At 47.2% G+C, this 144179-nt stretch overlaps 1 protein-coding gene across 7 annotated transcripts; it reads right to left on the bottom strand.

Annotated features, from left to right (window-relative positions):
• Positions 1-26107: 26107 nt before the first annotated feature.
• Positions 26108-116418, bottom strand: ZFP64 (ZFP64 zinc finger protein). Of its 7 annotated transcripts, none has more exons than XM_043553653.1 (9): positions 115803-116404; positions 112104-112337; positions 97903-98064; positions 96778-96840; positions 92886-93137; positions 40518-40664; positions 40009-40071; positions 30993-31244; positions 26108-27983 (listed from the first exon to the last, which is right to left on the bottom strand). In XM_043553653.1, exons 1-9 carry the CDS (start codon positions 115846-115848, stop codon positions 27274-27276), a joined length of 1929 nt encoding a protein of 642 aa, XP_043409588.1. In that variant the 5' UTR covers positions 115849-116404; the 3' UTR covers positions 26108-27273. The 7 variants fall into 7 exon arrangements, with proteins under 7 accessions (XP_043409588.1, XP_043409587.1, XP_043409591.1 ...); XM_043553652.1 differs by having other exon boundaries at positions 112104-112343; positions 115803-116402; XM_043553656.1 differs by lacking the exon at positions 92886-93137 and having other exon boundaries at positions 112104-112343; positions 115803-116411.
• Positions 116419-144179: the final 27761 nt, after the last annotated feature.

Below are 144179 nucleotides of genomic sequence, written 5' to 3'. Positions count from 1 at the left end.
TTTTATAGATTCACACATAAAGGGAGACCCCGGGTCTTTCTCTGAAGCCACAAACTCTGCGTTTCTGCTGGGTCCGTAGGACTCGCTCTGGGTCAGGCAGTTTGTTTGTGGCCACACCAATGGCAGCATCCAGTTCAAAGGAGGGGGAAACAATCTTAACAATGCAAGAATTTCCAAAAGTCCAAACATCCCTGGCCACGGGGCTCCCACAAATGGAAATGGTGTCAGATCTGCATCATAATTGATCCTCCAGATTTCCATCCGCAAAAGAAGGATGTGGTCGATAAGAACAAACAACACCAGGGGCAACAGAGACGCCTTTTTTGCAGACTTGCCCCTGCCTCTGCCCACAAGGGTTTAGCAACTGACATCAATTTCGGCGTAATCACTCAAGATACCATCACGTTGAGGTTTACGAAATGTTACCAAGAGCAGTGGACAAGCACATCTGTGTGCTTCTTGCCTCTCGGAGATGTGAACTGCTGATAAATATCCACGGTCGCGTTTTCTCCATAATTTTTTTGGTTTTTCAAAAGCGTAATACCATGCGAGCAGTCGAAGCTTTTCGCCCCTGCCTTCCACAAACACCGGGGGAGGGGGTGGGAAGGGAGAACAAGAGAGTGAAAAATGAAAGGGAAGAAAGAAAAAAAAAATTGATACAGATAAAAGAAATTAAGGGAGCCATAAAGTCTGTGCTTTATTTTAACTGGGTTGTTGGGTCCTGCTGTGCTGCCTATAATCCAGCTAGAAGAGGGGCTCCTGCTGGGTGGCTAATTAAAACAATTATAAATACAAAGAAGGTATCAATGGCATTCCAAGACTCGCACAAAGAGATAAAGCATTGAAGATTTAAACTGTCAGTGGCCAGTCTCTCTTTAGGGGGTTCTGAAGGAGCGTCTGTGTCCCCACTTCTCTCTGTTATGTTTGGTTACCTGGGACAGTTCCTTCTGGTAGGCTGACAGACATCAAAATATTATCAATGATGGAAATAGGGGAAATAAATACATGTAAATAAATAAATGTACAGGCTGGAAAAGACTTAAGATATCCTGCATCTGAATTTGAAAATAAAATCCTATGGTGGGGAAAAGGGCCCCTCGGCCCTCCTTTTGGAATCAGTATTTTCAAAAACAGAACAGAAAAGCTGCTAAGACCTTTTTGTCCCAATTCACAGCGATAAAATGAGAGTTGATGTAAAATAGGATTAGCGTTCTAAAAGAACTGCGGGCAATTTGAGGATTCTTAAACAGGTAGCGAGTGTGCTACAATGTTTCTTTTTTTTTAATTAAAAAATTTCTTTAAATGTTTATTTTTGAGAGAGAGAGAGAGAGAGAGAGAGAGAGAGAGACAGAGCACGAGCGGGGGAGGGGCTGAGAGAGAGGCAGACAAAGAATCTGAAGGAGGCTCCAGGCTCTGAGCTGTCAGCACACAGCCCAGAGCGGGCCCCGAACCCACGAACCGTGAGATCATGACCCGAGCTGAAAGTGGACGCTTAACCGACCGAGCCACTCAGGCGCCCCTGAAGAATTCTGTTTGTTTGTTTGCTTATTTATTTATTTACAGGACATGGGTGGGGAGGGGCAGTGAGAGAGAGCAGAATGGATTGCGAACGAACATCTCCAGGTGAGGCTCTGGGGAAGAATGGTCCTTTTGCTCTCAGGAGGGGGATGTGACCAGTGGTGAGTGTGGCCCCTGGCTACGGGAGCAGGAGCCCCAAGCTTACCCTTAAAAGGAGCAATTCCTGTTTTCACCTGGAAAGAAAGAAAGTGGTGTCACAGGAAAAAGCCGAGCTGGAGTAAGGCAGTTAGGGGTGGAGAAGGCTGATAAGAACTCAGTGGGGGTCAGAGCCCCAGGGGCTCCTTCCTTCTCCTTCGCTTTCCTCCGGCTCGCTCAGCAACCTGTGCCCTCCCCCTCCTCTCCTCCACCCTCCTCTCCCCTTCTTCCTGTATTTCGCTTCCCTTTGCAAGGGGATTGAGTCTTTCTTCTTTGGGAACACCAATGGTTTCCCACTCTTTGCCTTGTGCATTCTTTCCTCCATCCAGTCTTTGGAAGCTAGGTCTCCTTCTCAGTCATCAATAAATATTATCAGTAATCAATAAAAAAGTCTGAGAAGACCGAAGGGACACATTGGCCCCAAACCTCTGCAACAAGGATGGTGATTAGTAAAAACAAAGAATTTGACCAGAATGACTTTTTTTGGGGGGGGGGGGGTGGGGGTGGGTAAAAATGTTGCCTCCTAAAGCATCTTTGCTGATTATTTTTTTTAAATGTTCATTTATTTATTTTGAGAGAGAGACAGCACAAGTGGGGGAAGGACATAGAGACAGGGAGAGAGTGAATCTCAAGCAGGCTCTGCACCACCAGCACAGAGCGGGATATGGGGATCGAACTCACAAAACCATGAGATCATGACCTGGGCTGAGATCAAGAGTTGGACGCTTAACCGACACAGCTACCCAGGGGCCCCTGTTGCTTTGTTTTTAAATGATTATGTAACCAGAGTGTTAATACACAGCCCAGAAACTTCTCTAGTTATGAAGGTTCAGTTCAGACCTTTTCATGATTTCAACGAACTCCAAGCAGAAGCAAAACTATGGTAACTCTACCCGATGCCAACAGAGGGCGATAGACACAGGCTGTGTCTCTGGAGTCCGGTAAAACATTTTTAGGCTAAGGCAAGACCCAAACTCAAATGCACTCAAGGGTTAGGGACAAACAACGCAGCAGATTTCAGCCACGGCCCGCGAAGTCATAAATCAACCTAAACAAATTTTAAACAAATCATCGGATCCTCCTACGTTGACAAGTGTATTCGCAGTGACAAAGGCGAAGTGTGTGTAAAGCTCCTGAAAGTCAGAAAACTATCAAAGGTGGGAGAATTCCTTTATTATTGCACATCTGGTGTTCTGTGGTTGGTCCTCTGATATTATCTGAATGAGTAACAAAGATAACTCGTAACTATTTATCCTGTATTATTACATTATCTGATAATTTTTATATATCCCGTTTCTTTTCGCAAATGCTTGCATGTCAATAAAATTATGAAATACACAGTTATAGCCAAGAGTTTTTTGTCTGTTTTTGCTTTATGTAATCTCTCCACCCAGCGTGGGGCTCACATTCACAGCCCTAAGATCAAGAGTCACATGGTCCACCAACTGAGCCAACCAGGAGCCCCTACAGTCAAGATTTTACATAATTTATATTCTATTGACCAGAGGTTGACAAAATATGTTTGTAAAGAGCCAGAGAGTGTTTTAGGCTTTGCAGTCTATATAAGGTCTCTCTCCTATGTTTTTTGTTTTACAAATCTTTAAAGATTTTTAAAAATTTTATTTATTTATTTATTTATTTATTTATTTATTGAGAGAGAGAGAGAGAGAGAGAGAGAGAGAGAGAGAAAATGTGAGTGGGGGAGGGGCAGAGAGAAAGGGAGAGAGAGAGAATCCCAAGCAGGCTGTGAGCTGTCAGTGCAGAGCCTGACGTAGGGCTTGATCTCACAAACTGTGAGATCATGACCTGAGCCAAAATCAAGGATTGGATGGACGCTTAACTGACTGAGCCACCCAGGTGCCCCTGTTTTACAAATTTTTAAGAATACAGGGGCACCTGGGTGACTCCGTCAGTCAAGCATCCGACTTTGGCTCAGGTTATGATCTCGCGGTTTGTGAGTTCGAGCTTTGCCATCGGGCTCTGTGCTGACAGCTCAGAGCCTGGAGCCTGCTTTGGATTCTGCGTCTCCCTCTGTCTCTGCCCTTCCCTCACTTGTGCTCTGTCTCTCTCAGAAATAAATGTTAAAAAAAAAAAGCTTAAAAAAATACAAAAACCATTCTTAGCCATTATGGACTAAATATAGCTAAACAGAGCCTTTAGGCTTTTAGAAATAAAATCCTGTTACTTGTTGACTCCTGCTATCGACAATAATCATCTAAAAGATGAAAAAAAATAATCAAATACAACTATATTTAAAGAAGAAAAAAATTGAGCATATGTTCTTCAAAACATTAAATGTTAAATACTTCATAAATATTTAAAAATATTTTTCTCCTAAAATATTCAAAATTATTTAAGATGGAAAGGTAAATATGAATGATAACTGGCATCCGCTTCATGTCAAAATTATTTAAACAAAACTAAAATGTGTATATATATATATATATATATATATAAGCTTTAGCTAAATTCCCCTAAATATATTATAAAAATAAAACTACTTTTTTTTTAAGTTTATTTATCTGAGAGAGAGAGAGAAAGCATGAGCAGGGGAGGGGCAGAGAGAGAGAACCCCACGCAGGCTCTACACCGTCAGTGCAGAGCCTGATGTGGGGCTTGAACTCACGAACCATGAGATCATGACCTGAGCTGAAATCAAGAGTCTGACCCTTAACAGGCTGAGCCACCCGGGCGCCCCAACAATAAAACTTTCAGGGCCAGCATTCAGTATTCATCTAGATGTCAATGTCAAGAATCCAAGCATGTTCATCAAGCCCAATATATAAGCAAATTTAAGAGTAAAATGAATTACTTAACGTTACCGAACGTTCCTCAGCTGCCACGTGGAACTGGCGCCAGTCCCGTGCTCTGGGCAAGCGCGTCACCGTGAACTTGGACGACGAGAGGGAAGGGAATGCTCTGGTGCTGCTGGGTACATGCCGGCACATGTATGTACCTGACGGGTTTATGCGACAGCGGGAGCTTCCAGTTAGTTCCATCCCTTTGCTCTTCCCTCAGCGCTTCTGCTCGAGTGCTCCCGGCACCGCGGGGCAGGGTCTGTCTTATGTCAGGCACTGGATTCAGAAGCAAGTGCCTTGTGTTTTGCAGACATGGGACCAGAGATGGGAAGTGCTTCCCTGAGATCTGAACAGCATCAGCCACGACCGCGGATGTGTGGTGCCCCGGACAGCACGGTGTCACTGGGTGTGTGAGAGTGCGTGTGTGTGTGTGTGTGTGTGTGTGCGCGCGCGCGGATTTGCCATGGTGTTTAGTAAATATTTCATGTATTTTACAGTCAGAGCCACAGCAGTGAGGGATCCAGAGCCAAAAACGGGGCGCCTGGGTGGCTCAGTCGGTTAAACGCCCAACTCTTGATTTTGGCTCAGGTCATGATCTCACGGTTTGTGGGTTCCAGCCCCACACTGGGCTTTGCACTGAGAGCACAGAGCCTGCTTGGGATTCTCTCCCCACCCCGCCCCCCACCCCCCGTTCCCTCCCCTACTGCGCTTTCTCTCTCTCTCTCCAAATAAAAACCAAAGAACTAAAAAGCCTGTTTCTGGGGAGATCGCATCTTTAAGCTAGATTTGTTCCCAAGGTCACCGTGATCAGCCTTCTGGTCCACTGCACTTTGCTATGGTTTGTGCTGGTTTTCAAAGCGTTTATGATCATTAATTCCTCATTTTGGATAGAGTCAAGAGAGTGGAGGAAGAGGTCCAGGATGAGGTTAGGAAAGGAAGTGAAGGTTACACTTACACCAAGGGGGACATAGGGTCACGTGTATTCTGTCACTTAGACTGGGCCGTACAGGGACGCAGCACTATTCTGCTTCTGAGTACAGAAGCCTCCCAAACTGGAAGAGTTCGTCTGTTTTTGGCCCTGCCACGAAGCTCAGAGAACTTTTTAAAGAGCACGTCGTTGTACTTTCAACTTATTTTCGGTAGTAGCAGAGTGGGGACAAATGTGAGCCTGGAGAGCGGATGAATGAGGTCAGAGATCTGAGAAGAGTGTTTCCAGGAGGCGTGAACATTCAGGACACGGGGTTACCTCCTGCGGTTTTGGAAGGGCCGACAGAAGACATCCGGCATGGGAGATGGGCCGGGAGAGGTAGCAAATCACGTTCCAGGCGTTTGAGAGCACAAGGGAGACGCTGGCCACTGAGATGAAGGGGTCAGACTGTCCCAAGTTCAAAACCTGCTTTTAGTCCTTACAAGCTGGAAAAGCTGCTTTTCCCTCCGAGCTTCTGTTTTCATTGTTCGTAAGAGATGGACCATGATGACCTACCTCAGAGGGCTGCTCTGGGCCATCGATGAGTGAATCAAAGTCAAGGTCTAACGCGCATTCCTCGACAGGTACTCCATATATGCTGACTCAAGCGATGAGAATGTGGAAGTCAGCTACAAAAAGGTGGATGCTTGAAAGGCGCGGGGGCATAGGTATTTAGGGGAGTGGCGGGAGGAAGCGGAGCCCACAGAGGGGTCAGAGAAGGAACAGTCAGGAGAAAGGCCCAAACCCCTGGGAGAGGGGAGATGTTTCAAGTGCAGATTCCCAAAGAGATGCCTCGGTAGTTCTGCGCTGGGACCCGGGGCTCTATGGGGATCCCAGCTGCAGACAGACAGGCAACGAGCCATATCTGGAAAGACGCCGTGTGAAGACCGAGCACGCAGCCAGGGAGAGGAGCAGAGTGGTCACCATCGTTTCAAGGCAATTAGTCAGGGCATACGTGGGTCGCACCCTCCACCACCCACGTAGTGAACAAAGCAGTCTCCAAGGCAAACGGGTTCAATGGCGAGTCAAGGAAGGGACCGTGGCTGGTGGTGTTTATTTCTCCTGCATATGTATAGTGGCCAAGGAGACTTGAACATCTGTGGCCCTGGGTTGTCATGGGTGAGTTAAATTGGTTGATTTGCATGCATTAAGCCAGCCTTGCATTCTTGGAATGATCCAGCACGGTCATAATGGACAGTGGGAAAGAGACGCATGGATCAGACCTCAGTCTCAGGTCCCAGGCTTCCTTGCCTCTCTCCAGACTTCAGGCACACGTGACCTTCTAGCCAAACCCCCCAACAGCTCCCTGAGACTTGGAAGTAAATACCACGGAATCTGTCACTTAGTGACCTTCAACCTGTTTTTCTCTTACACCACCTAAAGTAACTTTTAAGAAGTACATTCTCCGGTAAATGTCGTAAAGTTGATATCTAAAATGTTTTCAGAGATTTAAATAGCTTAAAAGGATTCTGGGGCACAGTAATTATTACATCGTGTATTTAAATATAAAGTAGCCTGAATACCACGTATCCTGGTTCATCCATTTAAATAACATACGCATGAGCTGTTGCGATTTGACATCATTACCAAAGGAGTTTTTCTCCTAAAACTTGTATTTTAATTCCACCTCCCTACAGGCTTTTATAGTCATGTAGTAATTATTCTTTGGCTGAGAAGTCTTGTATTGATCACCCTGTCAAGCTTCTTAGCAAGAAAATTTACATGGAAATTTTAAAACCCTTTTTAACTTCCTTTGATCAGATCCGAGTTCCGAGTACAAGGGTTATTTTAATGTAATTGATGAAATGATTATTTTTATGTAATTGATGAAAACAAGGTGACGGCATTACAAAATCAGAACGACAGAAGGTTGCTGATTGTTGAAGCTGGGTCCTGGGTACAGAGAGGGGCATTATGATCCTCACTCCTCTGTATATGTTTGAAATTTTTCATGAGAAAATGTTAAAAACACGTGGGAGAAGTACGCCATACGTTCTTAAATTTTACCGGCAATGACATTTTAACAAGATGGATATAACTTGAATGGTCTCTTTGGTGCCAAATAACAACTGCTATTACCAGGTTCTTGTGTATCTTTCCAGTGATAGTGGATGGACACATGAATAAATACTCGTATATACTCTTTTGATAGGTAAATGGTAGCACAGTGTAGGCAATTCTGCATCCTTTTTGCTTACGTACCTTCCCATGTGACCATGCCATATCATCACATACCGTATACAGACACACACGTACATACTTGGTGTATATATACATATATATAAATACACAAAAAATATGTGTATATGTATGTGTAATGTTTACATATATTTTATGTTTATTATCATTAATAATTAACATTGTTTTATTATATATATTTTATAATGTTTATTCATTTTTTGAGAGACAGACAGAGCACAAGCTGGGGGGGGGGACAGAGAGAGAGGGAGACACAGACTCAGAAGCAGGCTCTAGGCTCTGAGCCGATACAGAGCCCGACATGGGGCTCGAACCCATGGACCGCGAGATCATGACCTGAGATGAAGTCGGACACTTAACCGACTGAGCCCCCCCCCCAGGCACCCCTGCTATATATTTTTAAATGTCTTCAGAGACTTCCACGGCAAGGATGCACCCTAAGTTATTGAGCCAGACTCCCTACGTGAGGGCATTTAACTGGTTTCCAATTGTTGGCCTTTCACAATCAGTGCTGTGATGAACGACCTCCATAAACTATGGTTCATCTCTTAGTTTACATTAGAAAAAGGAACACAAGTTTTTAAGACCTGTTTTCATAGAAAAAGACCTCCTTCGATAGCCTGCAAAGTACCTTTCATAGACTTAAAAACGGATCAAGAACGATTCTCTTGGCTTTCCGGCCAGATCGTTGGCCCCTTCCTGCTTTTCTCATTCGAGTGAGCTGACCTCACTGACCTAATACAAATCTCTCTTCTCATTACTTACTTGCCAATTATATAAGTACGGCCAATTGTTCCTTGTTCTGAAACGGCAGAGAACGGGAAGACAGCATTTAACGAGAATTCACGATGTGCGGGTACCATGCCAGGAAACATGTTACATAAGATACATCATGGAGCCCTCACAACAACCCCACGGTGTGGACACTATTTAGAAATAAGAAAACTGTGGGGCGCCTGGGTGGCTCAGTCAGTTAAGCATCCGACGCTTGATTTCAGCTCAGGTCATGATCTCATGGTTGGTGGGACTGGGCCCCACGTCGGGCTCTGTGCTGACAGTGTGGAGCCTCCTTGGGATTCTCTCTCTCTCTCTCTCTCTCTCTCTCTCTCTCTCTCTCCCTCCCTCCCCCTCCCACACTGTCATGAGCTCTCTCTCAAAATAATTTAAAAAAAAACCAAAAAAAACACCCTAATGCTCTGAGAGGTTAAGTCACTTGCCCAAGGTCACACAGCTGGTAAGTGGGGGGTGTGTGGGGGAAGAGATTTGTCCCAGGTCTGTTTGATTTGGGGAATTCTTCTACTGTGTCTGGAGTCCTACAGTATATACCCATGCCATCCGGGCCAACACTCTTACACACTTTTTTCAAGTGTAGCTGGCAAACAATGTTATCAGTGATCCCACGTTTATACCCACCATGAAGTGACCCCCACGATAAATGCAGCTGCCATGTGTTGCCACACAAAGTTATTACAATATTGTTCACTATATTCCCCAGGCCGTACATTGTATCCCTGTGTCTTAAGACCTGAAGATTACACGGGTTAATTGTCTTACACTCTTAAAACTACCTTTAGATTTATGGGAACTTGTAACGATAGTACAGAGAGTTGTGCGTATAGCTCACGTCGCTTCTCCTAATGAACAAACCCCAAGCTTAACATTGCTCCGCTATTTTTTAATTGTTTAAAATGTTTTACTTATTTTTGAGACACAGAGAGACAGAGCATGAGCAGGGGAGGGGCAGAGAGAGAGAGGGCGACACGGAATCGGAAGCGGGCTCCAGGCTCCGAGCTGTCAGCGCAGAGCCCGACGCGGGGCTCGAGCTCGTCAACTGCGAGGTCATGACCTGAGCCGAAGTCGGACGCTTAACTGACTGAGCCACCCAGGCGCCCCAACACTGCTACACTATTAACTAGACTACACATTGCCTTTGTATTTCACTAGTGTTCCCCCTAATATGCCCTTTTCTGTTGGGATCTAGGATACCACGTTGCCTGTAGGATTTTCTATTATTTTTACTTCTTTCCTGTATGTCTCCACGCCCCCACTACTCCTTGAGAACAGAAATATTACTTAACATTTAAGTCCATCCCAGGCCCCTAGGGACAGGGCTGGACTCACAACATGGAGTCAATCACGAAGTGACATGATTTATCGGGTCTGGACTGATTTATTAAGGTTCTGGCTGTAGAGGAAAACAGAAGATTCCAGGGCTCCGGAATATCAGGTGTGCTAATGAACGTCCCGTAAAGCCGGGGGAGCACATCAGCACTTCGTCACCTTGTCTGCCAGGCGCTGGCGGAAGTGGGAGATTTGTTCATAACACCCGGTCATTTCCTCCCTTCCCTTCCCGGCCCCCCAGCCCTTTCAGCAAGAGCCCTGCAGACGCTGTGGCCAAGTCACTTAGTGACATCTTAAGGTGAGGCAAAGAACTGACAGGGTGTGCTGGTCCTAAACGCAGACGGGACCCTCCAAGTCCAGAGACCCCCTCCTTGGATGGCTTGCCACGTGGCAATATGGGGCGGGGTCTAGACGTTACACGGATATTAGAAAATACTTAATAAACAAAAACGTCTGCGATGCAATCTTACCTGAGCCCCATGATTATCTAGTACTTTCTATCCCTATAAGGTTTTCTAAACGTGTGGGGTTCATTCATGTATTCATTCAACAATTGTCTACTGAATGCCCACTGTGTTCTAGGTACCATTTTAGGGGTTAGGTATAAGCAAGAAATGATAGTCCTAACCCCTTCCCTAAAAGCGCTTATATGGATGTAGGAAGCAGGTCAGTCATTGGTCAACAGTAAAGAGGCAAGTGAAATATTAGCCAATTGTGGTAAGTGCTAAATGCATTTAGTATTTGAGCACCTCCGTGTGATAGGTACTGTTCTAAATCTTGCAGATACGACAAGGAACCAAACAGCCCTTTAGCTTTGAAAATGCAGATCCTAATAAAAGGGAGGGGATTTAAAATAAAGGGGTTAGGGAGGCCTCTCCAAGAGAGCACCCTTTCATCTGGGATCTGATAGAAAGAGCTAGGCTTGGGCGAGGGGAAGGAAGAGCATTCCAAGCAAATGGGGCAGCAGGTACAAAGGTCCTGAGGTAGAAAAGAGGCCGGCAGACTTGAAGCACAGAAGGGAACATAGTGGAGTGTGTAATGATCAAGGGGAGGAGAAGGCAGCCATGGTGTGAGTGAAGTTTAGCTCGCAGGCAACGGGAAGCCACTGGGCTAAATTGTCTGTTGCCCTTTGGACATTTCCCAGAATCCCCTTCCCCGTGGGTACCAGGTTCGAGACTGCCAGTGGGAGGTACTTGTAAGCAAGCCGGCCCACAGAGGAAGAGGTTAGCTGGGGGCAGGTGCAGGCATGGGCTTGAGGCAAGGGTGGGGTGGAGAGGTTGAGGCAGCTTCCGGGAGAACTTCATATTAACTGTGGTGCTACCTACAGAGGACTAGGAGTTCATAGTGCCTTCGGGCAAGGTTTTGAAATTACACCTGCTAAAGCAGGCCAAATCCAGCTCATCGCACATTTTGCCAAGTTTTTCTGGAACGCAGCCACGCTTTTAGTTGTACAGTGTTTATGCCGGCTTTGGGGCTACGACAGCAGGATTGAACGGTCTGCAAAATTGAAAATCTTTACTTTCTGGTCCTTTACAAAAAAAGCGTGCCAACCTCGCACCAAGATGTGGCAGGCCGGTGTTGTTGGTGGCTGGGCTTGAGGAAGGCTGGCCACGCTCGAATGTGCAGTGTTCTGTTATCTCAACCCAACCTTGACACCCATCAAAGGTTTTATGCAAAGGAATGATACGGTCCAAATAGTGTTCCAAGATTATTCCTGTTACCACCTGGAAGGTGAGTGGGCGGAAGGCAAGACCGGAAAGAGGGGACCCGGAGAGGCGCAGGATATAGTCTGGAGATACCCAGTAGCAAGAGGCACGCTTTGTGCCCAGACTGATTTCAAATGCTATTCAAATAAAAGAAACCCGGGCTCCTTTCAGAAACGGTCAATTCCAGGGCTGGGGCAGGAAATGTGCCAGACGAGCCTGACACATCTTTTGGTGTCAGGAAGCAAGGAAGTGCTTAAAAAATGATGAGGGCAGGGGCGCCCGGGTGGCTCAGTCGGTTGAGCGGCTGACTCTGGACTCCGGCTCAGGTCAGGATCTCACGGTTTGGGAGTTCGAACCCCGCGCTGGGCTCTGTGCTGACAGCGTGGAACCTGCTTTGGATTCTCCGTCTCCCTCGCTCTCTGCCCCTCCCCCACTCGCTCGCCATCTCTCTCTCAAAATACATAAATTAAAAAAAAATGATGAGGGTGTGACGAAAAGACGCGGGAGCCAACACGAAGATGATCTCAATGGCCAAACATAAACCACTTTGAGCAACCAAATAAGTAATGAAAATAATAAATGGTTCAAGTCAATACTTGAATAAATAAATTGGGGGGTGGGGAGGGAAAGGGCACTGCTTCCTTACAGAAATTCCAGTAAATAAATGAGAAAGCAATGCCAGAGTTTGAAAAAATCATCATTTGGCAAACACCACGGGAGTAATTGTTGCAGCCACGGAGCACTGATGGGCGTTAAAGTGTGGGGCAGGGGGCAGAAAATGTCGAGAAACAGGACATTTGCATGGCATCAAAGAATCTCCCCATAAGGTATGTATTTAAGATTTTTGAAAAATGTGTTTTTTTGAGAGAGAGAGAGCACGTGCATGTAGGTGCATGAGTGCAAATTGGGCAGGGGGAGAGAGAGGTGGGGACAGAGGATCCCACACAGGCTCTATGGGGACAGCAGTGAGCCCGATGTGGGGCTCAAAACGCATGGGTCGCGAGATCGCGACCTGAGCCAAAACCGGAAGCTTAACCGACTGAGCCACCCAGGCGCCCCAAGAGAAAGAGAGAATCTTAAGCAGACTCTGAGCTCAGCGTGGATCCCAAGATCCTGGGATCATGACCTGAGCCGAAATCAAGGGTCAGGTGCTCAACTGAGCCACCCAGGCGCCCCTATATATTACTTCTTATAATGATAAAATACAATTACTTCAAAGGAAAGGAATAAAATCATATATTGAGATCTCTCTCTCGTATCTCTGTCATGCGCAATGCCAGGCGCATAGTAGGTGTTTGCTGAGTATTGCTGAACTGAGGGCATCGACTTTTGTGTTCTCCTTAACAGTGTTATAAGTGATGCAATCTTTGTGTTAACTATGGCACTCTTATGGGGGTGAGATCATACTCTTGAAGGTTTTGTTCTGTATTTTTTTTTTTTTTTTGAGGGTTTCGTTCTCTTAGCGCTAGTTTTTCAGGGAGCTTATACAGGATCCCATCCTATGGACACAAAACCAGTAATGGCGGGTGCCAGGAGTCTCTATTTTAAAAATGACATCAACAGGGGCGTCTGAGTGGCTCAGTCGGTTAAGCATCCGACTTCCGCTAAGTTCATGATCTCACAGTTCGTGATCTCATTACTTAGTTGCCAATTATAGAAGTACAGCCAATTGTTCCTTGTTCTGAAATGACAGAGAATGGGAAGACAGCGTTTAACGAGAATTCGTGATGTGCGGGTACCATGCCAGGAAACGTTACATAAGATACATCATGGAGCCCTCACAACAACCCCACCGTGTGGACGCTATTTAAAAATAAGAAAACTGTGGGGCGCCTGGGTGGCTCAGTGGGTTGAGCGTCTGACCTCGGCTCAGGTCATGATCTCGCTTGTGGTCTCTGAGTTCGAGCCCCACGTCGGGCTCTGTGCTGACAGCTCAGGGCCTGGAGCCTGCTTCGGATTCCGTGTCTCCTCCTCTCTCTGCCCCTCCCCAATCGTACTGTCTCTGTCTCTCGCTCTCTCAAAAATAAATTAAAAAAAATTCAAAATAAAAATAAAAATATCAACAAACCATATATCATCTTTATGCTGTCTTACATTCTTTTTCATTGATGGATTATCCCTGTCACACATTTTTCAGTTATTCTTTTTTTTCCCCCAGCTATTCTCAAACTAAGCTACTGTGCAAGTCTTGAGTCTTATCCCAAATGATCAAACACAGTTACAGAAATGACAGCATGAGTAGCCCCTGACACTAGATCAGTTTTTTTTTTTAAATATGTCAACTTTGAGCGCTCGCTGGGAACAGAGTCTCCCCCGCTCCCCCCACCGAGGTTTCCATCCATTTTCTGACATAAGGAGCTTAATTAGCTGCTGCACACTTCCGATTTTTAGGCTGCCCTCAGAGTTAACTGAAATCCGGCAAAGCTGTACATTTGTTTTATTGCGGCCCCCACCCCCATACCCTTTCCTCGACCCGTGCTTTGTTCAGCTATCAAGATTACATTTAAATACAGGAGTAGAAACAGACTTTGAGGCTATTAGCCATGAAAGATAATCAATGGAAAACGGGTCCGTGCCGGACAATTTTCAAGCCAAGTCATTACCAAAAAACTAACTGTGCCGGCAACTTTGCTCATCATCAACATCACTGTCCGATTAGAAGTTATGGTCCTACGACTGATACACAAGCAGTATTTCATATCGATTAAGGAAATTGACATGCAGGGGATAAATTCCCAATGTGGGGGCAAAAAGTCCCGATTCTTAATAATTTCCCTTTCTGCTGGTTACTGCAATCATCATGTGCTAAATGAAGGGGTGAAATTGCAAATGATTTTATGTCTATACAGTGTTTTTTTTTTTGTTTTGTTTTTAAGATTTTTAAGGTAATTGTCACACTCAGCGTGGGGCTTGAACTCATGACCCTGAGATCAAGGGTTGCATGCTCTACTGACTGAGCCAGCCAGGCGCCTCTATACAGTGCTTATTGTGCCCTTGGATTAAGGGATTGGTAAATTTTCTTTCTTTTTTTTTTTAAAAATTTTTTTTTCAACGTTTATTTTTTTTGGGGACAGAGAGAGGCAGAGCATGAACGGGGAGGGGCAGAGAGAGAGGGAGACACAGCATCGGAAACAGGCTCCAGGCTCAGAGCCATCAGCCCAGAGCCTGACGCGGGGCTCGAACTCATGGACCGCGAGATCGTGACCTGGCTGAAGTCGGACGCTTAACCGACTGCGCCACCCAGGCGCCCCGGGATTGGTAAATTTTCTATTTGCGTGTTGGTACTGTCAGGATACTCATCATCATTTTTCCCCATTTATTTACTGTACTACATGTCACTTAAACTGTGTAAAAATATGACCATGTATGCAGTTTTAAAAATCTGCTAACGCCATTAAAAGTTACTAATGCCATACGGATAACTGGCTTAACTAAATTAGTATGGTGCTTAGCAAAATAACACCTAATTTTGGAGCAGGGGAAAGTACACTTGGCCTCTCAGTACCATCGAGTGTAAGACTCGAGCAATCTTTGCGGACAGCAATTTGGCAACATCTGGCCAGAGTCTTAAAATGCTAATAACCTTTGACACGGTAATTCGACTTCTGGGAATCTATCTGAAGAAAATAATCCTGTCTTGAAACGAGCTTCATGCATTAAGATGATAAATACGGCATTATTTTTGATCATAAAAAAATGAGAAGAAACCCGAATGTTCACTGAAGGAACGATGGAAAGTAACGTCTAAGTAGTACACACGAGAACATGGGGGGAATGTCTTGCTACCTTTTAAAGAAGGGAAGATAAAAATGTCAAATTGTGCACGCGGTAACGCATTAGGCAATGATGTAAAAACACACCAAGCGGACCAAGCTCTACGAAAATAGAGCAGCTGTTGCCTGTGAATTGAGGCCGAGATTAGAGGTAATTTTACTTTTATTGTTTTGTATTTTCCAAATTTCCTACAAGCATGGATCTAACTTGTATAATAAAAATGATCGTAGTGCAGTTTAAAAAGTAACATCAACATTTTATTCTGGTGTGAAATATTCCTTCTGAAATATCAGTAACACATCATGTCATCTCCTAGTACAATATTACCTCTTCTTAAAAGATGTGGTAAAATTCTTGAGAAATACCGTAGCAGAGGGAGGCACAAGAGCGGGAGGTGAATCATCGACAGAATCGGTGTTGGGTGCCTGGGCGGCTCAGTCATTTGAGTGTCTGACTATATACAGATTTTGGCTCAGGTCATGATCTCACATTTTCCTAAATTCGAAAATGTGTGTTGGGCTCTTTGCTGCCAGTGCAGAGCCTGTTTGAGATTCTCCCTCTCTCTCTCTCTGCCCCTACCCTGCTTGTCTGCACACTCTCTCAAAATAAAAACTTAAAAAAAAAATCAGTGAAAAGATCCACTGTATGACTGAAAATCTTTTTTTTTTTTTTCCAGACGGAAACAGGGCCAGCTGCTGAAATGACTACTGTGCTAATGGAGTAAATTCCTATTTTATCCTGAAATTAGCATCTCAGAAAGCAACAAAGAAAGGTGATCAATTCTTCCAGGCTCACGTTTGGAAAGACGAGACTCTGTGCAATTCGCAAACTGCGTCACAAAGAACTTTTTCAGTTTGTTGTCCGAGGTTTCTCCAGACGCTGGCAGAAAGCGAAGCTAAAAATGTCCAAAGGTGGATGGCGAGGGGTGGGGAGACAGGTGCAGGGAGGGAGCAAAGCAAAATACAAGAAGGAAGACGTTCATAGGGCTTTTAAATTCTAAAGCATTTTACATGTTTAAATTAACGTATCGTATGCATTCAGAATGTGGACATCAAAGGGAATAAATGAGAACGGGGGGATAAACTTAAAGGCTCTTTTCATTATTTATGTAGGACTTGCTTGTTGTAAAGAGCCTAACAGAAGGCTAGTAAAGTCATAAAAGCTCCCCTCTCCTCACACCTGCTTCACTTACCAGAGACAGCCACCACTAAGGTTATTTTGTATCCTTCGAGACGAGAGCCACACACATAACCTCTTTTGTGAACACCAGTGGGGACAGGTGTTCTGTAACTTACTTTTTGCTCACCTTCAACCATTATCCACATCAACCACACCTTTGAAAGAAGAAAAAGGCCACTAAGGTTTCTGCGGTCATCCACTTATGGAAATTTTGGCTGTATCCCGCTAAGTGGTCCCACGGACAACGCTGCCCTGAACATCTTGACACGTAATCACTTACATACCCCATTAAACTGATTCCATGAGGGAAATCCCTACAGGGAGAATCGTTGGGTCAAGGAGAGTCGCATTTTATATTTTGGTAAATACAGCTGAATTCCTCTTCCAGGGAGTCTCCCCCTCACGGAGCACAAGAATCTCTTGCCCCCATCTTTGGCTGAGGAACTGAATTTTCTTCATAATAAAACAGATGATTTCTGTTCCTTTTTTTTTTGTCCATGTCGTTGCAAGACACAGGCATTTTGTACTTGACCAAAGACGAAAAAAGGCAAAACGTGTGGTCTGTTCCAATTCAAGTATGAGCATTGGAGATTTCTATTAACAAACTAAATCCAATGCAAACAGTATAGAATTAATTCCAAAGTCACACGTAACTGATTTGATCAAGGAAACTCTTGCACGTCCTGGTAGGCATGGGTAAAGGAGAACTGTCTGCAGTTATTAACTACTCATTTACAAACATAAATTATAATTAGGTAGCTTCAGCTCTATTACATACGTTAATTTATTTAACCTTTGTGACAATTTTGTGAGGAGACACTACGATTATCTTCATTTCATAAAGAAATAAGGCACAGAGGTCTCAAGTGATAGGACCAAGGTCATGAAGCTGATTAAACGACAGCCAGAGTTCAAACCAGGCATCCTGACTGTAGCCTTTGGGTTCGTAACCACCACGCCGTATCCGAAGTTCACGTTCAAGACCTAAGGATGCGCGGCGCCTGGGGGGCTCAGCCGGCTGGGTGTCCGACTTCGGCTCAAGTCATGATCTCATGGTTCGCGGGTTCGAGCCCCGCGTCGGGCTCTGTGGTGACAGCTCAGAGCCTGGACCTTGCTTCGGATTCAGTGTCTCCTCTCTCTGCCCCTCCCCCACGTGGACTCTGTTTCTTTCAAAAAAAAATGAATGTAAAACAAAAGCAAAAACAGAGTTCCTAAAAAAAAAAAATATCGATAGTTCTCGAGGACAGAACACTGTCGATACCAGAAAGTGGCTCATCTTTCCAAATGCCTCATCCGTGCTCCCTACCAAGGGCCACTCGACATCAGGTGGGTTTCACATCCTCCCGGACACCAGAGGCAAAGTTTCAAGATTCCTGACCATAGCGTGTCACGTCGGTGCTTCCCGCACTTCGCATGCAAATCTGGAAGGAACCATACACCCACAGAATTTAGTACCGACGTGAGCACCCTGCTGTCTATACGCCCAGTGGAGGGTATGACGTGTCCACAACGACAACAGCCACGATCCCTGCGAGCAGAATTTGACAAGAGCGACGTCTGCTTCGGGAAGGAAAAGGGAAGACAGAGTCCTTCTGGTCAGGGAGAATTAGGAGGTAGCGTTTGAAACAGGCTTCTCGGGATGGAAAGAGTTCCGATAGAGACTATAAAAGCCCTGCCAAGTGCTTCTGGTACATTCCTCTGACGTTGTTTTCATTCACCGGCTAAGCAGCACACAAGAGAACCTAACATCCACTGGACCCACGACCACTGGGGACATGGCAGAAAGACCTGGAACAGCTCAGGGGTTGATACGGGGGAAGAAGCTCGGTATTGGGGTGTCTGAGTACGAATGGTGACTCCATCACTCACAACATACCCTAGGCGTTCAGGCACTTGGGAAAACACCTGACACACAGCAATCACAAAACCAAGGCAAACTGGGGTGTGCCTTTTGGCTTGGTCAGTAGAGCATGAGACTCTTGATCTCAGGGTTGTGAGTTCAAGCCCACACTGGCTTCCCCCACAAGGGGGGGAAAATAAATGAACCCAAACCAACCAAACCAAAGGCAAGCTGTTACCAGCACACTGCACATCAAGTGTTGTGGGTTAGGGCAGGGTGGGCACATCTCCTGTGGAAGGACCATGGTCCTGGATATTTTAGGCTTTGCAGGACACAGGGTCTCTGCCTCTCCTCCGCCAGCACGGGACAAAGGCGGCCACAGACAAAGGGAGTGAAGGGGTGTGGCTGTGTTCTGGTGTAGTGTTATTTATGCACATTTGAATTTCATGTACGTTTTTTAAAGAATTCTTCAGAGAGAGAACGTGAGTGGGGAGGGCAGAGAGAGAGGGAGGCTCCCACACAGGTGCCACATTGCCAGCACAGTGGCCGATGTGGGGCTCGAACTCACAAACTACGAGATCGTGACCTAAGCTGAAACCCAGACTCAAGATGCTTAACCAACTGAGTCACCCAGGAGCCTGAATTTCACGTAGTTGCCATAGATCATAAAGTGTTCTTTTCTTTCAACCATTTAAAAATATGAAAACCGTTCTTAGCTCAAGGGTTGTACAAAAATGGGGGGGGGGGTCATCCTTGGGGGGGGAAAGAAGGTGAACCGTACAAGAGCTTACCCTGTATTACTTCTCATGATCGCATGTGAATCTGGAATGATCTCACCCACCTGCACACTGAGATGCCAATAACACTATCTGCAAAAACAGGCGGCTGGCCAGATGTAGCCCATGGATTATAGAATGCTGATCCCTAGATTAGTCAACTGGTTCCTATTCTTCTCTAATAGGATGAGGCGCCCACATCCTTGGCTGTTGACCTCTACAGTCCTCCCAGAGCACAGGACACGTATTTCCTCACCCCTCATGTTGGGCTTGCACGAGCAGAGACTTTCACCAGTGTTGTGAGTTCTGCTTTGCCTCGTGTGCTCCTGGGATCGGCCATGAGAAGATCGTGACGGTCACTGACCCCAGGAGAAGATGGAGGTTCACGGAATAGGCCGGAACCCAACCCCAAACCTGGAGTCCAGCTCATTTAACATACAACTGAGCTGCCGAGTCCACAAGTGAGAAAAGTAAATGTCTGCCGAAAGCCCCCATGTTTTGGTGGGCGGGTGGTTTGTTACGCAACATCGTCTCCAAAATAGCTGACTGCTACACCATCTAGGGTGTTGCTTTCCAGTTTGAGTGGCCCCGGTCAGGATGGAGGTTTCGTTCCCTCCACCGTAGTCTCTCTCTTTCCAGATAAAGCACTGCCAAATTCCAGTTTAGTCTGACTACACAAACGTGGGCTTATTTTAATGGTCGACCATGCCCACCAGATACAAAAAACGCAAGAAAGGTCAGGGGAGGTGTCCCGTCATCCTATGCCTCTTCAAGAACAATTTTTGAAATCCGAATCCTCCTCAAGAGCTGGTCTTCAGGCCATGTGTCTTTATTGGAACGGCCGCTGGTCACGCACAGGTCACACGCGTCTCTGAGGGGACTGCAGGGGCTACGCAGTTAGCGTCGTAGCGCACGTCCGTCACGGATGAGGCCCCCGGGCGGATAAAGGAAGCAGAAAAGGAAGAGGGGATGGAGAGAGGTCATTCGCAAGGTGGGAGGCAAGAATCACCCCTGCTCAGCACGTGAGGCTAGACGGAGGACCTCCGCGCCCTGCCAAGGCACTTCCTGTGCAGACAACGGGCGGAATCACAAGACGTCCGGAGACCACTCCCTGCTGGTGACTGATGACCGTTCTCCCGGAAGTCCGTTGGAGCCCCTGAAAAGAGTGGGGCCAGCATCACCCGTGTTGCAAAGTTGCCGTGCGGAGCAGAGGTGGTGGAGAGCAGCACGCGCCTGAAGTGCTCACGAGTGTAAACCTTGGGCAGCGAACCCAACACCAAACCAGCGACGATGACAAATTTGAAATCAAAACTTGTGCGAAAACAAAGAGCTGCCTCTTGAAAGGGACAAAGAGGGACCAAGATGGGAGGGAGACTGCTCACGGCACATCCTGATACTGGTGGTTTTTTTTTTTGTTTTTTTGTTTTTTTTTGAGTTTATTCACTTATTTTGAGAGAGTGCGAGAATACGAGTGGGGGAGGGACAGAGAGGGAAGGAGAGAATCCCAAGCAGGCTCCGCACGGGCAATGCAGAGCCCAATGTGGGGCTCAAACCCACAGAACCGTGAGATCACGACCTGAGCTGAAATCAAGAGTCAGACGTCCAACTGACTGGGCCACCCAGGTGCCCTGATACTGTTCTCTAAACTATGTGTATGTATTACACTTTTGAAATATAAATAGTCATAAATGACTTTGACGATGATGTGTTGAGCTAATCAAGTGAACATTTGACAAACTCACTTCCTATCATTTAGACGTTTGAGAAACACGAATGATTATAGGGACCACTACATGGCACAGGCTTTTATATTTGAACTGTTAATATAAAAGTATTTGGGAACAGCACACATCAAAAGAATATTCAAATGTTCTGATCACGTCAAGAACAATCTAAGAAAGGAGAGCGGTTTAAACAATATATTTTCATGGGGCGCCTGGATGGCTCAGTAGGTTAAGCGTCCGACTTCGGCTCAGGTCGTGATCTCACAGTTCGTGAGTTCGAGCCCTGAATGAGGCTCTGTGCTGACAGCTTGGAGCCTGAGCTTCGGTTTCTGCGTCTCCTTCTCTCTCTGCCCCCCTCCTGCTCACGCTCTGTCTTTCAAAAATAAATATTGAAAATTTTTTTCAATGTTTGTTTATTTTTGAGACAGAGAGAGACAGAGCATGAACGGGGGAGGTCAGAGAGAGAGGGAGACACAGAATCCGAAGCAGGATCCAGGCTCTGAGCTGTCAGCACAGAGCCCGATGCAGGGCTCAAACTCACAGACCGTGAGATCACGACCTGAGCCGAAGTCGGACGCTCAACTGACTGAGCCACCCAGGCACCCCTAAACAAACATCTAAAAAAATTAAAAAAAAAAAGTTCATAAGCTGTTCTGACCAGCAGGGGTTAGAAACTACAGCTTACGGGCCAAAGCCAGCCAACTACCTGTTACTAAAATAAACAAACTTCCTATGAGAATTGTAGGTCCAAAGAACCAGAGATCCTGCGTAAACTTTGCCCAGGCTTTTCCATGGTAAGCCATCAACTGTTTTTGTATAATCCACAAACGAAGAGGGGTTCTTAAGAGTTTTAATTGCTTAAACAAAAAATCAAAGTATTTTGTGACGTGAGAAATTACATGAAACTCCTTTCACTGCCCATGAAGATTAACTGGAACACAGCTATACATTCCCTTACGTACGGTCTACGGCTGCCTCTATGCTACAAGGTCAGAGTTCAGCTGTTGCAACAGAGACCGAAGGGCCTACAGAGCCGAAGGTATTTACTACCTGCTTTACAAAAAAGTGTGCTGACCCCTGGGCTAGAGACCAGGCTAGGGCCAGGGAAGAAAGGAGTATCTGGAATAAAGATTTTTCTTTCAAAGGGGAAACCTTTCCAAGGGACATTTGCACCTCGGATTCCCTCAGATATGGAGAGCAGAAAGGTCTTCTGGTAACCAGGGATGTATGAACCACCCGGGAGGGAGATGGACCTAGTTTTTCTCAAAATCCAGAGAGGTGTTTTTTTTTTTTTAAAGAACTATACACAGGGAATCAATTTCTCTCCCTCCTGAAGGGATCACTTATCAAAACTCAAAGAAATGGAGGTAGGTTGTTTCACAGCCATAAGTAACCACCAATACACCTGAAACCCCATTCCCCTCCCAGGATGCTTAAAACAGGTGCTCGGGACACCAGGCTGAATACTAGAATTAACCGTTCCATATTCACAGGTTACCCTCCCAGCCTTGGGCAAAAAGCCTACCTTTGGTATTAGGCTGAAGCCAGTCTTTTGCAGCCTTCCAAGAAACAGATGATAAAACGTGAGTGCGAGCAGTGTCTTGAGAACGTCAGAACGGTCGGACGAATGTACAAGGTATTTTCTAGGGGCCAAAGTCCCTTAGACTGACATGTGAGCACGGAGTCATCTTAAAGAACAGCCTATCAGAAAAAGACGGTACAAGGAGCCCATTTGGTGAAGCCTCCTAACGCAAGGTGTTTTGAGCAGGGGTACGGGGAGGGGGGGGCAGTTTTCAAATGCTGGTGCTACCAGGTCAAGTTATGACAGACGTGCAAGTTCACCGTGGACACCAGATCCCAGAAACTGCATTAGCACTAGTGGCCTTCATATAGGATCAAGGGACCACGGATGGAACCCAGGAGGTCTGGGATCCAGACAGGAAAGAGGAGCTTCCTGCACTAGGCTCCAACCGGGCCCGTCAATTCTGGATATAGGTACCAAGTCAAAGGAAATCAGGCATTTTAACATCACGGCTCTAGTGATCTTGAAACACCATCACTACTGCAAAGGGAGAGCACTTCTAGATCTGCTGCTAGAGCTTATTTAATGCAGTAATCGAAGCCTACATCATTCAAAAGGGGCGCCTGGGTGGCTCGGTCGGTTAAGCGTCCGACTTCAGCCCAGGTCATGATCCCACGGTTCATGAGTTCGAGCCCTGCATCGGGCTCTGTGCTCACAGCTCAGAGCCTGGAGCCTGCTTTGGATTCTGGGTCTCCCCCCCCCCTTCCCCCGCCCCACTCCAGCTCTCTCGCAAAAATAAACATTAAAAAAAAAAATTAAGAATTTCAACACGGCAAGAACAGTCGAGCGTTGGCCCCTCTGTGAAAGCATACGTGGCAGGCCCTCGAATTGGAGCAGCTGTCCCACTGCACCTTAGAATCACCTGCAGAACTCCCAGAGATACCAATCCCCCTGCCCCAAGATAGATTCCGAAAACCTAAAGGCTTCCCAGGTGACTGTAGCCACGGTGGAGACCCACTGGACTAGGGTGACAGAAAACCTTGGATGAAGGCCAATAAACCCTGATAAGATGGAAGTGTTTGTGTGGAGAACACCGAGGGTTCAGGATCCAGACCAGGGGTTTCCTAGAAAAGTCACCTGCAACTTCTAGGAGACCTCATGACTGCATTACTAGTCAGAGAACACTCCTGATCCGGGGTCTCTTTCCAGGTTTTAACTTGGCACGGGCTCTTCCAGAGCCACCACCTCCCAGCACCCTTCACTACCGTGTGACCAGCTACGTAACTGGAGGAGGCAAGCAGAAGTTTACCTATAACTTCTCGGTAGTGTTAAGGGGAAGGGGGATGGGCCTTTTCCACCTGGTGGGAGCTTAAGGGCCGCCATCTTGGACTACATGTTGAAGATCCAGCCTGGGTGAGAAGACAGAAGCCACGATCCCCAATGTCAGAAGCTACAGCGCTAGTTCTTGGTCATTCCCCATTCTGCCTCCCCCCCTGAACGAGAAAAGGACAAACAGGTAAGTCAACCTCGGTCCTGTTCTAAGCCGGTTGATTTTTATCATTACGCCAAACGCCTGAAGCGGCACATGCAGAGGAGCAAACTGAGAATCTGAGTCTCTGGCTGGAGGTCAGCCACATGGTGCCGCCAGAGGCTGGCCTTCCTCGCATCCTTCCTCCTCAACCCCATTCGCTTACATCAAAAGGTTTCCTGGGGATGGTGGTCATCACCCCGGCTCAGGTCAACATATTAGCTTAACAAGATTTTTCTCCGAGACCCAGCCTCGCACTCTTGCTAAAAACCTGGATTCTGGAGCTACCCTGCCAGCGGCTGAAACCCAAGTCTGTTCCAGGAAGTTCCTTCACCTTTGTGTTTCGGTTTTTGCATTTGGCCAAGAGGCAGGAACCAGGGTGAGGTGGGTGAGGCAGTCCCCTCAGGTGCCAATGCAAAGTGGTACCAACCATCTCACTGATCAAGGTCAGTATCTTAATGCAATTTTAAAGATAGGATCCAAGTCTGCTCCCGATAGCTTGCCCTAAGTCCCAGGCCAACTTCTAATGCCACTTCACAAAAACAAAGTGGCTGACCTCAGCGCCGTAGCTCGCCGATCAAAATATTTGTCGGTTATGTAGCTTTTGGGGCTCTGGGCAAGTGCCTCCCACTCCCTGACTCCAGGCCCAGCTCTGGATGGCACTGGGAGAGATCAGTGAATGCAGGTAAAGTTTCAGCACAAGGTCTGGCCACGGCAAGAGGAATGGAGGTCCATCCTTTTAAGAAAGGAGCTAAACGCAGGGACAAAAAACATCCATGGTCTATAGGGTTTAGAAGGCAGCAAGAAACCATAAGCAGACAAGAACATGAGGTCATCATCTTGATTTCTGGACTCCTCCCTGGAGATTGTATAGCCCATCTGAAGAAGAATCAGGAGGATCCAGTTTTCCCCAGTGCCTGCCACCTTGAACTCATCTGTTGAGTGAAATAGCCCCTTCCTCGAAGGGATCCCAGGACATTTAGCCACCTCAGTAGCTCTTCTCCGCGTTTTCAACCCATAATCACTTACCCCGTTGCTTGCACTCAGTAGTCCAGCCCAGGGGTCAGCAAACTCTGGCCCTCCAAATCATGGCCCTTTTTGTAAATAAAGTTTTATCGGCACATGGCCACGCCCATTTGCTCACCTATCGCCTCTGGCTCCTGCAGTGACAATGGCAGAGTGGAGTTGTTGTGCTACAACAGCATAAGTGAACACAGTGCGATAGTTTTATCAGAGACAAAGGCCGGCAGAGCCCCAAATATTTACTATCTGGCACTTGACTGAGAAAGCTCACCAACTCCTAGTCCAGGTGAAGTCAAACTGCCAACACGCTCAATTTCCCCCTTCAGACCAACAGGGACTTTGCAAACCGAGGCACAGAAACTTGGCTTTACTGGTCTGCACCATCATGGCGGTTTCCCGTAGTTTTGGCATTGACTGTCCGCTTGAAGTCTCATCCTGGAAGGGATAGCCAGTTTACTCTCCCACCTCCTGAATTATCTTATCAAGTTTCTTTTTTAAAGTTTTATTTAAGTAATCTCTACACCCCCCATGGGGCTCAAACCCCCGACCCTTGAGACTAAGAGTCACATGCTCTTCCAACTGGGCCAGCCAGGCGCCCCTACGTTATGAAGTTTTATTGGAACACAGACAAGTTCATTCTTTTTCTTAGAGTCTATGGCTGCTTTTGTGCTAAAACCAGAGTTTCGTCACAAGGGAGACCTGATGGCCCCACCATGCCTCCAACCTTTACCGTCTGGTCCGGAAGTCTTGGCTGACCTCTGCCCTATAGGGAATCCAAATTGCTGGATGATACCCAGGGTGGATCTTGGACCTCTGAAAGTCCATACAAAATGGGGGGAAAAATAGGCCTTCTCAAAAAGGCTGTTCCTGTTTATCTGAAGAGCTGTGATACCAAAAGTTTGAGGAACGTTTATGATTTCGATCTACGGGTTCCCACTTGAAAGGTCAACAGCCCCCTGCTACTAGAACAGAAACACAGATAAGACTCGTGACAAACAGCAGAAATGTGACAACAGCATCAGTACAATGCACTGGCATTCGGTAACCAAACACTCCCTTGAACAGTGGAAAACCACAGACGCAAAGCAAGGATTAATTCTATCACGTGTTTCCATCATTTTCATCTTTTCTTCTGGCAACAAAGAGGTCCGACAGGGTTTTATCATTCACCCGATGCCACACCTCAATCAGATACGTTCAAACAACAGAACGCATAACAAAGTAAGCTACATACCTCTTGCTATTTCATAAGTAAACCATTTATTCCCCCGTAAACAATCTATAAAAATTTTCACGTCCTTTTTTTCCCTAGTTTACCAAAAACAATGGATCGACTTAATTGGTTTTAAAAGCACAGACGTCTAACTTGATGAGGGCACAAAGACCGGATGTGAGGAAAGGTGTCAAAGGACAAAACAGCTTTGGATCAATTACATATCCACTGGCCTTCCAGAGCCCTCCGAAGTTTCGGCCAAGCAAAATGTCCATCTACAAGAGGGTGGGGTTTCCACTTGTTGGCGCAGCAAATACCAAGTGCTTACTGGGAGGAGACTCTAAGCTCCGGCCATCACGTGTCCCAGAACCAAGCTGGGGCCCCACTGGGCCCCTAGTCTTTTCTTCACGAAGCACGGAAGCGGAGTTTCGCAATTCGTATGGCAGACGCAGGGAGTGCTAGCTTGACCTTTGGTGCCACCTACAGATCCAACTGCGTTTCACTTCCCTGAAGCAGAGACCTGGAGAAAGCCCGTGTGCATTCAGAATGCGTTACCCAACGGGCTGGGGCTGGGGCACCCCATGCCATAACCACTCTACTGCAAGGGCGTAAAGACAAAAATGGACCGTCCCTCTTACCTCATCCCACAGAGGAGTCTGCCTGTTTATTAGAAGACAGCGCTAAAAGGGACCACACGAGCGCATAAGGCGAACACTCGGCACCGCCACCCAGGTTAAGATACAGAACTTTTCCAGCCGCCCCAGGCCCCCCCACATACCCCGCTGTCCTCTTAACCTTCCCCACTGTTTGCATCAGTTTGGTTTTCCATGTCGTCTAAGTAATTTAATAATCCCATCACAGATGGATTCGTTTTAGGATCAGAAACCAGCACAAAACCATCCCTACTGGATAGAGCCGTGCGTGATGGACACCCCCCCCCCCCCCAACCTCGGGACGCCTGGGTCCGCTTGCTTAGACAACGCTCGGAGGTTAGACGGCAACGTGGAGGGCAGTCTCCACACTGGTGCTTTGGCGTTGGTTCTCATGCCAGCGACTGCGGCCACTGCCTCGAGGGCCTGGAAAGTTGGGGCAGCTGTCCCCGGAGCTAGCAGCTCAAGTCTGGCTTGACGGCCTCAACTCGGAGGGCATTTGCCTGGAATCCAGACAGCTGACCACCCTCTTTGGCTGAACTAGAGGCACTGGCTGGGCTCCAGGGGCGTCTCAAGCTGCCCCGTGGAGACCAGGGGGCCGAGCTGCCCCGAGGCACTGCTTTCGGGCGGGAAGGTGACCAAGTCCGAGTTCTTGTTCTCACTCTGGTCGTTGTGTTGCTTCTTATGGCATCTCAGAGAGTCATCCCTGACGAAGGAGGCGCCGCAGGTCTCACAGCGGAAGGCCCTCTGGGTCACTATCTTGGCCACGTGCTGGGAGCTGCTCCCTCGGGGCCCCTCCTTGCCCTGCGGGGCCCGGTTCTCCGTTTTGGTCTCGTCCCTGTGCACCTTGTCAATGTGCTTGGCCAGGCTGCTGGGCCGCTTCGTGTCAAAGCTGCAGAAGTCACACTTGAACGGGCGGTCTTTGCAATGCACCCTGCTGTGCACGCGCAGGGCGGCCGCGCTGGAGCACGAGTAGCTGCACTCGGGACACTTCTCGGGGTGGTCGGCCTGGTGCAGCCGGCTGTGCTCCAGGAGGTCGGCCCGGTCCCGGCCCTGGAAGGAGCAGTGCAGGCACTTGAACGTGTGCTTGATGCGGATGTGCGACTTGAGGTTGGCTTTCATGGTGCAGCGGACGTCACAGAACTCGCACTTGAAAGGCTTCTCCCCCGAGTGCACGATCATGTGCCTTTTCAAGTCCGAGCTGATTTTGAACTTGGCGCTACAGAGCCAGCACTGGAAGGGGGTGTCCCCTAACAACGGAAGGTGTGTTTCCATTAGAGCGGGCAGGCGAAAGAGCTCCCCCCAAACATACGTCAGAATACCTGTAGCCGCAGAGACACGTGGGTCTTTGAACTCTACCTACCAGTGACTCCCTGACAGCACCACTTACCACGTCCGTGACCTTCTCTTTTCCTCACGACAATCTTAGGAGTAGGTACCATAACCCCCATTTCATAGATGGGCTAACGGAGGCTTAGGGAGGTCAAACAGCAGGGGTTTAAACTCAGGCACCATGATATCCAATCCAAGCTCGTGCTCTTCATGAGGTCACTTTGCTTTCGAATCTGACTCTCACGCCTCAAAGGTGGACGTGGAAGGGGTACAATTTAGGTCACAGTTGTTCCAAAGCCAACTAGGACCTAATCGCTTACTCTAGCGTTTGAGCTGTATTGCATCAATCGATAGGAAACTTTAGTAATACAAGCCAAAGTTTCCGATTAGACTGAATTTTACTTCTAAAATTAATGAGGGGATATGTTGCCCCACAACAAGTCCTGAAAATCCATAGCCTCCTTCTGTACTCCGGAGGCACTGCTAAGGGTTTTTAGTGCTTTGGGAGGTTCCTACTTTAAATTTTTTTTTTTTTTCAACGTTTTTATTTATTTTGGGGACAGAGAGAGACAGAGCATGAACGGGGGAGGGGCAGAGAGAGAGAGGGAGACGCAGAATCGGAAGCAGGCTCCAGGCTCTGAGCCGTCAGCCCAGAGCCGATGGGGGGCTCGAACTCACGCGAGATCACTCGAGATCTCGCGAGATTGTGAACTCACGGACCGCGAGATCGTGACCCGGCTGAAGTCGGACGCTTAACCGACTGCGCCACCCAGGCGCCCCGGGAGGTTCCTACTTTAATCATCATCAGCTGAACCTAAGCAAAGATGAGCATCTCACTTACCCTACACGCCCATCCTCCCCCCTACCCTCCATTATTGGGTAGGTGTTTTACTCTTCTGGTGTTACCTCCTACATTGGGTAATAACTTCCCGACTTCTAGTCTATCAGCTGGAGAGGTTTCTTGAGGAGTCCTTCCTCTTCATCACCACACTGTGTCTTCCTACTCATCAGGATAGCTTTATTTTCACATTTAAGTTCCAGAACATTCGCATTCTGACCAGTGAATTCCCAGGCTTTAACTAGTTGTTTTCAGTGTTAGAATCAAATTACAATTTGTGACTGGGTATAGGTCATATTCACCAGAGGCAAATACTGGACCAGAATTCCGTCCACCTCCTTAGAGGGTTACTGTCACACCTGGGCCATGGGATAGTATCAAGGTCAAACTGATTCGCTTTTCCTTCATGCTTATTTTGGTTCACAGTTTAGCTTAATTCCTGACTGGACTACGCACTGAGGAAAAAAAGAATCTTGCCATAACCTCAGAGTCATCCAATCTTTTAATTATGTAACAGTTTATGGGAAATTTCTTGTGGGTTTTTAACTTCTGATTTATTGAATCTTCTCTTAAACCTTCTACAGAGGAATTATCTGGAGATTTCTTTACTGCAAACTTAACTATATCCAAATATACACCAAGTATCTCATGCCAAATTAGGTCTTCTCCCTGGAGAACAGCCTATCTTGCAGTAACTTCCGCCAGCAGGCTGGCTGGAAGTCTTGACTTCTTGCAGATTGTGCCTACTTTCTACTTGCATACTTCAGGAAGTTTAGCTGGGTATAGAATTCTTCCTTCAAAATCATTTCCCAGCTTTGAGGACACTATTCCACTATCCCCTTAGAAGCCAACACCACTGAGAAGTTTTCCTAGGTTTGACACTCCCCATCCACCCCCTCTGTGCTTGGAATCTTGTGAACCCTGTCCATTCTCACAGCTCTCTAGAATTGGGAAATTCTTTCTCATTTGATTTTCTCACTTCTGTTTTCTTTTTTTCCTAGGCCTAGTTAGTGACTCTGAACTTCCAGCTTCTTATTCTCAGTTATACAAATCAGATTTTTTTCATCTAATCTCTGGGAAATTTCTTTACCTTTGTAGACAGCAGCTCTCGTTTTAATTCATACTTTGTTCTCACTGCCTTCTCATAGAACTCGTCTTGGATGCAACATTTCTGCTAGTGGGAAGATACCAATTAGGATGGAAACGATTACCCAAGTACTTGGTTAACTCCAGGATTGGTTCGCTTTGGTGCATTTTAGATCACTTGTTTCCACAATTGACATTTAGATTTAGGAAGAGTAGACGGATTTAGGATTAGACATAGGTGTCATGGGTTTTATCTGCCACTGGGCACTTGGGGCCATACTGCCAAATCGGCTTTAGCTTCTCCTCTGAGCTATGTGGCCTTGGCAGGTCTACATGCCAGTTTCAAGTTCAGAGGTCTCAGGGCAGTAAGACATTGGCTGGAAGGATGGGCTCCCAACTCTATGTCTGCCTCCCATTTGTCTGCTGGAATTTTATTTACTTATTTACTTAGTTTCAGATGTCAGCATTTTCAGCCTGCTCACCATCTTCTACGAATTCACTGAAAAGTCTAATTTTCTCAGCCTCTTGAGCTTCCCAACCCCCATATTTCCTGAGCCACCAGGAGCTGGCTGGTTCTATTGTTACTCAAAAGGGGTCTCACCAGGGGAAGAGCAAGCTCCTGGCAAAGTCTGATTTCCAGAAACTAGAAACTTGGGATTCACAGTTCCCGTCAACTAATTTGGTCACATTTCTGAATTAAGGCATGGAATCGATTTCTGTACAATGACGAAATGCCTACTTTATACATCGGACTCTGGAGACACAGCCTTTGCTTAACTGCTGTCTTGGGTATTCCTCCCCAGCTGTGGTCTGTGAAGTTAGAGAACCCAGCTGTCCGACTTCCATGTGTTACTGGAAGTTGTCTTCTTGGTGAAAAACCACCGAAAATTCCAATTCTTTTGCTTGGGCCATCAAATCACCTCAGATGCTTGTGTTTTGAGGAGATGAAGGTTAAGAGGCTAGGTAACAAGTAAGGCACAGGTTTCCAAGGCCAGGGACCTACCTGTGTGGGACCGCAGGTGCACGGTGAGCTGGCTGGAGTTGCGGCTGGCATAGGGGCAGAGCTGGCATTTGTACGGCCGCTCGTCCGAGTGTATCCGCAGGTGCTTCTTGAGGCTGCTGCTGTCCACGGCGGCGTAGTCACACAGGTGACACTTGTGGGGCTTCACGCTGGTGTGGCAACGCATGTGCATGGTCAGGTTGTCCTTCCGGCTGAAGCACTTGTCACAGAACTCACACTTGTGTGGTTTGTCTCCTTCAAACACATAAGGAAGATTCAAGGGGTTAAGGGTTTCTCTATGAAGAGGGTGGCAAAGAGATCTGACCAAGATGGGAGCCGGGGCATAGGGGTCTGCCTCTTTCTTCGGTCCAAATGCCCAGACAGGAAGATACCATAGCTCAGCGCACTGGGACACGAGAAGGTGGGCTCTTCGTTGATGGCTCACAAATTTTAAGGAATCCGAAGAAACAGATGAGCTAAAATCAGACTGAAGGAGAACATCATAGGGCAAACCCGGTTTGGGAGAAAGCGAGGGATTATTAGAAGTATTCAAGTTCAGGTGTAGGGATCTTAGAACGGCTTTCTGGCTCAGCAGCTGACGAACCACACAGAATGATCGGGATGACTCCCTCCCTTACTTCTACCAAACCACAGCAGCAACGGTGTCTACCCCCAGGCTATTAGAAAGTGAGGGTGCTGACAACCACAGCAACAGTGCAAAGGCCTCAAGGAGCCAGAGAGATTCTGGAGAACAGGACCCTATTGCCAGAACATTTCCTCCGAGGAGTGCTCCAGCCCTCGCCTACAACCACTCCAGACTGATCATATGCAGGTTAAAAAAAAACAAACAAAACAACTACCCAACAAACAAATGCTTAGGGGGAAAGCCAGAACCACAAAAGGCATGTCCACAAAACTGAGGTTCTAAAAGCAAACCATTTTCATTTTCGTGACACTTCCTATTCTCCTAGGACTCTCAAGACTCCAAGTTGTCTAGCAGAAAGGTGGTCTCAAGAGGACTTAGATGATGGAGCGAAAGAATCTCCCAGAAGGCTGCCCAAAAGGACAACGGGGAAAGTACAAGACATGAAAGCCAGTTCTAGACGGTCTAGGACAGAACAGAGAAAACAGTTACTTCTCTACACGAAAGACAGCCACGGGTCTTCAGATGGCTTATGTAGACGCATAGGGAGGAGATCTTCCAGCTTTTAGAAAGAAATGCTCAGATCAGCTTATCATTCCTCCAACAACCCTGGATGGCAGCAAGATGAGAGCAGTGTCTGCAAAAGTTCTACAGAAATTATTTAAATGGAGTCCTACACTTGAACTAGCATGGAGTGGGAAGAGAAAATAAAGCCAGTTGATGACTCAGGGCATCACGCTTGAACTGTGTACATCAGGAAAAAAAAAAAAAAAAGGAAGATGTGGGATATAATAAAATGCAAACTATTGCTTCCAAACCACAAGAGAACCATAAAAGAGAGGCAAAAGAACACAAGTAAAAGTCAAACTGCGTATAAGTAAAGATAAATGGGTTACGTTTCCCTGTTAAGAGTTTTAACGCATTTAAGGGGTCAGTTTAATGCTCTTAAGGTAGATAAAAATGACAAGTAGAAACCTATTCTAGGAAACAGATTCTAGGACAGAAAAACATTGTAGGAAAAGTGCTAGAAAAGTATCAACTGTTAGACAAAACAGAAATCATGGTGAAAGCCACGGAGAAATTCGTACTGAAAAGATAAAACCAAGCGGATGGGACTCAAACTTCTGAAATGAATATGGTTTCACAAACGGTTTTCCAAAAGTCAGAGCATATATTTTTTACTTTAAAGTTTGAGAGGCAGTTTGAGTGGGGGAAGAGCAGAGAGAGAGAGAGGGCAAGAGAGAATCCCAAGCAGGCTCCGAGCTGCCAGCACAGAGCCCAATGCGGGGCCCAAACCCATGCCACCGTGAGATCATGACCTGAGCCGAAATCGAGAGCCAGACGCTCAGCTGGGTTGCCCAGGGGCCCCAAGAGCATATTTTAAAACTCTTTGTTCAAGAATCAAAATCAGATCACAAGCTCCCTAGAGATGAACAGGGAGAGCTCCATGGATCAAAACCTAGAGCCTATCCCTGTTTTCAGAGGAATGTTTATAGACTTGAGTTCATGGTTAACAAAAGGCTAAAGGTGAACCGTAGGCAATTTAATAAACTAGAAGAAATTAGGATACGCAGCAGCTAACCCGTATACACATATAACGGTTAAGAAGGGAGATCTGCTCAAGGAGAAGATATCAATACCATAGGGTCTTCAATCTCCATATCGCCTTTTTGGTCAATTAGTTCTTTCCTGCAGGCTCTCCTGTGCACTGTGGGATGTTCAGCAGCATCCCTGACCACCTCCCACTAGATGCCAGGAGCACCTCCACTCCCAGTGTTAAGAGTCAAAAAGGTCTTCTGATTATTGACCAGTGTCCCCAGGGTGGGGGTGGGAGACAAGACTACCTACCTGATTGACAACAATTCCACCAGACTCTGGAAGAGAGGAAGGGGGCAGGATGTCGAGCCCATCGTGACTTATGTAGAACTTTACCCCAATCAAATTAAGATTTAATAACAAGGATAATGGTTTAGGAATAGGTCAAATTACAACGTCTGAACCAGGAAAAAACAGATCAACGACCATTCAAATCGCTAGGTCAGAGATGTACCCCGAAGTGAACGATTCACTGCTCCAGTATTCATGTGCCCCCCCGCCCAGGAGAATTTTGCCTCCCTAGCCCCGGGACTGACCATAGGCTTAGGTACGGGTCTTGTGCCGCCCAAAGAAATAGAATTCAAGCTGAGGCGTTGCTGTCAGGCAAATCCTTTTTTCAAGTTTTAAGTAATCTCTACACCCAATGAGAGGCTTGAACTCACGGCCCCGAGATCGAGAGTCACCAGCTCTTCGGAGCCAGCCAGGCACCCCCAGGCAAAGGCTTTTTAAAAGCCAGGGTGTGGTTGGTCACGTTTCTCTTGCCCGGGATGACCAGTAACATTCCAGATCAGGGGTTCTTAATTCAGGGCTTGCAGGCAAGGTTTAGGGGGCCCAAGACCTTATACGGGAAGCAATTTTTATTTCTACTACCTCTAACTGGAAGTTAGCATTCCTACCCACTGTGCAGTCAACACACTATACTAATAATATAGTCATACTAATAATTGACCTGAGACCCCGGTCAATAGACAGGAACCATGTTCATACCTGCGGGTCTCTTGAAGCCTCATTTATGCTCGTCACTACTTCCCAATTAAGACAGGATCTAGTAGCTGACCCGACATTAAACAGGGTTTCTTCTGTGTTCCTGCACATACTAATGCGGGGGTGAGGAAGGCTGCATCACTAGGCGGTTTTGTCCGGCTTGGAGATCTAACGAACAGGACCTTAAGGCATCCAGCGTGATGACTTAATACAAGAATATATCGAGAAAGGATCACCACTAGAAGTTTAGTTAGCACCTCCTTGACCTCAGAGAATTATTTTTTGTGGTGAGAACACTTAAGATCTACGCTCAGCAACTTTCAAGAACGTAACGTTAACTGAACAGTCCCCACACCGTACGTCAGATCCCCAGAACGCATACGTCTCGGAACTGGAGGTTTGCACCCTTTGACCACCATCTCCTAGTTCTTGCATCGAACTTAAAGAGTAAAAACAGGGGCGCCTGGGTGGTGCAGCCGGTTAAGCATCCGACTTCAGCCAGGTTACGATCTCGAGGTCCGGGAGTTCGAGCCCCGCGTCAGGCTCTGGGCTGATGGCTCAGAGCCTGGAGCCTGTTTCCGATTCTGTGTCTCCCTCTCTCTCTGCCCCTCCCCCGTTCATGCTCTGTCTCTGTCCCCAAAAAATAAACGTTGAAAAAAAAATTTAAAAAGAGTAAAAACGTAGTTTGCATCACGTCTGGGTTAGCCCCAAGATTCGGCCTTTTTAACAAGATCCCAGGTGATGCTTTCACTTCTGGTCTTTAGTGTGGAATAGAAAGGGTTAGTCTAGTAGAAGACCACACTGGGCACCCGGGTAGCTCAGTTGGTTAAGCTTCCGACTTAGGCTCAGGTCATGATCTCGCAGTTCGAGCCCTGCACTGGGCTCTCTGCTGACAGCTCAGAGCCTGGAGCCTGCTTCGGATTCTGTGTCTCCCCCTGAACACGGAGCAGTTGTACTAAAGTATAGCTTAACGTCATTTTATCGCACTGAAAAACATTCTGGCGAGGGTCCAAGGCAGGAAAGGAAAAAAAAAAAAAAAAAAAAAAAAAAGGTCAAGACCGACTTTATCTGGCAGGTTCCGGACAGAGGCTGCTGCTTCGGCCGGGTCCTGGACAGAAGACAAGGCGGGAAGCAATGATGGACTCTGGGGGACACCGGAAGGGGCCGAGCAGTCTTAGTTGCCACTGAGAGGACATTGTCCTCATAGCCTAATTGACACTCCCCCCTCCATCTGCTGCAAGTCCTAAGCAGAGAGCATCGCTGGCATGTTCTACCAAGGCTCCCAGGAAAAGTGTGCACACGTTCAGTTAACGGTCTACTGGCAGAGGGAAAAGAGAAAAATGCCTCCACTCTTTCCATGACTGATTAACCTGCTGCCGCCACCAAGTGAGGAAGTAAAACCTCAGAACAGAAACCTTAAGCCCAACTCCTGTTACGACGTGCTGCAGGACAGGGCCATCTTCACTTCGATGAAATATTTTCGCCCAGGAGAGGGTCGTGTGCGTGACTTAGCTGGCCAAGCGTCCGATTCTGGACTCTATATTGCGGCCACAATCTCGCAGTTTGAGGGTCTGAGCCCCACGTCGGGCTCTGTGCTGGCAGCACGGAGCCCGCTTGGGATTTTCTCTCCCCCCTCCTCCCTTGCACGCTCTAATAAAACATTAAACACTTTTTCACCCAGGAGAAACTGGCATTTGGGCTATATAGACAAAACAGGACTTCTTTTAATGTTTATTTTTGAGAGAGAGAGAGAGGACAGATGAGTGGGGAGGGGCAGACAGAGGATCCAAAGCAGGCTCTTTGCGGACAGTGAAGAGCCTGGTGTGGGGCTCAAACCCATGAACTTCGAGATCATGACCCCAGCCAAAGTCCTAATCTCAACTGACTGAGCCACCCCGGAGCCTCGAGAAGACGTAGCTTTAGGATAAAGGTAATAAGATCCATGATCAAGGTCTGGTTTTCCAAGAAGTCTCCAATGTGATCACAGCCAGCTTGCTAATTTACTCTTCCCAAATAGAAGTCTGCAGCCAGCCCACATTCTGGGTACACAGGGCCCCCGTTCTGAGCCACTCCTGTGCCTGCGGCACCCCCACCCTCCTGCCTTTGCCCCTCCAACTCCACCCTCTACGGTTCTCAAAGTGCAGTCCGTGGGTGCCCGGGGGTCCCAGAGTCTCTTCTGGTAAAGCCTGTAGTAGTATGGAAATACCTTTGACTAAGAGGGGGGGGGGGGGAAGACTTTGTTTTCATTGCTGACCTTTACACCTGCCCCAGGAGTCGCTGAGCAGAACTGCAGGTGCCCGAGTACCGACCATCAGCTCTACCAGCAGTACGGATGCCCTTCACCCCATGCCCTCCCAGGGAGCACAGAGCTCCTTTCACTTAGGAGTAGCTTTTCCCAGCAGCAAATTGCTCTGATTAAGCCACTCCCCCTGAAGCTTTTTTTTTTTTTAACACCTTGTAGCGAAATACGAAGTATGCAGAAGGTACTCCGCCGTGAACCCGAGTACCCCGGTTGTCTGGAGAACAAGCACCATCACGTGGCTGGGATGCAAGCTAAGTGTCCACACCACTTGGACTTCAAAGAGCAGACCAACTACGGGTTTTTTTTTCCTGCCCCAGGTCTGGCATCTGGCAAATCTTCAGAAGGAACTAAGTGAACCTGTCATTGCAAGGAAAATTACCAACAGGGCCAGGGTAACATCCCAGCTCTGAGCGCAAAGTTGAGACGTCAGAATGGAGTCCCTCCCCTGAGGGCACAGCTTCCTGGTTCTTAGACTTTTTTTTTTTTTCCAAGGAGGCCGAGAATATAAAGGGATTTTTTTTCCCTACAGGATTATGAAATGGGTCAATATTTGGAAGAATCACGTGAGTGGGTCAACCGGTATTTTCAAGAGACTAATGCAGGACATCTAAAAATTCAAGCAGGGGTTAAGAGCCAAAGTAATTACAACAATGGATTTTAGTTTAACGGTGTGAAAAGGTTGTGGATGTGGCTACAGATTCTACACAGCAACTAATCCTTAAGAAACCACCCTTTGTTGGGTTGGGCAGAATAAAGAACGTTATCTGAAATGGCGATCAACATTCCCATCTCAACCACATGGGAGAGGCCAGATTTTCTTCCGACACCTCAAAACACACGGTGATGGACTGACTACAGGCGTGAGAATCCAGCTGACTTCAACAAGGAGATTTGCAAAGGTACAGATGATGCCCCTGGTCACATTTTTGGGGGAGTTAGTTTTTATTCAAGTTTTGAGAGACGTTCTTAAGATTTTAGGTAATCCTTCCACCCAATGCGGGGCTTGAACTTACAGCCCCAAGATCAAGAGTGGCATGCCCTGAGTCAGGCACCCCGGCTGTTACTTTTAAGCAGATATTTTAAGGTTTTCTTTTTTTTTAAAGTTGCTCTCCAAGAGTGTGTGCATGCACGTGCATGAGCAGGGGAGGGGCAGAGAGAGGGACAGAATCCGAAGCAGGCTCTGCACCATCGGCACAGAGCGTGACGTGGGGGCTCAGATCCACGAACTAGGAGATCATGACCTGAGCCAAAGAGTTGGAGGCTTATCTGACTGAGCCTGCCAGGTGCCTGTGGTTTTAATTTCTAATGCAGTAACTAGATAAAACACAAACTTGGGGTGGGGGGGGGGAAGTCTTTGATTTTTAGATGTAAAAGCAGCTCTAAACAGTGCTTTGAGAACCACTGTTCTATCCATTTGGCAAAGGTCCAGCTGAAGCCTTAAATGATCACCTGCACACGTCACCGCCCCTGCCTCTCAGATCTGTCGGGGATGCCATCTGGCCCATGTATCAGTTCCGGGTTTTTTGTAAACAACCTTTTATAAGCTGGCCAAAGACTTTGTCAGCCTCCATTTCCACAGCTAAAAGTAGGCACGTGATGAAGTTTTGGCCCATCAGACATGAACCCAGGTGACACGTAGCTTCCAGGATGTACCTCGAAGGGGCAGGAAGCCTCCTCGGCCCATGCCTAGGTGAGCTACATCCTCGGGGTGTCAAAGGGACAACAGAAGAGCCCGACTCCCCGGAACCATGGGGGTTGTCCACCATACCTAATTTGGATGGTCACAGGATAGAAGTACCTTGGTTTTAAAGCCACCATTAGCTGGCTCTCACTATTCCATGAATCATGACGGATACTACCTTCGGGGTCATGCCCTGAGGGAGAGATGCTCTGAGCGCCCAGAGCCCTCTCCTATTTTGCCACTGGTGAAGAGATTCAGACAACTAGAACATCTGCATTGGACACAAATAGCCTAATCATCCCATAGGGCAGCCATCTGTCCACTCCCCCTTCTGGATAGATCACAGACTCTGAACCCCAAGGACAGGGCCTTGCCTCCTTCCTGTATCCCCAACACACTCTATTTTTCCAATAGATTATTAGTCTGGTCTCTGGTAGCTTTCTCGGTCCACCCTGGCACTGTTCCATGTTCCTGTTGCCCTTGTGCTTCCAGGACACCCCCTTCCCCCTTTCGTGACCTACCCGTCCCTGGTGAGAAGGACCCTTTCATGACCTACCCGTCCCTGGTGAGAAGGACCCTTCATTCTCTTGTTTGCCTGGCACAATGCCGTGCAATTTCGGCAGAGATGACTCATCGCCCAGAAAGCAGCCTGCCTATCGCAGCTCCCAAGTTCAGCTGGGCAGGAGGCTGTCCTTCTGGAAAGGACTTCCCAGCCCTCCTCGATGCTGGATGTGGCCACGACCAAGTTCTGCTTCCCTCCCAGGAGTCATCAGGGATTCTGCTTGGGGGTGGGGCAGGACATGGCCTGAGGGAGGGGTGCTTTAAGCCCCTCCCCTACTTCTGCTTCCCAGTGGTTAACCGAGTCGGGCGTGGGAGAGCAGTTGCCTTGGAGATGAAGCTCTGTATTAAGGATGACAGGGCTATTCTACCAGCTGGGGAGTATTCCCTTCTTAAGTCGTACTCGAGAGAAAGTGGATCATGTTTAAGCCACTTCAGTTTCTGTAAGAGCCAAAAGACCAGTAATTTTTTTAAGTTTATTTTTATTCTTAGTCCTTTCTACACCTAATTTGGGGTTGAACTCACAACCCCAAGATCAAGAGTCACATGCTCTTCCAACTGAGCCAGCCAGGCGCCCCACAGACCAATATCTTAACTCCCATGGACTAGGACCCGAGACCAACGGCGGGCAAAGTTTTTGTAAAGAGCCGGATAGTAAATATCTTAGACATCTGTGCCCCACAGTCTTTCTAGTGACTACTCAATGCCCACCGTGGGGCCAAAGCAGCCACAGACGACAAATGAGCTGCACAGGTTAGATCTGGCCCACAGTGTACAGACCCCAATTGTAGATCATGGAAACTCCTCTGCTCCAGCCCATTTTCTGTGTATTCTCAGCAGCTGGCTGCTCTCAAGGAGGAACCTTTAAGAAGCAACCTCATTATGCTCATCTGACATTTACTAGGGCCACAGGGCCTCCGCGGAGCCTTCCCTCCACTCATTTTGTGCCTTCTAAGCCCCCGCCCCTGCTGCTCCCCCTGCTGGAATGTTCCTGGTCTTGTCTGGTTACGGAGCCATCGTTCAGACTTTAAGAATCTTCGGAAAAGCCCTTCGTGAACAGCCTTGATCCAATCTCCTGGAACAGGTTTCCCGGCACTTTTCCCCTAGCTTCTGACCTTTGAGGTCACAGCCCACCCCACCAGACCACTTCACGAGGCATCGACTCTTCCTGGCCTGCTTACCACGTTCTACGCCAACACTTAAATTCATATCCTTTTTTTTTAAACATTCAAGCTTTGAACAAACAAACGGATACCTGTGTGGATTCTCAGGTGGCGGTCCAGATCTTTCATGCCATGAACAGTTTTGAAGTGGCAACCTAGGAGGGGAAAAAAAACAAAACAAAACAGCTTTTCTTAAAAAAGCTGGGCAGGTCTGGGTGGCTCAGTCAGTTGAGCATCGGACTTCGGCTCAGGTCATGATCTCAGTCTGTGGGTTCGAGCCTAGAGCCTGTTTCAGATTCTCTACACCTCCCCCGCTCGTGCTCTGTCTCTCAGAAATACACATTAAAAAGTTTGTGACAAAAAAAAAGTTCACTAAAATAAATAAACAAAGCTCCAAAAGGAAGCTACCAGAAGTCTGAAGTTCTGGGAAGTCCCACTGAGCTCAGATGCCATACAGGATACTTAGAACACACAGAACGCTCCTGTGTGCCAGGACCATGTGGGAACACAGCACAGGGGCTCAGCGGGTAAAGTGAGGCAGAGCTCGTCCGCCAGCACCCGGTACAGAGAAGGGGCTCCACGCGGCACGTTTGGGGTTCACCTGGATAGCAACAGTTGAAGGTCCTTTCTCCGAGCATCACGGTTTGGTCCTTCGACTCTGGGGCAAGGGCCATGGCAGGGATTTTCTGAGCATCACCGCCATCCACGGCGGGACAAGTTGGTTTGGGATCATTATCTAATTCTGAAGCTGAAATGGAGACAAAAAAAGAAAAAAAAAAAAAGCATTACTTTCTCAAATGGAACCACCATGGTGCATCTTAGGCTAGAACAGCCTTGGGGGAAAAGAAAAGACGACACATTAAAAACAAAGCCAAGGGGCGCCTGGGTGGCGCAGTCGGTTAAGCGTCCGACTTCAGCCAGGTCACGATCTCGCGGTCCGTGAGTTCGAGCCCCGCGTCAGGCTCTGGGCTGATGGCTCAGAGCCTGGAGCCTGTTTCCGATTCTGTGTCTCCCTCTCTCTGCTCCTCCCCCGTTCATGCTCTGTCTCTCTCTGTCCCAAAAATAAATAAACGTTGAAAAAAAAACAAACAAAACAAAACAAAACAAAAAACAAAGCCAAGTACGCTCTGGCCTTATAGAAGTCCTTTCTTGAACTACCAACTTCCAGGAAACACAGGGGACAAGGGAAATGGTAACATGACACGCAACTGGTAAGATCCAGGAGGCAAAACTTGCAACAGTGCTTCTCAAATGACCTAGGGAAAACTTAGTTTGCAGACGTTTTCTGATCCATCACACGTGGACATTTTTTATAAGTTGTAACACAAATTACAAGTGAAATAGGACCAAAAAGGCCAAATGTTATTTGAGAGGACAGAAAGCTGGGTGCCTTGAAAACATCAAGCTATTTTTATTTATTTATTTATTTATTAAAAAAAAAATTTTTTTTTTTCAATGTTTATTTTTGGGACAGAGAGAGACAGAGCATGAACGGGGGAGGGGCAGAGACAGAGGGAGACACAGAATCGGAAACAGGCTCCAGGCTCTGAGCCATCAGCCCAGAGCCTGACGCAGGGCTTGAACTCCCGGACCGCGAGATCGTGACCTGGCTGAAGTCGGACGCTTAACCGACTGCGCCACCCAGGCGCCCCAAGCTATTTTTAAAAGCTTTCTCAATTTCTGAATTTGCTTGGTCTCCATCCAGTAGGTCACAGACCACACTTCCAGCACCACGGAACTCCTACACAAAGACCATGGTTTCAACACCTCGCTTAAAGATGGGGGGCAGGGAGGAACCAGAGCCAAAGGCTTGAGATGATTTCTGCGATCAGGAGTTTCTCTGAATCCTGATTTGTACACACTTGAACAGCCAGTCAAGACCACGAGAAACATCAACACTCAAAGCTCGATAAGAAAAAAAAAAAAAAAATCCCTTCAGATTGCGAAGATGCAATCAGTTTTGAGAGCATTCTCATCCTTTAGGGACAGATACTTACAAGGCCTAGGTATCAGATTCATTTTCAAAGTAATCCAGGGCAGGGGAATAGTGGGACAGAGGAAACCAGACTGGCCACGCTGTCGTCTTTGAAGCCCAGCACCAGGTACGTCAAAGTTCACGGTATCCTTTTGCCAGGATGGCAGGATCATGCAAAACGGACATTTTTTTGTGGGCCAAAATGGTCCCATGGTTTCACGTGGTTTAAGCTAATGGGGAGGTTTAAGAATTTGTCACAAGGACCAAGTATTCCTAAAAGGTAAAGTGATTTCTCTCCAAATAGATTTAAACCCAAGGGAAAACAAAAGCTGTCAAGGTCTGCAGTCTTAAAGTATATATGCCTTGACTCCTGTAGGAATTAGAGGCCAAGAACTGGGACTTTTTTTGCTCCTGGTATACAAGGAGGATTCCATTCTCCGGGAGAGATTTGTCAAGGCGAACCTCTTACCAGGAGAGGCTGTTGAGCACACTGGGAAGGACATCAACTCCAGTATAGGGCTTGCTCAGCAACTTGCTAACTGAAACTTAACCTTTCTGAGCCTCAGTTTACCCCTGAAGAAGGGATCATTGACCTGTCGGCGTTGTAAGGTTAAGAAATGCACAATGTAAGTTCTCAGTATGCGACCCAGCTGGTGCCATGTAAACACTATTCAGGAATAAAGGCCTGCAGAGGTCACATCTGACTAGTGTGGTGCTCAGAGCCCCTTAACAGGATGTGAACAAGTGACCTAATCCTGTGGCTCTCGACGGAGGGTCATTTTGCCCCCAGCGGACATCTGGCAATGCTTGGGGACATCTGACTGTCAGATGTGCACACACATAGGGGATAGTGGCATCTAGGGAGTACAGGCCAGGGATGTTGAAACCATCCTACGATGTACAGGAGAGCCCCCACACCTGTATCAGGATCACCTGCATTATGGGTTTTATTTATTTTTAAAACATTTTGAAAGAACATGAGCCAGGGTTGGGGCAGAGAGATGGGGTGGGGGGTGGGGGGATCCCAAGCAGGCTCCGTGCTGTCAGCACAGACCCTGATGCAGGGGTCAATTCCACAAACTAGGAGATCATAACCTGAGCCTACATCAAGGATCTGTTGCTTAATGGACTGAGTCACTCAGTCGTCCCAGGAGTTGAAGGTTCTAATGTTTTTATTTATTTTTGAAGCAGAGAAAGAGCATGAGCAGGGGAGGAAGAGAGAGAGAGGGAGCCACAGAATTCAAAGCAGGCTCCAGGCTCTAAGCTGTCAGCACAGTGGCCGATGTGGGGCTCAAACTCATGAACCAGGAGATCATGACCTGAGCCAAAGCTGGACGCTTAACCGACTGAGCCACTCAGGTGCCCCAAGGAGTTGTAGGTTTTAAATGTACCTTCCCAGTGCTCATCGCAGATAACTAGGGGTTGGGGTTAAGGGCAGATCCCAGGAAACAAAAAAAATAAGTTTGAGAGAGGAGGAGAGAAAGATCAAGTGAGGGCGGCGGAGGGGCGGGGAGCGAGAACCCCAAGTAGGCTCCACGCTATCAGCACAGAGCCTGACACCAGGCACGGTCTCCCAAGACAAAGCATGAGATCAGGACTTGAGCCAAAATCAAGAGCTGGATAATCCACCAACCACCACCCTGGCATCCCGGAACCCATACTTTTAAAACAGGCCCCAGTGATTACGGCATATACTCTAAGCCCTTTTGCTACCTGAAGGGTGGTCCCAGAGCTTCTAGTTATCAGCGTAACTTGGAAGCTTGTTAGAGAAGCAGAACCTCAGGTCCCAGACCAACAGAATCAATCTGCCCCTTAACAAGATCCCCAGGTGATTCCTGTGCACAAATAGGAGCCCAATGCCAAGGCAACGCTTCTTAAGTGCTCCAGGATTACCTGGAGGGCTTATTAAGGCACAGGTTTGGGCTTCATCTTTAGAGTTCCTGATTCAGTGGATCTGGAGTAGAGCTGGTGATTTTTCATTATCTAACAAGTTCCCAGCTGATGTTGATCTGCCAACCAGTTTAAATTTTTTTAATGTTTATTTTTGAGACAGAGAGAGACAGAGCACGAATGGGGGAGGGTCAGAGAGAAAGGGAGACACAGAATCTGAAGCAGGCTCTAGGCTCTGAGCGGTCAGCACAGAGCCCGACGTGGGGCTCGAACTCACGGACTGTGAGATCATGACCTGAGCCGAAGTTGGACGCTTAACCGACCGAGCCACCCAGGTGCCCCTAAATGTTTACTTTTGAGAAAGGACACACACGCCCATGCATGGGAGGGGCAGAGAGACAGACCTAATCAGAAGGTGGCTCCACACTGTCAGCACAGAGCCAGGGCTCTGTAGAGCTGGGACTCACAAATGGAGATCATGGCCTGAGCTTCAGTCAAGAGTTGGATGCTTAACAGGCTGAGCCACCCAGGCACCCCTGGCAACCACACTTTTGCAAGCTCTGAGGGGCTGGCTCAGAGGAGATGCTGAAGCCCAGGGGGCTAGAAGTCTTCCAACTGATCAGAACCCACAGCTGCCGGATCTGAAACCCATCACTATGTGCCCTGGAAGCAAACCCCAAACCTTGCACTCTAGCAATGCATATTGAAGACAATAGTCAAATTCTGGAGGGTTTTTAATCCCACAGATACCAAGGAAGATTGAAAAGTGAAATCTACAGGAGAGAGCGTAAGGCGCCGTGGTTTCGGGAACTGACCGCGAAGCCAGCTGCGAAGTTTCAAATTTCGGTTCTATCATTTATTAGCCTTGGGGCCCCTGAGAAGTTGCTCCGCTTCCCTGTTCCTCAATTTCCGTATCTAAAATGGGGATCACAGCTCTGATTTCGTAGGTTTAGGTGAAGGTTAAGTCTTAGTATGTATAAAAGGACCTGTTACAGAAGTCATTAAATCATCATTACGGTTTTTATTGACGTGTAGGCACGTGAGCCACGATTCTCCACGGGAGGGAGCCACGTCGTGCCACGAAGGTGTGGAAACAGGCTGAAGAGACTGAAGGGTGAAAGTGGTAACAAAACAAAAAAAATGGTAGAAAGGGGCATCCAGGTGAAATGTGGAGTGGCATGGAAGGGCCCCCCCGAAGGGACTTCCTTCTCTTTTAAACATCCAGGAAGCCAGTGAAAGCTCGAAGCCCACATTCTCCTGAGCACCGTGCAGCTGGGACAGAGTCCCTTCTCATCTCAAAGTGGGGGTGGGCCACGTTTGACAGGACCCCGTTTAGCAGTTTGCCCTTTAACCCTAGGAAAACCTGCCGGCCCTTTTAGAAGGTTACCCTCAGGGCTTTCTTCTAGTTTTGTTTTTTTAAACTGGTCACCACTGAAGTCTACCAGGTGACCTGCTGCATTTTTGTTCTTCCAAAGCCTATCTGAGTTGCAAACCCATTTGCCAGTTAACCTTAAAGCAAAGTAAGACCTCCACGAACCTCAAAAAGGAGGCGGGCCTTTTGTTCGGCTCGACAGACCTAAGATGCAGGGGAAAAACCGCATCAGTCGGGAAGGTTTTTTTTTTGTCTCTGCAGCGGTAGCTAGTGTTTAGTTCTGATTATGCCCTGCTCCCACAGGGGCACCCCAAATACTGCACGGTACAGACCACCACAAGCCTTCTAAACAGAGGGGGTCTCTACACTATACTCGAGAAGAGAGGCCCATGGCACTGACCAACAGCCAGGGGTCACTCGGGTTATGCTCTTTGATAATGGCTTCCCCAAAAAGATTCAACACCCCCCAGTTCCTCTTTTAGAAGATCAGCAGGGGGCCTGCTCCCCCCACCAGTGGCAACCTGGGTCCATCACAGTCCTTGGGCACAAAGGTAGTTAGGAAGTTTTAGGTTAATGGGAATACCATCCAGCCAAACTTCAGTTTTAGATACTATCATTTGAGGAGTAGTTTCCTTAAGTTTCTCCCCTCCTCCACCTCCTTGGATAGTGGTTCTCAAAGCCCACACCAGAACGATCTGCACTGCTGGACGTCTGACCCGAGGTCCCTTGCTCCCTTCCTGGGCCGAGAAAATGGAGAGAGAGGGAGAGAAGAAAGTTCATTTGGGACTAAGGAGAGATTCTCAACGAACTGCGGGAGAAGGGCAGGGAGAGGCGATCGAGTGAGAATTTACATTACCTTAATCCGAGGCCGAGATGATCAGAACGGAAGCGCCTTAGAAATGCAGATTCCCCAGCCCCGCCTCACCCCAAAGATTCCAATGGGGGCGGTGCCCAAGGGCGGACGCAGGAATTTAGCGAGTTAGCAAAGCTCTCCACAAACCGAGGCTCCACGGACCATAACGCCCTGAGGGCTTAGGGTAGTCGGGGGGCCTCGTAGCTTCGCTCCGAGCCCCTCCACCCACTCTGCAGCTGGCTCGGCCCGCTAAGTCCTACCGTGGCGCTGCTTTGCTCAACACACCCCTCCCTCCAGAGCCTCGCTTAGAGTAAAAGGTGAAGTCCTTACTGGACCCGCCCCCCTCCCCCACCCCAGGCTGCAACCTCGATGACTCCCCCCGCGCCCCCCACTGGCCGTTCCTCCTACCTGGTTCCTCTTCCCCCAGCCACCTCCAAGCCTCTCCCCCGCACCCTTTGACGATGCCCACCTCGGGGAGGCCCTCCCCGGACCATGTGAAATACCTCCTCCCCGGCTTCAGGTTTGCAGCCGGCGCTCACCCCTAACGCACCTTACGCCTCACCGCTCTATCTCGAGTCCCATCTTTCCCGACCCCACTCGGCCCTAAACTCGAGCAAGAGCGGGAGTTTTGCTCGTTCGTTGCTGTGTCCCGTCCCCCACCCCGGGCCCTAGCTCCGGGGTGCTGCGGAAACTCAGTCGTCTTTCGGAAATCCCCCTGGGCTCGGGACGCCGCACTCAGAAGGCTCACCTTCCAGGCGCCCCGGCCCGGACCAGCGCCAAAGAAGCAGGTCCAGGACCCGGGCGCCGGCGCACCCCGAAGACGGCCTCGGACAGGGTCTCGGGGCGCCCACCCAGCGCCTTAGAGAGAAGATTCGCGATTCGCTAGCGCTCGGGGGGCGCGGCGTGGTTCGCCCCGGGAGAGAGAATTCACAAGGAGGTGTAATTTACAAAGGCGCACGGCAGGGGCGCCGAGGGCTGAGCCGCCGCGCTGGACGCGGGGGCCTCAGCCGCCCTTCCCCGCCCGAGGCCTCGCACCCACGCGGGTCCCGGGACCGTCCGAACAACCGCCCGCCGGGGCGCCCGCAGCGCTACTCACCCGACAGCCCCACCCCCTCGGGGGCAGCGTCGGCCACCCCCGGGCGCGCGGGCTGCGGCTCCTCCGAGTTCAGGTGCTGGGGCTTGGCCTGTTTGCGCCGCGACATGGCGAGCGGATCGCGGCCCCCGGCGCCGCGCACGCCAGTGGCCCGCCTCTCCCACGACCGCTTCCCGGAGTTCGGAAATTTCCCCCCAACCCCGCGACCGGAGCGCGCATGTCCCGGCAATTTTGCGCCTCGGCCGAGCAGGGCGATTTATCAAGAACCCTGACGGCTGATTGGCCCGGCGCCAAGGCCTCGGGGGGTCCCGGGGAAGCGCGGGCCGCGCCGCTGCAGCCCACACCACCCGAGAGCTCGTTAGAAATGCAGACTCTCGGGCTCCACCCCAGACCCGCCGAATCAGAATCTGCATTTTAACAAGCTCCCCAGGTGATTCGCATGCACATTAAAGTTGCAGAGACCGTGTCTGCATTTTAACGAGATCCCCAGGTGATTCGCTTGCCCATTAAAATTTCAGAAGCACAGCTCTCCTCCAACTTTCCTGCGCGCACGAATCACTGGGGATCTCGTTAAAATGCAGATTCTGACTCAGTGGGTCTGGGGTGGGGCCTGAGCTTCGGTATTTCTAACGAGCTCCCAGGTGGTACCACTGCCGCTGCGGCTGCACAGGCCCTGCTCTTAGATTCTGACTTAATTGGTCTGGGCTGAAGCCTGGGCATTAGTGTACATATATATATTTTTTTCTTAAGCTCCCCAGGTTATTCTGCCGTGCAGCCAAGGCTGAGAAGCACGACCTCCAGCAGATTCGCATTTGAAATTTAAATGAGGCCAGAGAGTCTCCAACGGCAGATGAACCACTTTATGGAGGAGCTCATTAAAAATGCAGATTTCGGAAAGTTTGGCTTCAGGCGGCGGAGCCCGGTAATCTGTATTTCTATACGGCGCCCCCAAACCCCGTCCCTCGTCCGGTGACTCTGGCGCCCCAGGTCTAGGACCACACGCGAGAAGCCTCGGGGCCAGCAGGGGAGTGGGCCTGCCTAGCAGGTGACCGAGGCGTGGTCTGGGGAGGGGAGGTGTTGAGCTAATTGGCGTTCAAGCTCAGACTGGCTGGGACCTTGATGAGACCCGAGGGGGACCCGTCCTTGCATCAGGTTAACACGGGGAGCAAGAGAGCCACCTACACCGCTCAGGTGTTTACTTTCTACAAACTGGGGAGTTGCTCAAGGCGGGGCTGTACCCTAAGCTTGCCCAAACCTGCGAATCACGAGAGGTCCCTCGTTAGGAAGGACCCGGGCTCGGCTCTGAATCCGTGGGGACGGGGGCCTAAGAATCTGCGTTTCTAACAGCAAGGATGGTGCAAGTTTACTTTGTGGCTAGGGCGGGCCCCGTGGGGTTCGGCAGCCGCCTGTAACTCGTCTCCTTGGGGTTGCCGTTGGCAAATCGTGGGGTAGGGCCTGCGGGATGAGCATTTTTACTTTTCTCAAAAACTGAGCTGTTCTCCAACGTCCCGCTGATTTTCAAGTTCTGAATTGACTTTAGGGATGGTTGTGTAATGCCAGCTGAGGTCACTCAAGGTTGAATTACTTATTTATGACTTAAAAAAAAAAAGCAATCCCTACCCCCAACGTGGGGCTTGAACTCAACCCCCAGAGATCAAGACTCAGGTGCTCTACGGACTGAGCCAGCCAGGTGCCCCGGGATTAAGTTATAGAGCCAATTTTTTTTAACCTTTAAACTTTTCTTTCTTTCTTTAATGTTTACGTTTATTTTTGAGACAGAGAGAGACAGCATGAGCAGGGGAGGGGCAGAGAGAGAGAGACACACAGAATCCGAAGCAGGCTCCAGCCTCCGAGCTGCCAGCACAGAGCCTGAGGCGGGGGCTTGAACCCACAAACTGCGAGATCATGACCTGAGTCCCAGTCGGATGCCCAACCGACTGAGCCACCCTGGTGCCCCCGACCTTTAAACTTTTCTTTGGGATGTGCGTGTAGTTACACATACACATAAAGCCATTTGAAAACCTATCATGTGCTTAACTTTTATTGTGTCTGGTGGAATGTCTCAAGAGGATACTGGATAAACTGGGGACAGTGGTGTTGCCTCTGGAGAAGTGCCCCCAGCCAGAAGGATGGGAGATCGCCGGTACCCCGTTTATACTGCCTGCGGTGTGTATGTGCTTGTATTTGATATTTATATGGCATTTCATCAGCTCAGGTGCCCAGGATTGGATTAATCCTTGGTACGTGACACCTGGTCATTACTGCTCATTGCTGGCTTGAATGGTGGCTTGTTTGGTCCCTGGCTTATTAGGGTATAAGAGATACTAGGGAGCCCAAAGCTGGGAGCATCGGTGTTAGGTAGAGTCTCTCCTATGGCCCCCTTCTCCAATTTCACGGCTGTCAACCTAAACCCCATACACTTCATTCCTTTGCTTTCTTTTCAGTAAGTTCTTTTGCACGTGCATGTAATCTTAAAAGACACAATTTTAATTAAAAAAAATTTTTTTTGACATTTATTTATTATTGAGAGACAGACACAGAGTGTAGGCAGGGGAGGGGTAGAGAGAAGGGGAGTCACAGAATCTGAAGCAGGCTCCAGGCTCGGAGCTGTCAGCACAGAGCCCGACACGGGGCTCGAACCCACAAACTGTGAGATCATGACCTGAGCCAAAGTCGGTCGCTCAACCGACTGAGCCACCCAGGCGCCCCACAATTTTAGTTTTTTTCAAGAACTAAAAAAGCGTATGTAATTTTCTAGGAATCCCCCATATTATATTGCTAAAAGCATCCACATTGCTGTGAAAATAGCACAGTTTATTCATCTGCCCTCCTGGTGGTGGGCACTTGGGTTGTTTCCCAGTCTTTCTGAAGCGTGTGGGCATCATCTGTGACGCTTCTAAAAAAGTGTCAGAGTTTGGGGCACCTGGGTGGCTCAGTCGGTTAAGCGTCCGGCTTCGGCTCAGGGCATGATCTCACAGCTCATGAGTTCGAGCCCTGCGTCGGGCTCTGTGCTGACAGCTCGGAGCCTGGAGCCTGCTTCGGATTCTGTGTCTCCCTCTCTCTCTGCCCTTCACCTATTCACATGCTGTCTCTGTGTCTCTCAAAAATGAATGAACATTAAAAAAAATTTTTTTTTAAAGGGGCGCCTGGGTGGCTCAGTCGGTTAAGCATCCGGCTTCGGCTCAGGTCATGATCTCACAGTTTGTGAGTTCGAGCCCCGTGTCGGGCTGTGTGCTGACAGCTCAGAGCCTGGAGCCTGCTTCAGATTGTGTCTCCCTCTCTCTCTGCCCCTTCCCTGCTCATGCTCTGTCTCAAAAATAAATAAACATTAAAAAAAAGTGTCAGAGTTTAAGTGAATGCACACATTTTTGGATTGCAGGTGACCCTTTAAGAGATTATGCTAAAGTCCTGGCACCAGATTACATTTTTGCCAGCAAAGGGAGAGAGAGATACTGCGGAGCCACATCCTTTCCTATACTCGGTATTATCAGACATGTGAATATACAATGATATTTCACTGTGGTCTTGATTTGCATTTTCCCTGCATGCATTGTTTCCAACACAAAAAAAACAAAGGCAAAATTATTGTTTTTCACAAAAGTAATGACAGCAGCTGATAAAATTTGTTTCATTTTTTTGAAGGCACCGTTTTATGATTTTTTAAACACATCTATTCAAAGTTACTGTGTAAATTAAGTTTATTACCATGTATGGTTTTAATGGCTTGACTTGAAGGGTCTAAATGAAAAATTGAAAGAAAAATGGAGGCACGCCTGGCTGGCTTAGTTCGTAGACCACTCAAATCTTGGTCTCCAGGGGGTGAGTTCAAGCCCCACGATGGGTATAGAGCCTACTAAAAAAAAAAAAAAAAAAAAAAAAAAACCCAAAACAAAAAAAACACACAAAAAAACCCCCAAAACTGAGGTGCCTGGGTGGCTCAGTCAGTTAAGCGTCTTGGCTCAGGTCATGATCTCACGGTTTGTGGGTTCGAGCCTGGTGTTGGGCTTTGTGCTGACAGCTCAGAGCCTGGAGCCTGCTTCAGATTCTGTGTCTCTCTCCCTCTCTGCCCCTCCCTGGCTAGCGCTCTGTCTCTGTCTCTCTGACTCTATCAAAAATAAATAAACATTAAAAAAAAATTGAGGGGTTCCTGGGTGGCTCAGTTGGTTAAGCATGTTCACTCAGGTCATGAGACTTTGGCTCAGGTTATGATGACACGGTTTCTGGGTTCGAGCTCCGCATCAGACTCTTTGCTGACCGTTCAGAGCCTGGAGCCTGCTTGGGATTCTATGTCTCCTTCTCTCTCTGCCCTTCCTCCACTCACACTGTCCTCTACTCTCTCTCTCAAAAATAAATAAATGTAAAAAAACAAAACAAAAAATGTAACTCCTAGATTAGAGATCTACGTAAAAGCAGGGTATCACTCAATGGCTATGATAAATCACACTTGTCCTCCAATTCCATTCACCAGTCATACAAATTGACTATTTTCTTGACATCCAGCTCATAAATTTTCATCTTCCCTGATAATCAAACCCGAGGCTTTTGCAAATTAAACTAAAGAGGGCACATCACTACGTCTTTAACAGATGGATGTCAAGCCACTGTGCTTGGACAATGTTTAAACAGATTAGAAAATTCTATCGCTAAGTTTAAACACGCAGAATGAGGTTTTTTTCCGGGCGACACCTTTTCATCGTCCTTCGGCAACAAAGTCACAGAACAAAGAAACTACGGTCGAACATGCGTTTCAAAATACTTCCTCCACAGGGTGTTTCCCTTCCAGAGAAAGTCAAATTTTCAACCCTTGCCACTTTTTAAAGGGAAAATGGAACATATCTGTAATTTTGATCACTTAAGGCTTTTGCCAAGAGCTAAACGGTGCCCACTGAGTTCTACAAAAGATTCTCCTTGTCCCTCTACATCTCTTTACGGAGCATCATAAAGATTGAGAGGCAGTACAATGTAGTAACACATGGACTAGAGCCAGCTTGAGTTGAAATCCTGGCTCTGTTACCGTGTGACCTTGGGAAAGCTGTTCTGTGCTCCCATTTTCTTTTTTTTTTTTTTTTTCAACGTTTATTTATTTTTGGGACAGAGAGAGACAGAGCATGAACGGGGGAGGGGCAGAGAGAGAGGGAGACACAGAATCGGAAACAGGCTCCAGGCTCTGAGCCATCAGCCCAGAGCCTGACGCGGGGCTCGAACTCCCGGACCGCGAGATCGTGACCTGGCTGAAGTCGGACGCTTAACCGACTGCGCCACCCAGGCGCCCCTATGCTCCCATTTTCTCATCAGCAAAATGGCAATGCTCATATGACTAGGGCAGTCGTGAGGACGAATGGGTTTCCGTATGCAAAGTACAGAGAACAACGTCTGGTGCCAAGGGGGTAAGAGTTAACAATCACTATAACGGAGTACGAGTATTAGTTTACCAGTACTAGTTATCATGTATAGTAAGAGCTCACACTCACCCAGAATTGGTGGTTCCAATTAACGAGGCGCAGACGCTGTTTTCCACGGAAATAAATGGGAAGCAAACGAGACTGTGTTGACTTTACGGAACCCTCAGGAGCTGCAGATTTTCCCTGCTTTCATAACACCTTCAGTAGAGGTATATTAAACGAGGAGTTCAACGTTACTCATTGAATTTGGCGCAAGTAACTGCTTTCTTTTTTAAGAGAAAAAGTCATTGCTCACCTCAGTGCTGTCCTGTCCCTTACCTTTTTTCCACTATGGATACAGGAATGAAAGAACGGGTAAATGTTTTCCAGGTACAAATGGTTCCCAAACAGGAAGTAAAGGCAGACACGAGCAAGTCTGACTTCTTCATCTGCCAAGAATTTATTTGTTCAACTGATCATTTTTTGACTTCTCGCTGTTGCGTGGCTCCGTTCCAGGTGTTGGGTACAGAGCCACACGCAAGACAAACAAGATCCCGCGGGCAGCGAGAGGACGAATGAATGAATGAATGAATGAGGGCAAAAGGTCACTTCGGATAACAATGGGGACCACAATCAAGATGACATGGGGTGGTGTGACCCAGAGTGGGTGATGCAGGGGAGGGTAGCTGAGTCTGGCTAGAAGAGACCTACGAGCTAACACCTGATCTAATAGGCAGCCATGGGAAGAAGCAGAGAGAGAGCATTTCTGGGAGAAGAATCCATAGCAAAGGTAAGAAAATCAGCTTTGGTATGTTTGAAGCAAAGCAAGAAGCACCCGTGGCTAGCTGGTCGCCAGAAAGAAAAATATATGGCCTGTAACAAGTTGGAAAAACAAAGTCCCAGCTCACTTATGAGCAAAGAAATGCAAGTTAAAATAAATCGAAATACTGTTTTATATCCTCTCTTAACAGAAAAGATTAAACCCACACACGTTATTAGCAAAGGTGAGCATGTGCTTTTTCTCCCCCACGCTGCACTTCTCAGACTTACTGTTCAGGAGAATCACCTGGGGACCTTGTTAAATGCAGATTCTGACTCCAGCGTGTCTCAAAAATGTAACATGAATACAGATCACCTGGGGACCTTGTTAAGGAGTGGATTGTGATTGCTCAGACCTTAATGTGCAGAAGAATGACCTGGTGATCTTGTTAAAAGCAGATTCTGGGCAACAAACCTCTAAGAGTTATACAGCCTCACTGCCTCGCTAATTATAAGGGAATGAATATTAAATAACCATCAATTCCACACACAGCCCCCCGCCCCCCTCCGCATCAGATCAGTGAAAATTAAGAATGCTGGTAACATCTACCCTTAGCAAGAGTGCAGGGAATTTGGTCTTCCAACGCGTTGGTGGTGGGAGCACCTATGAATGTTCATAGGTGCTGCAGAGGGCAATTTAGCAGTACTTTAAAAAAAAAATTTTTTTTTAAACGTTTATTTATTTTTGAGACAGAGAGAGACAGAGCGTGAACGGGGGAGGGGCAGAGAGGGAGGGAGACACAGAATCCGAAGCAGGCTCCGAGCCGTCAGCCCAGAGCCCGACGCGGGGCTCGAACTCACGGACCGCGAGATCGTGACCTGAGCCGAAGTCGGACGCTTCACTGACTGAGCCCCCCAGGCGCCCCTACAGTACTTTTTTAAACGTGCCCTGCCAGTGATCTGTCAATTCTGCTTCCATCTGTTCTCCAGAGAAACGTCTGCACATGTGCACAAGGGAGCAAGGATGTTTGTGGCAACACTAATATCGTAGCACAACAAAACAAAACAACCCCCCCAAAACCAAAAACCCACAAACCATTGAGAAACCACCTAATAATGCCCAGCAACAGGGGACTGGTTAGGTTAAACTAAGGTTTAACCATACTACGGAATACCAGGCAACAAATGGAAGTAATCATCTCCCCCCTCTCTGCCCCTCCCCTGCTCTCTCTCTTTAAAAAAAAAAAAAAAAAAAAAATTAACGTTTATTTATTTTTGAGAGAGAGAGAGAGAGAGAGAGAGACAGAACATGAGCGGGGGAGGGGCAGGGAGAGAAGGAGACCCAGGATCCAAAGCAGGCTCCTAGCTGTCAGCAAAGAGTCCAACATGGGGCTTGAACTCACAGACCACGAGATCATGAACTGAGCTGAAGTTGGATGCCCAACCAACCGACTGAGTCACCCAGGCATCCCTCTCTCTCTCTTAAAATAAATAAATAAACTTAAAAAAAATAGGGACTGTATTCCCATCCTGCTTGATAGTTAAAAAGTAATAACTAAAATACTTAACTAACTGATGGTTCTTTTTTAAAAAATGTTTATTTATTTTGAGAGAGAGAGAGAATGAGAATACGAATTAGTGAGGGGCAGAGAGAGAGGGACAGTGAGGATCCCAAGCAGGCTCTGTGCTGTCAGCACAGAGACTGATACAGGACTTGATCTTGTGAGATCATGACCTGAGCTGAAATCAAGAGCTTAACCAGCCGCTTAACCAACTGAGCCACTCAGGCGCCCCAAGCGATGGTTGTCATACAATGCGATACATTTTATATGACCATAATAGACAATAACGTATTTCTCTGTGTGCTGATACAGAATATTATCAAGATATGTTAAGTGAAATATTCAAAGGACAGAAAAGTAGTAAGTTATGCTATTGTGTGTGTGTATGTATGTATATATGTAAAAACATACATATATAACAGCATCTCTCTATTAAATTTCACACACACACACACACACACACACACACACACACACGAATGCAGAGACCAGGGAACTGGGAACATGCATCATCCATGGGGACAGGACATCAGTTGTCTGAATGACATCTTGATATATACTTTTTGGCAATCTCGTAAGTTACAACATTTTATTTTTTTTTCAACGTTTTTTTTAAATTTATTTTTGGGACAGAGAGAGACAGAGCATGAACGGGGGAGGGGCAGAGAGAGAGGGAGACACAGCATCGGAAACAGGCTCCAGGCTCCGAGCCATCAGCCCAGAGCCTGACGCGGGGCTCGAACTCACGGACCGCGAGATCGTGACCTGGCTGAAGTCGGACGCTTAACCGACTGCGCCACCCAGGCGCCCATACAACATTTTAAATCATAAAATTTGGCACACCTACAAGAGTGCATAAGATGCAAATGTGCAGCTTATGGAATGAAACAAACATCCTTGTAACCACTGACAACTTAAGGTCTTAGTACCAAAGATAGTGCTTTTAAAAAAATTTTTTTTAATGTTTACTTATTTATTTTTGAGAGAGAGAGAGAGAGTGAGCAAGCAGGGGAAGGACAGAGAGAGAGGGAGACAGAATCCCAAGCAGGCTCTGTACCATCAGCACAGAGCCTGATGCGGGGCTTGAACCCACGAACCTGAGATCATGACCTGAGCTGAAACCAGGAGTTGGAGCTTAACTGATTGAGCTGCCCAGGTGCCCCTCAAAGAAATGCTTCACATGCTCCTGTCCGTTAGCGTCTCCTGCCTTCTGCCACCTTCTTTCACTAGTTCTAATTTTGGGTAATTATGATTTAAAAATAGTGTTGTCACTGTACATCAACCATACTTCGATGAAAAACAAGAACAACAGTTTTGTCACCTAAATAATGATGCTTAGTTTTGCCGCCTTTTGAGCTGCATGAGTAATATTCCTTCAAGTGCTTCTTGAAGTGTGTGAGATGCGCTGTGGTGAGGCAGGCAGCTGGAGTCCACACTTGAATATACGACATTTTACACCTTCGCCGCCAATGGGCGGTTTCCAATTTGGTAATTATGAGCAATGTAGCTATCGACACTCTTGCACAGATCTCCTGATTCTTGGGTGTAAATTGCTCTACGCCCAGAATCTGCATTTAACAAGATCCCCAGGCGATTCTTCTGTACCTTATGGTTTGAGGAGCACTGAGGTCAGAATCTGCTTCTTAACAAGGTCTCCCGGTGATCTGTATCCATGTTAAAGTTAGGGACGCACGGAATCAGAATCTGCATTTTATTTTTATTTATTAAAAAAAAATTAACGTTTATTTATTATTGAGAGACAGAGAGACACAGAGTGTGAGCAGGGGAGGGGCAGAGAGAGAGGGAGACACAGAATCCGAAGCAGGCTCTGGGCTCCGAGCCGTCAGCACAGAGCCTGACATGGGGCTCGAACTCACGAACTGTGGAATCATGACCTGAACCGAAGTTGGTCGCCTAACCGACTGAGCCACCCAGGCGCCCCTCAGAATCTGCATTTTAACAACGTCCCTGTCCCTGGTACGGCTGAGACGTGCAGCGGTGGAGGGGGGGGGGGAGCTGGATCACAGCATATGCTCACCTACAACTTTTTTTTTTTTTTAATTTTTTTTTCAACGTTTTTATTTTATTTTTGGGACAGAGAGAGACAGAGCATGAACGGGGGAGGGGCAGAGAGAGAGGGAGACACAGAATCAGAAACAGGCTCCAGGCTCCGAGCCATCAGCCCAGAGCCTGACGCGGGGCTCGAACTACCGGACCGCGAGATCGTGACCTGGCTGAAGTCGGACGCCCAACCGACTGCGCCACCCAGGCGCCCCAGCACCTACAACTTTCCTAGGAAGTGCCGAACTGTTTTCCAGTGTGACTGTGTCAATTTACATTCCCGGCAGCATATGTAACTTTTAAGATGAAAATGATTGGGGGGACAAAAGGGAACTAGTTAAAAAAGTCACCAGGGCACAGTCTTATTCGAAAATGTTCATAACGGGGCGCCCGGGGGGCTCCGTCGGTGAAGCGTCCGACTCTTGATATCGGCTCAGGTCATGATCTCGTGGTTCGTGAGATTGACCCCATGTTGGACTCTGCACTGACAACGTGAAGCCTGCTTGGGATCCTCTCTGCCCCTCCCACGCTTGGTCTCTCTGTCTCTCAAAATAACCATTTAAAAAAATTTTTTTTTCAACGTTTATTTATTTTTGGGACAGAGAGAGACAGAGCATGAACGGGGGAGGGGCAGAGAGAGAGGGAGACACAGAATCGGAAACAGGCTCCAGGCTCCGAGTCATCAGCCCAGAGCCTGACGCGGGGCTCGAACTCACGGACCGCGAGATCGTGACCTGGCTGAAGTCGGACGCTTAACCGACTGCGCCACCCAGGCGCCCCTATTTATAAATTTTTTGAATATTTTATTTTATTTTTGAGACACAGAGAGGCAGAGCATGGATGGGGGAAGGTCAGAGAGAGAGGGAGACACAGAATCTGAAGCCAGCTCCAGGCTCCAAGCTGTCAGCACAGAGCCCGACGCGGGGCTCGAACTCACCGACCGTGAGGTCATGACCTGAGCCGAAGTCAGAAGCTCAACCGACCGAGCCACCCAGACGCCCCAATGTTTATTTATTTTTGAGAGACAGAACACGAGGAGGAAAGGGAGTCACACAGTCCGAAGCAGGCCCCAGCTCCGAGCCGTCAGCGCAGAGCCCGAGGCCGGGCTCGAACTCACAAACTGCGAGACCGTGACCTGAGCCAGTCAGTGGCCCAACCGACGGAGCCAGCCGGGTGCCCCAGGGAATGTGGATTCTAATAGGGTGGATGTGTGCCCAACTAAAACTTGGGGAAGATTTCTGGGAATTCATCCTACTGATACAGAGGCACGCGCACAAAATGACGCCTCTATGAGATCCTTTACTGCAGCGCTCTCTGAAATTGCAAAAGCCAGGAAACAACCCAAGGGTTTGTCCACAGGTGAGATGCTGAAGAAACTGTGATAAAGCCCCACACGATGCGATACTCTGCAGCTGCTAAAAAAGAATAAAAAAGAATGAGGAATCTCTGTTTTACTAATATGGTAAGATTTTCTGAATATATGAAATGAAAAAAGCAAGGGACAGAACTGTCCCTTTTTTTGTTTTGCGAAAGGGAAGGAGGTAATGGAAGAATATTTTCGTATTTGCTTATGGTCGCAGACAGAAACACCGGAAGGCTATAGAGTGTAGCAATTGCTGTTGGTGCCCCACCCACGGGCCCTCAACCTTGTGCCCTCAGTGCATGATGGACTGACTTCCAGCTGCCGGGACCGCGTTTGTTTCAAAAAAATTAAAAAAAATTTTTTTTTTAATGTGTATTTATTTTTGAGACAGAGACAGAGTAAGAGCAGGGAGGGACAGACAGAGAGGGAGACACAGAATCCAAAGCAGGCTCCAGGCTCCGAGCTGTCAGCACAGAGCCCGACACGGGGCTCGAACCCATGAACCATGAGATCATGACCTGAGCTGAAGTCGGACGCTTAACTGACTGAGCCCCCCAGGTGTCCCTGCACCTGCATTTCTTTTTCTGGGGTTTTCTCTGTTTGCGAGCATTCACTTTGCCCCCCAGTGCAGCAGCCTGAAAGGCTTGGGCAGTCAATCTCTTCCTACTAGCTCAGGAGCGGCTCTCAATCAGCAAATGCGGGGAGTTGGTGGATGAATACCTCAGCAACCTTGCCCCACAAATGGATAACTCTGGATGCATCGGTTCCTTCCTGCCTCCCAGGGGTTCCAGCAGGAGTAAGTGCCAGATGCCCACAGCAGCAGCTCCGCCGATCACACACTCTGTATCAGCTCTTTCCCTCCTCTGTCTCACTCCTGCACCCACCTGACTCTGGGTGTTTCCTGGGATCACCTCCCAAATAAGCTCCTTGCTCTCTAATCCTTGTCTCAGGGTCTGCTACTGGGGAAGCTGCAATAAGACAAAGAAAAGAAGAAGGAAAAGGAGGAGAAGGAGGAGGAGGAAGAAGAGGAAGGGAAGAAAAAGAAGAAAGAGGAAAGAGAGAGAAAGGAAGAGGGAGAAAGAGAGAAAGGAAAGAAAGAAAAAGGAAGGGAAGAAAGAAAGAGAGAGAGAGAAAAGAAAGAAAAAGGAAGGGGAGAAAGAGAGAGAGAGAAAAGAAAGAAAGAAAGAAAAAGGAAGGGAAGAAAGAAAGAAAGAGAGAGAGAAAGAAAGAAAGAAAAGCAGTTACCCATAAGGAGCAGGAAGGGAACACAGGATGAGAAAGAGACATGTCAACGTATACAATCTTATGTGAATGTATGAGTTATTCACGACAGGCCTCACAAAAACATTAGTGACTCTAGTCTTACAAAGAACACATTGAGGCACCTGGGTGGCTCAGTCGGTTAAGCGTCCGACTTCGGCTCGGGTCACGATCTCGCGGTCCGTGAGTTCGAGCCCCGCGTCGGGTTCTGTGCTGACAGTTCGGAGCCTGGAGCCTGCTGCGGATTCTGTGTCTCCCTCTCTCTCTCTCTGCCCTTCCCCTGCTCTCTCTCTCTCTCTCAAATATAAATAAACATAAAAAAAAAAAAAAGAACACATCGGCTGATGGGGGAAAATGAACAGTTTTTGCCGGAGTACCCTATTCATGCTATGCTCATTTCTGTTCGATGCCAAACCACTTGCCATCTTGCAAAGGTGTAAGTGCCCCCAACTCCTCTCCCTCTTGTGTTAGGGGCATGAGTCCTAGGTTACATATGGAAGGGGGAAGTTGCACGAGGGGAAGGCATGGCGAATCGTGCCATCGCCTGTCCGGCAGTGTGCAGCGTGGAATGGCGGTGAACCCATGAGTTTTGGGTCTCTGTTCCGTCACCTAAGAAGTGGGCACAATAAATACCCACACTATTTCCCTCTCAACGTTGTAAGGGAAATGCTGGATCTAAAAAAGTTCACCCTCAAGAGGTGTGCGTGCCTGACACGCTTATGGACTGCTAAATCAATCCATCGACCGATCACTCAATACGGCCAATGTATTTAACTTGAGGTGCTGGGCTTACAAAGAGTCTAAGAACGACTTTTCACCAGAGACACTCACTGAGGAACAATGTAGCCTGAACAACACTCAACAGATATAAACTTCTGTATCGGAGATGGCCACGTCATAGCTCTATGGCTTGGAACAAATGGCTTAATATTTCCGGGCCTTGGTTTTCTCATTTGTAGAAAGAGCATTATTGCATTGTCTCCTGTTTAGGGCTGCCATAAGGGTTGATGAAACACTAGTTGTAACACGCTTAGGGCATTACTTAGCACAGAGGGAGCAGTCGATGAACAATGCCTGAGACACCCAAGGCTTCCTTCGACTCAGTTTCTGTAATGGAGGGTCTATTAGTCAGGATTGTATGCTTGCAAGTAACTAAACACCCTTTCCTTTTTTCTTCCCCCTTAAGAAAGAAAAGAATTTGTGCCAAAGAACTGAAGGCCGAGAGTACCTTTGTATTCCAGCTCTGGCGTGACCCAGGGGCTCAAACATCACGCCATCTTGGTTTCTCTGCTCCTCTCAGCAAAGCTTTGCTGTCTGTTGGGTTTAGTCCCAGGTGGTTCTCTCATGGGGTAGGCAGCTTCTGATGTGGCCCCTAAAGAGCCTGGCTTCCAGAAATGCTTGCTCTTGGCTAATCCCCTCCCCGTGGCCGGACCTAGAGATGCACTCCTAATAAGCTGAATTGGCAAAAGTGATGAAATGTCACTTACAGAGACTGTCTTCCTTCTCGCTCACCCTGTCTTGTTCTCTCTTGCTGGCTTGCTCTGATGGAAGCCAGCTGCTATGTTTTGAGCTGCCTTATAGAGAGGTTCATGAGGCAAGATGTTGATGATAGCGTCGGGCCAACAGCCAGTGAGGTAACAAGGTCTTCAACCCAATGGACCATGAATCACTGAATCCTGTCAACAACCATGTGAACGAGCTTGGAAACAGATCTGTCCGCCTCATCTGAGCCTTCGGAGGAGACCCCAGCCCCGGCCAACAACTTGATTACAGCTTTGTGAGGAACCTTGAGACAGAAGTCCCAGTTAAGCTATGCTTGGACTCCTGACCCACAGAAACCCTGAGGTAGTAAATATTCTTTGTGTTAAGCCACTAAGTTTTGGGGTAATTTGTTATATAGCAATAGATTAATAATATATCTCTACTGGAAGATTTGGGGCAGGGCCAGCCTTATATCCTCAGAGCTCCAAGGAAAAGAAAGGTAGAGAAAGTGCCCTTTTCCTGATCATTCAAACAGAAGTCCCAGGATTTAGCCCCGGTTAGGCTTGATTGGCTTGCCTTGGGTCATCTGCCCATTCTTTAGACCAGGAAATGGCAACCTATGGTCTGTGGGCCAAATCTGGCCACTGCCTGTTTCTGTAAGTAGGTTTTTTGGGAACACTGCCTCATTCATAGATGTTTATTGTCTATGGCTGCTTTTGTGCTGAAACCGCAGAGTTGAGTAGCTGCGACAGGGATTAGATGACCCCCTACATCTAAAGTATTTACTTTTGGGGCATCTGGGTGGCTCAGTCGACGGGTTAAGCGTCCGAATCTTGGTTTTGGCTCACATCATGATCTCACGGTTCGTGAGTTCAAGCCCCACATTGGGCTCTGCGCTGACAGAGTGGAGCCTACCTGGGATTCTCTCTCTCTCTCCCTCTCTCTCTCTGCCTTCCCCCTCCCACCCTGTCTCTCAAAATAAATAAATAAACTTAAAAAAAACTAAAAAAAAATTTACTATCAATTATTTCTGTTGAAATCAGCCACCATTTCTGTTGCTTTAGCAAGAATTTGCTGGTGCGCCTGGGTGGCTCAGTCGGTTGAGCATTCGACTTCGGCTCAGGTCATGACCTCACGGTCGGTGAGTTCGAGCCCCGCGTGGGGCTCTGTGCTGACAGCTCAGAGCCTGGAGCCTGCTTCGGATCCTGGGTCTCCCTCTCTGCTCCTTCCCCACTCATGCTCTGTCTCTCTCTGCCTCAAAAAAAAAAAAAAAGACCATTAAAAAAAAAAAAGAAAAAGAAATAAGTTGCCGACCCTTCCTTTAGACCAGTAACTTTGACCAAGATCACGGGGTACTCTGATTGGCCAAGCATGTGACACACCCCTTCCCCTCATGCAGGGTGTGTGTCAGCCCCACTTGGAGCATATGGACTGAAGGGGGGGGCGGGGCAGATCCCTAAGGAACATCTAGGAAATGCTAAGGGGAAGAGGTAGTTAGCAGAGGGAGCAGAGGCTTAAGGCCTCTGCAGTGAACGTTTATGGTTTTGTATAACCATGCTACCCTATTTCCTCCGGGGAGGTGGTTCTTGTCGGACTGGCAGAGTTAGGGGAGGTCACGGAGAGGATGTGGCCACCGGTTGACCCATGAGCTGGACCCCAGCCATCGGAGGCTTCTTCCTCCCTCTTCTCTACTTGAAATAGGGGTTCTGTTTGCCTTCCCCACTCCCACAAGCTGCCCCAAGGACGCAGCCTTGAGATAGTGATGTGGTGCTTAGACCGTCTGGATGGGATGGTACACGACTGAACCCAGTGAAGGCTTCCATATAGACTTTTGAGATTTGGCAGGTGGGTGTAGAGATCTCTTTGTCTTGCAGCCGCCCAAGACAAGTGTCGTGTGTACGTTCCCTTGCATATGAAAGCTCCCACCCTCTAGTATGGAGTGGCTTGACTCTTCAGTCTCTCTTTACCCTGCGGTACAGAGCTGGTTTCAGATTATACCCAGGAAGCTCCCAAGAAGGTTTTGCACAGACAGCTAGTTATGGAAAAGCCACAGATGGCCAGTGGGCAGGATGGGCTCGTCCTAGCTCACTGTATCCTCCAGACCACAGAGCGGCTCTAGGATTGGGCGTGTGCCTCAGCGGAGGGCCGTTCCTGGGCTATTTATATACCAAAGCAGAGAGAGAGAAGGACTGCCCTCTGGGTTTGCTGAATTGGGATGATGTTAAAGCTGGAGCTGCTGTGACCATATCCTTCTGCCAAGTACCAAAAACAAACAAACAAACAAACAAAAACCAAAAAAAACACCCATCTGCCGGAGGAAAGCATAAAGCCAAGCCAAGATCAGCTGTATGGGCGTGATCATGAAAAAAGATGCCCACAAAACCACCTCCCTGGTGTAGGTCCTAAGTTCCCTGGGGCTTAGCCCTGTGTTTCTTTCTTAGATTCTGGAAACTACCCACTGTCTGTCCAAAGTGTTCTTACTTCTGCTAGTTTTAGTATGTTTCCTGTTACGTGTAACCAAAAGAATGTTGAAAATATCTGATCAAACTGGAGACAAAGACCGGACAGGGGCTTCTGAAGTCCGGAGAAAGCAAAAACCCAAGGTGGAAGCCACGGGGTATGTGAAAGAGACAGAATAGAGGTGAGGTGCAGCACTGAAAAAAGAAATCCAAACAAACAGATCAATGGGGAACATCTGAGTCTCATCTATGGCAGAGAAAATACCCAAGAATTCCCAGAGCTAATAAGCTGTACCTACAGCCTCTGATCTCCTGAAGTCCAGCGGCCCAGCTTTCACTGTTTTGTATCGCACAGACCTTCTCACATTTTTGTTACCACCTGGGTCTTACCAGCTTGTAAACGCTGGATTAAAAGTCCCTTTGGGGCTCCTGGGTGGCTCAGTCAGTTAAGTGTCTGACTTGGGCTCAGGTCATGATCTCGTGGTTCGTGGGTTTGAGCCCTGCATCAGGCTTCATGTTGGTCGTGCAGAGTCTGCTTGGGATTCTCTCTCTCTCTCTCTCTCTCTCTCTGCCCTTTCCCCACTTGTGCTCTCTCTCTCTCTCTCTCTCTCTCTCTCTCTCTCTCTCAAAATAGATAAGTAAACTTAAAGGAAAAAGGAGGGCCTTTAAGAATGAACCAGTTTACAGGTGCCTGGCTGGCTCGATTGGGACTCTTGATCTCAGGGTTGTGGGTTCCAGCCCCACGTTGGGGTTAGAGATTACTTAAAAATAAAATCTGAAAACAGAATGAACTAGTTTCGCATGAGCTGATACGGAATGATTTCTGAATCTTCAGGCCCAGATGGTGGTGCGAAATGATTCCACCCTGTCAGGGTGCCTGCTGGCTAGAAAAAGTGCCTGGCACCTAGTAGGTGCTGAATAAACTTTACAGAATAAGTCCTGAAAGATATATTGTTAAATGGAAGAAAAAGAACAAAAAGAGAAGACCCCCTACAGGACAGGATGTCGAGTAAGGGCCCACTGAAAAGAAGCAAGAAGAAAAAGAAACAAAAACTACACATACAAGCATGTGTTAGCGCATGGTTGCTTTGGGGGAAGAGAGGCGAGAATCCGGTGCGGTAAGGAGAATAATTTTTCATGAGATACCACATTGAAATGTTTGAATTTTTCCAGTCTGCATGTATTAACTTTTCTTTTCTTTTTTTTTTTTTCAACGTTTTTTATTTATTTTTGGGACAGAGAGAGACAGAGCATGAACGGGGGAGGGGCAGAGAGAGAGGGAGACACAGAATCGGAAACAGGCTCCAGGCTCCGAGCCGTCAGCCCAGAGCCTGACGCGGGGCTCGAACTCACGGACCGCGAGATCGTGACCTGGCTGAAGTCGGACGCTCAACCGACTGCGCCACCCAGGCGCCCCCATGTATTAACTTTTCAATGAATAATGTGTTGTAATGGAAAGATACTCCATAGAGCAAATACAGGGGCGCCTGGGTGGCTCAGTCGGTTGAGCGTCCAACTGGCTCAGGTCACGATCTTGTTATTTGTGGGTTCGAGCCCCATGTCTGGCTCCGCGCTGACAGCTCAGAGCCTGGAGCCTGCTTCAGATTCTGTGTCTCCCTCTCTCCCTGCTCCTTCCCCACTCGCGCTCTGTCTCTGTCTCTCTGTCTCAAAAATAAATAAACGTTAACAAGCAAATATAGTAACATGGTGATAGAATCTTCATGCAAAGCCTATGGGTATTCACCAGAAAATCCTTTCAGATTGCTGTACGTTTGAAACTTTTTACAAAAAAAAAATTGGGGGACGGAATTACTTTAAGAAGTTCCCCTTCTGTGATGAAATCAAAGGCCGGCCGTGAAGCTGGTACCATCCAGCTCTCAGAAGGGAGGCGAGATCCCACGACAGTGGTGGGGGGCAGCCTTCTGCCTCAAGGTGCCAAGGTTCACACCTGAGCTGGCTCAGTGCGGGCAACAGAAACCAGTTGAACCAGAACAGGGACTTACTGGCAGCTAAGGGCCTCGATGGGCGTGGAGAGCCTGGCCGGGGTGATGAGCAGAGGGGGAGGCGGGCCAGACAGGTGCCACCATGACATGTCCCGTGGGGACCATCTGCTTTGGGTAACGCAGGGAGACTTCTCTGCTACTGACGCCGAAACCCCGAAGCTGGACCCCACGCGGCCCCCATCCCGCCATCGCACCCAGTTTACACGTCCGCTGAAACGCTGCCTGTGAGTGAATTCTGATCCCTCCCGTCTGGGGCAGGAGCATCCGGCGGGCCAAGCCCAGGTCATGTGCTCGTCCTCCAGCTCCAAGGAAGGGGTGGGTGGGAGTGGCCGATGTGCATCGGCTGGTGCCGTGGCAGGTAGGGCACTGCCCTCCACCCAGGTGAGCGCGGGGACCGCACAGGGCGGAGGTGGCTTGCGAGCAGCCCTGACAATGACGGGTGCGAGGTCTGGGTGGCTTCACCAAGGACGCATGTGCGCTGAGCGAGCGGCTCATTAGCGCTGCTCTTGTATTCGGCTACATCAATTGACCGCCTACTGTGTGCCAGCTTCTCCACATGCATTAGTTTATTTAACCCTACTTTACGAGGCTCTAAGGTAGGTGCTGTTATTATTCCCGCCATACAGGAAAAGACACTGAGGTTCGGAGAGGTTAGGTCGCTTGCTGGGTCAAATATTTGGGAAGATGCCGAACCGGGATTTGAGCCCAATTCTTTCGGACTCCAGGGCCCCTGTTCTTTTATTTTTTTAGTTTCTAATTTTTAAGTTGTCATTGAGCCTTCGACATACCCATCTTTTATTTTTTTGATGTTTATCATTTATTTTTGAGAGAGAGAGAGACAGAGTGCGAGTGGGGGGCAGAAGGAGAGGGAAGACACAGAATCGGAAACAGGCTCCAAGCCCTGAGCCGTCAGCACAGAGCCCGACGCGGGGCTCGAACTCACGGACCGCGAGATCGTGACCTGAGCCGAAGTCAGATGCTTAACTGACTGAGCCACCCAGGAGCCCCAACATACCCATCTTTTAAACTGTTTGTCTTTCTGAAGACCCTGGTAAGTGAGAGGTAGCTCGAAACGAACAGAATCCTCTGTGGGAAGGTGTGAAGTCTCATAAAAGTGGAGGCATCTCCAGCACTACGTTCCTTCTGTGCGTCTGCTCCTGGGGGGTGCTGGGTCTCAGAGCCAACCGGCAAAATGCTGCCTTGAACAAAAGATGCCCTATGGAGGCCAACAGGTCCTACGTAGATTGGGAGGGGAGTCCTATGGGCAGGTGTCCTTGCCCATGAAAGGAAAATGAAATTAAAATTAAAAAAAAGAAAAAAAAAAGAAAGAAAAGGAGGCAAAGCAAGATGGGAGGAGAGACCTGATATATTTATATCCAAATGGTACTTTTTCATCACCTTTGTGTTGAAAGTGATTTTATTTTTTAAAAAACATTCTTGAGAGAGAGAGAGAGAGAAAGAGCAAGTGTGAGCAGGGAGGGGAAGACAGAGGGAGACAGAGGATCCCAAGCAGGCTCCATGCTGACAGCACAGAGCCTGGTGTGGGGCTTGAACTCATGAACCACGAGATCATGACTTCAGCTGAAGTCTGACGCTTAAACTACTGAGCCACCCAGGTGCCCCAAAAGTTATTTTAGTCAAAGGCGAAAGATTTATTTGATCTGAAGAGAAACCAGAGTATGAAAGCTATTTTAAAGTAGGATTGTAGGGAAAACATGATTTCACTCGTTCAAATAAATACTGAATACTGGATATGGCAATTCGGTATTCGATCATACATTGACGTTTTCACTCATCGTCTCCTGTATTAGTCAGTCTTTGCTGGTGTAACAAACAAAAATCTCAGTGGCTTTCCACAACAAATATTTATTTTCTTTTTTCTAGGTCTGTGAGTTCATTGTGGCTCTGCTGGCTTTGGCTCTAGGCTGAGGGTTGGGTTGAGGTCAGTTCCATTTGTCTGCCCGTTTCTGCTTGGGCCATCAGCCACACAGGGCACGTTCTTCTCAGGACAGGTCACTTGAGAATAAGAGGATAAGCCGAATCGTACAGGCACATTAATGAATGTGAGATTTTCCCCATCAGGTCCACTAGTACTCCATTAGCCACAGGAAATCACATGGTTTTGCCCCAGATCAGTGGGGGTGGGGAAGCACATTTCACCCACCATGATCCCGATGGGCGAGGGTGGATGCATAGAATTCGGTCCCAGGGAGGGAGTGTCGAGTTGGAACAATAACCTGATCTACCGCAGCTGTTAACATTGAAGACTGGAATACAATCACACAGTGAAGCATAAACAGATTGGTAAAGGCTGACAGAGACATTTATACTCCTAATCAATTCATGTCTAAAGCATCAGGTCAAAGACCCCACCTTTGATCAGCTTTGGGGCATGGGACTTGTTCTTTTCTTCGGAAAACTGACCCGTGGGAGGCGACACTCTAATATCTGCCTTGTGTTGCACTGCTGCATCGTACTGCTAGGGCTAAGCTCTAGTCATTAGCTGCCAGCTTCTGGCCGTGGCCTTCCGTCAGTCACAACGGCACGTTGGAAGCTGATTCACATCTGCTCTCCCAACATCATTCTCAACGGTGCCCCTTCACTCCCACAGGTGTCCCAGTTTGGACGGTGAACTGTACGATCGTCTTTTATTTTTGGTATACGTGTGGCACTGTTTTCTCCTGCGATAAACAACCTCCCCAGGCGCCAAATGCACCACGAAGAACACCAATCTGTGTTCTTCCTTTTTCCCCTTTTCCCTTCTGGAAAAATGCTCCAATCGCAAAGGACCCCTCTCCCTCCAGACCTTCGTATGTTCCCGCCCCCCCTTAGAATGCTCACTGCCCATTCCCTAGTTCCTGCTTTTCACCTGTGGCTATTACTGGGCATTTTGACCTTCCGTAGGCAGCCTCCCCTGGGCGGTCCAAACCTGGGTCACCTGGCTTCCGGGTCACGCTTTCGTGTCCCCCGCGAGAGCACTTATGTGCTGTCTGCCTTATGAGACCGTGAGCTCCCAGAGGGCAAGGGTCCTGCCTGCCCCGCAGCACCAACAGCATATTTGCAGAGTGAATACAATTGCTATTCTTGCTTTAATTTTTATCATGATGTATGTCAGGCACGCACAAGGCATAGAGAAAAATTCTCGCATCATCCTCGTTGTCTACTGCTGTTGTTCGTTTTCTCCCTTTTCCAGCCACATTTACACCGAAAAGCACTCTCGTGTTTCGCTTAGGGTTTTTCCACTGGCTTTTCCCTCTGGAATCCTCCTTCCCTTGGCAACCACATGGCTTCCTCCCTCATTCCAGTCTTTGTTCTGATCTTAACTTCTCAGGGAGGACTTCCCCGACCACCCTATTTAAAACATCAACCCCTCTTCCCCTACCGAACTCCCCTCCCCCCCAGCACTCATCACCTCCTGACACTGTTATAACACACTTACGTATTCTGTTTGCTGCGTATTGTCTGTTTCCCCGCCCTGGAAGGGGGACTCCATGAAGGCAAAGATCACTCTCTGCTCCTTGATAACCCTCAAGTTTCCAGAACTGCATCTGGCGCATGGTAAGTGGCCAAAAAACACTTATTGTATGAATGAATGAATGAATGAATGAATGAGTTCCATGAACATTTACTGAGCGCTTTTTTCCGGGGGTGCAGAGTGGTCAGGATCAGCCCTGACCCTGATCAGCCCTCCAGACCCACAGTTTTGGTCGAGGAAACGATGGTGCCCTGGACAATAAACAGCTTCAAGGCAGGGGCTCAATCATTCGACCCGGTGTCTTCGTCCCCCTGACCTGTCCCTCGTTCTGTACACGCAGCCGGAGCGATTCTACCAACGAACTGCCAGTATCATAAGAGTGGATGGGATCCAGAACATTCACTCTATAGTCTCCCTTGTTCTAAGAACTAAATAACATCTAGTTCCACCTTCAGAATCCCGTGCAGTAACTCTCAGGGCAAGGATAATACTGGAAAAATGTAGTCCAAGGTAAATGACCATCACCATTGCTCAAAACCACACCAGCATTAAAAAAGTAACTTCCTACTTCTTCTCAAATGTCATAGTTAATTTTCGAGAAAAAAAAAAAGAAAAGAGATTGATGTCAGGAAGAATAGTCAAAAGTACCACTGGACTTGTAATTTTTCCGTCCAAAAAAATCTTGACTGTCCTAAGAAACCGTGTTTTAAAAATACGAATAAATGGGGGCACCTGGGTGGCGTAGTCGGTTGGGCGTCCGACTTCAGCCAGGTCACGATCTCGCGGTCCGGGAGTTCGAGCCCCGCGTCGGGCTCTGGGCTGATGGCTCGGAGCCTGGAGCCTGTTTCTGATTCTGTGTCTCCCTCTCTCTCTGCCCCTCCCCCGTTCATGCTCTGTCTCTCTCTGTCCCAAAAATAAATAAACGTTGAGAAAAAAAATTAAAAAAAAAAAAAAACAAAAAAAATACGAATAAATGTATCTATGTTAAAAAAAAAAAGTAAATACGATATGAGTATGGAGGGATGCATTTCCTGGGGGCTCAGGGATGCCAATGTTGTTGCCGGAAGAAACCTCAGAGCTTTCTTCTGGTCCATTCTTGATTTCGGGGGAGTTGGAGGTAGGAGGCGGCAGTTAAATGCTTAGTAAGTACCTGGCTTGCAGTAAGTGCTCAATGGACGTTAGCTTAGTAGGAGAACAGAGCACCTCCTTGGCCCGCCACCTCCACCTGTCCTACTCACCTGAGCGAGAAATGTCCCATCCCCCTGCCATGTCCTCCCATTTTCATGTTGGCCCCTGGGCTCGCACCTACTGCTCTGTCTTTGTGTTCAAGCGAAGGCGGGCGGATGTGCCCTGCTGTTTACTGGATTTCCGACGCGGGATTCTGGCTCCAGAAGATCTGAATCACTGTGTGATTCAAATCAAATCAAATCAACTAGCCGTGGGACCCGGGGTCAGCTGCTTACCCTTTCTATCGCTCAATCTCATCAGCTCTAAGATGGGGAGGGTAATAACAGCTCCTTAAGGGGCTGCCGGGGACGTTCACTGAATTAGTGTGACTGACCCAGAGTAGTTGCACAATACGCAGCGGGTATCATGATCAAAGTGCACAAATAATTCTAAAAATCTGAGTATATGAATAGCTTACAAACAAGGGCTAATAGGAAAGCAACCTAAATTTCCACCAACTGGTGAACAGATAAACAAAACGTGGCCTGTCCAGACAGTGGAATACTATTCAGCACGGATACATCCTACAACACGAACCTTGACAACGTTATGCTGAATAAGAGCCATCAGTCGCAAAAGATCCCGTATGGTATGATTCCAGGGATGTGAAATGCTCAGAAAAGGCAAAAACGTAGAGCCAGAAAGCAGATTTGTGGTTGCCAGAGGCTGGGAAGATGGAGGAACGGAGAGTGATTCCTAAGGAGCCGGGGTTTCTTCTTGGGGTATCGAGAATGTTCCGCAATTACATACTGGTAATGGTTGCACATTGTTAGTGAATATACTAAAAATTGTTAAATTATACGGTTTCAAGGGTGGGGGCACCTGGGTGGCTCGGTCGATTAAGCATCTGACTTCAGCTCAGGTCATGATCTCACGGTTTGTGAGTTCAAGCGTGTCGGGCTCTGCTTCGGATTCTGTGTCTCCCTCTCTCTCTGCTCCTCCCTGGCTCACGCTCTTCCTCCCTCTCAAAAATAAATGAACGTTAAACAAAATTTAAACTTATACAGTTTCAAGGGTGAGCTGTCTGGTATATGAATATTGTCTTAATAATGCTTTTGTAAAAAAAATAAAATAAACTAGGGCAAAACAAATACAAGTGAGTATCTTTCTGCCCAACCTATGTCTTCTCCCTGTAGAACAAAACTTCTCTTGCATTTCTCATGTTGGTTATAATCTCCCAGCCCCGGGGCTGACTTTTCCATTAAGCTCAGTGGGCATGATGCTCAGAGTCCATGAAAGTGCTTTAGAAATCAAAAGAAAATATATTTAATATGATCCAGCCTGGCTCATCCATTTTTATACCCACACAGTTGTAAAATATAATTTTAAATGTGTGTGTGTGTGTGTGTGTGTGTGTGTGGGAAGGGGGCTTATGTAGGGGAAAAGGACCCACAACCCAGGACAATAGCAATGTGACCTTGCTGGTTCTTAATAAATCAATATTAGACTGTTACCTTTCTGGGAGCCTGTGTTCTCTGTTTTGGGGACTTTTGGGGGGACCCTGATTTGCTCTCATAACAGGATGAAGTCAGAGGCACCAAGTGAAATTAGAAAGCTAAACCAAACAGAGTGAAAAAGGTAATCTTGGCTCTGAGCGTTAGCCACTAGCTGGGTACTCAGGGCTGGGGAAGGAAGTGATGATGTATGAAGCGGGCTGGGCTCAGGGGCCATCAGGCCAGTCACCAGCAGAGGGACCTTGGGCGAGTCATGTGACCTCTGTCTCACTCTGTTTTCCCATCTTACTGGAAGCACAGAAATAAGTAGTGAGAGACCATTTCAAAGAGTGAAGGGTCGGGGCGCCCGGGTGGCTCAGTCGGTTAAACGTCTGACTTCAGCCAGGTCATGATCTCATGGTTCGTGAGTTCGAGCCCTGCATCGGGCTCTGTGCTGACAGCTCAGAGCCTGGAGCTTGCCTCCGATGCTGGGTCTCCCTCTCTCTCTGCCCCTCCCCCACTCACTCTCTCTCTCTCTCTCTCAAAAAACGAATAAACATTAAAAAAGATTAGAAAAAAAAAGTGAAGGGTTGGTTTAAACGAGAGTTCACCCTTTGCAGCCTGTGTTGTTGAACGTGTCGTTTGTGGGCTAAGAGCGGGGAGTCCCGTGGTGGGAAAGCCCTACGGGGTTGAATCTGGTTCCTCAGACCACCTCGGATAATTTTTCTTTTTTTAATGTGTTCTTTATTTACTTTGAGAGAGAGACTTAGAGTATACGCAGGGGAGGGGCAGAGAGAAAGGGAGAGACAGAGAAAGAGAGAGAGAATCCCAAACAGGCTCCATGCTGTCAGTGCAGAGTCTGACGTGGGGCTCGAACTCACGAACTGTGACATCGTGACCTGAGCCGAGACCAAGAGTCCGACACTTAGCCAACTGAGCCACCCAGGCGCCCCGACCTCAGATAATTTCTGACCTCCAGAAAGGACAGCAGCACAGCACTGAAGGAACCAGGAGGGGTGGAGGAGAAAACCACTGGCGTTTTCAGTCTCTACTGAAATCGTTCCCAAAGATCCAAATCTGGCTAATGGATTGAAGAGAAATTTCAGTTGCAAGCATTTCGTTTTTACTTCTCCAAGGAGAATTCTTCTGAAGCCCAAACAGGAAAGGATGAGTTACTGAAAAGAAAAAGCGTCCAGTAGCTAGGATGCACACAGTCACCGTGTTCCAGGACACAGCCCTGGGGTTCCTGATCTCCTCGAGAGAACTCGTGTCACAGTACAGGTGTGCATTCACCAGCTCTGCTCGGCCGGGCAGAGTAAGTGCAAATATGACACGGAGGCATTTGGGTGTGCCCAGGTTCACCGCAAAGAGGCAAACTCTGAGTTCCCTGAATCATACTGTAAACTAAGGCGCAACAAAATTAGACCCGTCATTCACATCTGGGGGTGGGCTCGGCGGGCACGCCAGGAAAGCCTGCCCAGTCTCACTCAGTATCCCACGAAGGTCCCTCTGCCCATGGATTCCTGCAAACAAGCCCTGATTTAGCAAGTGGGCTGAAGGTCCTGACCAGCAAAAACACACTGATTAGAACGAGGGCAGGTCACTTGAGTGTTGGCTCTAGGTTGAAACTTCTTAGGGCTAACGGCTGTGTGACCTGGGGAAGGTCTCTTACCTTCTCTGAATCTCTGGTTCTATACCTTGATGTTTCACAACTGCCTGGATCAGAAATATCCCCGGAGGGGCTAGATTTTCTTTTTTTTAATGTTTATCTACTCATTTTAAGAGAGAGAGAGAGAGAGCAAGCACAAGCAGGGGAGGGGGAGAGAGAGAAGGAAAGAGAGAATCCCCAGGAGGCTCCGCACTGTCAGCACAGAGCCTGATGTGGGGCTCGAACCCACAAACCACGAGCTAGATCGTGACCTGAGCCGAAATCAAGAGCCAGACACTTAACCGACTGAGCCACCCAGGCGCCTCCCAGAGGTGCTAGATTTAAAATACAGATGATCAGGACCTGTCCAGAGGCACCGTATTGGAGTTTCTGGAGCTGGGCTGTGTCCGTGGGCACTTAAAGCGCATTTTTCAGCTGATTCTTACACCAGGCCAGTTGAGAAACACATCCTTCCCAGCACAATGTGAGGGATAACCGGCCTCATGGGTGGAGGGGAGCATTAAATGAGATTATTGCATACAGCATTCAGCCTGGTGGTGGCACATCGCGGGTCAAGAAATCTCAGCTTTTACCACTGAAAATCATGACTGCCATTTATTTAATAAATATTTGTCATGCACCTACTATGCGCAGGGTCCAGATCAAGGGTTGGCAACCTATGGCCCAGCCCTTGTTTTTTGCAGGACCTATACGCTAAGCATGGCTTTCAGTTTTTTTGAATGGCTGAAAAAAAATACAAAAGGAAAAGGGTATTTCCTGACATGTGAAAATTTTATGAGATTCAGATTTCGATGCCCATAAGTAAAGTTTTACTGGAACACAGCCACACCTACTCCTTACGTACTGTCTATGGCTCCCAGGATATATGGCGGAGTTGAATAGTCCTAACAAAGACCGTGTGGTCCACAGAGGTGAAAATATTTGCTATCTGGCTCCTTACACGGAAAGTTAGAGCTGAACCACCGCTCTAGGGACAGAGACTTCAGGTAAGGTTCTTGTGTTTCAGGAGTAAACAAAGGTCTTTCAAGAGGTTTATGGGATTGACGAAGGAAATCAATTCTCAGATCCTTGATTTCTGTGTGTACTTTTTCCTAGCCTTGATCATTTAAGAACTCATCATGAATAATCTGTACTGAATCAACGCACAGGGCTGTAAAATTTCTGGGATGCCAGAAAAAAAAAAAAAGGACAAAATGTGGGCACTTACGGTGTCAGTGTTGAGAAGGTAAGTGCTCCATGCCTGGGAGAGAAATCCCAGGTGGTTTTCACCTCTTTGCTTTTACCCAAATGGACCCAGTTAGGATCAGTCATTATGTGATTTTCTAGCATGTAATTCAGAAGGCATTAAAATAATTGAGAAGCATCACTATAACAATACAATTTCTGTTTCCATATCCTTATGTGAAAGAGACTTCTCAGGGTTTACACCCCTTCAAAAGAGAATAACTGAAAATTACATGTATCTTGTTCCAGCAGTTGGTAAAAAAAAATTTTTGTTTTTGAGAAAGGTAACATTCATCAAGGATATATAAGCTGATTTAAAAAGTAGGCCTATCTGGGGAGTCTGGGTGGCTCAGTCGGTTAAGTGTCCGACCTTGGCTCAGGTCATGATCTCACAGTTTGTGAGTTCAAGTGTGTCGGGCTCTGTGCTGACAGCTCGGAGCCTGGAGCCTGCTTCGGATTCTGGGTCTCCCTCTCTCTCTGCCCCTCCCCCACTCATGCTCTGTCTCTCTCAAAAATAAATAAAACATTAAAAAAAAATTAAAAAAAAAGTAGGCCTATCTAACTCATCAAGATATATATTACCAGTAAGATTTTGCTTATCTTTAATAATTACTTATCAAAATGTATAATATATTTATGTAGTTTACCACATCCCAATAGAAAAAAATTTTTTTTAAGGTTTATTTTTTTAAGTAATCTCCACACCCAATGTGGGACTCGAACTCATGACCCCGAGATCAAGAGTCACATGCTCCTCCCACTGAGCCGACCAGGCGCCTCCCGCCCCCCCCCCCCCCAAGTTATTTCTAGTGATGATCTGATGTAGAAAAAAAATGTTTAAAGCTTGGAGCTTTAGCCAAATGGGTGCGGCCACCATGGCAAACACTGTGGAGTTTCCTTAAGAAAACTGAAAATTGAACTACCATGTGGGTATTTGTCCGAAGAAAATGAAAAAAACACTAGCTTGAAAAGATATCTGCATCCCCACGTTTATCGCAGTGTTACAGCAGCCAAGTCATGGAAGCAGCCTAAGTGTCCATCAATAGATGAATGGATAAATTCATATGTGAATATTACTCAGCCATAAAAAAACGAATGCTTGCCCTTTGTGGCAACATGGATGGGTCTAGAGGGTCGTCTGCTAAGGGAGATGAGGTCAGAGAGAGAAAGACAAATACCATATGATCTCACTTACATATGAAATCTGAAAAACAAAGCAAATGAACAAAACAGACTCATGAATACAGAGAAGAAACTGATGGTTGCTGGATGGCAGGTGGGTGGGGAGATGGGCAAATTAGGTGAAATGGATTAAGAGGCACATCCTTCCGGTTAGAAAATAAATAAGACAGGGGGATGTAACGTACAGCATAGGCAATACAGTCAGTAACACTGTAAAAACTTTGTATAGTGATGGATGGTAACTTACGTTGGGGCTCATTTTGTAATATGTATGTATATTACATATGTAACGTATATGTAGGTATGTGTAATATACATGTAACAAATCATACTTGAAACTACTATAATATTCTGTGTCAATTATACTTCAGTTAGAAAAAAAAAAGCTAGGAGCTGCATGGTCATAGGGAATAAAAAAATGCAAATTTCAAATGAGATAACCCCACTTTTGTTGCTGAGAAGAAGGAGGGCACGTGCAACAAAAAATTTTTCTAGATCGTAACATTTGCCACGTCCAAGCCCTTCGGGTCCCCCTGTTCTGGAAGCTTCAGAGACTGGTTCTGTCACTCTGATTGGGCGAGGGGAGTGAGGTGAGTTTCCACGTTGTCCCCTAGCGACACTGACATTTTGTCTCAGCGTGGCTGGTCCCTGGATCTAGGGCATCTGCGAATTGGATGAGATCAGTATCAAACCTTTCATCTCCACTAGAACAGACTTTAAAGATCACTGGAGAGAAAAGAATCTTATGTCCAAAGCTATCTTTCATCTGCCAGGACCAGGGAAATGCCCACTGAAGTGCCCGTTCTGAAAAACATACTCAAGAAAGCACTCTTAACGGAATAAGGATCAGAGTAAAGATGTGAAAGAGGGGAAGAGGAAGAGTAATACAGGAAATGATGGCAAACAGTGACCATTGTCATCTTTGGCCACATGTAAGTGGGTGATAATAATGCAGGAATTGAGACAAACCCCAGGACAAATCTTAACAAAAGCTTGGAAATAAACTCATGAACTGTCTCGGCAAAACTCAGGATTTGGGGAGGGGAGTTTTTGGAAGACATGGGGGAGAAGGTTTTTTGGGGGAGGTTGGGACATGGTTAATATTTATATTTGAGACAGCAATAGAGAAATGTAAATTTATGTATTTTTTAAGTTAAATATTTATTTATTTAATGGGGGGGGTGCAGAGAGAGAGAGGCAGAGAGAGGGAGAGAGAATCCCAAGCAGGTTCCATGCTGTCAGCACAGAGCCATTCATGGGGCTCAATCCCATGAACCACGAGATCATGACCTGAGCTGAAATTAAGAGTCAGACGCTTAACCGACTGAGCCCCCCAGGTGCCCGGAGAAATGTAAGTTTAAAAATGATCCGTAAAGCTTGGAAAGTAACTGTTAGCAGAACAGAGACGTTTGCAAGAACTTTCAAGAGAAAAGAGCAAAGCTAAAAAGGAAAAGGGAGAAAAATCACAAAGTTTAATAAACAAAATATTCAATAAGACAGTAGTGAATGTACGAATGATAATTCTCCTACCAAAGAAAAAAGGAAGCTGATAAAAGAAAGATATTAAATAATAGAGTAGGCAAAAGTAAGCCAGGCACAGGTAAATAAATATAAAATAGGACTTAGAATATTATTATGATATTATAATATAATATATAATATTTTAATTTAAGGTCAAAAGCTACTGAATGGAAAGAACTGGTATAGAAAAGGAAAAAAGGTAAAATTGACAAAGAACATATAACAACCATAAACTCGTACTCTGCAAACGACATAGGGCAATGGGGCACCTGGGGGCTCAGTCGGTTGAACGACCGACTTCGGCTCAGGTCATGATCTCACGGCTCTTGGGTTCGAGCCCTGCGTCGGGCTCTGTGCTGACAGTTCGGAGCCTGGAGCCTGCTTCGGATTCTGGGTCTCCTTCTCTCTCTGCCCCTCCCCCACTCATGCTCTGTCTCTTTCTGTCTCAGAAATAAATAAACATTAAAAAAAAAAAAAGTGACACAGGGCAAAGTACAATACAGCAAAACACCCTAGTAGTTATAAGAAAGGCTTGGTTAAGGGGCGCCTGGATGGCTCTGTCAGTTAAGCCTCCAACTTCAGCTCAGGTCATGATCTCGCGGTTTGTGAGTTCGAGCCCCGAGTCAGGCTCTGTGCTGACAGCTCAGAGCCTGGAGCTTGCTTTGGATGCTGTATCTCCCTCTGTCTCTCCCCTTCCCCTGCTCACACACACACTCTCTCTCAAAAATAAAGATTTAAAAAAATAAATAAAAATGCTTCTTTCAAAATTCATCAAATAGACAAAAACTGAGAGAGGATTAGAGGAACTGAATAGCTCAGTCACCATGCTTACTTCATTGATAACCCGCCAGTCCAAGCAAAACGTGGGCCCGTGCGTGGCCTTAAAGAAAACTAATAAATTACAAAAAGCACGTATTTCACAGATCACACGCTCATTCTGAACATCAGAAGCTATAATCCAAAACACAGTTTCACAAATTGAAAATACTTGAAAAATAAGAAACGAATCTCTGTATAAACCCTTGGATTCTGTTCTGACAACCCACCAAACTAAGCAACCCACCCTAAAATTGAAATGACAAAGCATCTAGAAATTTAGGAAAGAAGGATACTTCATATAAGAATCTATAGGGGGACGCCCGGGTGGCTCAGTCGGTTGAAGCGTCCGACTCTTGGTTTTGGCTCTGGTCACGATTGCATGGTTTGTGAGTCTGAGCCCCGCATCAGGCTCTGCGCTGACAGCTTGGAGCCTGCTTGGGATTCTCCCACCTTCTCTGCCCCTCCCCCACTCGTACTCTGTCTCTCTCAAAAGTAAGTAAAGAAACTTAAAAAAAAAATCTACAGGGATATGGACATCACGGACATTTCTGGAAGACCCCGAAATAGGCAAAAATGATTGCTGGTATCCTGTCTGTTCCCAGCTCTGGGTTATCGAATTCTCGACAGGTTAGTGCCTTTTGTTGGTTTTGAGATATTTGGCAACTTTGTGAGTCACTGGAACGTATGATAACGCAAATACCTCATCCACAGGAATGCAAAGGCACTTTGTCAGGTGGAATGCAGTGGCTTTTGCCCACGAGACACTGAGCAGTGGTGCCCGTGTCTGTGAATTCACTGTAACATTTCTGATCGGGTATGTGAGTGTATGTGCATCGAATTCTTCGCACCTGCTGTAACCTGTGGCAACCAATGCCCTTGTTAATATTTTCATTACTTTTCACTCACGAATATTTTATGTTTGTGTCACGTCACGTGTGCTGTCATTTGTGACAGTCCTGATGTAAACCTTTTAAAAGATTATCTTTTAAAGGTGAAGTCACCGTGGAAAATACATAGCTTTCGATGCTTTCATTATGAAAGGCTGAAAAGAAGTGAACGCACAGGAAATTAGAGGAACAAACTAAACGGAAAGAAAAGTACGAAAATGAATGAGTAAAGAGAAAAGAGAAAATAATAGAATGGAGGAGGGTAAGGCAAGTAAATAAAAGCAAACGCTTTTACTCTAATATTTTAACTTTTACTTTAATACAAGTGGACAACAGACAATCCCTTTGGCAAACTGAGGAGCAGACTGAAAATACACACACACACAAAAAACCCAAAACAAAAACAGAAACACCCCCTAGAAACCAGTAGCAATAAGAAAGCTGGTGGGGTGCCTGGGAGGCTCAGTTGGTTAAGCATCCAACTTTGGCTCAGGTCATGATCTTGCGGGTCCTGGGTTCAAACCCCGCATTGGGCTCTGTGCTGACAGCTCAGAGCCCGGAGCCTGCTCTGGATTCTGCATCTCCCTTTCTCTCTGCCCCTACCCCACTTGCTCTCTCTCTCTCTCTCTCTGTCTCTCTCTGTCTCTCTCTAAAATAAATAAACATTAAAAAAATTAAAAAAAAAAAAGAAAGCTGATAGATCTCCCCCAAATGCTGAAGATTTAAAAATAATTTTAAGAGGATGTTGAACAGAATTATAGAGCGGGCGACTTGAAAGCTAGAGCAAAGTGAATGATTTTTCTTTTGCAAAATATAAATGACCAAAATCGAGCCACAAGGGCTATAAAACCCGCACAGACTGATAACTGTAGAAAAAGTTGGGAAGTTTTGTTAAGGATGTGCAACGAAAAAGGGCTTGCAGCCCACACAGTAAACAGATCATTCCTGAGATGGCAAAATTATTGCTAAGTCCCTGAAAAAGAAGAGTGCCAATTTATCTTCAGAGTAGCATCACCCACCAGGAACAAGCAAATATGAGCACAAAAAAGAAACCCAGAGATCAATGGCGCTTATGGTTAGAACTTCCACTTCTAGAACTTCCAAGTGAAACAGAGTAAATGCAACCGAGCAGTGTGTTACAAGACTCAGCCAATGTGATCGAGATGGCTCATTCCGGGAACGCAAGGTGATTCAGGACCAGGCTATACGAATTCACTACATCCGCGTACTTACGGGCAAACCCCAAAAAGCTATGTCAAGACACTCCAAAGATATTTGACAAAATTCAGCAAACTACCCTGATAAAAACTCTACGTGAAAAGTGCAGAACAAAGTGACCAAAGTGCTAGAAAAACTACTGCTCAAAAGAACAGCGTATATTATATTAAACGGGGAAATTCTGAAGCCATTCACATTCCAACTGGAGACACAAAAAGATGCCAGCTCTATCACCTTTTCTTGGAGGCTCAGGCTAATTGCAACTGGACAAGAAAACAAAGTAGCAGAAATATTACAAGATGAAAGAACCTAGAAATGAGATGACTGTATTATGACCATCGTAAATTATAATTATGGGAGACCAAGAGTTTCTAATACTGATTGTCAATTAATACGATTTTTTAAAAGATTTTATTTTTACTTATTATTATTATTATTATTTTTTTTTTTTTAATTTTTTTTTTCAACGTTTATTTATTTTTGGGACAGAGAGAGACAGAGCATGAACGGGGGAGGGGCAGAGAGAGAGGGAGACACAGAATCGGAAACAGGCTCCAGGCTCCGAGCCATCAGCCCAGAGCCCGACGCGGGGCTCGAACTCACGGACCGCGAGATCGTGACCTGGCTGAAGTCGGACGCTTAACCGACTGCGCCACCCAGGCGCCCCTTATTATTATTTTTTAATGTTTACTTTTGAGAGAGAGAGAGCATGAGCGGGAAAGGGGCAGAGAGAGAGAGAGAGAGAGAGAGGGACAGAGGATCCGAAGCGGGTCCTGTGCTGACAGCAGAGAGCCCGATGTGGGGCTCGAATTCACAAATCGTGAGATCACGACCTGAGCCTAAGTCGACGCTTAATTGGCTGAGCCACCATATGATTTTATTGAATAACGGTTACCACAGGATTTGAATAAAGGTTTTTGGGTGTAAGAGTTAACATGTTTTAAAAAGTCATTCTGTTTATAGGTGCAATATCACATTGACACATTTCTTTTTTTTTTTTTTTTTAATTTTTTTAACGTTCATTTATTTTTGAGAAGAGAGAGAGCATGAGCGGGGGAGGAGAGAGGAAGAGGGAGACACAGAATCCGAAACAGGCTCCAGGCTCTGAGCTGTCAGCACAGAGCCCGACATGGGGCTCGAACTCACGGACCGTGAGATCATGACCTGAGCCGAAGTCGGACGCTTAACTGACTGAGCCACCCGGGCGCCCCAACACATTTCTAATAAAAATTCTCAAAAGGTTTCTTTCCTGGGGAGGGGAGCTGAGAAGTACTGTATAGTACAAACAAACAACAGCTCATTTGGAAGAAAGAATATCTAAGAATCGCTAAGAAAATCTTGGAACAGAATAGCTGAGGAAGGCTTTGTGATTCTAAAAGACAGTAAGGCTTATCTTAGAGCTAATATAATAAAGTCTGTGCTGCCGGCAAACCAGAAAAGACATTAAAGATCAGTGAGACAAATCAGAGTTTCCAGAAGCAGACCCAAGTGTATTCGAGAACTTGGTCTACAGGTGAAATTAGGATTTCCGTTCCGAGGAAAAGAATATTTTATTTAACAAATGGTCCTGCACGTGTGAGCCACCAAATTCCCATGTCCTATGGGCATAGCTAGGAATTTTTGCTGCAATAACTTGCTAACTAAAAACACACCACAAAAATATTAAAGGAAAAAAACCCCTTTTTTCATCTCAGGGGGAGAGAGGACTTGTCCTAGATAAAACAGGAGCCACAAGAGAAGCAACAGAAGATTCCGACTATAGAAAAAGATAGTGTTTTTTTGTATGGTGATGGCATCGCAAGAACAGTCCCCAGACAGAGGACAGGAGGGAAGAAAACTCAGCAATATGTGACAGACGTGGGGTTCGTGTCTCCAGAGCCCAACCATCCAAGGAGGAAAGTGAGGGAGGATGCGTTTAAGGTTCACAGACAAGAGAAATGCAAATCACCAACAAGTCTATATAGAGATGCCACAGAAAGGCAGATGAAAACACCAGCTGGCGAAATGCACACAGACCAGATGGCTCATTTCCCTCGCCAGCTTGACAAAACTTGGAAAGATTGCTAACACCCAGGATTGGTGATGGTGGGGATGCACACCACGCGTGAGACTACCGTGTCGAAAAAGTAATCTCAAACTATGCCAGTACCAGCCACGGCCACTCGCTGGAACTCCGAAAGCACAACGGAACGTGAGCGATCAGGTAGGACGTTTACCGCTGCCGTTTGTAACGGCAAACGAAAACAGAGCAACCTGCACGCCCACGAGTACGGAGACGGTTGAATAACGTGTGGTATGTTCATCCTACTGCGTTTTGCTTAAGCAGAAAGTTAGAGATAGCTGTATTCACCTGCAGTACTGTTAATACACAGCATCGTAAGAGCAACGTACAGAGAAATATACATAGTGTGATACAATTATGAGAAAAATAGGAAAAAAAACTTCTCTGTTATTTTTTGAGCCTATGTATGTTAGTATGAACGCAGAGAAAACTTAACATTATTAACCTTGGGTAGGATGAGAATAGGAAAGGGGCTGGAGATGATTGGCTTGGTTTTTGTACCATTCTATAGATAGTTTGTTGCAAGGAACACATTTTGCTGTTGTGGTTTGTTACCAAAAAATCCAAATATGCACGTGTGTGTGTGTGTGTGTGTGTGTGTGTGTGTGTGCATAGGCATGTATACGTGTATATAGAGGGCAGCAGCCAGGCAAGGTGCAAAGATTTAAAAAGAAATAGAACATATAAACAGAAAACAGCATGTTCAATTCAAACCCAACTCTATAACTGGGATGGAAGGCATACCATACATAAACATAGAAACAAAGGAAGTCCATCAAAAAAGAAAATCCATCAAAATGGTCACAATTTTTATGTCTGGGTGGTAAGAATACTAGTAACTTTAATTTTAAAAAAATGTTTATTTATTTTGAGAGAGAGAGAGGGAGAGAGAGAGCACACAAGTGAACGAGCAGGGGAGGGGCAGAGAAGGTGAGAGAGAGAATCCCAAGCGTGCGGGGCTTGATCTCATGAACTGGGAGACCATGACCTAAGCCCAAATCAAGAGTCAGACATTTAACCACCCAGATGCCCCTAGCAACTTTAATTTTTAAAAATAATATGTGTTTCACATCTTTTCTACCTTGAATGTACACTGCATTTCTAATCAGGGGGAAAAAAAAACTCTTTAAAAGTTGAAAAAGAGGGGCGCCTGGGTGGCGCAGTCGGTTAGGCGTCCGACTTCAGCCAGGTCACGATCTCGCGGTCCGGGAGTTCGAGCCCCGCGTCAGGCTCTGGGCTGATGGCTCAGAGCCTGGAGCCTGTTTCCGATTCTGTGTCTCCCTCTCTCTCTGCCCCTCCCCCGTTCATGCTCTGTCTCTCTTTGCCCCCAAAAAATAAATAAACGTTGAAAAAAAAATTAAAAAAAAAAAAGTTGAAAAAGAAAAGGGGGCATTCTGGGAAAAAAAAAAGAAAGAGATAGAAAACAAGTTCGTGGTACTAGAAGTTTCCCGGATGAAACTGAATAGCTACATAGTTATTTATTTTTTTTAAGTTTACTTATTTTGAGAGAGAGAGAGAAAAAGGATGAGTGGGGGAGAGGCAGAAAGAGAGGCTCCCAAGCAGGCTCCCTACTGTCAGTGCAGAGCCCGATGCGGGGCTCGAACCCACGGACCGTGAGATCGTGACCTGAGCTGAAGTTAGATGCTCAACCAACTGACCACTCAGGTGCCCCTAGCTAAATAGTAGGCTAAAGAGCTGTAAGCAAGAATTCTAAAGCAGTGAAATTATTAAAATATTAACATAGTATGCTGGAAACGTTTTCAATTTCTTACCAAATCATGGTTAGTGGCTCACTATATCCATTGCTAATAGGAAAATAAATTGTGGCAACCCCACCATCCCAGAACCTTCAGAATTATGTTCAAATATTAAGGATCAAAGAAAGCTCAAACTCTATAGCTATTTCCTAAGGGAAGCTGACTTTCCTTTTTCCAACAGGCAAACCCTGAAGGTTTCTGCATCACCATTGTGTGTATTTCCTAAGTTTGTTATTGGCAGAGAAAAAGGGGGGGAGGGTAATATTTTTATGCAAAAGTGAGCTGATCCGCATGAGAACTTTGTGCGCCAGGAAAGTCAAAGTGGTGAGGACTCTGGAAAAAATGTGTTTTGGGGGCACCTGGGTGGCTCAGTCGGTTGAGCATCCGACTCTTGATTTGGGCTCAGGCCATGGTTTCATGGTTCATGGGTCTGAGCCCCATACAGGACTCCACACTGGGAGTGCAGAGCCTGCTTGGGATTCTCTGTCTCCCTCTCTCTCTGCCCTTCCCCTGCTCGCTCTCTCTCTCTCTCTCTCTCAAAATAAATAAATAAACATTACCAAAAAAAAAAAAAAGTTAGGGCACCTGGGTGGCTCAGTTGGTTAAGCATCCAATTTGGGCTTGGGTCACCATCTCAGTTCGTGAGTTCGAGCCCCATGTGGAGCTAGTTGCTGTAGTCACAGCCTGCTTCGGATCTCCTGTTCCCCTCTCTCTGCCCCTTCCCTGCTTGTACTCTCTTTCTCAAAAACAAATAAGTCTTCAAATAAATAAATACATCTTAAATAAAGTTAAAAAATGTGTTTTTTCTAACATTGTAAATGTGTTTCTCTCACAAGAGAACCCTCCTCTCCTCCCCAATCCTTGCTGACACTCTGTGAGAGCATGTTTCATTCATTCAGTATATACTAAGAGCCCAACATGAGCTGAAGATCATGCCAGAGGCTGGAAATTAGTGAAGTTCATGTCTTTGGGTGGAAGCCTGAGTGATTCTAGCTTGCTCTCTGGTGCCACCTACTGATCAAACAGCATTTCAATCCAAAACAATAACCCTTAAATTTCCCTTTCCATCGTAGAGCCTGCGCTTTCGAAAACCCTAAGTACTTTCCCAGTCCCACTCATCTGGTCCCTGGGACTGCACGTATGTTGATATTTAAAACAATCGCATCCAAGAAAACTATCCTAAACGTAAGTAGGAACTCACATCACGTTTGCATCTAAACAGAACGTCAGGTTCATCAATCTCAGGTTTCGAAATGCTATACAGTTGGGTCGCTTTGGACACCATGCATACTTAGGTTGACTGGTATGTTTGTATAATATTTATCAGGGGTCTAAAAACCTTTGCTTCTTCAAATTCTCTTTAGCCATAGGACAATTCACACCCATCATGCCCCAGTCATACTGTGGCTCTAAAGAATCATTAACATTCAGTATATTTTACTCACATATCAATTTATTAGGAAACCATTCCTTTTTTTTCTGATTAGCACTAAACATTTTTTTTTTTTGGTGGAGGGCGGGGGGGGGGTCCAGTATCCGTGTAACATTATGTAGAAAATGGTCCTCACGCCAATAGATTGGTATCCATGTACTAAAACACTAATAGCCCAAACTCAAAGGAGAATTTCAGAACCGTAACTTAAGAGAGGTCGGGAAGTCCCATCTCGTACACAAATTTAATGAGATTGGAAAAAACCCTTCTCAGAACTGGGAAATCAAGCTGGACAAAACAAATGTACTCACGACTCACTGCATTTAATTCCGACCCCTAACTGGAATCATCTTGGGAACATTTAAGAATCCTACAACAGCTAAATAACACGGCGATTCAGAGGTGACCTCAAAGTTATTATTACAGCATTAAAAAATTATAGTTAAGCAGTATAAAATTACAATTTATTACGAGGGGAGGGGTTTCACAACAATCCTTAAAAACATGAAGAGCAAACCTCTCACAGAATTCTATTTACGACTTCCCGTTTTGTCAGTCCTCTTTCCCCTTTCTTTTGGTTTTTCAGTTCTAATCTGGTATGGAATCCGCCGGACAGAGCAAGGCTGGGTGGGCTCCCCCCTGAATGATGGAGTAAGTCTGCTTGGGTAATTCTTGCTGGGAAGAGGAGGAGAATATAGGCGGGGCCGTGGTGGCCACGGCGATGTTCTGACCTCCGTCGCTTACCACGGTCACTTCGGTTGTCCCCTCCTGAATCAAAGCGTTAAGGCCTTCAAAGTCAGTGCATGTAATCCCCGAACTGGTGATGAAAGTCTGGTTGCCGGAGCCTTCCTGGGGGCTGCCTGGGGTCGCGGGGATGAGAGTCTGGTGCAGAGTGGCTCCGTCGGCCTGGTCGTGAGCGGTGAGCAGCACAGCCGGCTGGGTCATGGCGCCCGCCTCGCTCGGACACCCCGAGGGCTGGGAGGGGGCGATCAGATTGACCTGGCGCAAAATCTGCAGCCGGCTGTTCCCCGGGAGCTCCTCCGGGTTCTGCGCCACCAAGGCCGGGGGCACGATGTTCACCGCGGCGGCCGCGGCCTGGATGATGGTGTTGGCCTGCGGCACTTGATGACCAACGATGATTTTGACTCGCCCCTCGCTGAACGGCGGCACTTGGCTGGGCTGCAGGGGCACCTGCAGGTGGCCCACGGTGAGGGGCGCGGCCGGCTGCTTGCTGGGGTCTATCTGGAACTGCAGGACGGTCACATCCGAGTTCTTGTTCTCGTGGTACTCACTGTGCTGCCTCTTGTGGCTGCGGAGCGAGTCCTCGCGCATGAACGAGGCTTCGCACATATCGCAGTGGAAAGTCTTCTTGGCGTCCAGCTTGGCCACCTGCCGGCTGCTCTGCCGGCCCGAGTCCTTCCTCTCCAAGGCCTCGGTCTTGACCACGTCCGCGTGGAATTTCTTCACGTGCTTGCTCAGGTTGCTGGGCTGCTTGCTGTCGAAGCTGCAGTACTGACACTTGAAGGGCCGGTCGGTGCAGTGGATGCGCTCGTGGACGCGCAGCGCCGCCTTGCTGGGGCACGAGTAGCTGCACTCCGAGCACTTCTCGGGATGCTCCGACTGGTGCGCCCGGCTGTGCTTGCGGAGGGTGGCCTTGCTGTCACCCAGGAAGTCGCAGTGCGGACACTTGAAGTTATTCCCGCTGTGCTTGATGCGGATGTGCGACTTGAGGTTGCCCTTCATGGTGCAGCGGACATTGCAGAACTCGCACTTGAAAGGCTTCTCCCCCGAGTGCACGCGCATGTGCCTTTTCAAGTCCGAGCTGATTTTGAACTTGGCGCTACAGAGCCAGCACTGGAAGGGGGCGTCCCCTGTCAACACAAGGTGAGTTTCGATAAGAACAGGCAGGCAACAACCACAGCGGATCCCCCCGAAGCACACACCAGAAAATCGCTTATACCAAGGCGGGCGGGTGGAGACCTTCTAACCGCAGCTGCTAGTTTCTGACCCTGGGAGAAAAAAAAAAGTGGGGGGGCGGGGGAGGGGGACGGGGGCTTCTTTTCTTTCCCCAAACCTGAACCACCAGGACCGTGACAAACCCCACGGGAAAAACGGGAGAGTGAAAAGAGCTATTCAACTGTCCCGAATAAGAGAGTATTTGTGAATATAACTTCTGTTCTTTAAAGCAATCAAGCTAGCGTTCATTTTGCTCAGGTGCCCACTCTGCTACTTAATGGTTCTCAGTTGCGGAAACTTGGCGCAATCCGTGGATTTCGATTGAGTTACGTGGCGTAACGGGTTCGAGGCCACATTTTGGAGTCAGCTCCACACTCACTCATTAGAACAGTCTTTTACAAAGTGATCGAAACGCCCGGCTTACACTTCCTGCAGAGTTTTATTAACAAAGACGTGTTTATCGCGCAAAAGTTATTTATCCCACATTGCCAGCTGCGTTCTTTGCTTGTGAAGTTACGGAATCCAGCTGCTCGATTTTTGTTTTGTTTTGTTTCGAATTCATGTTCGCGGAAGGATGAGCAGGGGAAAGTGAAATTGCAAACATCTGAGTGCACGTGATATTCCAAATGTATTTCCTCAATGAATGGCACGTCCAAATCATCTAAGGCACTGATAACTCACGCGAATGGGTGACCCCTGCCCATTTTATGGGTTAAGCAAGCAAAGTAGCAGCTGACATTCTTCCGTTGCTTCCAGGATGGCAGGCCCTCTGCTGAGCACTCCACAAGAATGGTCTCGTCTGATGCTCCCAACATTCCCGAGAGGTGGGGACTATCACCACTATCATTCCTAACACTACCGTACGGATGAGGCCTAGGCAGACTACGTGACTCGTTCGTAGCAGGGCCCAGTAGTATGTAGCAGGGCCTGGATTCGAACCCAGGCTGCCTCCAAGGCTGGTATTCTTAGATGCCGGGCAATGATCTGTGCACAGGACTGATGTGCGCTTTCTCAGGCCATAAACTCAGAGAAGGAATCGTGTTCCGGCTTTTTGGTATAAGGCCTAAAACGTCACCATAAGCGGCTTATTCATAAACACAAATGAGTGAAGATGGCCGGGGGCAAATTTAACAAGCTTCTATAAAACCGAGAGGCTCGAGCCTCAACGATGCTTTGTAGGACTACACGCCCCCAAGATCGTGCACGCTAAACTCTAGAACCAGGGGTGGTAAGCTACAGCCTGTGGGCCAAAGCCAGCCCACGGCCTGTTTTTATAAATAAAGTTTTATTGGAATCTAGCCACGCACATTTGTGCGTGTGTTGTTGCTTCTGGCTGCTTTATGCTCCAAAGGCAGAGCTGAGCGATTGTGACAGCAATTGTGCTGATACAGTTTCAGCAACTGTATGGCCTGAAAAGCCTAAAACACATACTGTTTGGCCTTTTACGGAAAGCTTGCTGACTCCTGCCTCGGCATTTTATGCTGAACCTCTCTGATGCTATCAACTCTTCTCTGGCAGGTGAGTGAAACCCCCGGACCCTTTCTTAGGACACTGCTTAAATACACAAAGTAAACTAAAATAAAAATCAACAGGAATCCAAAAGAAACCAAGTATTTTGAAATAGTTACTTAAGAAATGAAAAGGAAAAATTCACGCTATGGCAATGTCGTGTGCTTTATTAAAATCTTTTTTTTGAAGTGATCTCTACACCCAACATGGGGCTCGAACTCATGACCCCAAGATCGAGGGTCGCACGCTCCACCGACTGAGTCAGCCGGGTGCCCCTGTGCCTGTGCTTTATTAATGCATTAAGTAAGATGTGGCGGCGGGTCTAGAACTATAACAATTTCTAAACAGAGAAGAGCGGAAGTGATATTTCGATCTATCTACAACAAGCGTCCTGAAAAGATCTGTGATCTCTCCCGGCGACAAGTCACAGGCACTATTCTCACACCAGTTGCCTTTTCGTAATTGAAGCACACGGCAAATTTCAGTACAGTTAGTGACAGGGAAGGTGGGCTTTTTTCCCCCCATCCAAGTTCACGGACCACCGAAATTCTACTCATGCATCACCGAGTGGAGGCATCTGTGGACCCAGAGTAAGACTCTCTACTTCAGAAAAGTCTCCTAGGTTTCCCAGTTGTATCCCTGCCCTAATGACTGACAGTCTTTTTGCCCTTTTTTTTTTTTTAAAGCCATCAGTGCGGGGTGAAATCCAGAAACACCGGATAACCAAATCTCACAGCTGAGTTGCAGAGTTTAACAGCACTTGTTGATACGAAGGCAAAGGTCCTAAATCCCTTTGTCATCTTTCTTCCTTTCTTTTTTTTTTCTTTAACCACAGATTTCTTAACTGAGGCATCCTGGTTAGTAATAGATGCACGGGGCCATACGCTCTCCAAAGCTAATGACTACATTTATTTCTGCCCACTATGGGACCCTCGCGGTGTCTAGGACCTAGCAGGGACTTCATGAATGTTGCCGAATGAATGAGCAACTGATCTTAGCCGACAGATCTTTTCTCAAGTTTACGTTGCTGCTCCAACCATTGATGATGGAGCCAATCTAAGCGATGACAGGGTGAAAACCAAATCCTATTAATCTTACACTCTGTAAAATCTCGTAAGTGCCGCAGATTTAAAAAAGGGAAATGAACCTTCTAGGGAGACCTTGCGTACACGGCACACGTTTCAATTCTTGGAGTCTTCACCTTTTCTACACCAACTTGAAGGTGCTACTATCAACGGTAAGTTTATCTTTCTAAGTGAAAATGATTCTGAACCCTTTCACATATGAATCCTTCGGCTCTTCTCACTTAGGCTGGGGGGAATTCTCAAGAAACCCGTTGACCACCAGTTATGCCGATGTCTTAAGCTGCTGTAACAGGTTACAAAAACGGTCCCAAATCTTGCCACCTCTCCTCCCTCCCTGTAGCTGCGACCTTTGCCACGTGTGGAATCACGCACGGTCTCTCGACAGGGGCAGGACGACCTGCCGTGACCCTCGACACCACGTCATTAGATTTTGGCTGAGGGTAGGTTAACTGGGCTTGATACGCTCGAAATGGCTTGTGCGTTGGGATTTGCTCGCTTGTACCTCCGTCAGCCGTCGCCGCGGGAAGATCAAGGCTGGCTCAGCCCTGGTCCCAGGAGGAGGAGGATGACAGAAATGCGGAGCGGTGCTGGATTCCAGCAACCAAGGCCAGTGGACGGACAGCCCGCAGCGAGCAGATTCTCAGACACGTTAAGTGAATCCAGCCAAGATCAGGGTTGCTGAGGTGACACCCAGCTGATCCCCAGCACGTGAACAGAAACGGCGTGTTGTCACATCTGCTGAGGTTTTGTTAATGCCGCATTACTGTGACGACAGATAGCTGAGACAGATATCGGGTATCTAGAAACAAAATGCTGCCCTAACAGAAAACTAAAATCTGTAGCATTGGCCTTGGGACTGGGTAGCAAGCAGAGACCGGAGACATGGCAGTTGGACACTGTTTAATGGCAAACATTTGGTAAAACTGTCACCTGTAGCTACTCAGAAGACAGAGAATGCACCTACTGAACGGTGGACTCGAGCAAAGAGATCAATTCTGGGCAGAACCGTGAAAGCGTCTTACAAGCTGCATAGGATGAGGTCCAATAAGGAAGAGACAAACTCAAAAAAGAACTGGCCATTTCCTAAATGGAACTCAGAGAGAATACAGAAAACCAAAGATGGGCTGGGTTAGAGAAGATTTCTCATCTCCAGTCAGTAAAAGGTTTTCAGAGTAAGACAGAAACTCGGGGATTGAAGATCAGATCCAGGAAAGTGATCTCAGGGGGAAGACCGGATGACAAGTGAGGGGTGTCGATGTAAAGTAAGGCTCTTCGTTAAGACCTCCGAAAGAACAAAGTTGGCCTAAGTAGGTTCTCCCGCTGGCCGCGATTCCTGGGAATCTCCAGGGATTCAACAGCAGGAGGTTTTAAGCCAAAAGTGCCTAGAATTGGGTTCGGAGAAAGGAGAGCCTCCGAGAGAATTGTGGGTGTGGCGTTTGACACAAAGATACGCAGGAAACTCACAAAGTCTTGCTGATGGCTCTACTAGGAAACTTGTCACCACCCTAGAGTCAAAGAGCCGTACCTTTGGGTGGGCAGGAAGCAGGCTGAGAAAGTTCCTCAAAGGAACATTTTCCACCGCTTTTCAGAAGTGGCTCAGGCAGGTGATAGGAAGGATGCTGTGGTGGGGAGGGTCGGGAACCAGGGAGCTGAGCCAAGGAAGGCCTAACCAGGAAACATTCTCTGGCCCCAGAGTGAGGGGACCCGGGGACATTTGCCCAGAGGGATCTTGGAAATCTGTGGAGCAGGGACCGCCAAGGGCTTCCCATTCTTCCCCTTTTGAACAGCAGGATTACTGGAATTATTCTGGCTCTGTGTCACCACTGCACATTGGGAACGTAGGAACACACGGCTTGTCTTTTCATTTCCAAGGTCTCTAGGTTAAGAGAAGCCATATCCAAACCTGGTGGAGATCACAGTATCCCGGCCTTTAATCTTGATCCTGTGACGGGGTGTGATTTATGTGGGTCTTGGGAAGGTATGACTCCATCTTCACGTCAGAGATGTGAGTGATGGTGAGCTGGACTACAGTTGTTTGCAAAAATGGCCCCGATTCCTTACCCTTCCTCCTATCTCTGGCCTCTGCCGTGTAACCTGGCGGTGACCTCCCACCGTGGGTGAGCCCAGTCCCATCTGTGACACCAGGCCCAACCATATAGCCTGCTTCAGCCAGTGGGATGAAGGCAGAGGCTTGACTGGGGCTTCCCCACTGGGGGGTGCCGGCTTGTACCCTGCCGCGGCCATGAAAAGGACAAACCTGGGGTAGCCCACTGGCCCCAGAAAGAGGATGAGAGGCATGTGGAGCAGAGCCAGACTGCCGCAGCTAAGGTAAGCGTACAGCCAGCTAACCCACAGGCAGCAGATCCCCAGCCAAGGTCAGTGGACAGATACCCAGCCTTTCCCCACACATGCGACTGGGCCCTGCCGAGATCAACACAGCGTCCAGCCCACCGGCTAGACCTGAAGTCCGTAAGCAACGAACGCTTATTATAATACGCCACTGAGGTTTTGCAGTGGTTGTTACACAGCATCATTGTATCGATAGCTGACTGATACACTCGCCCAAAGGAAAACGCACACGCTTGGTTAAGTTACCTACTCTGCTGGGTTCTTCCAAGAACCCGTGCCCATGCTGAGCGAATCCGAGCATACTTCAAAAAGGATGGAAGTAATACGGAAGCTATGCAGAAACGGATGAAAAGTGCATTGTTTATATTTGTAGCTCTATTTCATTTAGCTCACCTCCTCAACCAAATACCTTAGAAGCGAAGAAGGTAGAAAGCCACCTACAGATATACACAAGGTTATAAACTCCATGTTCCTCCCCGCTGGACCGAGCAGAGGCGTTTCTGGGTGGATGAAAAGCAAACCCACGAACGGTGCAATGACCACACGTCCCCGGGTCGCTTACTGCGTTTGTGACTCGAGGCTCTGGGGTGCTTCTGACTCAGGTAACAGGCAGTTACGAGTGCAGCGCGAGAGGCAGCGTGAGGGACCTACCTGTGTGGGACCGCAGGTGCACGGTGAGCTGGCTGGAGTTGCGGCTGGCGTAGGGGCAGATCTGGCATTTGAAGGGCCGCTCGTCCGAGTGTATCCGCAGGTGCTTGTTGAGGCTGCTGCTGTCGGCTGCAGCGTAGTCGCACGTCTTACACTTGTAGGGCTTCACGCCCGTGTGGCAGCGCATGTGGGTCTTCAGCTTATCCTTCCGGCTAAAGCACTTGCCGCAGACTTCACACTTGTGGGGCTTGTCTCCTTCAGACACACACACACACACACACACACACACACACACACACACACACAGATGGCATCAGAAAACGATACTGAAAAGGAAACAGGCTTATTTCCCACTGCCTTACGAGAAGAGGAATACGCAATCACCGGAGAACATTCAGGAAAGCCCCAGGGCTACGCGGAACACGTGCAAAAGAGCTGCCCAACACGTCAGGAGAGGGGGAGTTCCTTCACGTTTGCCTACTGGCACTTTCTAATTTCTCCTACATCGAAAAGAGTTCCTTGTTAGTTACGCACAGAGGGCGACCCAAGTTGTTAAAAGTACAGCTCAGTAAAACAAGACGCTGTTCTCGCGGAGGTCTCGCCCCATTCCGTCCTGTTCCCTTTTCTTCACGGACACGCCCTAGCACGCGGAGGCTCACGTTTTAGGGGCGCTCCGGCCAAGCAGCTCAAGGCTGCATTTCTCAGCCTCGCCCGCAGCGAGGCCTGATTCGGCAGCAGGGTCCCCCTCGCTGATGTCGCAGAGGAGGTAAAGGCGTCCCTTTTGTAAAAGGACACTGCTTGCCCTTTACTTTTTGCTTTTCCCCCTTCCTGCCGGCCGTTTCCAAGACTGGGGGGCGGGGGGGGGGGGTGAACCGGCAGGTGTGGGCAGCAGGTGTGTGGATGGTGTCACGGGACACGACGCACCGTAACGGTGTAGAAGGAAGCGAGGTCCTCGGATGATCTCGTAGGACAGAGCCGCCTGCCTGCCCTAGACCACCTGCCTTACCTCCGGACAGTCATGTGAGAGACCCACAAACCCCCACCGCGTACGAGCCGCTGTTTGGGTTTCTTTGTGACAGCAGCTTAACCTGTCCTCACTAAGCACAGGCCAACTCACCACCCATGAACAGCTGCTAACTTTTCGATGGAGGTCTCTGCAACTATTTACGTGCGTCTGTGTGCGTATCAGGCACAAAAAACTTCTCGGCTGACGTCAACTCGAATACCGTTTCCGAGGCACCGGGCCTCTCAGTGACTTTTCTCAATCCTGTCAGCACCCGGGATTAGAACCCACGACGGTCTTGCTTTCTGAGCCAAATGCAATAGTGCCTCCCCACCGACTACTTCCTGGCACTTGAAATAATTTCGAACGTCTCGTCACATCAGTAAATGGCCACAACACAATTGTGAAAGCTGGCGTAGTTCACTGTATGGATGGAGCGTAAATTATTGAACCAATTCCCTACCTGGCCACTGAAACCAGTGAGGTAGTTGTATGGACAGATGACCACTATTGAATGGTGTTTTCCACTGCAGTTTGCAGTGATGGCTTGGATGATATCAACTTCATAAAGGATGGGAAAAGTAGATTTGGTGCCTTTTTAGCCCCAGTCCAGGGATGCCAACATTTAAGAATAAGACACAGGAGACCATTAAGACTGGTGACTTTGGGTCTATATGGGATAAGGAAGTGGGTGGTGAAGTCAGCATCTCCCCCTTTTGTTATGTATTAAATATGACTTTTGGCCAAATTCTAAGTAGCCAACTGTTAAAATCAATCATCGGCCAAAGCTGATCACTCTTGTCTTACAGCAAACATCTGGGGTTTAAGAATACATCTAAAAGGGTATGAAAGAGGGGTACCTGGGTGGCTCAGTCGGGTAAGCCTCTGACTTCGGCTCAGGTCATGATCTCGCGGTTCGTGGGTTCGAGCCCCACGTTTGGGCTCCGTGCTAACAGCTCACGGCCGGGAGCCTGCTTCGGATTCTGGGTCTCCCTCTCTCTCTGCCCCTCCCCTACTCACACCCTGTCTCTCTCTCTCTCTCTCTCTCTCTCTCTCTCTCTCAAAAATAAACATTAAAACACATTTTTTAAAAAGGATATGAAAGATTATAATTTTATGACTGCAAGTGCTAGCCATCAAATTTAAAAGTCCATGAACAGTAATTTCTCATGGTTGTCAGCTGCTGATTAGCTCCTGTGGTCGCCACCCTCCGTGTGTGCCACACTGAGCAGGTGCCGGAAGCTGGGGAAGAAGGATGGCTTCCGGCCAGAGAACAGCCTGCTGTCGCTGCTCCTGGCCACGCCCTCCTCTCTGAAAGTACCTGAGGTGAGGACGCCTTCTCGTCAACTCTCTGACTTGAAGATGCGATTGGACATGTTGCAGTCACCTAGAAACTATCCTACAAACCTAGGCTTAGCTAACCGCGTGCCTCAGGTTTTCCCTACGGACCTGCAGAAGACTCAAGGTCATTGCTTCACTTAAGTATTTATAGTGCTTCCTCAATCATCATTAATGATGACAGCACTTCACTCTGGCGATGATGAATACGCTTGACTGATGACGTTCACATCAAACCCACACGGAGAGATCCACTGTTTGTTACCTCGAGAAGGCTTACCCATTCTTGAGACTTAATAGCTTAACATTCCACTAATTGGAATAAATCCAAATGAGGTTGGGGAGAATATCACGACGACCCCGCTGCAACAAGGCAATCGTTGGCCGTGGCCAACAAATTTCAGAAATAATTGCTGGATATTTCATCTTCCAAAGGCTGAGGCTAAATGGCAGACTTGGGGCAATTAGTGACGCCCCAGCTACATTTCAGCGTATCCCTGTCTTATACATATTGACACTTTCTGTGTTCCTACTGTATCATTTGAATTACGAGTATCTGATACTTTGTTAAAAATAGTCTAGGGGCGCCTGGGTGGCGCAGTCGGTTGAGCGTCCGACTTCAGCCAGGTCACGATCTCGAGGTCCGTGAGTTCGAGCCCCGCGTCAGGCTCTGGGCCGATGGCTCGGAGCCTGGAGCCTGTTTCCGATTCTGTGTCTCCCTCTCTCTCTGCCCCTCCCCCGTTCATGCTCTGTCTCTCTCTGTCCCAAAAAAAAAAAAAAAAAAAAAAAAAAAAAAAAAGTTGAAAAAAAAATAGTCTAAGTGCAGTTCCTTCTCCATCCAGAAAATCTGGGAGACATAAAAATGTATATTAAAGAAAATTAAAATCACCAGAAATAATCACGTTTTTCTTTTTCCGCGCATCACTCTTTTCCTCTCCTTTTGCTTTGTTTTCAAAGTAATCTCTACACCAATGTGGGGCTCGAACCCATGACCTCAAGATCAAGAGTCACAAGTCACATGCTCCACCGACTGAGCCAGCTGGGTGCCCCATCAATCTTTCTTTCCCTCTTTTTTTAACAAAAGTATTTATGAATTAAATTTCGCCTTCAAGATGGCAAAAATAGCACACGTGCACCCTGTGTCCAGTGATATGACATAAACATAAAAATATTTACTATCCTTCCCTCTCTATCAATCGTGACACACACACACGCACGCACGCACACACGTATGCACATTTATAGGATCATCTCAAAATGAGAAGAATATGTACATTTTAATTAATTCTGGCTGATTAATCATCAGAAATGGAGTTCACATTTCCACTAGCTAAGCTTGCTCCTATCTGTTCCAGCACTGGATTTTATTGCTTCAAACATTTTCTGCCAAAACCATGTGCGGAAATAGCATCTTATTTTTATTCAATTTGTATTTGTATTCCTGTGACGACCAGTGAGGTTCTGTGTCCTATCACAGGTCTGACTCATCTGGATCCCCGGCTCCTGGCACGCAATACATGTCCCGGGTGTACGAACCAAAGAAATGTTACTTACCAGTGTGAATTTTTAAATGACGTTCCATGTCCTTCATGCCGTAGGCGGTCTTGAACTGGCAACCTTATAAAGGCAAGAAAAGATGAATTACAAAGGGAAACATAGTAACTTAAGGGTGGAGAAGGCTGGCAGAAACTTCCTTAACCAGGTGATGAAAGTTAACCCCACAGTACACAGGACAAACAGGTATCACGTGCCTCCTGATACGACGCACCGAGGACACGTGACACTTCTGTGCTTCCTGTCCGAACTGCAGAGCTCCAATCTGATCGCGAAGAAATATCAGGCAAACCCACACGGAGGAGCATTTTACAAAATAACTGTACTTGGCAAAATATCAAGGCCACGGAAGACAAAACTTTAGGATTAAAGGAAACTAAAGACGGATGAAAACGCAAATCAATGGGGGATCATGAACTGGATTCTAAACCAGGGGAAAATGTTTTTCTTCTTCTAATTTCTCACGTTACTGAGAAACTGGTAAGATCTTAATAAGGTCAGTAGTTTGATAATAGTGTGTATGAATGTTAATTTCCTGATTTTGATGATTGTACTGTGGTTATATAAAAGAATTTCCTTGGTTCTAGGAAACATAAATTGTGGTATTTAGGGGTAAAGCGACATCATGTCTGTAACTTAGTCTAAAATGGTTTTGGGGGAAAATATTTATATACAGAAAGAATGACAGAGCAAAGACAATATGTTAACATTTGGGAAATCCAGATGAAGGGCATACGTACATTTTTTTGTACTATTTGTGCAACTTTTCTGTAAGTCTGAAATTATTCCCAAATATAAAGTTTCGCTTTATTTTTAAAGGAAACGACAATCTTTCTGGATGTCTCTGTAAGCTACAGCACAGGGAGAAAAACTCACAGTCCCCTGGATACTCACGAGTTTCATTTCAAAGCCCATGGCTGTAAAGGTTTAGAGTCCACATGCACAGTAACCAGGGACAGCGAGAGAGAGGTCATATGTGATGATGTAAATACAATGGGGCTCTGATTTTTAAGCCCAGCGCTTTGGAGCACGTCTATGTCCACTTGTCAGGGATTCACCACTGAGGGCCCTGGAATCGGTGAATGTCACATCCTTTACACAAGCGGGACCCAAGGCTGCCTTTACCTGGATAGCAACAGTTAAGCCTTTTCTGAGCAGGTGGGGCCGTGGGCTTTTTGGCACGTGACTTGGCAGGGAGAGAGATGACAGTGGCTGTCTGGTTTTCATTGCTTTCCGTGGGCAGATAAGTTTGATAGCCATGTTCAAACACAAATTCTGGAGCTGAAACTAAAAGACAGGACGGTTGTTAGCTCTCATCATATGAATACCCGACAGCTCTTCCCTTTGCCTACCCTCCTCCACAGAGAATGAACAGGTTAAATTGCTTTCCCGGTTTCCTTTGCTGTTTAGGACTGATCCTGTGACCCTTTTCTAGCCAGTGAGACACTAGAGAACATCTGTTGAGGGGCTTCTGGAAGAGATTTTCTTCCTGATTTAAAAATAAAAAAAGAGGCAGTCGAGGAAAGCTCATTCTTACTGGCCTGGTTGTCCCATTTTCTGTCTTGAGATGTGCTGGAGTAAGGATGTGATGCCTGGATCTGTGGCAGCCATTCTATGACCATGAGGAAAGAGCAAGGAAATCTGATGTTGAGCCAGAACTCTGAGACTATCCAAATCTAGACTTATTAAATAAACAAGAAATGTGCCTATCATTTATACCAGGCAAGCTTTCTATTATCTCTGGCCAAATGCACTTGGTACCTTTATACGTTTCATCACAAAATCCTAACAAGCAATTGGAGAGGAACTGATCAAAGGAATTCTGGCCCAAACTACAAATACTCTCTAAAAACACAAGTATTCCAAAAACAAACAGACAGACAAAAACCAAAAACAACAACAACAACAACAACAACAACAACAAAAAACCAAAAAACAGAAATAAAAAACTCCTTGTATTCTTACTGAAGTTTTCAGGGGGAAAAAAGAAACCAAACATCTTTATCATCTTGATCTTGGTTTTTATTATTATAAAGAATAAAACAGGCAGTCTCAAATTTCTTTTCCTGCTTATAAAAACTTTTGTGACTACTTCATTAACTACAGTTATGGTTTTGGGTTTGGAAATATTTTCTTCCTTTATGACACATAATTTGTTACATGGAGACTTGGTTTCACAGGAAGAGTCAATATGACCAGTGGCAGGTCTGTTCATTGGGTGTATTTTTCAGGCTGAGAGGTCCTAACCATGGCGAAACTGTGAACTTGTTGAATGAATTAATTTCGATTTCTTTGGACATGTTGAGGAAACCCAGGCTTCTCATCTCCACCTCTTAAGGACCTTTGGCAATGACAGCATGAAGCCCAAGAACGCCTGGGTTCCAGCAGCACTTGCTATGCAAGTAAATGGTTTCACGGTTTCAATTGCAATATGCAGGGGGGAGTTGAGTGGCTTTTTAAAAAATTTTTACTATTTATTTTTGAGAGACAGAGAGAGACAGAGCATGAGCGGAAGAGGGGCAGAGAGAGAGAGACACACACACACACACACACACACACACAGAATCCCAAGCAGGCTCCAGGCTCCGAGCTGTCGGCACAGAGCCCGACGCGGGGCTCGAACCCACGAACCGCGAGATCGTGACCTGAGCCGAAGTTGGAGGCTCCACCGACGACGCCACCCAGGTGCCCTGGAAGTTGAGTGGCTTTTGTTTAAAGTTGGCCAAAAGATGCTGACAAACCGATATCCTGTCTGCACGCCGAGTCCCTTGGATGCAGGTACCAACCACACTTGCCTCTTGTTGGAACGTTTCATTGACGCTGTGGGATTTTGCTTCCAGCGCTCTGCTCAGTTCTCAAAGCGTGGTCCTCGGCCAGCAGCCCTGGACCCACGGCGGAGCTTGCTACCAAGGCCGATTCTCGGGGCCCGGCCCAGCCCACGGACTCAGAAACCCAGCAACCTGTGTTCTAACAAGCCCCCCAGGTCGTTCTGATAACGTGGTCAAGTTTGAGAACGCTCTCCATGCGCCTCAGTAACACTGAACGCAGCTTTGTCTAACTGAGGGAGTTCATCTCTCTTGGTTGTCGCTTTGCAAGAACGGCAAGCACCGCGTTGTTCCTCCAACAACCATTTGCGTCATTAGTATCAAATTGACCCCCTGCTACTCTTTGCGGGTATTTCTGCGTACACGGTTACTTTTCACCTTCAACCCGGTTCATCATGCGACATCTTGGAAGATGTTTAAACAATGAAGCTCGATATACGTAGTCCCCCCAAATGCACACCCTTCTGCTGAGTCATAACAAGGTGTTCAATAGTGCTCAAGTTTGTTTGCAGGCTCACAAAGACATTTGGGGTTTAAAAAAAAAATTTTTTTTTAGTATTTATCTTGAGAGAGACAGAGCGTGAGTGGGGGGAGGGGTGGAGAGAGAGAGAGGGAGACACAGAACCCGAAGCAGGCTCCAGGCTCCTAACTGTCAGCACAGAGCTGGACGCGGGGCTCGTGCTCACGAACTGTGAGATCACGACCTGAGCTGAAGTCAGACGCTTAACCAACTGAGCCACCCTGGAGACCCTTGGTTGCCTTTAAAAAAAAACATGTTTATTTATTTATTTTGAGGGGGGGCAAGGGGCAGCAAGAGAAGGAGAGAGAAAATCCCAAGCAGGCTCTGCGTGGTCAGTGCAGAACCCGATGTGGGGATCGATCTCATGAATCACGTGTGAGATCGTGACCCGAGCCGAAATCAACAGTCAGTTGCTTAACTGACTGAGCTACCCAGGCACCTCAAGGTTGTCTTTTCAGCCTTGTTTCCTCTGATGCACAGAAGTTTGATGGATTTCCATGTGTCTATTTCCGCCTTTAGGCAAAATAGACAAGTTGCCGGTGCTTTTGGTGTCCTGGGGGAGGCAGCAGGAAACAAAGGGAGCCAGGCACCCAGCTGCAGGGGTCATTTTGGGGTGGGTCTAATGACACATAATGAGTGAGTCATCCCAAAGTAGCTGGGTCCAAGACCAGAAAGGGTTTGCTCAAGAGCTTGGGCTCTTAAGTCTTATCTCCTTGAGCCTCAGTTTCCTCACCTGGAGAATGGGTACAATTTCTATTCCTACCTCCTAGAGCTATTGTGAAGAGTAGAAATCAGGCATGGAAAACTGCTACCGCTGTTGTCATTTTTCATGGACTTATTCAGCAAATATTAAAAAAAATTCTTTTTTAATGTTTATTAATATTTGAGAGACAGAGACAGCATGAGCGGGGGAGGAGCAGAGAGAGAGGGAGACCCAGAATCGGAAGCAGGCTCCAGGCTCTGAGCTGTGAGCACAGAGCCCGACGCGGGGCTCGAACTCAGCAGCCGCGAGATGGTGACCTGAGCTGAAGTCCGACGCTTAACCGACTGAGCCACCCAGGCGCCCCGGAGCAAATATTTTTTTAAATGTTTGTTTATTTTGAGAGAGAGTGAGAGTTGTTTAACTGACTGAGCCACCGAGGCGCCCCTCGTTTATTAAGCACCTACTGCGGGCCAGACACCGTTGTAGGCAGTAGAAACACATCAGTGAGCCAAAGGGACAAAAGTCCCTGCCTTCGTGCCTGGGTGGCTCAGTCGGCTAGCGTCCGACTCTTGATTTTGGCCTAGGTCCTCACCTCCCAGTTCGTGGGATCAAGCCGCGTGTCGGGCTCTGCGCGGATAGCACAGAGCCTGCTTGGGATTTTCTCTCTCCTTCTTTCTCCGCCCCTCCTCCCACTCAGAAAAAAATCCCTGCCTTCATGGAGCCCACACTCTAGTTGGTGCAGGCAGTAACTCACCCACACGCCATACAGCGAACACAGATATATAGCTAAATGCTATGGAGGAAAATACGCAGAGAAGGGGTCCGGGGAGTGCTGGGGGGCCGTGCAGTTTCAAGCAGGGGGATCTGTGAGGGCTTCGGGGAGAAGGTGACATTTCAGAACACGGAAGCACGTAGCTGTTCACAGTGCCTGTTGCAGGTGCCTGGAATTCAACACGCGAGAAAGGAGCACTGGGGTCTCTGGTTACCAATCTTGCTGGAGCCTCTGGGCTGGCTTTAGAAAGGGTCCCCTCCCCCCCCCCCCCCGCCCCCCATCCCCGCCGCCCCCTCTGGCTTCTTTCTAGGAGGCCCTGGGAATAGCAGGGCCTACAGATACCCAGGGAAAGGCTTCAAGTGGCCTTGGTCACTGGGGGACGGCCTCAGGCCCCTTTAGGTGTCTGTGTGTGATGTGACCCAGGCGTTAAGGGGGTGTGAACAGTCCCGCTGACCCGAGGCTTTCGCAAGCAGTTCAGGGCCTCGCCGCCTCCTCCTCTGGCTTGGCTATGAAAGTCAAGTCCCACGTTCAGTGAGATCCACCCCCTGCCCCCACACCCTCCGGCAGCTCACAGCCTCACACACCTGCTTTGGGCTTTCGTCTTGTTTCTCGTCCCTGGGGGAGTTCCCTGGCTTTCTGGGTGTCCAGGTGTGCACCCGAGAGCCTGTCTGTTGTAGTTAAGTCCCGGTTTGTGGCCAGAGCACCGTGGGTGTTGGGTTTCTCAGTTATGAGGCTGCTTAAAATATAAGACTGTTAGATGAATGTTACAGAAGCCAAATCTCTCAGAGGTCACGCCCCTCAGTGTCTTAACCCGCTGGGCTCACGTGGACCAGTGGGAGCTCCTTTTCCGCAAAACGGCCCTTCGGATATCTGACGGCATTGTTCACACCCTCCAGCGCTTCTGGCTTCTCCCGTCTCTCCTTCAATTTTTAAAGACTCCCCTTTTTATCTCTTTTATTTTTATTCAAAAAATTTTTTAATGCTTATTTATTTTTGAGAGACAGAGCGTAAGCAGGGGAGGCGCAGAGAGAGAGAGGGAGACCCAGAATCCGAAGCAGGCTCCAGGCTCCGAGCTGTCAGCACAGAGCCCGATGCGGGGCTCGAACTCACGAACCGTGAGATCATGACTTGAGCGGAAGTCAGACACTTAGCCGACTGAGCCACCCAGGAGCCCCTGTATTTTTTTAAATTAATTAATTACTTTTGAGAGAGAGAGACAGAGAAAGAGAGAGAGACTGCAAGTGGGGAAGGGAAAGAGAGAGAGGGAGAGAGAAAATCTCAAGCAGGCTCTGCACTATCAGCACAGAGCCCGACGTGGGGCTCGAACTCACAAACTGTGAGATCAGGACCTGAGCCGAAGTCGGACGCTTAAGCCACTGAGCCACCCAGGCACGCCTGTTTTTTTTTTTTTTCTTTTTAAATAAAAGTAAACATTAACTGTAGAATATCTAGGGAGAACAGAAACAGCACAGAGAAGAAAATAAAAACTGCCCAAGGCCGTCAACATGGCAATATACGTGCTCATTACATTCTGTATTTTTTTCTCTAAAGCACTAATCTCTACTGTGATCAAATAATTACTTGGGAAATTATCTCATCGTGGTCCTCCCCTCCCTCTGGCTGGATGAGCCGCCCGAGGTCACGCCTGTCCTCTCCATCTCTGTCTCCCAGCAACTAACAGAACTTGGCAAAGGGCAGGGGCTCAAAAAATATTGGTGAATTAATGATCTACCTAATGGCTAACACAGGGATCATGGCTTGAATCGTGTTCAGTCCCCTTTTGTTAAAGTGTCACCATTTGAAGCTGTTGGCCAGGCTATCATTCACCTAAGTCACAATCTCAAATGGCTACATCCTATTCCTTCATTTTGGTTCAGCTATATCATCCATTCCCCTGTTTTTAACACTGAGTTGGCTTCTGGGTATTTATTTGTATAAATAACACCTACCCCAAATTAAAAAAAATTTTTTTTTCATGTTTATTTACTTTTGAGAGAGAGAGAGAGAGAGAGAGAGAGAGAGAGAGAGAGAGCGCACAAGCAGGGGAGGGGCAGAGAGAGAGGGAGACACAGAATCCGAAGCAGGTTCCAGGCTCTGAGCTGTCAGCACAGAGCCCGACGCGGGGCTCGAACTCACGGTCCGTGGTATCACCGCCTAAACCAAAGTCAGTCGCCCAACTGACTACGCCACCCAGGCACCCCCACCCCAGATTTTTAACTGACCTCTGGATACTTTGGATACATTCCTCTAAGTTGCAAGATTGGTCACAATGGTATGGTCACCGTGTTCCTTGGTGATACATGATTATAAGATCCTTTCTGCCAATCTAAATCAATTTACATTCTCCCCTTTACTCTTGCTAGCACCTCAGCTATTTGACAGAACAAAATGAGATCATTTTAGTTAACCCACAGTTTTTTCAAACAACTGATGAGGATGAATTCCTTTTGACATTTTTTTTTTTTATCCATCCCTGTACCTTCTGTAGTGAACTCCCTGTTCATGCTTTTTTTTTTCTTTTGTGTTTTTTTTTTTTTCTATTGAATTTCACTTTTTTCTTATTGACTTGTACATGAGCTTTACAGATTAAGGATATTGTTACATTGTCATATATTCAAATCGATTGTACTTTTCTGTTTCTTTCAATGTTGTCCACGCGTACGATTGACATTTAGGGTTCTGGAACCAAATGCAAACTCAAAATTCATCTCCTAAGAAAAAAGGCCACTCATGCCCCTCCAAAGGGTTTTCACGCATGTCTGAGGGGAGGTCCCAGCCTGACACCGCCCCCTCGCCTCTGCCGCAGCTGATTGGTCCAGCAGCAGATACCTACAGGAGCTGAGCCAATCAGACCCACTCACCCAGAAGGTAGGAATTGGGACTAAGATCCCGCAGTTTGGTGTGAACTTTCCTTTTGTGGGGGAAAAAAGGCATAAAACCTGGGGGCAGTCATGCAGATAGCTTCTTGGGATCTTGGGATCTATCTGGGGATAGATAGATCTGGGGATCTCTGTAAAACGCAAGCCTTCATCGGCTGGTTCAAATTCCCAGGGCCCTTTCAGAGCCACGGAGATGTTACCGCCAGGGGAAGGGGATCTGGATATTTCCACGTTTCACCGAAGTTTCAGGGGCTTCTGAGGCACAGACACGTTTGAGAAACACTGTCATGAGGGTGTTCTAAGAGGTGGTGCGTAAGTGGTCAAGTGCACAGATTCTCTAGCCAGGTGGCTTGGATTTGCTACTTTCTGGCTCAGTCAACTTGGACAGCTATTTAACCCCTTTGTGCCTTAGCTGGTTATTGGTAACATGGGGATTAATCATTCTTCGCATCTAATTTATGGCTCATATGCAGTGCTTAGAAAAGACGTGGTGAATAAGCACTCACATAAGAATTGGCTCTATTATTGTCGGATTCTTCCAGCAAATCATGATATAGTTTATCTTACTAAATCGCTCACCTGCTCAACAACCTTCAATGGCTCCCCGGTTCCTTCGGAATAAAGGCCAGAGCTGAAGCATGGTTCCTAGCACATACACTCTTTGTCACTCCAGCCACTGTTACCAGATACTGCCTGGAGCTTCTCCACATCTAAAGCACCATTAGGAAATGCCCCCTTCCCACCATCTTCCTCCCAAAGGCCAATGAGTCTTTCAAGGACTATTATACATTTGATCTCATCCCCCGACCCCCCCCCCCCCCCAGCTTTCCCCACTGGGACCAATCTGCTCCATTAACTCTTTGCACAAGGCCAGACTTGTCACCGACGGCTGGTTTTGTAGGTCTTTGCAACTAAATTCTCCTCCCCCGTGGGCTTGGAATTCTCCAGGGGCAGGCATCTCCATTATCTCGGCTCCCGCGTCTGTCGCGCAACAGTCTCACGGCACTGCCCTCCCTGGACCCTCAGGATGGGGCAGACACCAAGTCACATGCTACACGCACATTAATCTAATCCTACAGCTGCCCTTTCCCGTGTCCCTTCCAGAACTGTTTTATTGAGGGTCTCCGGTGTGCCAGGTCTGGGGCTAAGGGGACAGGAAAGCAAGACGATTAGGTCCCTGCGGGCAGGGAGATCTACAATCCAGTAAACAAGAAATCAAACCACTGATTGGGGGCCCACGGGCCAACCTGAGCCTTCGGAGTCTCTTTCAAGGCTTCCAAAACCAGCTAGGTGGGCTGGACCTTCCCTCTATCACTGTCCTCTGGCCAGAGACACTAGGGACATGCCTGTCACTCATTGCGGCAGGAAAGCGTCATTCCACGAGAGCCACGGGGCATCTCAGTAACCGGTGGCTACAGACTTCTTACTGGTTTGGGGCTCACGTTAAGCAAGGTTTGGGGAGGCCTGAGGAAGCCGGCCTGCAAGCCGTCAGAAAGCGGGGAGAAGCCTACGATGTGGTGTCTTAGTTAAGACTGAGGAGGAGAAAAGGCTCACCTGTAATGGGCTGAGAAGCAGCTGTCACCCCGATGCGCGGGGGAGGGGATGTCGGGTATCTGGCGTCTCAGGCGGAGGGAGCGGTCTAGTTGTGGTCCTGTCGCCCCAGGGTCCCAGAGCGGCCCAGCTCATGCTGGCCTTGCGGGAACTGTTTCCCAGGAGAACAGAGGACAGGGGACCAGCCCAGCCTGCCTGGTAGAGCCAGCCCGCCCCCTAGTCATACCAAGACGAAGCCGGTGCCGGTTCCTGGCTTTCCTTTCCCAGCTGGCGGTCCCCAGGCCCTCCCACTCCCCATCGTGGCAAACCTGCTCCTGCATTCACCGTCCCCGCCTGCCCTCTGACAGCATCTGAATCCACTTCTCCAGCTAACGAAAGACTGCTTATCCCCAAATTGCTAGTGAATCACAAGCGAGATAAGTAAGTGCCGGGTGGGGAAGCGGTAAAACACGTAACCTCGGGGGCGTGGGGAGTGAGAAATCACGGAGAGCTTCTAGGTGGAGGTGACCTTTAGCGTGGGACCCAAAGGGTAGGAATTAACCAGACGGGGAGAGAAAGAAAGATCCTTCTGGGTCAAGAGATCGATTCAACTACTCTTGGCTGGGGGCTTGTCATGGGCCGGGCCCTGCAGCCGCATTTTCTGTGCTGTTTCATTGCATTTTCACAGCCCTTGGATGTGGTTCAGTACCAGGGGCTAACACTGACAGCTCTAAGCGTCTTCCATGGGGGAGGCCTGGCTAGAACCCTCTGAGGTGAGTACCGGCATATTACATAGCTGGGGAAACAGACACTGAGATCCTGTTACCTGCCCAAGGTTACCCGACCGCAGGTGGGGGCGGCTGGGAATCAAACTCAAGGCAATCGGACCCAGACTCTTTAACCATCAGACCCCGTGGCCTTTCTATCTATTCTTATCCCCACCTCGAAAACAAGACACCAGGAGCTCCTATAATTTGCCATGGTCACGGCCGGGACTCCAACTCAGGGGCCTAACTCCTAAGCCCTGTGATTTTTAGAATCTTAGAAAATGTATGTGGGCTGCTCACTATGTTTTTCACCAGCGTCAATATCTACTGTTACTGCACCTGTCGAAAAGTTCTTTGGCCAAACGCCAGACAAAAGGCAGCTTTCAAAGCAGGCAGAGAATCAAGTTTACTTTACATCCACCTACTACTATGATTCTCTTTTAGATTCAACTATATCATTGGACAGAGAAGGGACAGAGATGAGTTGAGCGATCCGGAAAGGTTTGGCTTTAGTCAACGACTGGGAGGCACAAACAAGTTTGGACAGTGTCTGCGTGAGAATATCTGGAGAAATCTGCCTGTCGGGGGTCAGACCGTGGCCTCGAGCAGCGAGGGACTCTCCAACTTGGCTGAGACGTGGAATCCCTTAGGAGCTTGTTAAAAATACAGATGCCTGAGCCTCGGTCCCAGAGACTCGGCTTCAGGAGGTGGGGCCTGGGCATCGGTGTCTTTAACAAGCTCCCCAGAGATTCTGGTCCACGGGCGGGTCTCGGAACTGCCACTAAATGGAACAGGGAAGCCCAAGCTTTCGGGGAGTCAGGCCCAGAAGACCAAATGAAACAGTGTGAAAGAAGAGAGGAGAAGGCGGGCTTTGGGTTGTTCTGCGGCACAGAAGCAGGAATGATGAGTCAGGCAGAGACGGAACAGACTGCAGGTCTCACGTCCATTTGCCACCTGTTCATAAAAGCGGTGGTTTACTGAGCCCAATGACTCCGTCCCAGACCCTTTATGTGGATTATCAGAGTCCTCCAATAACACAACGATTACTAGGTATTAGGCACCTAATTCTATTACCTAACAGCATTAGGTGCCACTGTAACCTCTTTTTGCACACGAGGAATATTAAGCAGCGAGCAGAGAGCAGCTTGCCCGCGGTCTAGGGCTGGTGGGTGGCCGACAGGGGTGCAAGCCTGGCAGTCTGTCTCTGGAGCTCGGAGCTCCCTGCAGCACCGTGAGCTGGGCACACAGGGGTCTCCAGGCCCAGCCTGAACATACGGGGCGGCCGGCACAACCCAGGCGTGGCCAGCGTGAGGGATGGCAGGGTAGTAGAAATGCCAAGGAAGGGTAAGCGTCCTTGAGCAAAGACACAGGACGCAAGAAGGAGGTTTGTGGGTGTGGGATCAGCCTCACGACGGACGGGAGACTGGGGCAGCTGGTCAGTCCCTGAGCAAAGGCTGGTGCTGGGGATCCGGTGGTGGTGGACGGGAAGGGTGCTGCCCTTGACCTCACGGTGCCCATGGCTCAGTGATGGGACAGACCTGAGGTTTGTTCCCCAGATATTCATTTAATTACAGGGACCTGGCCTGGCTCGGGGGAACAGCGTGTGTGTGTGATGTTCGAGACGGGATCTCCGAGGAGATGCCTTTAAGCTCTGCTCTGGCGTCTACGTAAGAAGGAGTCCCACGCAGAGGGAACAACACGGTACGAAGCCCCCAAGGCAAGGAAACGGGGTTCATTGGAAGACAGAGGACTTCGGCTGGGCTGCCGCCAGAGTGAAGGGGGTGTCCTGAGATGAAACCAGATCCTCTGTGTGGACGGTCATGCCAGGTAAAGGCAGGAAAAGTATTTCAGGCCCAGGGAACAGCCCGAGCAAAGGCTCAGAACCCAGAAAGAGGCAATGGCCACAAGTAAAGCCTCCTGAACCTGAGGCATTATTCTACAGGCTTCGTACCCACTGTGTGGGGTGATGGGAGTTTGACTGTGAGGACAGTGAACAGGGACAGGGCCGCTGGGGTAAAGGCCAAAATGTGTAAGTCCTGGGACTGTCCTGAACTTGTGGCCGCTGGCCGTGTCTCCTCCCCACGTACAGCTTCCCTTGGACCAGCAGTAAAATCGGAAGGTTGCCCCCTTAAGGCTTGTGAGTGATCAGATCATTATATTTCAGTGTTTCAAAAACTCGGCAGAGGGGCACCTGGGTGGCTCAGTCGGTTAAGCGTTGGCCTTCGGCTCAGGTCATGGTCTCGCAGGTGACAAGTTCAAGCCCCGCATCCGGGTCTCTGCTGTCCGCGTAGAGCCCACTTCAGATCCTCTGTTGCCCTCTCTCTCTCCCCCTCCCCCACTCGTGCTCACTCTCTCTCACTCAAAAACAAATAAACTTTGGGAAAAAAAAAAACCTCAGCAGAAACATTCTTGTGGATGCGTCAAGAAGACAACCACAAAACTTTGCTTATTGCCAAAAAAATGGAAACACCAACACAGGACAGAATCAGCAAGGTACAGGTTGGTGGCCCGCCCCCCCCATCAGACGTTCTCTCCACTCCTCAGCTCCAGGTTAACCACCTGCTGAACAGTGTCGGAGAGAGGCTAGAAGAAGCCTGCAGACTCCGTCAAGCTTATAGATGTATTTTGTTTGGCCAACGAAGTTTGAAAATGTAGGACATTTTATATTTTTCAGCCTCTCTGAAAAACCCAAATATCTAAGTGACCGGATCCAAAGGGCAGCTGTATCTTTGGATGAGTCGTGCACGCTTTTTCTCTATGCTTGTTCTCTACCACAGTCTCCCCCCCCCACCCCAGCAGTGCCCGTCACCTGACGCACAGCTTCTATCATTAACATTACCTACCTCATTCCTCTTCTAGAAGCCTGCCTTGAATACTATGCATGTATGCATATGTATGTGTATTTTTTTTTTTTTACACTTACCCTGGGAATCTATGTCCGTATAAAGATCTAGCTCCCCTTTTCAAGGCTAAGTCATACTTCATTGTCCAGTTGTCCAAATCTCTGATGTCTACTCATCTCGTCATCTCTTGATATATACATGTATATATACAAAGCTTCCACTTTCTTTCTTTTAATGTTTATTTCTTTATTTAGAGAGACATGGGAAGGGCAGGGAGAGAGAGGATCCCAAGCAAGCTGCATGGTCGGTGTAGAGCCCGACTCGGGGCTTGAACTCACGAACCTCGAGATCGTGACCTGGGCCAAAATCCACAGTCGGACGTTCAACTGACTGCGCCACCCAGGCACCCCTAAAGGTTCCACTTTCTCGACCGTATACACCGTAAATGAATAAAATTTTACAGGATACGTAGGTTTGTAAAATTTTACGGGATAAATACCGTGAAGTGGACTTACTGGGTAAATGTGTTAATGTACATTTTAAAATTTGAAAGATTTTAAGTTTAAAAGATATCACAAAATTGCCCAGGTTATATGAATTTACATCCCCGGAAAACGAAAGCCGTCTCCTGTCCGAAGTCTTTTCACTTACATTTCTTTAATGACTAAGGTGACAGGGCATCCTTTCATATTTGGTGGCCCTTTGTATATCATCTGTTGCCCTTTGCTGACTTTTCCATTTGGTTCTTTTTCTCTACTTTTATCGATTTTAGGAGTTCTGTCTACGGCCATACCACCCTGAACGCGCCCGATCTCGTCTGATTTTAGGAGTTCTTTGTATATGAAGGACATTAGGCCTTGGCCATCGATGCTGCAGTTTCCTCCCCCCCCCCCCCCCCCCCCCCCCCCCCCCCCCACCCCCAACTGCGGGTCTTTAATTTTATACATTGTTTTTACTTTGGAAAAATTGTAACTTTATTTGTAGCCACATACACGATTCTTTTCCTTTTGCTAGAGGATTTAAGTGTATTTATTTTGAGAGAGAGAGGCAGAGAGAGAATCCCAAGCAGGCTACACACTATGAGCACAGAGCCAAAAACGAGGCTCGAACTCTTGGAGTCATGAGATCATGACCTGAGCCGAAACCAAGAATTGGACACTTAACCAAATAAGCCACTCAGGCACCCCTATGTATATATACGTGTATATATATATATGTGTGTGTGTATATATATATATATATATATATATGTATATGTATATGTTTTGTTTATATATATATATAGTATTTTTCAAGTCTTTATTTTTAAGAATTTCTATACCCAACGTGGGGCTCAAATTCACAGCCCCGAGATCAAGAGTTGCATGTTACACCAACTGAGCCAGCCAGGTGCCTCACAGATTTGAATTTAAAAACCTGAATGCTTTTAACTAAGGAATACATTCTTTATTTCCCCACAGGATTCGGCAGTGTTTGTACTATGTCCTCATAAATGGGTGACTTCATGGTTTTAAAGTTGTCTGTCTAGTCCCTTGAGACAGATTAGAGAGGTATAAGTATAGATATATGTTTGTGCACGAGTGTTTTCACGTGAGTGTGTATGTGTGTGTATGTATTTACTCTAGAACTTTTATGGTCTCGTTGTGAAATGAAACCATTTCAATTTTGGACCCATCTGCAATTTTTTCGAAGTAGGCTTCAAGCCCAGCGTGGAGCCCAGTGCGGGGCTTGAACTCACGACCCCGAGATCAAGACCTGAGCTGCGACCGAGAGTCGGTTGCTTAACTGACTGAGCCCCCGGGGGGCCCCTGCAATTTATTTTTGGTGGAGTAAATGAACACGACCGAGAACTAGGACGAACTTTTCTATCTTTCTGGCAGGCAGCACAGGGGAGGGTGGGCGTCAATGCCACTGGCAGATTCAAAACAAACCTATGTTGTTTGTCCCTTTAGAAAAATGAAGCAAATTCTGGGATGATACACATAGTCCCACCACCCAAAACAACTGCCTTTTCCCCATGCAACGTATTTCCTGCAAGTATTTTTGCTTCCTTAGTATGTACAGGCTTTTGTTTCAGAAATCTGTTTTTTGCCTGTTTCAACATGTGACAGCATCTCTAACTGCTAACACTTGACGTTTTCACCCAGCAGTTCCCAAACCTGGCTGGGCAGCTGGCTTCCCAGTGGAGCTTGTTTAAAAAGAGTGAATCCGTGGGGTGCCCGGGTGGCTCAGTCAGTTAAGCGTCCAACTGTGGCTCAGGTCATGAGTTCGAGCCCCGCGGCGGGTTCTATGTCTCCCCGTCTCTCTGCTCCTCTCATGCTCTCCCTCTCTCAAAATTAAAAATAAATAAACATTAAAAAAAGAAAAAGAAAAAGAAAAAGAATCCACAACCCCACGGGGTGGACCCCGGGAATCCACGTTTTCAATGAGTTCCGCGGAGGTGCCTGGGACATAAGCAGGACGCCTCTCCCGTCCCCCCGGCCGTACCTGTGATCGTCTGGGTCTCGGAGGTGATGGTCCTGGTGGTGGCCTGAGTCTGGGCGGCAGGCACGGTTTCTTCAGACACAAACTGGACCGTGCTGGGGGCGGCCCCGGACGAGCCGGTCAGCGGGCAGCCGCTCTGCTTATGAGCCACAAAGGCATCCAGGTTGTTAAACTGCTGCTTGCAGATGCCGCAGATGTGGATGTCTGGAGTAAGTTCCACCAGCACCGTTGTGCCACCTGGAACTCCATGGGACAAAGGGAAAGTCGCAGATTAATTAAGCGGTCAATTCCAAACAGCTTCAAATCGCAACACCGACCAGATCGCGGCAGCGAGGGCCAGTTGTTGGCGCCAGGTCCGTTCTGCTCCCTTCTTTTGTCCCAGCCAGCAGCAGCGTTCCCAGACCCAACTTCCGGCTCCTGGCACCTTTGCACCGTTGCCCGTGGGGACACCGGTGGCACTGTACGCAAGAAAGTTCTTTGGTGTGCAGGGCTGCTTGCACTCTGAAGGACCAGCAGCTAGTCCTATCCCAACAAAAGGTAGTTGTACTTCCCAGTCATTAGGAAAACCAACCCCTCCGCTTGGACAATCCTCCCGCCCCCATCCAGGAGAACTACTAGTCTAAATAATCTTGGTCCCTTACATACTTGGGAACTTCTGGGAAAATCTGGCTTTCGTGATAAAAAGGGATTAGACGTGGTTGGCACTGGTCCCCTGCTCTTCTGGCCTTGCATGCGGATGTGATGCCAGGAGCTTCTGCAGCCATGTTGTTACTATAAGGAAAATGCTAAAATCCCTACAGATGCTCATCCTTACTTCATTGATCCCCTGAATCAACCAATCCCAGACTTTTCATTAGCTCAGTTTGTTACCTGTAGCCAAAATTCACTCCTAACTGATAGGGGTACTGTTTCTCAACAGTCCATAATGATACCAAAAGTTAACAACGTGTTAACATTTGCAAAGCACTTCCCACAATATCTGGCACTGTATAAGAAAGTGCTATGTAAACGTTTCCTAAATAAATACAATCAGGTACCTGGCTGGCTCAGACAGTTAAGCGTCAGACTTCGGCTTGGGTCATGATCTCACAGGTTCGTGGGTTCAAGCCCTGTGTCTGACTCTGTGCTGATGGGGTGAAGCCTGCTCGGGATTCTCTCTCCACCCCTCCCCTGCTTGTGTGAACACACACGCATGCACACTCTCTCTCTCTCTCTCAGAATAAATAAAACTTAAAAACCTATAAAAAAGATACACAATCAATGAATGAGTCTCTAATAGGACTACCTTTATTTTTATTTTTCAAATTTTCTTTGCCTCATCATAAGGAAACTCATGTTAATAACAGAAAATTGGGAAGAGAAGCAGCAGAAGGAAAATCACTCACAATTTTTCCACCTCTGGGTACCATGAACATTACAAAACATTTTCTTCCATTCATTAACGCTTAAAAATTAAGATCATAATGTACTGTAAAATTGGTCTTTTCCCCACATAATATCACATAAGCGTTATGGCTAGATCACTAAAGTTTTTATAAATCTTACTATTTAATAGCACACGATCATATGTTATCCATGCATCATAACCTCAGTACTTACAAGGTCTTTATATTATTTCTAATTTTCCTCAAGTCTAAATCCTATGAAAACTACCTCTGTGCATATGTGGTTGGTATATATGCATCATAACTTTCTGAAAATTTATAAATATTTCCATTATGTTCCATTTTCCCCCAAGGTGAGCAAAGGCAAGTAACCTCTGTGTGGAAATACAATTTGGTTGACTTGCTAAAGACACAGGCTCTGGGCTGTGCTGTCAGTTTTTTAATTTTATTTTACTTTTTTTAGGTTTATTTATTTATTTTGAAAGAGCGAGAAAGAGAGCACATAAACGGCAGAGGGGAAGAGAGAGAGAGGGAGACAGAGAATCCCAAGCAGGCTCCATCCATGCTGTCAGTGCAGAGCCCGATGTGGGGCTCGAACTCACAAATCGTGACATCAAGACCTGAGCTGAAGTCAAGATCTGGACACCCAACCGACTGAGCCACCCAGGCACCCCTGTGTTGCCACATTGTATAAGCCGTCTTGCAGAGTGCCGTGTGCACTTAAGTACATCAAAGTCGATGGATGGAAGAAACGAAGCCTTTTCTATTCCTCTGGAACACTGCCTCCCTGTCGCTGAGGTGCCCATGAGACTAACAGGGAAACAAGGAACCAGGAAATGAAGTGATTTGCATCGATGAGGATTCCTTAATGATCGAACAAGACTGATACCCAGTATGGAAGGGTCTTAATAACAATGGCTCCAGGATGTGGCCAAGTGTACAGGTCATGACCGAGACTTGCCTTAGAATCCAGACACTACGATTTACAGTGACTCGGGCTTCGTCTCTCTCGTCTGTAAAATGGGAAGTTTCTGTTGCAGAGGAAGGTGCCAAGGATTAACCGAGATCGTGCTTGTAAAAGGCCAGCACAGGGTCTCCATCCCCCGGCAGGAGTCTAGTGGTGCACTAAGTTACCCCATTTGAATGTGAGGGTATCCCCCTCTGAAAACTTGGGACTGATAAAATATACCTAACCTCCTGCATTTGTAGTGAGAATTAACAGACCAGATACAAAACACTGGGCACGGGCACAAGCTTTTAACAGCAACGAGAAAGAACCCCTTTATCTTCACTCCGTACTCCAAGTCTGTCTCAGTATCAGAAAATCTGGGGGTGTGTGTGTGGGGGGGTGTTAAACATGGACACATCTGAGCCCCACTTTGGAGATACTGAGTCATAATGGAGGTGGGCGCAGAAGGGGCTGGTGTTTAGAGAAATCTGGGCTTTTCACAAGTTATGCAAGGAACACCCAGCCAAGTTTGGGAGGCAATGTCTTCAAAGCAGCTAAGAGAAGCGCTTACTATGCGCCCGGTATCTGCAACCCCCCGTGCCAGAGGTGGGTTCTCTAGGCTGTGTGCGTCCGGAGCGTTCAGGGTAAGGCCAAGGATCCCCTCCCCCACGTCCCCCATCTCATGGGTGGGGCCCAGGGAGCTTTTTTTTCTTTTCTCTTTTTTTTTTTTAAATAAGCGCTCGCGCTCCCAGGTGGCTGGTGTGCGCTCAGGCTCCGGACCCCACTTTGGGAAACAATGCAGCGGGAGAAATGAGGTACGCGGATCAGGCTGCTGTCCTCGTCAGGCAAATTCAGATGAATCCCAAACTCAAAGAAAGCGACCACCGCCCCATTCCCCATTCAGATCTCCACCTTTCATGCGTAAAAGGCTTTGCAGTGCCGCGGCCAGCCCAGCCCGCCAGACCTCACGCCAACCCTCGGATCCCCAGACTTCAATGATTTTTGAGCCGCCAAGGCAGAAGTTTACCCCCCGAACCCCCCAAACTCCGCCCGGAGCGGGGCGGGGAATACCCCGAGGGGGTGGCGATTGTCTGAACGGCGTGCCCTCCCCCACCGTTCCTTTGCAAGGGGTCTCGCCAGGCTGGAGAGCGCCCCCCGCCTTCCACTGGCTTGGGTGCCCCCATCCCAAGCCCACTCCGGCGCCCCCTGCCCGGCGCGCCCGCCGCGGTGCCCGAGACGCCGGCTCCGGGCCGTCACCCCGATTTCGGGGCCCCGGGCCTGCTCGCTGCGTCGCAGACGTGCTTGGGCCCGGGCCCCGGAGCGCGCACTGGGCCCCGGAGCGCGCACTGCGCCCGGAAAAGCACTTACTTTGCACCGAGCCCGGGAAGCTCTCGCCCTCGCTGGTCGCGTTCATGGCCGCAGACTGGGAGGTCCCCGGCCGGCCGGGGTGCCAGGGTGGGGGGCGCTGATCTACATGGTGCAAGCACTTTTCCTTTTATTTTTCCACACCCCCCAGCCTTCCTTCTCCCAACTCCGCCAGGCGGGGAGGACGGATGTAAAGCAAGCTCCACTTCCGCTGCCTAGAGGGCGCTGGCCGGGCCCGGCCGCCCCAGCCTGGCTTTGCATCAGCGGCTCCCGGGGGAAGCTGCGGGCCAATCCCGATGCCCGGGCCGCGCGGCCTGGGAGCGCGGAATCCCCCGGGATCTGGACCGCGCACCAGCGTCCCGGCGGGCTGGGCGACCGCGGGCGGCGAGGGATGCGCCCCCACCCCCGGCCGCCGCCGCCCGGCCCGAACCCCTGCGGTCTCGGCCGAGGAGCCTGGCCTCCCCGGCTCGGTCGCTTTTGCACCTGCCGCCCTGGGCGTCGCTCCCGGATCACGGGGGCGCTTTGCAGAGGGGACCGCGTCAAGCTGCGGTTGGGGGGTGGGTGCGCGGGGCGCGGCGGGCTGGGGAGAAACCCCAGCTGAGCGTCAGCGCCCGGCAAATCAGCGAAGCGCTGGGCGGGTCCCCTGCCCAGCTAGTGACATACCGAGGACCGTGATCACGTGGATCACAAGAGTAACAACTGGGCTCGAACGCCCACCCCGCGGGTTCTGCACACTTTATCGCGCCCTGTCACCTGGCGGGCCCCTCCTAGAACGCCGGCTGCGGGGTCCACCCCAGAGTTTCTGATTCAGTGAAGTCTGGTGGGAGGTGCGAGAACAAGCATTTCCAAGTTTCCAAGTGAGGTCCCAATCGTTGGTGGACGCAGCCCTCCCTGATCGGTACCCGCTCGGTGGACCTCGTCTCCTACTTCCCTCGGGCTTCAGCGGCAAACCGCTCGCCAGCCTCAAGTCTCCTGTGCTAGCGTTCTCTCCTTACCCACCTGCCACTCCCTACTCTCTTCGGGTCTTGATTCAAATTCACGTTCTTGGGGAGGCCAGTCATGGCTAACCCATTCTATTTAAAAATGTTTTAATGTTTATTTACTTTTTGAAAGAGAGAGAGCGTGTGTGGATGGGGGAGGGGCAGAGGGAGAGGGAGACACAGAAACGGAAGCAGGCTCCAGGCTCTGAGCCATCAGCACAGAGCCCGATGCAGGGCTCGAACCCACGAACTGTGAGATCATGACCTGAGCTGAAGTCGGACGCTCAATCCACTGAGCCACCCAGGCACCCCATTGGCTAGCCCATTCTAGTATCGAAGCTTCCTCTTCCCTCACCGGACTGCTCCCTGTCTCTCTCTGGCCTGCCTTTTCTTTCTTCCCAGAACTTATTACAGTTAGCGTTATGTATCTGTAGTGTATCTATCCATCCACGGATCCGTGGATCTAGGAGATAGATAATTTACTTGTGTATTACCTGTTCCCCCTTACACATTCAGAAGCTCCCAAGAAAGTGGGATTAAAAAAAATATCTCTTTGCTTCACTGATATATTTATCCCCAGCAACTTGGCCTAGTGCCTGGCACATAGTAGCTTCTCAGTAAATATGACTGTGTAACTAATGGAACTTGCCCTGCTGCTTCCTTTAAGGATTTGTTCATTCCTCCAATTGTTTCTGTGTAAGTGTTGCAATGTGCCAGGCACTGTGCTAACCCCTGGAGGTATGAGGGTGACCCAAATGATTTGGTACCTCTCTAATAGAACTTGGCGAGTGGCTAGTGATTTAGCCAACACTAAATATAGTCCTATCAGCAGTGTGATTTCTTAACAGCGATAAAGTCTCAGGAGACATAAAACAAGGCTGTGATAATGGCTGCAGGAATGGTCAAGGAAGGCCTCTCTGAGTAGCTAATAATCAAACTGAGAGCAGGGAAGATCTGTAGGTGGTAGGTGGTGGAGGGGAGCAAGAGCCCTGAGGCAGGAATGAGCTGGATGTGAATTGGCCAATCCCCGCCCCCTGCACGCCTTACCGCTGTCCTCTTGCTTTGCTCAGGCCAGTGCCATCTGCCATCTTGCTGTTGCCCCAGGGCCTCTGCATCTGGACCACCCTCTGTCTGGAATCTTTTCCCAGGACTGAATGCTTTCTGTCATCCAGGGCCAAAAGGAATGTCCCCTTCCTAGGGCGATTTTTCCTGTCTCCTCGGCACTCCACCCTCACTATACCTATCCCCAGCTAACAGGATCTAGAAAGGCCCTCCCCCTTAGGGCAATGTTTATTTTCGAATGCTTGATTAATGTGCACCCAAGTGCACACCTCAATCAGCCCCACCCGGATCCAGATGCAGACGATTTCCAGCCTCGCCACGCTTCCCGGTCAATGATGCCCCAGCTCCCCAAGCCCGGAGAGGTAAGCGCCCCTCTGCATCTGTTGCCACAGATTCATTTTGTTGGGACCAGAATTCTTCATATTGGCCTGCGGAGACCAAATTCTCAAGTCCCGGTCTGGACCTACTGCAGCTTTTCCTAGGGCAAGACCTGGTCATTTGCACGTATTTCACAAGCGCCGCAGGTAATTCTTACTGAGATAAAAGCCTGGACTTTACCAACTGGTGGTGAAGTCTGTAGGATCTGGAGGCAGACCGCCTGTTCCACGGCCATGTAAATCTGGGAGCTGCTTCGCGGTGACTAGTTGGGTGACCTTGGGCAACTGCTCTGTGTCTCAATTTTCTGTAAGTGGGGATAATAGGAGTAGCTACTTCATTAAGTTGTTTTTCAGAGGAAGCCGGTCCATACGTATAACGGGCTTACAACAGCGCGTGACTCGTATAACTGGGCAACACATCCCAGCTCTCTTTACTTTTTTTTCTTTTTAATTTTGAAATGCTTATTTATTTTTTGAGAGAGAGAGCGTGAGCGGGGGGAGAGGCAGAGAGAGAGGGAGTCACAGAATCCGAAGCGGGCTCCGGGCTCCAAGCTGTCAGCGCAGAGCCCGACGTGGGGCTCGAACTCATGAACCGCGAGATGATGACCTGAGCCGAAGTCGGTCGCTTAACCGACTCAGCCACCCAGGCGCCCCTATCTATTTTTCATTTTTACTTGGTTATTATCTATCTCCCCACTGGCTATAAGCTCCAAGAGGGCATAGACCTGACTTATTTTATTAACCTTGTATTCTCAGAGCCTAGGACAGGGCCTGGTTCACAGGTGGCCTCAATACATTTTTTTGTTGTTGACTGAACTTGTGTATGTTTCCATCAGCTCGAATTTAACCATTTGCTACTATGCCCAGCCATATTTACTCTTGTCCATGTAGATCACTGCAGTGGTGTTTTTTCTGGTCTTAAAATTCCCTCTTTTCTTGTTTTTTCTTTTTTTCTTTTTTCTTTCCATGCTTGTTTTTCTTATTGTAGGAGTATTACAGGGTCAGTGTTAGAAATTTGGGGGAAAAAAACCAGAAAAACATAAGGAAGAAAATAACACACATTTATAATATAGTACCCAGAAATAACATTTCTTTAAAAGTGAGCTCTACCGTCACTGTGGGGCTTGAACTCACAACCCTAAGATCAAGAATCACATGCTCTACTGACTGAGCCACACAGGCACCCCCAAGAAATAATATCTGATTGATAAATATACCTAAAGTCTTTTTTTCTTTGTGTCTATGTACATCTTTGTATATGTATATATGCATAAACACACAAGTTGTATTCATATATTTTATTTTTTTAATTTTATTATTAAAAAAAATTTTTTTTTCAACGTTTATTTATTTATTTTTTTCGGGACAGAGAGAGACAGAGCATGAACGGGGGAGGGGCAGAGAGAGAGGGAGACACAGAATTGGAAACAGGCTCCAGGCTCTGAGCCATCAGCCCAGAGCCTGATGCGGGGCTCGAACTCACGGACCGCGAGATCGTGACCTGGCTGAAGTCGGATGCTTAACTGACTGCGCCACCCAGGCGCCCCATCATATATTTTATAAAAATGTGATTTTTAACTTACATGGCATTTTAAGCTCCCTTTTTGGGGTATGTATTATGATCATTATTTTTAAAAGTTATACGAATAATATATGGCTACTGGAGATGCCACCATCCAGAGATAACCAGTATTCACTTATGTACTATATATCTTTTTAGATTTTTCCATAGAAATACAATAGAATGAATCAAATGAACTGCTGATGTTTGTCTAATTTTAACTTAAAAATGTTAATTTCATACGGTTCAAATCAATACGAGTCACCATATTAATATTAGACTTCTGGTAGGGAATGCTGTTTATGTACAATGGTTGTCTCAAATTCGTGGTTGCAGAATGTTTGATTTGCAGCTGAGTGCATGGCCTCCTGGGAAAAGACTTTTTCCAGCCTCCTTTGTTGCCAGACATGGATCCATGACTGCATTCTCACAATGTAAATGAAATGTTGTGATGGAACGTCCCAGAAATCTCCTAAACATAACAGTGGACGTAGCCATTTGCCCCTTCTTCTTTTTCACTCCCTCCCGTCCTTGCTTGGAAAGAAGATGTGATGGCTGGAGCTTTAGCTGCCATTTTGGACTATGAGAAGGAAGTTATACTCTAGGTATGGCTGGTTAGGTCCCTAACTTCTTTGTGGAGCTGTCAGCTGGACTGCCGACTTCTGGGCTTCGTTTATAGGAGAAATGCACTTTTATTTTGTTTCAGCCACTGTTACTTGTGTGTGTGTGTGTGTTTGTGTGTGTGTGTGTTTCTTTCACATGCAGTGGAATCAAATCCTCATCAAATTCAATACTTTGCGGACGGTTTCATAACTGGCTTTGATGCAGAAGGGTTTTCCCAGTTTGGTTGGTGCATTAGAATCACCCGGGAAGTTGCGAAATATGCAGATTCCCCCACTCCATTTGTGGAGACCCTGGTACAGGCGGACTGGCAGGAAGCTTGGGCGTCTTTATGCTCTTGGTGTGTGCAAGCTTGTGCTTCTCACTGTTAGCTTTAATGGTTGCATAATATTTTATTATAGGATTGCATCATAATTTATTTGATGTGCTATTGGATGTTGTTAATTACTTTTTAAAAGTCATAAGTCATACGCTCAGTGGCTTTTTTATTGGCCCAGGCGAACCCATTGCCTTTCTCTGCCAGCCGTCCTGAACAGAACAGCTATGAGAACTTGTTTCAACACCATTTGGAAGGGTTTTTCCTCCCCTTTTCTTTTCAGATCATTTTCTCAATATGGTTTCCTTCCAGATGAATTTCTGGGTTAAGGATTACATTTCTTAGGGGCACCTGGGTGGCTCAGTCAGCTAAGCATCCGACTTTGGCTCAGGTCATGATCTCGCGGTCTGTGGGTTCGAGCCCCGCGTTGGGCTCTGTGCTGACAGCTTAGAGCCTGGAGCCTGCTTTGGATTCCATGTCTCCCTCTCTCTCTGCCCCTCCTCTGCTCTCTCTCTCTCTCTCTCTCTCTCTCAAAAATAAATAAACTTAAAAAAAAAAAAGAATTAAATTTCTTAAAAAGGCTTGGCCTGACTAGAATGCTCACAGTCTCTTCTGTTCTTACGGTTTTGACTACTTCGCACTTAATAAAATACAACCAAACAATGGCAAACTTCCTGTAGGTTTTAGATTTAATCCTGCTACAGGTTGGAAATCTAGACTCTAGAATAAATTTAAATCTGTTGTCAATCCCGGGGCGCCTGGGTGGCGCTTAACTTACTCTGTTAAGTTAAGTAAGTTAACTTACTCTGTTAAGTATCTGACTCTTGGTTTCAGCTCAGGTCATGATCTCACAGTTCATGGGATCGAGTCCCATGTCAGGCTCTTCCCTGACAGTTTGGAGCCTGCTTGCGATTTTCTCTCTCCCTCTCTCTCTGCCCCTCCCCTGCTCACGCTCTGTCTCAAAATAAATAAGTGAACTTTGAATCTATTGCCAATCCTTAAAAGATGACAAGTTTCTCAGAAAAATAGGGATTTATAGCATTCTTTTGTTTTTTTTTTGAAAAAATGGAGAGATCTGGCAAATCTGGGCCTGGATTATCATATGTGTATAGCAGCACTTGCCTGGGTCTGAGAAGCCTCCCCTTCATATAAAGCCCGGCCTCTCCAATTTACCCCAGTCTCCACTCCTCCCTATTACTTCTTGATATCAAGATTGAGTTTTAGTCCCCTAGATCATTGTCCTTGTGCTGCATGTATTTGAATTTACCCAACATTTCCAATATGTTTCTTTTTTAAAATTTTTTTTTCAACGTTTTTTATTTATTTTTTTGGGACAGAGAGAGACAGAGCATGAACGGGGGAGGGGCAGAGAGAGAGGGAGACACAGAATCGGAAACAGGCTCCAGGCTCCGAGCCATCAGCCCAGAGCCCGACGCGGGGCTCGAACTCACAGACCGCGAGATCGTGACCTGGCTGAAGTTGGACGCTTAACCGACTGCGCCACCCAGGCGCCCCACCAATATGTTTCTGATAGAAAAAAGGATTTGTCCTTTCCTATGGTTTAAATATTTCTTTTGACTAAAAATCTCTGCCAAGGAATTACCTACATTACCTGTTTGTCATTTAACCCTCAGAACAACAGAGGGGTAGACACTATTGGCATGATTTTATTGATGTAGAAACGGAGTCTCATAAAGGGTAAATAGATTTCCTCCAGTCAGAAGGCCAATAAAGGATGATTTTAGGTTAGAATCTTTGAGGGCAGGTAACATAAACTGCAGAAGAACCGAGATTTGCACAGTGTTTCAAAATCAATCTATGAGAATTATTTTCTTAGTTAATTTCTGGAAGGAGATTTTCAGATACTTTCTTAACTTATTAAGAGAATATACATTTTTAAATCCTGGTAATGTTAATCATAACCAGAATAACAAGGTCATAATCACTGGATTAATTGTCATAAGTTTTATGAGCAAAGATAACCTTCCTTAGCAAGATAGTTCATTGTTTCAAGTAACCGATTTTTTTCTCCTATTGTAAACATTTTTCTTCTTCTTCTTTTTTTAATGTTTATTTATTTTTGAGAGAGAGAGAGAGAGAGAGAGAGAGAGAGAGAGAGCATGAGCAAGGGAGGGAGGGCAGAGAGAGAGAGAGAGAGACATACATACAGAACCTGAAACAGGCTCCAGGGTCTGAGCTGTCAGCACGGAGCCCGACGCGGGGCTCGAACTCACAAACTGTGAGATCATGACCAAAGCCAAAGTTGGACGTTTACCTGACTGAGCCACCCAGGCGCCCCTCCCGTTATAAACATTTTAACAAAAGCAGTTTGCTATAGCGATCGTGCACAATCCACTAAAATGTAAGTTCTCAGGACAGCAACTTTTGTTGATTTTCTTCTTTACTTCATCATCTATAATAGGGCCTGGTACGTAAAAAGTGACGGACGGATAGATAGTATCCAAGTTCCTTTGGAAGATCACTATTAGAGCAAACCTTTGGCCATCAGAAGAAAGCATTTTTTCCCTGTTTAGTGAAACATACAGACAAAAGTGTGATACGATGACTGAGTCTAGAAGAATTTCCATTGAAAAATTTTCCAGTGAAAATGGAAACATTTCAATTTCCATTGAAACTGTATGGTAACTGGTATTCAAATATTTTTTAAACCTCCCTTATTTTTCCAGACAAAGGCTAACAAGAATGGCCAACCCAGGGCTTTGTACTTTCAAAAGCACTTGCATGAACCACGTCTCCGCCCAGAGTTTGTCACAATTGCGCAGAAAATCATGGCGCAAGGCATCGGCTATATATTTAATCAGAGGAGGGGGGCCCCGCCCTGGGTCTGTTGTCCTCTGATCCGTTGTCTGCTTCCCCTGCTCAGCTCTCCCTGTCAGGGCAGCTGACCCCGCCCCCCCCCCCCCCCCCCTTTGTATTTTCCAGGCTTTTAGGACTTCTGGCTTCCCGCTGGGTTTGGTTAATGGACAGAAGGGAGAAGCCAGAGGATTCCTTCCCGAACCTCTCTACCTTGGCGGCTGTGGCTGCGTCCGCTCTGTGGCCCCAGATCCCAGACAGGCCACTGTGGTCTCATCTTCTGCCAGGTGACACTACTCCCTTGTCTCTGAAAACACCCCTTCTCCCTTTGTCCCCAGCCGCATCCCTGGGGAGGAGGGGTAGTGGCTTCCAGTCATTATTAATCTCTTGGTTGCCTAACTGCCCCCCTTTGGCTTTTCGGCTCCGTTATCCTGAGTGTATCAAATTCCCTGCTTTAAATTGACACCTAAATCCTCAGAGTTTGCTTCTCTGTTTCTGGTTGGGCCCTGACTGGAGTAGCTGTAATAAGGCTTGTAGGGCTTGCAACTTTGTTGCTTTTCTGGATCCTATGGCGGATTCCTAACTGGAGAGCGCCTCCGACTCTCCACGGGAGCTTGCTGGGAACTCACAGGCTCAGGCACCACCCAAAGGCGCTGGAACGGAATCTCAGGGCGTACGGTCCAGGCACGCAATGTGGAGTCACAACTTGGGTGACTCTAACCAGCACCCCCTGACCGCATCACTGAAAGCCCATCTGAAATCTTTGAAGGGGCCCAGGGCAAAACGTATTCCAAAATTGATTCACTAGCGATATTCAGCCACAGCCCTTACATAAACATAAAAGTCCACGAAGAAAAAGAGGACAGTTAAACGAAGCGCTAAAACCCTCTGTGATGGGGTCCGCTCAAGACTCAACCCGTTGTGCATTAAGTGGTGATTACACAACCAATTATTTTGAGGAGAGTTGGCTTTGAGTCTTGCCTGGCCCCTCACCAAGGGTGGCACACCTGTGTTTTAATAGTTATATTGACTTAGATAATTTCAGAGGAGCAAGCATACACAGGCCTTGCTTTTTCTTCCCCCCACTCCTTTATATAGTTAATGCATCAACATGAAAATACTCCAACAGCATAAAAGAGTATACAGGGAAAAGTGGGTTGCCTTCAACCTCCCTCAGGCCCCCAAGTTTCCTTTCTTAGGAAGCAGCTGCTATGATCAGTTTCTTGGGCGTTCTTCAGAAGTTTCCTACGTATGTACAAAAAAGTTTATGTATACTCATCCATTTCTGTTTTCCAAATGACACCATAATGCAAACAACATTCTATATCCCCTTTTTCGCATGCCAATGTATCTTGGGAAACACTGGTTCGTAGGGCTCCAGATCTGCCTTATTGCTTTAGGAAGAGTTCACTTGTCCACGTACACGTAGACACTTGTACACGTAGACACTTGTACACGTACGTATGGTAAAGTGTATTCAAACCATTTCTGTTAATGGACATTTAGTTTGTTGTCAGTTTCTTTGTTATTGCAAACAAAGCTGCAACAAATATCTGCGTCTGTTTTTATATCGGTACAGGAGAGAGTATATCTGTAGCATACTTTCCTAGACTAGAATGGCTGGGTCCGACGCCATTTAAAATTTTGATGCGATTCCGATGGGGTTGTGCCACGTAGAGCTCCTACCAGTAACTTGTCAGAGCACCAGTTTCCCACCTGCTCACACGATATTATCACATTTCTGATCTTTGTCGATCTGATGGGTAAAAAAAAAGGCTAAGTTGTAGATTTCATTTGCATGTCTTTAATTATGATACAGGCCTGAATTTAAGCAAAATGAAAGCAATTAAAAAAAAATTTTTTTTTCAACGTTTATTTATTTATTTATTTTTTTATTTTTGGGACAGAGAGAGACAGAGCATGAATGGGGGAGGGGCAGAGAGAGAGGGAGACACAGAATCGGAAACAGGGTCCAGGCTCTGAGCCATCAGCCCAGAGCCTGACGTGGGGCTCGAACTCCCGGACCGCGAGATCGTGACCTGGCTGAAGTCGGAGGCTTAACTGACTGCGCCACCCAGGCGCCCCAAAAGCAATTTTTTTAAATGTTTATTTATTTTTAAGAGAGAGAGACAGAGTGTGAGTGGGGGAGGAGCAGAGGGAGCGTAGACCCAGAATCCAAAGCAGGCTCCAGGCTCCGGGCTGTCAGCGCAGAGTCCGGTGCAGGTCTCGAACTCACAAACCAGTGAGATCATGGCCTGAGCGGAAGTCGGACGCTTAACCCACTGAGCCACCTGGGTGCCCCGAAGGCAAGTTCTCAACCCTGATCTCCAACAAAACCAAACCCTGTCGTTACATTCTGTGTAATTATTGACTTCTAAGAGGTTCAAATATAATGCATATATGACGGGAGAGACACTTTGTTCCAAAGTTTGAACTCCAAAGACGGAATCTGAAAGCGAACCTCCTGGGGGTCCTCCGTGTGTTAAAAGTTAGCATGTAACACATCTGGGTGTGCCGTTTTCAAATGGTGTTAATTATACATTAAAGATGAAATTCAAATCAGGTATTTGCTGAGCTGTTGGCACACCCTTTGCGACACCAAGGTTTGAAAACTACTGATCTAGTTCTCATTTTGCGGAGAGGGAAACTGACACCCCCCCATTCTTGTGGGAATCCAAAACTATTTGAAAAAAAAATTTTTTTTAAACCTTTTTGGGAGATGTTTTTATACCCTTTTGTCATGATATAGTTTGAGCCCCCAAAAGTTGTGAAACTTTCATACCCTCGTACCCTTCACCCAGCTCCTGCCAAAGATCGTTTCATAGTCTTGATATCTCTGTCAGCACAGAGCCCGACATGGGGCTTGAACTCACGAATAGCCATGAGATCATGACCTGAGCCAAGGTCGGTCGGTTAACCGACTGAGCCACCCGGGCGCCCCCATATGGTGACCCAGGCGCCCCCATACGGTGATCCCGTTTATCTGGCATTCTCTACAAGACAGTGACAGTGACGGGAAGTACATCAGTGCTTACCAGGGTTTAACAGGAGGGGGAGGGTTTGACTACATGGAGGTGACATGAGCCAATATTGTGGGGTGCTGGAAACATTCCATGTCCTGATTGGGGCGGTGGTCACCCACATCTATACCTGTGTTAAAATTCACAGAACTATACACAGAAAGAAAAAAAAAATCTCATTGTATTATAATATAAAAAAACCCATTCTATATTAAAATTCTAGTTGATTCTTATTATTTGCTGTAGTTGTGTTCTATAGTTATCGTAACTGTTGAATTGCAGAGCTCCTAGGCGAAAAACAAGGTTGGGTCTCTTGAGGCTCTGCTTATGACATTTTCATCAATGCGTAACCTTATGTGTGTTTCTTTTTTTTTTTTTTTTTTTTTAATTTTTTTTTCCCCAACGTTTATTTATTTTTGGGACAGAGAGAGACAGAGCATGAACGGGGGAGGGGCAGAGAGAGAGGGAGACACAGAATCGGAAACAGGCTCCAGGCTCCGAGCCATCAGCCCAGAGCCTGACGCGGGGCTCGAACTCAAGGACCGCGAGATCGTGACCTGGCTGAAGTCGGACGCTTAACCGACTGTGCCACCCAGGCACCCCTGTGTGTTTCTGTTTAAAGACATTTTATTTAACATATATTGTCGATTCGTTAGCACTGAACTCTGCCAATAGCATTGTTACTTATGCCTGAACAGACCTTACCCAACACACCAATGTTCTCTGTAAGGATGTCACAGCCTTCCTGCCTGTAGAGCACTAGACGTCGCTTCGGCACTTTGCTTGGGGGCGTTTCATTATTGTTAATTTTATTAAGGAATGTCTGTGCCCAACGTGGGGCTCGAACCCATGACCCCAAGATCAAGTCACATGCTCTACCGACTGAGCCAGCCAGTTGCCCCTGCTTGGGGGCTGTTTTAAACAGTTTGAGGGGTGCTGGGGTGGGTCAGTGGGTTAAACGTCTGACTTTTGATTTTGGCTGAGGTCATGGTCTCATGGTTCATGGGATTGAGACCCTCATGGGGCCCTGTGCTGGCAGCATGGAATCTGCTTGGGCTTCTCTCTCTCTCTCTCTCTCTCTCTCTGTTCCTCCCCTGCTCTCTCTCTCTCTCTCACACACACACACTCTCTCTCTTTCCCCTAAAATAAATAAACATTAAAAAAAATGAATAGTTTGAAATCACCAACAAAAGCCACACACAGTGTGTAAAACGTGGCACACAACAGACCATTGAAGACCCTTGCTCAGAGAATGAGAGCAGAATTGAGGAGGCAGAACATCGCCTTGGTTTGCTTGACGTCAGCTGGGAAGGTGGTGTCCCATGACCCAAGTTTCTTGCCCCTCTGCACATGTCCCTGAATGACCAGGAAAACGTATCGAGTATTGATTTCAGTGTGAAATTTGAGCCAGCAGGTAAATTACAAATACAGAACTTGGGAATAATGAGATCTACTGTAATCGCCTCCGTGTCGCTGTGTTTCCCACGTCCCCGAGGACCTAAGTGTGATGCCATTCTGGTCGTTGTGCTGTTAGATGAAAACTTCTGCGTGCTCTCACTAGCTTTCAGCTGCTTTTCCTTGTTTCCTAGTAACCTAGAATTTGGTGACAATGTTCATCGGTGGGATCGATGTCCGCCTGTGGCACGGGGTACCCAGAGGAGCCCTGTCATCTAACAACTAGTGTCCTCTGTCGTGGGCTCTGGGACATTGTATCGACTTTTTCTCTTCCCCTGTTTTCTCTGTTCTCTTGCTAGAACCCCTGGCACTTGGAAGCGGAACTCCTTCCTGCCTTGGTCCTGTCGTTACGTATCATTTCTCTCTAACTTCCGTGTCTTGGTCTTTTTGCTTTGCCTTCTGGGATATTCCTCTACTGTATCTTTCGGGCTTTCTGTGTCATCTTCCACTCCTACTCTCATGTTTTTTAATTTCCCAGGACTCTATTTTTGTTATCTAGATTACGAAAATGCCGCCTGATTCTTATTTTGTGGATGCGATACTTTGTCTTCTCTGAGGATGTTGATGTTTGGGAGAGGGAATTTTTTTCCCTCTCACCGAGTTGTGGTTTCCTCCGTGTGGCCTCACACTTCTCTGTTCAGCTGTTTTTGCCTTGGCCAAGGTCCCGTGCTCCTTGGCTACCCAACCTTACTGTAGAAAGAGGCACGAGAGCGCTGATTGGCAGTTCTGAGCGCAGGGGGGAGGCTTGGCTGCTTGTCAAGCCTGAGCATCATCGTGTCCTTGCCTTCACCTCCTCACACCCACAGGTTTCCTTTTTCTATGCTGGGCAGATTTCTCAGAGAATACGTGCCACCCAGCTGCTGGAGGATGGCCGCCACCTTGCCTGTGGTCTTGGGAGGTGGTGGTGGGGGGAAGGTCAAGGGACCTCAGCAATCAGTTTGTAACCCTTCTCTTGTCCTCTCTATTTTCGGTTTAGTCCCTGTGCCTAAAGCTCCCTGTCCAGAGACCTCACCTAACAAAAGGCGCTTTGCAGATGTGATTCAATGAAGGGTCTCGAACTGGGGAGATTGCCCTGGGTTGCCTGGGTGAGCCCAGTGCAACGACAGTGACCTCACAAAGGGGAGGCAGGAGGGTCAGAGTCACAGAAGGTGTGGTAATGGGCAAAGAGGTCAGAGAAGGACCTTCAAGCTGCTGGCTTTGAAGATGGAGGAAGAGGCCACAATCCAAGGAATGTGGATGGGACAGACGGGAAACGGATTCTCTCCTAGAGCCTCCGGAAGGATCCAGCCCCACCAACACCTTGGTTTGTGGACTTCTGACCTGCGGAACTGTAAGATAATGAGCCACTTCGTGTTTTTTTTTTTTTTTAATTTTTTTTTTTTTAACGTTTATTTATTTTTGGGACAGAGAGAGACAGAGCATGAACGGGGGAGGGGCAGAGAGAGAGGGAGACACAGAATCGGAAACAGGCTCCAGGCTCTGAGCCATCAGCCCAGAGCCCGACGCAGGGCTCGAACTCACGGACCGCGAGATCATGACCTGGCTGAAGTTGGACGCTTAACTGACTGCGCCACCCAGGCGCCCCGAGCCACTTCGTGTTTTAAGCCACACAGTTGGTGGCAACTTATCGCAGCAGCGGTAGGAAACTACTACACCCCTACTGGTGCATTCATTTCAATTCTTCCTGATCTGGGCATCGGTCTGTTCTTTGGGTCCTCCTTTGAATGAGGTCCAACACCTCCCAAAGGGACCAGCCCAGTGAGACTGCGTTTGGACTTCTGGGCACCTGGACTGTAAGATCCTCATGGCTGCAAGCCTCTAAGTTCATGGCAATTTGGCGGAGCAGCGGGAGGAAACTGACGTACTTCCCTCGGCTTTGGCACGCACAGGGCATTTTAGTACGTGTGCCTGGGATGAAAAGGTTGGCGTGGAGACATTCTCGAATAACTCACTAACTTAGTAAATAACTCAAAAGGAAGCCCGCAGCCTGCAGGACAAAAGTCAGCTTTCATTGTACCAGGATCACTTATACGGTTTTTGAAATGTATGCACGTCCCCGCGCTCCTAGTAATGTCACAGAAATTGAACTAAAAGTGTGAGAGCCAGAGATCCTGTTGGGTCAGCACGAATGTCTGCCCGCAGGACTCGAAAGGTTCCCGAGACCTCCTGTAGTCGCAGGACATGAAGTCGGTGTTAACAAGGCCACGTCCAGGAGGTGTCCGAGGCAGAAGGAAGGCGCGCAGTGAGAGCCACTGCTTTTAATCTCCTTTCCCACATCGCGAAGGTGGCTTCGCGGTTGAAACATCACAACTGACTTCCTCTTTGATTTTTACCAGAGATTTTGCCTTCCTCTTCATTTTTTTTTTTTGTTGTTGTTGTTGTTGGCAGTTATGGGACATATTTTTTTTTCCAAAAGAACTTATTCAGCACTTCAAGGTGTCATGACTCTTTACTCCAGTGTCCTGGTATGTTTGGCTCAAGTTAAAAAGAAAAAAAAAAGGGGGGGGTTGACTTTGGTCCATGCACTTGGCTGACCAGGCCTAGAATGAAAAAGAAAAAAAAAAAAAAAGAACAGAATTGACTACGAAAAGTCACTGAGTTCTCATAGCGGCTCATTTTTGGCCTAAGTTCCACATACTTATTCCTTGTTTGTTTGGTTTTTTTTCTTAATGGCCTCCTACTTGGGAACTGCTTAAGAGACACATGAATAACCTAGTTTAGGCTCTGGATCCTGTCGTGGGTTGAACTGAATCCCCCTCTAAGATATGTTGAAGACTTTACCCCTGGTACTTGTGAATGTAACCTTATTTGGAAACAGGGTCTTTGTAGACGTAAGTAAGGATGAGGTCAGACTGGAGGAGGGTGGGCCCTTAGTCCAACAGGATTGGTATCCTCATAAGATGAGAAGAGGCACAGACAGACAGGCACACACACACAGGAGAATGCCGTGTGGGGGCAGAGGCAGAGATCGAAGAGATACCGCTACAAGCCAAGGACGCCACGGATTGCGGGCAGCACCAGCAGCCAAGAAGTAGACACGGTCAGATTCTCCCCTCCAGTCTTCAGAGAGAACACGACCGTGCTGCCATCTTGGTTTTGGATTTCCAGGCTCCAGCCCCGTGAGAGAATTCATTTCTGCTGTTTTAAGCCACTCAGTTTGTGGCTTAATGTTATAGGAGCCACGGGAAATGAATACAGCTCATCAACCACAGCGCTCTTGACATTTGGGGCCAGATAATTCCTTGTCACGGGGGCTGCCCTGTGGATCATAGGATGTTTACCAGAATCCCTGGCGTCCACCCACTGGATGCCAATGGGACCTGCCCACTTGCGACAGCCAAAAGTGTCTGCAGATATTGTCAAATGTCCCCTGGGGACCAAATCACCCCTGTGATTGTGGTTGAGAGCCACTGGTTTCTCATTTAGGAATCTTCTGTCCATTGCAATGATAGGGGTGTAGCCAGTAGCGCCGATTATAACGAACCCTGTTCACTCTTTTGACCGATAAACCACTTTCTAGTTGCCGACGACTCTGGGTGCAGTGTTTCTTTCCCACACAGCATCCTCAAGTTCTGCGTTACCTCCTGGCGCGTTTCTCCCCTCTGGGTAATGGGGGGACTTGGATTCTCTGCGTTTCCCTCCCTGGGGCCACACAGGAGGCCCATTAGGCAGCCATGCTTGAATGTTCAGAACCACACCTGCAGACCCCTGCCTTGCACCATCTCGGGGGCACAACTTGGTAAGAGTGCAGATTTCTGGGCAGAGAATGTTGACTCTGAATATACAAGGGTGGGACCCCAGACTGTGTATTTTCACCAGCCTCCCCAAGTGACTGCCATGGGAGACACACGAAGTGCGTGAACTACGGGCTCAAGAACCAGAAAACACCATGAATTTTGTTGTGCTCGTTTCTGCCCTTCGTATACATTAGAGAGGACCTTCTGGGTCACACTTATGTTGTACAGTCCCTTCAGACTGTTTGTAGACATTTGTCCAAGATTCATTTAAATTTTTAAAGAATTTTAAGTTTACTTATTTTGAGAGAGACACAGCACGAGTGGGGAAGGGGCAGAGAGAGAGAGGGAGAGAGAGAATCCCAAGCAGGTTCCGTGCTGTCAGCACAGAGCCCGAAGCGGGGCTCGAACTCACGAACCGTGAGATCACAACCTGAGCCGAAATCAAGAGTCAGACGCTCAACCAACTGAGCCACCCAGGTGCCCCTGTCCAAGATTCATTTAGAGGGAGGCTCAAGGCTGGGGGAGAGGAATGGTGAGGATTAGCAGTCAGTCCCTCTGAAATGATTCAAAGCCACTTACTCCCTTGGATCCCACCGGCCGCAGGTAGCAGAGAACATAAGTGATGGTGGATGAAACCTGAAGGTGGCCGTGGCTGATTCTGAAGAAGCCTGGACGCAGGTAGCCTGTCCAGGGACAGGCTGCTTCATGTGTGCCCCGGAGACTGGGCTTTCCCCAACCTTCTGCCCCAGCTGGCTCAGCACCTGGCTTTTGTCTGTAAGTTGGTCACCTGATTCTTTTCCAAATGGCCCTAGCTGCTCACGTCACTTGCTGGCAGACGAGAGGCAGAGAGGTGACTAGGGGGAAGAGGGGTGCATGGCACCCGAGCACTTTGTTCCCTTCTTACAGTGATGCCGTTGCTGACGGGCACCCAGGCTCCCGCTCCTCCAGCCAATCCCTCTTACAGTGTTCCAGTGAAATAAGAGATAAAAACCATGTCAGTTAAAGGAAAGAATTTTGAACTTCGTGGTAAAAAGATTTTCTGGGCAAGTCTAGATTTTATGCCAGTGAAGACTTGCCAACGTCTGTTTTCTGTCTTCCCGTAGGGCGTCGCATTGTGTCCCGAGCCCACATGGGATGGAAAGAGAGGCCTGACTGCAACAAAGTAAAATCAAGCAAAACTCACCAACTAAATACAAGAGTACACGAAAAAGTGCCCCAGTAACTAAGGACATAAATATAAAGACAATTAAATAGTTCTAAAGCTTAAAGGAAACTTAGGGATCCTTTTTCTAAAAAAAAAAAAATTCCTTCTGTTGATATTATCTTTACCTTAACTTTCTCTTTTTTTTAAGTTTATTTATTTATTTTGAGAGAGAGAGAGAACGAGTGGGAGAGGAGCAGAGAGAGGGAGACAGAGGATCCCAAGCAGGCTCCTTGATGTCAGCTCGGACCCCAACCCATGGGCTAGAGCTAGAGCCCATGACGTCATGGGCTCCAACCCATGAACCGTGAGATCACGACCTGAGCTCAAATCAAGAGTTGGACACTTAACCGACTGAGCCACGCAGGTGCCCCTAGGGCTCCTTTTAAAAAGAGATTTTTAGGGGCGCCTGGGTGGCTCAGTCAGTTAAGCGTCCGACTTTGGCTCAGGTCATGATCTCATGGTTCATGAGTTCGAGCCCCGTGATGGACTCTGTGCCGACAGCTCCGAGCCTGGAGCCTGCTTCGGATTCTGTGTCTCCTTGTCTGTCTGCCCCTCCCCCACCTTCCTCTCTCTCTCTCTCTCTCTCTCTCTCTCTCTCTCTCTCAAATAAAATTGACTTAAAAAAAATAAAGGGGATTTTTAGGGGCACTGGGGTGGCTCAATCAGTTAAGTATCTTCCTCTTGATTTTGGCTCAGGTCATGATCTCATGGTCCCCGGATCGATCCCCACATCCAGCTCTGCATCAGACTCTGCAGTGAGCATGGAGCTTGCTTAAGATTCTCTCTCTCTCTCCCTCTGCTCCTCTTTCCTGCTCATGTGCGCTTTCTCTCTGTCTCTCTAAATCAATCAATCAATCAATCAATCAATAGATAAATAATAAAAAAGGAATTTTTAACTGTGTATGTGTGGGGATGTGCACGCATTTTGGGAAAGTTTTATCAATATTTGGAGACGCAGATACATACTTCTGAAGACTGTTCACGATTTTCTTGCTGCCCAGAATATCTCCCCATTTTAATGGTATAAACATGCATTTTTCTTTTGGAGAAATTGGATCTCCTGTGTTGCAGGAAGTCTTGGTAGGATCATTAACGAAGATGCCCTTCCTTCCCAAGCCAAGGGACTGATCAGACATTCATCTCCTCCCTGTCCTACTGGAGACCAAGGACGGGGCTCCTTCCTTCCAGGGAATGGACTCTCAGCCGTCAGTCAGGTTGTTTTTGTGACCTTGTCTATCAGTCAGGTGAGAGCGAGCCCTCTTCCTGATTCAAAAATAGTTGCCTCTTGCTATATTTTCACAAGGCCGAGAGAGAGACACACACACAGAGAGAGAGAGAGAGAGAGAGAGAAATTCTCTTGTGTGTGTTTCTGTTAGGGCACTAATCCCATTCATGGGGGCTCCCCCATCATGACCTAATGACCTCCCAAAGGCCCCACCTTCAAATACTCTAATACTGGGAATTAAGGTTTCAGCATATAAGTTTGGGGATGGGGACACAAACAGTCCATAGCAGCTATCTAGAACCGCTCTGTTTAAGACGGCAGCCACCAGCCACTTGTGGCCACTGAGCTCTTGAAATGTGGCTAGTCCAAACTGAAATATTCTGTCAGGGTGAAATACACACCAGGTTTTGAAAAACGCGGTACAAAAAACCAAGAATATAAAAGATTTCATCAGTAATTTTTAATATTGACTACCTATCGAAATGATACGTTTTGACTGTAATGGGTTAAATAAATTGTATAATCAAAATTATTTCATGTGTTTGTTTTTACTTGTGTAAACATATAGCTACCGGAAAGCTTTAAATGGATGGTATCGTATTTCTAGGGAGAGAACCAGTTTATACCCTTGCACCTGTCGGTTAAGGACAGTGGTTAAGGCATTTCTAGCTCTACCCGATCCCAGGCGGACAAAGACCCCAAGTGCTTGGCTGTCAGGAGTGGGAACACACTGGGGGTCTCTGTGCAGGTAAACAGGAGGCACTCACGGGGGTACAGCGGTATGCTGACGTCGTGTGCTCTAATCTGTGTCCTACTTGTCCCATGAGTTAGTTATATTTTCATTTATACAAACTTTTTTTTTAAAACAAGAGACCATCAGGGCGCCTGGGTGGCTCAGTCGGTTAAGCGTTCGACTTCAGCTCAGGCATGATCTCACAGTTTGTGGGTTTGAGCCCCGCATCGGGGTCTGTGCTGATGGCTCAGAGCCTGGAGCCTGAGAAGGATTCTGTGTCTCCCTCTCTCTCTGCCCTGTCCCTACTCGTGCTCTGTCTGTCTGTCTCTCTCTCAAAAAATGAATAAACATTAACAAAAATAATAAAAATAAAATAAAACAAGAGTTCATTGTAAGCAATAATATTGTGGCATCTCAGGCTTGGTACACTAATAATATTTCTTTATTTAATATATTATTTTTTTGAGAGAGAGAGGGTGCAAGTGAGTGAGGGGCAGAGGTGGGTGGGGGGAGAGAAGCGGGGCTCACCTGGAGCTCATGTTTTGCCCAAAGTGGGGTTTGAGCCCACCTGATGTGGGACTCAAATTCATGAACTGTGAGATCATGACCTGAGCCGAAGTCATGCTTAACGACTGAGCCACCCAGGCGCCCCATCTCTAAGACACATTAAAATAAACACAAAACTATTAAAACAGAATCATGTTTATCTCCTGTCCCACCTGTAGTGCACATTTTGGAACATTCTGGCAAAAGCCAATGTTTGTTAATCTTCAGCAAAGGAATTCATTTGAAAGAATAGTTCATCATTCTCTGATATGTGTAATTATGACTTTCCTTCTCTTTGATTTTATGAAGCCATTTGAATTCCTCCGATGTGTTCCTTTGACACTTAATGCAATGTTTATGCAACAATCATAAAAATTAATTGTCTTCCTTCTTGAAACTATTTAAAATCCTCATCCTTGGCTTGCCTTATTGACATGTGCACATTAAAGTATGACTATGTGACAATAATAATTTTACAACAATGAATAAATGTCAAATTAATTATGTTAAAATAGTAATTTGTCTGCCTCCTTTCAAACGTATATAATTATTAATTTGGGGGAAGTGTGCAGGAAATATTAAGTATATTGTTAGAGCTGAGGTTCAGTCTCTGAAATGATGTTTATTTTTTCTTCTGAAATGAATTATTTGGGAGTTTCCTTTTTTGTCCAAATCTGTTCCTTGATGGCCAGTGAATTTTAGGGAAATTCCACACTAGGTCTTACATTTCAAACCAGTGGCTAGGAGGTGTCAATGGCCTTATGACCAGAACTTTCTGTTCATGGAAACTTTGTAGGTTTTCTTGATGTGGGTAGGTGGGGGGGGGGGGGGGGGGAGGGTTGAGAGAGGGGGCAGGTTTTTTCCCCTGATGATAAGGATTGTACCATCTTCCACTTTTGTTTGTTTACCAGAAGAGCTATGCGGCTAAAACTAGAAAGCACGTATGGTTCTTTTTATTTTTCAAATATTGTCTTCAATATACATCTTTAGAGAATCCTTCCCAGTTAGGCTTAACACTTCTGGTAGTATCCTGTCTTCATCTCAGGTGGTATAAAGAGATGAACTGAATCTCTCTCTCTCTCTCTTTTTCCTGTTTTGTAATTATACTTAATTTAGAACTTTTACGCAAATAATTTTCCATGCCTGTATTTTCACAGTACTCTGTAAGCGGACTCTGTGAAAAGCCCTGTGGCGGTATGTGGGGTTTGTGGACAGAAATGGGGACCCTGGCATGTTGAGGTTTAGCTCCCCAATGCCCCTACTGTAATACGGTCATATTGCAAAATTTCTTACTAGAAATTACAGGGCCCAGCGTTCGGCATGATTTTCCCGAAGGCCTGGGAAACAGGAGACGATGAGAGGTGTTCGCGGTGGGCGTGTTTTGGGCAAACCGCTCCTCTCTCTCCTAGGCTAGGACTTGCCTCTGAGCGGTAGCTCTTTCTCTTCCTTCTCCCTTCTTTTCTCCCAGCCGCATTTCCCCTCTTAGAAGGCAGGCTTGGGACTCGGAGCCCAGCAAATGGAGGGGTGGGTCCTGTCCTTACTTAAATGTTTGCTATGGGTTCATGGGGCGCCTGGGTGGCGCAGTCGGTTAAGCGTCCGACTTCAGCCAGGTCACGATCTCGCGGTCCGTGAGTTCGAGCCCCGCGTCGGGCTCTGGGCTGATGGCTCAGAGCCTGGAGCCTGTTTCCGATTCTGTGTCTCCCTCTCTCTCTGCCCCTCCCCCGTTCATGCTCTGTCTCTCTCTGTCCCAAAAATAAATAAAAAACGTTGAAAAAAAAATTAAAAAAAAAAAAGTATTGCGTTAAATATTATTTATCTTGATTAGTGAGCTCTTTGGTGCCACCTTAAATTTTCCACCTGCGGTGAATGCTTCCCTTGCCTCACCTTAGTCCCCTGCCCTGCCCTGCCCTGAGCTCTTTCCTGAGAAACTAAAGGACTTGCCCCAAAGTCTTGATGGTCCCTGATAATTACTGGATCTGAGTAATGAGTATATGGGGCATCATACCATCTACGAACGTTTGTATTTTTCCAATAAAAAATACAACTTTACAAATACAATACACATACATGTGTCTTTATATATAATAGAGAAAAGTTCGTTATATTGCTTGATATATATTATATGTAAATATAAGTATTAATAATAACATTTTTCCTTATATTAAAATTCCACATTTACATCGTAAAAATTTGGAAAACAGTTGTCCAAGAACAATGAAAAAGATGAACGTTACTCTTAAATTCCACATTCAGAGGGTTACTGACAACATTTTTATGTATCTGTCTCATCTTTTGCTTGTGCGTGTGTGTGTGTGTGTGTGTGTGTGTGTCCGTCCATGAGACACATCAACCAGAGGCAGAGGAGGAGATCAGTTGGAAAAGCCCATTAGCAGGGCGATTTACGACTTCAAAATTGGAGATCACTATTTTATAACATATGCAACTGACACCTTTCATTCTTGCTTTTACTGTATGATGTCATTAACCACTCATAAAAGGCTTACAAATAAGTGTTTGCGTCTAGTTCTGATCCCAAAAGGAATCCATGTTAATTTCAGAAAAATCCTATGTTGGTATGTGAATGTGTGCTCCCAAATCATCACTACACTAGACATGCTATGTTGCATTATATACTTTTACGTAACAAGAAATCACAAATATTTTTCCGTGTCAGTGATATGCCATCATCTCTAACGGCTACCTGGCATTCCATCAGGTGAATACAGATTAGCGTGTCCGTTTAAGATCGCAGGCTGTGTCTTCTTGACTGCCTGGGTCCGTTCCCTGCTGTAGTTCTTACCAGCTGTGGATCGGGGACAAGTTACTGGAATGACTCGTGTCTCTGTCTCCTCACCCGTAAAGGTAGAAAGTTATAGTGCATACCTCGTGGGTTGTTAAGGAGAGTACGTGAACCAATGTCCATTAAGCCCTTGGAACAATGCTTAGCATACTGTAGGTAACCCATAAAGGTTTAAAAATCAATTGGTTATCTAATCTTCTCTGACGAGATGTTTATGTTGTATCCCACTCTGTTATTTATTTATTTATTTATTTATTTATTTATAACAGTCCCAAGGTCACCTTATTAATCTTAGAAACACTATTTTCAAAGACAAAACCTTCAATAAGCAATACATAAATATATTACTTGTATAATTTGAACTTAAAATATACAAAGCAGTTATGGGTTTTGTTTAGGGATGTACTCACATCCCTGGAACCCAGTCTTTTTTATTTTTATATATTTTTTATTTTAGAAAGAGAGAGGAAGTGTGAGTGGGGTAGAGGGGCAAAGGGAGGGAGAGAGAGAGAGAGACAGAGAGAGAGAGGGAGGAGAGGGAGAGAGAATCCTAAGCACACTTCATGCTTAGCGTGGAGCCTAACTTGGGGCTCAATCCCAGGACCCTGGGAACGTGACCTGAGCCAGAATTGAGAGTCAGAAGTTCAACTAATCGAGTCACCCAGACACCCCTCCCCGCCCTGTTTTTTAAAGTAGTGCTGTGAGCATCATCTTTTTCTGAGGTGAAATTCTTGGAAGTGGAAATACTGGACTGAAGAACACAGATGTTTGTAAAGCTCATGATATACAATACAGAAGTGCTCTCTGGAAAGGTTGTGTGAACTTCTGTTCCTGCCATCAGCTGAAATATTTTCAGTACCCTTTTTGCCAAGTTAGATAGTAGTATTATTGTCATTATTATCTTACATTTCTTTCACTAGATATTTGTCTTTTCCCTTTCCTAGTCCCTGGTACACACGCCTATTTTAGTATGATCCCCCTGAATCTCATGTAAATGACATTTTTTTCATTCATTACTGAACGAGTGTTTAGACGAAGTGAGTATTGTTTAAAGTGGTAGTGTCTTTTGTTTAAGTAACACAGGTAAGAGTGAATGTTCTTTCCCTCCTGTTCTGCTCACTGCAATAGCCATGAACACGTTGTTTGGTATTCTTCTGGACCCTTTAAATAATCATTTAAAAATAATACGATGGCTGATATGTTCTTGTTGTAAAAATGCAAACAATATTCAAATGTATCTATGAGTTCTTATTTCTGGAGGACATCTTAGTATTCTCATTAGTATTCTCTGAATGCAGAATGCTTTTTATGTTTACCACTAGGACATGGATATGTCCACACGGGTATATGCTGATCTGTTCAATTTTTCAAAATGTCTGCAAAGCACTCTCTGTCCTGCTTATCTGACTCTAGTCAAAATTGATTAGCTATTCCCTATTGATGGACGATTGTCTCCAATTTGTTAATACTGTAATTTGGTATATTCAACACCTTTTTACCTATATTTTTGCTTATTTGTATGTGGATAAATAGCTCAGTGTCCAGTTGTTGGGGTGATTTGTTTAAAAATACTAATGCAGTCAGTAAACAAAGCCAGATAAAGTTAAGATTTGAGACAATACAGTTGTAATCTCTCTTCTTCCCCCAGTGGTTGACTGAGGTATTCCAGCATAAATAATAAATGTGCTTCATTAAAAATGAAAATTAACCAAGCAAAAGAAGCCCGGCTTCAGTTTTAAATTCTTATTTACAAACATTAATTGTGTCTTGTTTTTTTTTTTTTTTCCTGCCTTCACTGTGAACTTTAATTTTTAACTGTAACCCAAACCACCTTTAAAACAAATCATTTATTCCAAAGGTTTGCGATGTCATAATTGCCTGGTTATTTGGATGATGGATGTGTCATATCTGAAAACAAACTAGTTATCTTGCAAAATTTATTTCAACATGCATTATCCAAACCACCAAAGATGGGAGCACTGCATGGATAAATATGATAAAAACCATGATGGATTTAGAAGCCTGATGCTCAGGTTTGGTATTTCGTCATTTTTATTATATTGTTGGGTCAAAAATGTGGAAGGCCAGCAAAGGAACCGTTAATGTGCCTTTTGGAGTTTTTTTTTTTTTTTTCCTTGACTGGGAAGCAGGTAATTCTAGCCTAGAAGTGCTCAAATGCTTTACAAGTAATAGGAACCAAGTGGGAAAAGCATGTTTTATATTTTCATGCTGACATCCTCGTAGAAAAAAAAAAAAATTAAAGATTCAGAACACTTGGCTGTGATTCAGTACCTAAACACTTCCTGGTGTTTTTCAGAATTCCCTAGAGACCCATAAATGCTTCTGTGCTAGAGGTACCATTGTTGCCTCACACTTGGGACAGTTTATCAAACTAACGAGCTCAAGAGTGATGCTATTTCGGGTTCAGCTCCACCGGGGAGGGACGGAGAGAAAACAAAACCAAAATTCAGACAGGAGCGTAATCCTAAGGGCCAACGTGACAAAAAATTTATTAACTCATACGCACCAAATCTTACCCGGAGTAATACTCTCGGTGGAGATTTGACTCTACAAATCTTATGCCCTTTCCTCAAGTCAAAGCCTTTATGGATGAAGCAGTGGTTTTTACCCTGGGTGATGTTTATGGGTCGCGACTTAAAAAAAAAAAAAAAAAAAAAAAAAAAAGTACTGTGTGGCTTTCTCCAGGAACAGACTATTTGCAAATAGCTGGGGAAGAGGTAGAATGTGTTTTTCTCTTGTTAGGCGCCTAATGCTTCGTTTCTAAATTAACAGAAGGGGGAGGAGGTTCTAAAATTCATTTAGAGAGACTTTTCCTTTCCTTTGGGATTTGGGTGACGGGGTAAGACTGGGGGGAAATGGTGAGTTTCTGTGTCAACTTGTATTGGGACGTGAGCTACTCATGGGATGCCTGGGGGGTTCAGTCGGTTGAGCGTCTGACTTCAGCTCAGGTCATGATCTCACGGTTGGTGGGTTCAAGCCCCAGGTCGGGCTCTGTGCTGATGGTGTGGAAAGACTGGAGCCTGCTTTGGATTCTGTGTCTCCCTCTCGCTCTGCCCCTCCCTCGCTCAGACTCTGTCTCTCTCTCTCAAAAAGAAACATTTAAAAAAAAGTTCAAAAAAGATCATGAGATAATACATAATGAGAAAAGAAAATGGAGCTTATATAAATGTGTATTTCTTTTTTTTTTTTTAATATTTTTTATTATTTTTGAGACAGAGAGAGACAGGGCATGAGCAGGGGAGGGGCAGAGAGAGAGGGGCACACAGAATCCGAAGCAGGCTCCAGACTCTGAGCTGTCAGCACAGAGCCCGATGCGGGGCTCGAACTCACAAACCGTGAGATCATGACCTGGGCTGAAGTCGGACACTTAACCAACTGAGCCACCCAGGCGCCCCTATGAATGTGTATTTCTTAAAAGCCTTGTTACCTGTGCTTTTCTAGGTGAAATCAGACACGTGTTGGACGCACTTGTATTGATGGTAACCTAGCATGTGATCTGAACTGGTAAGGCCATCTTACCCGCTTGCCTCACGCAGTGCTGAATCATTTTCAAATTCAACGGGTGTTGGAATGGACTCTTCACATGTTATCAATCAAACCTGAAAACATTTTCTCACAGGTGACTTACTCCAGTTTGGTTTTACTATTCCCAACATAACCAAATTTGAATTTTTTGAGTTGTAAAATGGTTACGTTAGCGTTACAAATTTGGGTTCTTTTTTCTTTGTTTTCATTTTGTCTCTTCTCCCCGCCCTCTTCCTCCCCACCCCTGTCCTTTGTCAGCAACTTCACAGAAGCAAGAGGCCTTCTGTATTAATTATATTATCTGCTTCTTTTTGAAACTTTTCTTTGGGGCACATTTTCCACATATAATTAGAATGAGGCATGAAGCGATTTTAATTAGTCCTCTACTGTTTTCTTGTTTTACGGTAGGAAAAACCAAAGCAGCACAAACAAATGAAATCTGCTGATATTTCTTTCTTTTTTTTTTTTTTTAACGTTTATTTATTTTTGAGACAGAGAGAGACAGAGCATGAATGGAGGAGGGGCAGAGAGAGGGAGACACAGAATCTGAAACAGGCTCCAGGCTCTGAGCTGTCAGCCCAGAGCCCGACGCGGGGCTCGAACTCACGGACCGCGAGATCATGACCTGAGGCGAAGTCGGCCGCTTAACCGACTGAGCCACCCAGGCGCCCCTCTGCTGATATTTCTTACCCTTTAGATCTGTGCCCAAGAGAAGACATTTTTCCTGGAATGGCATTAAAAAAAAAGAAAGAAAGAAAAAGAAAGAAAGAAAGAAAGAAAGAAAGTCAAGTATAATGTATGTAACTCTTGTGTTCTTGGTTACATTTTTTTTAAACCTTAAGACATTATTATTTACATTGATGTTTGAAGTCTTTCCTCTTGAGGAACTACCTACTACTTTTTTCATAACGGCCTAGGCTTCAACAGTAATATTTTGTGAACGATGATGGCGAAATTTATGTTCTTGGAACTTCAGACTGTGATTTATTCTATTTTGAACCTGAACGGGAACCATTCTTTCCCAACGGAATGGCCATGCCTCACATTTACCCTAGCCACACCATCAACGAATTTTGCCTTAAAAAACCATGGTTGCCTGATCATGTTTTTATCATCAGTAATTTCATCTGAGTCACGAAGCCCACGGGTTTCCTCACGCTCTGCATACACTTATTTATTTACCTTTTTGCTTGATACTTTGGGGAAGAAGAATTTGGATTTAGGATAAACTTAAAGCCTAGGTGTGCAATGAAGTATATATATATATATATATGTATATATATGTGTATATATATATATAGCATATATATGTATATATGCTATAATGCTGGAAACGCAGTGCGAAAAAGGCCTTCAGGGAAGCAAATGCTCACGTGAAATGTGTAGAGCAGGGCTTCTTGCTAAAAAGGGAGAAAAATGGGAACATTACCACTATTTTACATTCCCGTGACCTTTTATGTCACAGCCCACAGTTGTCTCCCTTTTTCACCCCTCAGCTGTCCCCTTCCCCCTGCTCTCACTGTATCCTGTTTTCTTTTTTTAAATGATCTTTCCTCCCTGATCACGGTCAGAGTAGTCTCACTTCCCACTACGGAGGCCACGGAGGTCCCTTCCCGGAACTACTTATTCCCGCGCAGCCAACGCTGGCCACGTGACCTAAGGCCAGCCAATCAGACTCTCTCTCCCAGTGCACTGTGGGCGTGACTCAGAGATGGTCCAAGGACAGCGGTCCCTCAGAGGTGTGCTGCGTTAGGTCCTGCCCCGTTCCTGATTTTTGTTCACGTCTGATTTTGCAGCCTTCCCATAAATTCTGGAGGCTTCTGAATATCCTTCTGGTGAATTTCCTTTCTGCCTTTGCTAGCCAAACGAGAGTGGCCGAACACTTTCTGCTTTTGCCACCAGAGAACCGTAAGATGCTACGGCATGCGGCTCTCGTCGCCCAGGTTGGAGTGGTGAGCGGGGATCCCCATCCCCTTTTTAAATATTGGGAACCGTGGGTTCAGAGAGGTTGAATGGCTTCGTGGCCCAGATCTCACAGCGAATAAATGACAGAGCCGTGATCCGTTCTCACAGCTTTTACCTCTGCTTTGGAGGCACATCTTCAAAGGTAATTTCGATTTCCTTTAGTGGCAAAAAGCTTGACTTCAGTAGCAAACGGCCTCATGTTTGCATCTCGGCCAATGGCCTGAACGTTGAGCTTTATGAATGGGGAGATAGTAGTATCTATAAAACGGGGTAATAATACCTATGAACGGGGACAGTAATGCCTACTCCAAAGGACTGTTGTGAGGACCATGTAAGGTGATGATCTCGAAAAGCATGTAGTGTAGGGCTTGGCATGCAGTACGTGCTCAATAAACGTAATTCCAAATGAGTAGCCACA

This window comes from Prionailurus bengalensis, chromosome A3 (assembly GCF_016509475.1).
Source record: "Prionailurus bengalensis isolate Pbe53 chromosome A3, Fcat_Pben_1.1_paternal_pri, whole genome shotgun sequence".
Lineage (NCBI taxonomy): Eukaryota > Metazoa > Chordata > Mammalia > Carnivora > Felidae > Prionailurus > Prionailurus bengalensis.
Note: the sequence above shows the minus strand (reverse complement) of the source record. Positions and strands in the feature narration are given on the sequence as shown.

Bases quoted from the DNA above. Each gene is read 5' to 3' on its own strand.
- ZFP64 (XM_043553650.1), bottom strand. From the start codon at position 115,848: ATGAACGCGACCAGCGAGGGCGAGAGCTTCCCGGGCTCGGTGCAAA. The intron at 112,344-115,802 runs GTAAGTGCTTTT...TGTCCCATGGAG, and splicing joins CTTCCCGGGCTCGGTGCAAA to TTCCAGGTGGCACAACGGTG. The intron at 93,138-96,777 runs GTAAGTAACATT...GTGTGTCTGAAG, and splicing joins TCATTTAAAAATTCACACTG to GAGACAAGCCCCACAAGTGT.